The 138,371-nt window shown below is 42.2% G+C and overlaps 13 protein-coding genes across 21 annotated transcripts in view; 6 read left to right on the forward strand and 7 right to left on the reverse strand.

The window, feature by feature from the left end:
* Positions 1–474: 474 nt before the first annotated feature.
* rragcb (Ras-related GTP binding Cb) lies at positions 475–5,084 on the reverse strand. The gene is made up of 7 exons (XM_041053937.1): positions 4,537–5,084; positions 4,209–4,412; positions 3,902–4,101; positions 2,731–2,845; positions 2,476–2,618; positions 2,233–2,381; positions 475–1,685 (listed from the first exon to the last, which is right to left on the reverse strand). Exons 1-7 carry the CDS (start codon positions 4,714–4,716, stop codon positions 1,528–1,530), a joined length of 1,149 nt encoding a protein of 382 aa, XP_040909871.1. The 5' UTR covers positions 4,717–5,084; the 3' UTR covers positions 475–1,527.
* A 422-nt stretch (positions 5,085–5,506) lies between these two features.
* On the forward strand, positions 5,507–10,182 carry ppt1 (palmitoyl-protein thioesterase 1 (ceroid-lipofuscinosis, neuronal 1, infantile)). Of its 2 annotated transcripts, none has more exons than XM_041052910.1 (10): positions 5,507–5,582; positions 6,624–6,746; positions 7,459–7,568; positions 8,015–8,142; positions 8,315–8,385; positions 8,687–8,789; positions 8,923–9,013; positions 9,131–9,229; positions 9,385–9,456; positions 9,607–10,182. In XM_041052910.1, exons 2-10 carry the CDS (start codon positions 6,629–6,631, stop codon positions 9,727–9,729), a joined length of 915 nt encoding a protein of 304 aa, XP_040908844.1. In that variant the 5' UTR covers positions 5,507–5,582; positions 6,624–6,628; the 3' UTR covers positions 9,730–10,182. The 2 variants fall into 2 exon arrangements, with proteins under 2 accessions (XP_040908844.1, XP_040908845.1); XM_041052911.1 differs by lacking the exon at positions 5,507–5,582 and adding an exon at positions 6,329–6,461.
* Positions 10,183–10,714: 532 nt separating this feature from the next.
* Positions 10,715–22,557, reverse strand: cap1 (CAP, adenylate cyclase-associated protein 1 (yeast)). The gene is made up of 13 exons (XM_041052909.1): positions 22,432–22,557; positions 17,707–17,811; positions 16,983–17,083; positions 16,644–16,721; positions 15,954–16,097; positions 15,046–15,131; positions 14,259–14,364; positions 13,411–13,600; positions 13,076–13,257; positions 12,739–12,862; positions 12,265–12,347; positions 11,765–11,908; positions 10,715–11,547 (listed from the first exon to the last, which is right to left on the reverse strand). Exons 2-13 carry the CDS (start codon positions 17,807–17,809, stop codon positions 11,464–11,466), a joined length of 1,425 nt encoding a protein of 474 aa, XP_040908843.1. The 5' UTR covers positions 17,810–17,811; positions 22,432–22,557; the 3' UTR covers positions 10,715–11,463.
* A 1,150-nt stretch (positions 22,558–23,707) lies between these two features.
* On the reverse strand, positions 23,708–43,513 carry kiaa0319l (KIAA0319-like ortholog). 4 transcript variants are annotated; one of them, XM_041052720.1, is made up of 25 exons: positions 42,974–43,513; positions 40,890–41,475; positions 38,980–39,160; positions 38,696–38,809; positions 36,499–36,767; positions 36,095–36,181; positions 35,693–35,936; positions 34,298–34,396; positions 33,512–33,609; positions 33,249–33,336; positions 32,606–32,698; positions 32,376–32,508; positions 31,927–32,032; positions 31,650–31,772; positions 31,426–31,549; positions 30,219–30,351; positions 29,876–30,024; positions 29,472–29,623; positions 29,122–29,260; positions 28,393–28,552; positions 27,978–28,120; positions 27,680–27,802; positions 27,366–27,456; positions 27,022–27,113; positions 23,708–26,697 (listed from the first exon to the last, which is right to left on the reverse strand). In XM_041052720.1, the coding sequence occupies exons 4-25, from the start codon at positions 38,787–38,789 to the stop codon at positions 26,501–26,503; spliced, it is 2,937 nt and encodes a 978-aa protein (XP_040908654.1). In that variant the 5' UTR covers positions 38,790–38,809; positions 38,980–39,160; positions 40,890–41,475; positions 42,974–43,513; the 3' UTR covers positions 23,708–26,500. The 4 variants fall into 4 exon arrangements, with proteins under 4 accessions (XP_040908654.1, XP_040908651.1, XP_040908652.1 ...); XM_041052717.1 differs by having other exon boundaries at positions 34,298–34,399; positions 42,974–43,512; XM_041052718.1 differs by having other exon boundaries at positions 34,298–34,399; positions 40,890–41,529; positions 42,974–43,512.
* Positions 43,514–43,641: 128 nt separating this feature from the next.
* On the forward strand, positions 43,642–48,012 carry ncdn (neurochondrin). The gene is made up of 8 exons (XM_041052721.1): positions 43,642–43,699; positions 43,916–44,139; positions 44,512–45,571; positions 45,660–45,829; positions 46,035–46,273; positions 46,396–46,611; positions 46,725–46,867; positions 47,097–48,012. Exons 2-8 carry the CDS (start codon positions 43,930–43,932, stop codon positions 47,510–47,512), a joined length of 2,454 nt encoding a protein of 817 aa, XP_040908655.1. The 5' UTR covers positions 43,642–43,699; positions 43,916–43,929; the 3' UTR covers positions 47,513–48,012.
* An 832-nt stretch (positions 48,013–48,844) lies between these two features.
* On the forward strand, positions 48,845–60,869 carry tfap2e (transcription factor AP-2 epsilon). Of its 2 annotated transcripts, none has more exons than XM_041053562.1 (7): positions 48,845–48,995; positions 51,310–51,753; positions 53,986–54,040; positions 56,877–57,108; positions 58,946–59,064; positions 59,590–59,728; positions 60,608–60,869. In XM_041053562.1, exons 1-7 carry the CDS (start codon positions 48,957–48,959, stop codon positions 60,867–60,869), a joined length of 1,290 nt encoding a protein of 429 aa, XP_040909496.1. In that variant the 5' UTR covers positions 48,845–48,956. The 2 variants fall into 2 exon arrangements, with proteins under 2 accessions (XP_040909496.1, XP_040909495.1); XM_041053561.1 differs by lacking the exon at positions 48,845–48,995 and adding an exon at positions 49,803–49,839.
* Positions 60,870–65,810: 4,941 nt separating this feature from the next.
* Positions 65,811–76,155, reverse strand: psmb2 (proteasome 20S subunit beta 2). The gene is made up of 6 exons (XM_041053545.1): positions 75,936–76,155; positions 75,293–75,415; positions 74,901–74,971; positions 67,092–67,254; positions 66,680–66,729; positions 65,811–66,031 (listed from the first exon to the last, which is right to left on the reverse strand). The coding sequence occupies exons 1-6, from the start codon at positions 76,024–76,026 to the stop codon at positions 65,930–65,932; spliced, it is 600 nt and encodes a 199-aa protein (XP_040909479.1). The 5' UTR covers positions 76,027–76,155; the 3' UTR covers positions 65,811–65,929.
* A 31-nt stretch (positions 76,156–76,186) lies between these two features.
* On the forward strand, positions 76,187–78,159 carry cdca5 (cell division cycle associated 5). The gene has a single exon (XM_041053544.1). The coding sequence runs from the start codon at positions 76,290–76,292 to the stop codon at positions 77,079–77,081; it is 792 nt and encodes a 263-aa protein (XP_040909478.1). The 5' UTR covers positions 76,187–76,289; the 3' UTR covers positions 77,082–78,159.
* A 12,499-nt stretch (positions 78,160–90,658) lies between these two features.
* On the reverse strand, positions 90,659–94,077 carry LOC121191462 (UPF0500 protein C1orf216 homolog). The gene is made up of 2 exons (XM_041052607.1): positions 93,965–94,077; positions 90,659–92,326 (listed from the first exon to the last, which is right to left on the reverse strand). The coding sequence occupies exons 1-2, from the start codon at positions 93,967–93,969 to the stop codon at positions 91,213–91,215; spliced, it is 1,119 nt and encodes a 372-aa protein (XP_040908541.1). The 5' UTR covers positions 93,970–94,077; the 3' UTR covers positions 90,659–91,212.
* Positions 94,078–98,182: 4,105 nt separating this feature from the next.
* On the reverse strand, positions 98,183–109,777 carry LOC121191408 (claspin). Its single transcript, XM_041052534.1, has 24 exons — positions 109,561–109,777; positions 108,568–108,685; positions 107,587–108,002; positions 107,241–107,387; positions 107,026–107,088; positions 106,854–106,926; positions 106,548–106,650; positions 105,729–106,333; positions 105,454–105,642; positions 105,128–105,291; positions 104,840–105,018; positions 104,533–104,585; positions 104,165–104,358; positions 103,511–104,048; positions 103,239–103,272; positions 102,895–102,979; positions 102,659–102,804; positions 102,372–102,533; positions 101,942–102,063; positions 101,666–101,796; positions 101,314–101,434; positions 100,289–100,368; positions 99,502–99,663; positions 98,183–98,784 (listed from the first exon to the last, which is right to left on the reverse strand). Exons 1-24 carry the CDS (start codon positions 109,585–109,587, stop codon positions 98,659–98,661), a joined length of 4,038 nt encoding a protein of 1,345 aa, XP_040908468.1. The 5' UTR covers positions 109,588–109,777; the 3' UTR covers positions 98,183–98,658.
* Positions 109,778–110,709: 932 nt separating this feature from the next.
* On the forward strand, positions 110,710–133,156 carry ago4 (argonaute RISC component 4). 4 transcript variants are annotated; one of them, XM_041052722.1, is made up of 19 exons: positions 110,710–110,887; positions 117,534–117,705; positions 117,826–117,946; positions 119,126–119,307; positions 119,964–120,100; positions 120,907–121,041; positions 121,924–122,011; positions 122,188–122,335; positions 122,502–122,621; positions 122,856–123,017; positions 125,120–125,268; positions 125,913–126,097; positions 126,306–126,465; positions 126,883–127,054; positions 127,146–127,289; positions 127,455–127,589; positions 127,713–127,814; positions 128,391–128,590; positions 128,944–133,156. In XM_041052722.1, the coding sequence occupies exons 1-19, from the start codon at positions 110,869–110,871 to the stop codon at positions 129,050–129,052; spliced, it is 2,640 nt and encodes an 879-aa protein (XP_040908656.1). In that variant the 5' UTR covers positions 110,710–110,868; the 3' UTR covers positions 129,053–133,156. The 4 variants fall into 4 exon arrangements, with proteins under 4 accessions (XP_040908656.1, XP_040908657.1, XP_040908658.1 ...); XM_041052723.1 differs by having other exon boundaries at positions 125,135–125,268; XM_041052724.1 differs by having other exon boundaries at positions 122,856–122,984.
* Positions 133,157–135,803: 2,647 nt separating this feature from the next.
* LOC121191878 (claudin-4) lies at positions 135,804–136,493 on the forward strand. The gene has a single exon (XM_041053317.1). It carries the CDS (start codon positions 135,804–135,806, stop codon positions 136,491–136,493), a length of 690 nt encoding a protein of 229 aa, XP_040909251.1.
* A 146-nt stretch (positions 136,494–136,639) lies between these two features.
* c19h1orf109 (c19h1orf109 homolog (H. sapiens)) overlaps positions 136,640–138,371 on the reverse strand; it is a 2,488-nt gene continuing 756 nt past the window's right edge. Inside the window, exons 2-4 of the mRNA XM_041053412.1 lie at positions 138,150–138,329; positions 137,946–138,064; positions 136,640–137,447 (exon numbers count right to left, since the gene is read on the reverse strand). Coding sequence (XP_040909346.1) covers positions 137,407–137,447; positions 137,946–138,064; positions 138,150–138,329 — 340 coding nt within the window. The 3' untranslated portion in view covers positions 136,640–137,406. The remainder of the gene's footprint in view (positions 137,448–137,945; positions 138,065–138,149; positions 138,330–138,371) is intronic.

A 138,371-nucleotide genomic window follows, 5' to 3' on the forward strand; every position in this document is an offset into this window, starting at 1 on the left:
AAATCTGCTGCCATCTGCTGTTCAAACCCATTATTTACATTGGTTCAACTGTGGGTGGACTCATATAGATGTTAGATTCAAACGAACTGAAACTACTACTACTACTACTACTAATAATAATAATGAATTGTTATAATCACAATCTATAAAATAGGACATAAAAATAGGATTCTATAGAAGCCGACTCCTGCCACTTGGAAAAAGGTTTTTATTTTTACCCTTGTAATTATGACATTTAATTCATAATCAACACAATTACAGCTCAGTATCTCATAATTATCACAATGTTTCTTAAAAGTATGAGTTACTTAAAATAATGAGCGTTTCTCATATATTATTTTTTAGATAAGTCACAATCATAAGGGGAAAAAAAACACATTATAAAGAAAACAAATGTTTGGTTGTTCATTTTTTTCCTTAACTGGCAGGAGTGGGGTTTCATATCAAAGATACAGTTAAGCTTGACTCACACTGTAAAGAAAAATATGAAACATATTTTATTAAAGAATTACATACAATAATAAAAATAAAATCTTCAAGGTCCCGCACAGCGCTCACACCAAAAAAAAGCAAAAGAGTCTCTGTGTAGTAAATTTGGCCAAAATGTTCATTAAGCTACAAAACAGTCAGCTGTCAGCAGGCGTGGCAGCCTGTCCGAGTGAAAGACATCATTAGTTATTTCCAGAATCCATTAAGACCATCATGTCGTCGCCCCCTCTGTTAATCAACCGTGGCTCTAATGGTGTAACTGGCACAGTTCTGGTCTGAGGAGATCCTGAGCAGAGCACCAGTCGCTGGTTGCATGAGTCATTATCAACAGAAAACACAGTGAAGAACAAACACTGTGCTCGACGGGATTTGTTTTTCATACGGGGGATTAAAGCCACTTAAAAAACTCAATAATTCAAGGTAAAATGAGAGGGAACATGAAAGAAGTTTGTAGAATGTGAAAGGTAGTTCGTGGAAATACAGGTCGAAAGGTCTCCGGTTGAGTCAATGGAGCTTTTACACTGAGCTCAGTTTGACGGCAACCACATAAACCGTACGACAAATATCTTCCACGAGTATTTTTATGTTGCAGAGTACACAGGATTAACTGGCTCAGAAGGTAAACATAACTGATGTTGCAATGCCATTAAATATGCAGAAAGTAGGAACCAAACTTTGGTTTGTGTTTTTTTTTTTTTTTTGTCACCTGTAATAACGGACAGATACATTTCTGAAAAATCTTATCTTCTCAAAGCAGATGAAAAGAAGCAGGTAGATAAGATTTAGCCTATCGTCTTGTTTCAGCTCTCTGAAGCTGTGACTCAGTGATTCGCTGGAGGTTCAGGGCTACATCATCATCTGCCTGAGTTCAGTTCATGAGCTGCTTCTCTAACTGATTCACATGCAGCTGAACACAGAGAGGCAACATCTGCAGGTTTAGGAGGAATGAGTGCTTTCATATTATTACTCACAGAGTGCGGCCTCGCTGCACTTCAGGTAAACCAGAATTAAACTTGTCACTCGTCTCCTCTTCGCCCCTTAAACAGCATTCCCGTTCAGTGCAGCGTATTTTAAACCACTCAGGTTGTTGCTGGACGAGCTTGCTGGTCTCCAGGCGGCGCCGTGTGTTGAAGTACTGACTTCAAACACTTCGTGGATGGCTTTTCGGAAACAGTGAAAATTGTACTCTATCAAACCTGCAAAGAGAACACATAAGTCCAAATTAAAGCATTTAATTTCAGAGGCCACAGAGGTTTTTAAATGTAAAATAGATGGTGGGTAAATAGTTTGACATTTTTGGAAATACACTTTCATCATTTCTTATTCACATTCTTGCAGACACACAGACAAGAAGACTGATACCACTCTCATGTCTGTACAGCAAATACACATCCAGCAGCAAACACTGAAAACAGCTCACGAACACAATTCACCAACCAGCACCTCTAAAGCTTAATGAACACATTATATCTCATTTGTCACAATATATACAAAAACCAAAGCATAAAAATGGCACATTTTAGTTTTGTGTGAAGTGATACGATGGATTATTTCATAACTTCCTGAGCTCTCCACTGGTTGCACCGTCATGGTAACAACCAGACTTGAGGAAGTTGTTTTTACACTTTTGCTCTTGTACAGATGTTCACATCTAACACTTAGAAACATTTCTGACATGCTGTATAATCAAAACAGTGTCTAATGATACCAGCTTCACTGTTTATGAAATCTAAAACTACCCACCTTTCCTCTCAAAGCTCTCCTCTCTGAGGATGCAGACGAGAGCGAGGAACTTTGTGACCTCTTTCAAATAAAGCACTGTAGTGTTGTTGAGCTTGATGATAGCCAAAGACTCCTTGTCATAGGCACAGCCACTGCCATCCTCCATTAGTCTGCCAAGAGGAAGAAGGCAGAGAAGCAGCTTGAAACTCTGAATCAAACAGGATATGATCTTTGCCAGCACTTGTAAAGCATAATGCTTCTCACCCGTAAATGCAGGAGACATCAATGACAACATCTATCATATCACAGCAGAGTTCGTAGGACTGCATGTCCACAGGAGAGCTGTCTGTGGCGATGTAAATCTTGCTAACAACATCAAACAGGAAGGCCTTCTCAATCCCAGAATGCTGCAAATCATGAAGGATGTTAATAAGAGAAGGTGCAAATAAGACACTTAGATTTTTTTTTTTAACTGTGGTAAAACAAAGATAAAGATAAAACAAGAAAAAAAAAATATACAGATATGAAAATGTTCAAAAGGTTCTCCAGCGTTGGTAACTGTGGAATGAGCTTCTGGACGACTTTACTGAAGGCCTCGAATATGGAGTGGTCGTAGATGCTGGTCAGGTAGAAACTGAGGAGGGAAAGAAGGAGAGGAGAGTTAAGACCCGTGAGCAAAACTGGACTGGTCGCCAATCAATCAATCGCAGGGCCGACACGCACAGACAGACAGACACACTCACCTAGTGGCAATGTGAAGTAGCCAGTTAACCTAATGTGCATGTTTTTGGGATTGTGGGAGGAAGCCGGAGCAGCCGGAGAAACCTCACGCAGGCACTGGGAGAACATGCAAACTCCGCGCAGAGACGCTCAGACCGGGGTTCGAACCCGGAGCCCTCGCGTTGCTAGCATCGCCACAGTACTTTAGCTTAGTGCGGTAAAGTTTGCAGACAACGTACGCCCTGTCGACGCGTTTAAAACTCCTGCCATGAAAACCAAAATGCATCCACACGCTCGCCTTTAGCTCGGATGGAGCTGGGTGGATTGGTTGGTTGCCGGTTAATGTTTTTTCTTCGTCCATTCCACGCGCCCCTCGTCTCGCTAGCATAGTAAGCTCGCTCGCTGGTTCTGTTACAGGGCGTTTTCTTACGACTGTTACTCAACAGCTCCGCCTTGCGGTTAAATCCTATATGACAGCCACTAACTGGAGAGTCACTGCAGTGTATTACAAAAAAAAATCGATCTTTGGAAATTTAATAATGGATTCATAATCGTCCATAATATAATCGCGATTAATCAATAATCGATTTTTTTCACCACCCCTATCACTTACTGCTATTTATATTTCACATAACATTCAATTTGAAGTCATAGACGACAAACACAAGAATTTAATCTGGGCACAAAGGCTGGATTCACAATCTCTTCGTTGTGAAATGGAATAGTTTCCTCTACTGCTTCCCTACGGGGATTTATTCTTTTTAGCAGACTGAACGACACTGAGGAAAAAATGGATACTGCAGTTTCTTAGCACAGTTGTTAGCAACATCTTTCATCCTGATGCACAACAATTATAAAAAAAAGTAACATGGTTTATAGGAGTGGTCTGCAGCTAAAGCCTAATCTCAAAACCTGCAGTAACTTGAAGAATCTGAAGCATCTGCCCTGTGCAGACAAGTCAGACACTCACCTCAGGTGAACCTTCTCCAGGCTGGCATCTGCCAGATCATCGTTGGCCCTCTGATGAACGTCTCTTTGTGTTTCTATTTTGTGGTCGTCTGACAACCCGTCCACTTTATGGATGAACACCTCAAAGTTGATGTCTGGGTTCACTTTGTAGGCTCTAGATACAGTGAGATGCAACCGCCCAAGAGCCTCCATGTAGTCATCCTTATAACCGGGGAGAGACACATTCAGCACAGGAAAAAGATGACATGCTAATTAATCTCACACGGGAAGCATTTAAAAGCTAAACCGTAAGGTTCAGTTCATCCTACCTGAGCGTCAATGACAAAGATTAAAGCGCCGGTTCCCTTGAAGATCATCTCACTGTCAAATGTGGGGTCGAAAAAGTCCACCTGTCCAGGAAAGTCCCAGATCTGGAAGTTGACGAAGGAGCTGCTGGAGATGTCGTCCTTGTAGATCTTGTTGGTGCTCTCAAGGAACAAAGTCTCATTGGGTGACATTTTGTGGAACACAACCTGGGAAAAGGTGCACATTACAATATTGTTTCGTATATAATAATGTATTTAATATCCTGTTTTATGTTGTGTTTAATGGTAGCTAGATGTTAAAAAAAAAAACCTTAACATAATAAAACAATACCTTCTGGATGGATGACTTTCCACTCCGTCTCAGCCCCATCAGCAGTATCCTCGGTTTATCAGCTGGTGTGGAGCTCTCCTCCATGTCTGCCTCCTCCACCCCATAACCAAAACTTTTGGGAAACGACCCGACGACACCGTAACTCCCCGTTAACGCGGGCTCCTCACACTCAATAGACATCCTGTACTTTATCGCCCTATGTTTGTTGTGCTCACCTTAAAGCCGGCCGGTGTTTTAAACTTTTAGTTAACCGCCGAAATAATCCGAACAAGATTGTTGTTGTCGGGGATTTTCGAAACGAGCTAGCATGGCAAGCTAATGAGCTAGCAACCGGAGAGCGATATTTCTGTGTTAAAATACCAGGTCAAACCGCAACGTATCCGCCCGGGGTTTGAAAAACGAGATACCAAGAAGTTAAATAACCATAAATATCGGCACAGGTTGGATAAATTCAAGAACAAGAGAGGAGAGAGAAACACTAAATTCACTACACAGTGCAGTCACAAGTTAGACATTTCCGTCTACTTCAGTGTTGCCAGGTTTGCCTGACAACAAGTCGTCGACTTTATGTGTTATGGATAATGTTCCAATAAACTTTAAAATTTTCACTGATGTGAACACATCAACTTTAATGTTGCATTCAGTAAAATACACTATGGGCTACAACCCAACCCAGCTATCAGCAATTCCTAATTGCAGATGTATTGTTTATATACTGACAACTAACAGTGAATTCCTCGGATATTGAAGAGAATTTTAAAACCCGGTAAAGCGCTGAAGCGTTTTTTTAACATAATATTTAAGCGGGGTTGTGGACGTTTATTTGCAATGGAAATCGGAGGTAATGATATCCTCGGAAAATGTAAGGCAGACTGAATCTAAAAATATTTGAGCAATGCATGCTGCGCCAACACTGCCCAACCTGGCAACACAGGCTGTCGTTGGACTTTAACCCCACCCCCTGAATCTGATTGGCTGTTTGGTCCAAACATCGTCATGTGACAACAAGTAACCCGACAAACCGAGGCAGGAAGAATACATAACCGGTGAGTTACGCATTTGTAGATTAATAATGTTTTTAACGTTAATTAAGCTTGTTACAACAAAACTACGTGTTTTATTTAAATGTTGGCTTGATTCAAGGCTATTTAAAACCTTAAATCTGTTACTGCATTTTACGAATATGGATTTATTCATAGATTTTTTGGTGTGAAACCTGAGCTTTTCGCTTGTTCGAGCTAACTGATATGGGATTCTTTGACCCATTAAAATATGTTGTTTAAGTATAACTTCTGGGTTCTTTCACTGTTTTAACACTGTTGGTTCCTGGTATATCTGAGACAATTACAAAGAACTGAGAGCACTGTAGATATCAGGAAATGCATACACCTTAGTTTCTGTTCTGCACTGATGTATCTGACCACTGTAACGCAAGCATACCCACTTTTTGACCTTTTAATTGGTGCAGATACTTCTATGTACAAACTACATTTTGAGCTCCATGTGATATCACTGATTCAGTCCTCCCTTTTCCAAATAAAATAGCAAAAATCAGACCTCTGGTCAGAGGTGGCAAATCTCTTAGTACATTTCCTCAAATACTTTACTTAACTATAATTTTTATGTTATATATATAATTTTGTCAATGGCTATTTTTCTGCATGGCCTCTGCTTGTAGAAAGGTCACCTGCAGTGAGCAAAGTACATTATACATTACACTAGTTTTAAATGGTTCCCTGTCACTTTTAGGTCCCTCTGCATTTAAAAGAGCTGTTGTGTCCTCTGATCTCTGGGAGGAGTCCACATCATCAGACCTGGGACTTCTGTTTTTTTTTCCTTAAAACTACCTGTGATTGATCTTTTGCTGTTGTCGCTCTTTGACACTGGAACAGCCTCCTGCAAATTCTCATAGCAGCCAAATCAGAGTACATCTTTTAAATGCTACTTAAAACCTTATTTTCCAACTTCTGCTTTGTGGATAGTTTTTGTCTGTTCTGTCTCGCCTGTCTGTTCTTATTTCTTTGTAATGTCAGTTTGGAAAAAGGCTAAAGAATATATGCTTGTTTGCTCTTTGTTTCATGTTTCAGGGTCCATGATGACAGCAGCCCTCCTGTGTTTCCTCCTGGCTGGTCCAGTGTTGCTCGTTGCTGGCAGCCCAGTTCATGACTCCAACAATGGGACCATACCACTGGTGCTGTGGCATGGGATGGGTGAGTGACTGTGCTGCCCATTTTTATACTGGAACACTATATACGTCTCCTTTGTCTTAAAATGACAAGGTAATAAAGAGACAGGAAACTGAAAGAAAACAACATTTTGGGTTGTATCAGATCAGAAAGGAAAAATTATCCTGCAGAATAGCTATTCCCACATTACGCACCCACCCATGTTATTGCCTGCTTTTTAAGTGAAAGTGGAAGCAAAATGCAGCAGTTCTTTTAAAGATTGAAACTAAAAATAGAATCGGGGAAATGCCAACCTAACACGACCTTTAATGTGATGCAGGTGAAATCTGGTGTGTAGCCTCAGACTTGAGGAACTTGGCTCATATCAGTTGCTAGTTCAAGGTTCACTGGTAAATTGGCTGGGGAAATCTAGTTATGGGAAGTGAAAGAAACAAAAAAAACTTTCTCTTCTCCCTAAACAATGCTGGCTTAGGTGCCTTTGAGGTAACTCGCTCGGCGTAATATAAACTACACCGAAGCTCCTCGTCTTTTAACAGCAGTGAACAGTGCTATGCCCTGAGTCAGTTAATGGGCTTTGGGCAACAACTTAATCCCTGTTGTTGCCACTTAGTCAAATTGGCACCAGTAAAAATTTATTTACATTTGATGCTTTAAAGTGAGTCAGGTTTAGCTTAATTGTTTTAAATGACAATAAAGTCATTGTATATGTATACATAAATATGTATGTGTTTACCAGGTGACAGCTGTTGTAACCCTCTCAGCATGGGAGCGATAAAGAAAATGATCGAGGAGGACATCCCTGGCATTTACGTGCTCTCACTGATGATTGGGAAAAACGTCATTGAGGTGCTCTTACACTTAAAAAAATAAATTTAATTTCTGCAAACGCATAAATTTATTCAGTTCCTTGAACAGAACAGTCAACTCCCATTTTCCTCTTGCACAAACACACAATGCGTGTAAAAATATGACATGTTTAACCAAGAATGTCGTATGTGAACCAAGCAGTCATCGAACGGCTTTGATTGATTCATCCACATGACATGGAAGGATTCCTGTTCTGTGACATTTGCAGTGCTGGTGACACAAGTTACATCAGAAAAATGGCTCCTTTACAACTTCACTATGTAATTTTTCTGTGTTAATATTCATAGCAAACCAGTTTGACTCTATTGCTTTTTGCTTTGATCCGTCGCGACACCGTGACTTTATCTCGCCTGGCGGACGGTGCTCGTTTTCTTCTTTTAATGTGTCCGTCATGCTGTGAACTTTTCATGTTTCTCCTCCTGCAGGACACAGAAAATGGGTTTTTCATGGATGTGAATGAGCAGGTGTCCATGGTGTGCACTCAGCTGGCTCAGGACCCCAAGTTGAAGGGAGGATACAATGCTATGGGCTTCTCCCAGGGGGCGCAGTTTCTGTATGTGACTCCTGTTCTGGACTCTGAATGGTTTTGTTATGTGAATGTGAGAGCTGAGCTTCTCTAGCCTCTCTCCCAGCCTCTGTTTGAGCACGTTTCCAGTTCAAGGTGTTTGTCTCCTGACGAGAATGAGGAAGCTCGCTCTGATTTCTCCCGGTTCCTCTCTTCACAGGAGAGCTGTGGCTCAGCGCTGTCCCTCTCCACCAATGAAAAACCTGATCTCCATCGGTGGTCAGCACCAAGGTAACATCAATATGAAAAACCACAACACCAGGTCAGCTCACTTCCCTGAGCAAAGAGCAGGGAAATAAACATTGATACTGTCAAATCATATTCAACAAAACAATCTCACCTCAAGGTCTGTGTGTGTTTAAAGAACTTCTCTATCTTTACACTGTGACTATTTATCTCCAGACAACGCCTTTATTTATAGCTCCTCCATCTTTTTTTTTTAAACACTGAAAGACAGTGTGAATATGAGTCATCATCATCATAAACGCTTTCCTGACGAGAGACACCTCTCGACGTCTTTGTCGTTCCTCAGGAGTGTACGGGCTGCCCAGGTGTCCTGGAGAGAGTTCTCATATCTGTGACATGATCCGTAAAGCTCTGAACAGTGGAGCTTACTCTGACCTGGTTCAGAAACAGTGAGTTGTATGTCTGCACGTGCTGTGTTAAGCGGCCGTGGTATTGTGTGGTTGTCATCATCACTGTACCGACTGTTTGTTCCTGTTCAGCTGACGTGCAGCGCTGATTGGTTGTTGTGTCTGTGGTTATCAGCCTGGTGCAGGCGCAGTACTGGCACGACCCCTTAAATGACGACCTGTACAAGAAGCACAGCCTGTTCTTGGCCGACATCAATCAGGAACGGGTCAGTATGCGGATGCCAGATCAGACACTATTCTGTGTTCAGATGACAGATTATTTTTCTTTTCTATCATCTGAATCCAGTTGACATTAATCAGCTCTTTCTCTTTCTGTTTTCAAGGGTGTAAATGAGACTTATAAGAAGAACCTTCAGCGGCTGGACAAGTTCGTCATGGTCAAGTTCCTGCAGGACACCGTGGTGGATCCTGTTGATACTGAGGTAACATGTCAAACTCTCTCACTTGCAGCCTCCTCAGATTACCATAATAGGTATCAGTACCATAGTGAGTACATGTACAGAATACTGTGTCTGTTTCTCACTGAATGTAATATCATAAAGCAGCATCACAAAAAGACTAATGATTTTTGTCGTAGTGGTTCGGCTTCCTGAAAACTGGCCAGGCCAAAGAGACAGAGACTCTACAGGAGAGCGTTATCTACAAAGAGGTAACAGTCTTCATTGTCTCTGCCAATTTTCTCATCTCAGCAAATTATTAATAATAATTTCCTGCATCAGAGATTGACTTTTATTTTGAAAGTGAGGTCTGTGATACTGTAGAACCTTTATGACTAAAGTCTGTGTGTGTCTGCGTTCAGGATCGTCTGGGCCTGGCAGCGATGGACAAGGCTAAAAAGCTGGTTTTCCTGGCAACTGAGGGAGACCACCTCCAGTTCACCAGAGAATGGTTCGACAAAAACCTGCTGCCTTATTTACACTAAAAAAATAAAAATTAAAAAAAAAAAAATCAACAAAAGTTTTAATGCTGATGGAATCCAGTTAGTCAATCTGGAGTAGAATGTGGTTTCAGGCTGCAGTAACTGAAATGGCATTTTCGTTTTTTTTTTTTTTTTTTCAACAGCAATAAAATGCAGGCTAAGGCTAAACTGAAGCTTAACAACAGAAGCACATAATTCATTCCTTTTGCACTGATCACTTGCAGCATGTTGATGTGGTTTTCTGATGCCATAAATTTTAGCAGCTAATTTGTGTTGGTGTACTACTAGTTAGCAACACTAGACTCTCGAATTTCACTGTGAGCTCGTCCGAAAAGGTCAAATTGTGCGTTTTTTGTTAAAGAAAGTCTTGTTTTAACAGCCTAATGTACATAATCTAACTGAAATTATGCATTTGTCCGCATTACATGTTAAATCCAATAAAGAGAGACCAACGTACAGTTCATTTTATTGCAACATTTTTAATGATGTCTCCAGTACTAATGAGCAGACTTTTGATTTTGGACCCAAAAAAATAAAGAGGTAAAAGAAAGACAATATTAAAAAAAAAAAAAAAAAAAAAAATCAGCTAAGAGCTTCACAGCTACAAGAGCTGAAGATAACCGAAGAGTGCAGACGTGGCTAGGAGCAAGTGGAGAGATGTTGATGGCTGATATTTAAGACTATTCAATAATCATTCATATCTATACGGATGATCACGGCAGATATTTCCAATCTAGAGACTGAGGTGAAGGTGAGGCATTCATTTTTCTTTCTCCTCCACTTCGTATCAACATCTCTTTGCTTTTCACAGCAAACTTCTTCTTACATGCCCCTGTACATGGAATGTTTTTAATTCTCGGGAATGTCCTATGCGTGAGTTTAGGGCTAAGCACGTGGAATTGTAACTTTTCCTGCTATTTTAATTGCACCGTCATCATCTAGATGAGGAGTCACATGATGTGCAGTAGACAGTGGTTTTATACACAACTTGTTTTTACTCCTATTTCTGTGCTCTGAGTGTGCTGACAAAGCTTTTTTTTTTTTTAATATATATATATCATTATCCACTATGAATGTTAATAATTTTACAGTTAACATCAGTGGAGGTGATATGGATGCCTTCATCCTCTGTAAAAAGGCCTTTGTTTGACAAGTGCTTCACCAGTGAATTGCATATAATGAAACAGAAACCTATCAGGCCACAACTTAAACACCAGCCCCTCCTGACCAGGAAGAGGAGAAAAGAAAAGAAAACCTGAAGCATCCTGATTGGCTGCAGTGCTTTTGTTGCAGAGGAATCAATATCCTTGTTCCCATGTTGACTATTCTACATGTTAAATTTAGTTTAGAATTATCTGGATAGATATAAAAATATCATACAGAGCATCCCAGCTATTGGCAAAACTCATGAATATTTTTTGAAAAGTGCTCACTGGCTCACAGGGAAACCTAATTTCGAATGACAAGCTGCTCCCTGCTGATTGGCTGGAGGATTTGCTCCAGGTAAAGCGAGCAGTCCTCTCATTGGCTTATGGAAGGGACAGCTTAAGCTGTGATTGGCTGATAAGGAAGAGGGGCGGGAGATATAACACATGAGGTCCGAATCTCAGTCAGTCAACAGTGTAAGAGCTGGTGGGGTGGTCGATCAGTCAGGTAGGTGTTTGCAAATTTAAAAAAAAAAAAAAAAGGGTGCGGATGGTGTTGAGGAGAGGCGGCCATTTTATATGCTGACCTCGTCTATCCGGCGATCTCTGTTGCTGTGGTAACGAGTTTCTGGCCGTCCCAGATGGTCTTGAACTGCTCGGGAACAGGAAGCTCCGTCTAAGACGGTGAAGAAGACAGAGACGGGTCATGTTCATCATGTAATCAGAAATGTCACAGGCTGTTGTCATGACTTTAACATACAAGTTACTTAAGAGCTTATTCAGACATATAACCAACATTTTTACAAACCGATCGCCAACGTAGCTACAAAGACTATCAACAGAGCACAACGCGAATCCTGCGATCACTTTTTCCCTCCTGAGAGGACACTCACAAATTCTCCGTCTTTGTTGGGTACCAGGATGTTCATCTCTGAGCTCTTGGCGCTGATTATCTCGCATTTCAGGGAGTCTTTGCTCAGGTAAACATGGCAACCATCCGTCTTGTTGATGGAGATGGTGGGGACCTTACCCATGACCTGGGAATATAAAAAAATTAAAAATAAAGGCAACAAACCTCCCCGTTAATACATCCGCTGGCTGCTGAATGACAACAAAAAGTTGGATTTTTATTATGTTTTATCTGCTGGAAAACACATTTCTCTGCATTCTGAACTGATTAACAGCTCCAAGATTTCCATGAGCTCTGTCAACAGTGGAGCTGCTCTGTGGCCAAAAACTGAGCAGCTTGCAGTTGTCGGTGTGTTACTACTATGAATATAAAGCAGGGCGCTCATGAAAAATACATTAAGGACAGAAGAAATCACTGGGTGATATCATGAAATGCAACAAAGCGAGCGGACAGGATCCAGGTAACACTGCCTCTTGCACACACCTGGACCTTGACATCCTTGCAGTTGATGACCTCTACGATGCCGACAACGTCATCGAACACCAGGCCCATTTTCTTACAATTGTCTAACAGAGAGAAACAAACACATTAAGACGACAGAGGCATGTACAGTTTGTCATGTAACTGGCACCCTGTTTTTATAAACTATAAATACAATAAATACAAACCCCCGACCACACAGAGCAGCTACAAAAATGTGATGATTCTCAGGCAAGTTCTGCTCGTGTCTGTGTGCTCAGATGTCACTAAGTTATAACGACAAGAGGAAGGATGAAGTTTGATGCAACAATCAGGCCTTAAGTGTTTTAAACTACTCTAATTGCCTTCATGAGCGATTATAGAGCGAAGATAGTGCTATGGGCCTGACAACACAATAACTAACTTCCTGTTGTTTTGAAAACACTAACATGCATCTCTTCCTTTCACCTCACTCAGTATCTTTGGTGTTGTTCTTACCTATAGTGATGGAGTTGATTTTGCCTTTGACCTGCAGGGTGCTCTTGTTACATTTGAAAGCATAAACCACTTGCTTCAGCTCAGTTTCGCTGATCACCAGGTCCTGCACTCCCTCGTGGTTCTCCTACAGGGGGTGTGGGGGGGGGGGGGGGCGTGTAAACATGAAATTAAAGAATTCAAGCAAGTCTACACTTTTGATATGGCCCCGTCCTCGTCTGCTCCTCATCTTTCCTTTCACAGGGATAACTTACATCCAACTTAGGATAAACTCACTTCTAGCTTAAGAATTGGATTGGCTGTGACTTCTCATTGAACTCTGTAGAGTCCAACCACTTACCACTTTCCACTTCTTCCCCTCCAACTCCAACACTGGGGGCAGAGTACGGGTCGGGGTGGCGGACGCAGCCGGTCGGGGGCTGGCGGATGAGAAGGGTTTGGGTCCAGTACGCACTGGTGCGGCCTGACCCCTCAGGCCAGGGTTCTTGTGGGTCTTCTGGTCATCACTCACATGCTTCAGGCCTGGAGAGGTCAAGGAAAGAGGGAATCACATTGTAAGTCTAAAGGGACAAAAACAAACCAACAGGAAGTGGTCTTTCTTTTCTGGATTATCAGTAAATTAGCATAATAGACACAGTCCCCTTGCAGTTTAACGATAACATTTCAGCCACCCACCCTTTGTGATGTCGGATCCCTTGTTGATGGAGGCGAACAAAGCGTTACGATTATCAGCACCAGAGCTGACGTCGCCACCAGAGGGTCCGCTCAGGTCCATGGGGGGAGGAGGAGGTCCTGGGGGAGGTGGGGGAGGACATCCACCAGCCAGAGCACTGGGAGGAGCTGCAGCGGCTGAAGCGATGGGACCCTGAAGGTGGACAGAGTGAGACATGTTGTCACTGAAACATCTAATGTCACAGTCCATGACAAAGAAAAGCATGAAACACTCACATTGGAGAAGCTGGAACCAACAAATGTTTGCAGTTTTAAAAACAAGCAAAGAAAAACTTTCATCAAAATAGCTGCAGATTAATTTTCAGTCGATCAACTAATCAGTTGATTGACTAATTATTACAACTCTTGTTTTAGACTATTTACATTTGGTTTGAACATTTGATAGCATGTTACAGCACTTTTTTTGTTTGGAAATATCAGGGAACAAAAATAAAGCTGGCTTTCATTTAGCTTGAAGTCACTTTCCATGTATATTCACAGTCTGAACTTGTCAGTGTGGAACTAATTTCCTGTTATGCACAGGAATTGCTCTCTTTTTTTTCCAGAATTGATTCCATTTCAGATAATTTCCTAATGTTTTATCCCTATTTGTAAACTTGGATATTGTAGATTCTTGTCTTAAATGGCTTGTTCCTGACCAGACTTTACATGTGATTAATCATGTGATCACTTTAGAGCTGCTCTTAGATGTTATTCTTCCTTCACTATAAGCTGGAGTAGGCTGCTTTATAAATGTATCTTATTCTTGACTGAAGTTTGCTCTTTAGAAGATTTCTAAGAGTAATTCTCACGGTCTTGCTCCAGGTCAGCCCGGTGGTGTGGTGCTGTTTGATGTAGTTTTGCAGCTCGGTCCAGATGGAGATGTAGGCCTTCACCCAGTCCACGTGTGTCTTGTCCCTGTTGGGGAAGGAAGCAGTTGTTGTCTCCTGATCAAAATGTGTGTTTCTCTAAAAATATTCTCTGTTAGAATATCTAACATTTTCTTAACCAAATTAACTACTAAGCCACAATTTCATACTGAATGAACGTACTGATTTGATCCCGTGCCTTGTATTTGGATACAGGATTACAGTTTTGCATTGAACTCTGCTGAGAGCTCACTGACAAGATTTGAATACAAGTTGGGTTTTTGTGCATCTGCTCAGCATAAACGGGCTGATTTGAGTCTGAGTAACCTTCTACCTTCTAACTTGACTGTAACACCAGTCTGCTCATAAACAGAGAAGCTTTGATTTAAGCTCCAAATACGGGAAGTCTACCACTAGCGTGCGTCAGCGTGTTGTGTGGCAGTGCTGACTCAGTAAAACTGTGGGATACTTCAGCTTAAAAAGAGCCTCGAGGAAACAAAGGATGGAAGACAGATGGGTCCTGCAAATTGCTTGGCTGCATTTGAAAGTTCCTGTGACCCTTTTATTTATCAAGATGTTTCAAAACTTAAAAAACCAAAATGACGCAGCTTCAAAAAATAGGAACAAATTGCAAAAGGAGCCCCTCTGGACACTTATTGCGTTATGTCTCAGATTAGCGTGTGGACAGTTTTACTGCTGGGGACAACGAGGAAACGGAAGATTCACTTACTTCTCCTTGTATTCCTTCAGCACGCGGTTGGTGTAGAACATGGCGGCATCCTGCATCTCTTTAACGTAGGGGCATGGTTTAGGAGCCTGGGACACAGAAATCACAAGGTTTTAAACATGAATGCATTCCTGTCTAAACTGAGGTTAAAGGAACAGTTCCACATTTTGGGAAATACAATAATTGATGCCACTTTCATATCTGCACAGTAAATATGTATCTACACGCAGCGGCTAGTTAGCTTAGTTTCGGATAGATACTGGAATTAAGGGGTAACAGTTAGCTTGAAACAGTCCAAAAGTTTGGACAGAGCCCAGCAAAGCCATTTGCCTTTGTTTCCAAATGCTGAGCTCAGCTTATTACATCCTTGGCTGTAGCTTCATATGGAGTGCTATCAATCTCCTCATCTAACCCATGGAAACAAGGGAAATAAGTGTATGTCTCGAAATGTCAATGTTTTCCATTAACTATGTGCTACAGCAGCAAATGACTGGTGAGAGTGATAAATTCAGTTCACAAGTTTGGGATGAGATCTTTGAGATTCAGGAGTGGGCGCACAAAGAATGAGTCCATTATGTGTGTTTGAAAAACTGATGTATTATTCATAAGAGTCAAAACAACAACAAACAAAGGGTTAATCATCTAAACAGTAACAGCGACAGTGCAGCTCTGTTGTTGGCGTCCATGTGTCAGCCAAGAAACTGTCGCTCACCAGACACTGATGACAGAATCAAAGAGGGGCTTGTTTCCTGCCATTATACTCTCATCTATCCACCCACACACACACACACACACACATACAAACAAAGCACAAACACACACACACACACACACACTCACTGTAACATACAAACTACATTACTAAAAAGTTTCCTTTCCTGCCCATTAACCGCCGCCATCCCCAGCCTCACCATGGCGACCCATCCGAGGGCCGGCACGCTCTCGCTGACGGCAGAGAGGTGGTTGAAGTGCGGCGAGGTGCGGTTCTGCTCGCGGAACGCCTGCACCTGCTGGATCGCTTTGGACACCGGCTGCAGGAGAGTCGTCAAAACTGCCTGAATGGGGAAAGAGACGACACATGTTTTCACGTATCAAAGACGTTTCATACATTGAGTTTTAGATTTTTTTAGATTCAGAAAATGACAAACCATTATTTACCATTAAAAGCATCTTGTGTAATGAAATATTTAAGAGAGAAGAGTAAAAAGAAACGTCTAATATTTGGCAAATGACTCGGCATAACTAAAATGTTTTCAGAAACTTTAAATGATGACTTCGTATTGTGTTGATATCAGTGGGTAAAATCTAACAATCAAAACCTACAGTGTTTGTATCGACAGCAGGACTCGTGTTAACGCTCGTATCAACTATAAGTGCAGCTTTAATGGTCAACACATACAGGGCGTCAGCAGATTTTCAAATGTGATAAATGACATGAAGTGACAGCCGGTGGTGAAGAGAGAGAAGGCTGCAGGGATGTGAGACAGGAAGCAAACTTAATGAATAATGCAGCTTGTTGAATGCAATTAATAACTGTGATTTTTTGTTTTATTTGAAGCTGAGACATTAACTGACTGAGCAAATACATGTGTTCAACTCACATCAGAGGGCTTCTGGGAGGATGAGGCCTTTATGAGGAGTTGTCTCTGACTAGCGAATGCGCTCTTCATCATTTCTGCCTAGAAGGACAAAAGAGTTAAAAACAAAAGGTGGAAAACAAAACATCATCTCAGTCTTTCTGAATGCTTTTAACTGTTCTTTTAAATTACATACTAATCTTTTTTTCTGAAAGCATTTTCCATCCTTTTAAACTTTCCTCAAGCAAGTTCGAGAAATTTTTGAAATTTTTACACAGTAACCTTAAAAAAACAAAAGCTCTAAAAATAAATAAATAAATAAATAAATAAAAAAGCTGCTGCAAAACTGTGACTGAGACTTACATGCTTCAGGACATCGCCCCCTATCTTCTGGCTGAGGGAGATGTACTGGGCCAAAGGACCGTTGACGACCTCGTCAAAGGCCTCGACGTACGCTGATACAGCTGTCAAGGTTAAAAAAAAAAAAACAAGGATACAAATGCATTTAAACATTTTTAAAATAAAACCCAATACACAGGAAAATAAGATAAGTGACTCAGGCACGAGCCACTTCACATTCACAGCAGACGATCGCTAAGCAAATGAAAACATTTAATTTTTTAAAATCCTGGCATGTCAACACAGCAGGTGGATGGTTTAACAAGCATCACTGCATCCTCACATGTTTTACAGTCAACAGCAATGAAAGCTGTCATCAAAAGCAAATTATTTATGTGCAGCCTTGGCAGTGATCACGTTTAACTGCTAGAAGAGGAAGGACAGTCTAAGATTTTCTTTCCAAAAAAAACAAAAAACAAAAAACAGCAAATGGAAAGGTTTACTGACAGATAGGAAGTCGGGAGCTTTATGTGTCGGGGAACTTGTTCTCTGTTTGTTTGTTTGAGGAGAAGCGGATCTTAACACATGTGACTGCACTGATGTGAGGATTACATGAAACATGTTTATCTGGTTTCTAGACCGTACTTTAAGTGGACGAGGACGTGTCACTCTGAGACACTATCACCAGACATCTTATTCGTGCACTGTATAGGGTCATTGTTCCATAGTAGTGATACTTGATGATTACCTCCCCCAGAAGAACCTTCAGCGCTGCCTCCAGGGCCCGACATGGACTCCAGACGGCCCACCGCCACCTCCAGCCGCTGCACCAGACTCGCCAACTCTGCCATACCTGTCAGATGGAGAAGAGGATTAATGCAGGTGAAAACAGGAAGAGCAGACAGCAAGCCAGTCAAAACCTACAGCCAATCAAGCACCTGTACCTCGTTGACCTCTGATTTCCAAAAGCTCTTAACTGATGCAACAGACTACAAACAATTAACAGATGTAACTGATGTCTGAGCCATCGACTATTTTATTCAGCACATTTTACACAAGGTTAACTTCAATTGTTCTGAAAACTTAAATACAGAATACGTCAGTTATTTCACACTACAGCTCAGTTGCTGAACAGTCTCAACAAACTATAAGAAAATATGCCAATATTTTAAGATTCTGTGATAGGATCCACAGCCAGACACAAAAAGCTTTTTTCTTTTTTCCCCCCAGTTTTTAATACTTGTACTGGTGTTTGTGTCTTTGTCAGGTGTTTTTAATTATCAAGCCACAGTGGTACTTTCTGTTCTAGCCTTCTAATTGGGGGACTGAATTACTCCTGGGACACGACATGAAGGCAATCGCTGCAATTAAAAATTTGCGACTTGGCTAAGATAACAACAGCAGTGCTCTGAATCCTGGGCACATTTGCAGGCTTGAATTAATATGTGTAACTGCCAGCAATCAGATGTAAACATCTGTCTTTGCCACAGTAAGGCCCACGTTCAGGGTTTGTATGTTGAAGTTGATTCAGATAATTATTCTCACTCCTCGAAGCCCATCAAAATAGTTGCCAATTAATTTTCATCCTTAGCCAGCCCTGTGAGGAAAGTCACTGAATTTCACCTTTAGAGTGCCTGAGTAACAGGAAAAAAAGGAAGAAGAATGGGATTGTTGGTAAGCAGGCCAGAACTTGCTGAGTAAAGGTATGTGGATCGTTACCAACAGCTGCTGACTCTGTGAGGAGTGCAGACCTGCCCTGTTATCCCAGATATGCTGTGTTTCACAACAAGGCAATTTCTAAACCAAACTCAAGAAGAAGCTGCACAGCAACAACACTAAAGATGGGGGGGGGGGGCACACCTGGTTAAGTAAGTACCATGTATCAGGGCTGAGCCCCTCTCTCTGTCTGCCTTTCCTGTCTCTCTCCACTGTGACTAATAAAGTAGAAATGCCAAAAAAGTCCTTAAAAAAAACCATGGTAATGGAGCCAGTATGCAAACTGACACTCCTAACCTGCCCATTAAAGTACATGATTAACTAACTTCAGTTCAAGTCTAGCATAATCTTACACCTGAAGCACTCGTGGATACACACACACACACCTAATGAGAAAGGCTAACATTATATAAGACGGCCGTAACCTGACACTCCCTTCATCCGAGTGGCTGAGAGTGTCTCCAGTCTCAGGTGCTTACACCTGGATGACGATGAATGGAGCCACACGGACCACTCTCCCTAATGAGTCCACCAGATAAACCTGCTGCCGCCGTCTCACTTTCACTACAGAGGCACTGAACTGACTGAGAGCGCTTAACTAATTTTTGGCTGTGATAGTTGAAGCTACAGGCTAATCAGTACGCACTTTCCCGGAGATAAAAACGCTAGGTTACAAACTAATTTGGATACTATGGTGAAGAGCTGGGTATCAAACAGCAACACGTTTTATATGAATGTGTCAACAACAGAGTCGACTGACTGACAACAAATTAATTGGCAAATATTTTGACAACGGATGGTTTATCATTTTCCTTTTTCAAGCAAAAATACCAAGGATTTCCCAGTTCCAGCCTCTCAACTGTGAAGGATTTGATGCTTTCCTCTGTTTTTTTTTTTTTTTTATTCTGGACTATGGGTCGGATAAAAAAAAAACAAAAACATATGACTGGCAGGTGACGTTTTGTGCCAGTGCTAAATCTTTAAATGAGTTGCTAAAATTGTATCACGCTATCATATGACTCAGACTTACCCTGAGGTCCATGTTAATGATATTGTTGTAGGCAGTATAATAGTGCTTTAAAGCAGGGTGAGGTAGGTTATGTATTATATCAGCCCTGAAGCTGTTAAATGAAATCATATCAATAGGCTTGAGTATCAGCAGCACTAAATGACTAAAACTCTAAAATGTTTTCTGAAGCTACCCCAAGGGCTGATGACTTGTCACCTTACAAAAGACAAAACGTCCAACTTCTCTGACGGACGTAAGAAGTACTATTCTTACAGCACATATAGCAGCTCCATTTCAAAACGCCTCCACTTCCCTTTTTTCAACCCCACTCATTCAGATAGAGCTGTAAATTCATTTCTCCATTTCAAAGCTTGCAGATAAATTAGCACAGCAGGACACACACACACACACACACCCTGGCTGCCCTTGACCTATATGCCCACATGTTCACGGCAACTGCAACATTTACACTACACCTGCAGATACCAGAGTTCATCTGTTCCACTTCCTGGTCTCAGCTAAGAAATGACTCACCAGCACTGCAGGAAGGGAGTGGCCCATAAAGGTGCAAGTGGGAGCAATAGACACCAAAAAACTCACAGTATTGTTTTTTTCTGGTTCAGATCCCTAAGTGAGACACACCTGAGTGTCCTGGATGCCCTATGCTATATCAGTTTAAATGCTTGAACATGCTAGATGCTAGAACAGATACTTTTCGTTAAAGTCCTCTAAAGTAAAGAGGCCACATATGTTCAAGCCAAGTGCTGACCACCGGGGAAACTCCACTGTCAAGGAAGAAGAAACAACTTTCCAGAGACGTGAGGGCATTTATAGCCATGACTCAAGACAGGAAATTGTGCCTGCCATAATATTTTCCTTAGATTTACGCACTATAAAAGGCAAGATGGGTAAAAGTTGGGCTTAACCACAGCTTCAGAGGTGCAGGAAGTCCACTGCAGCCTTTTTAAACTGGAACTTAGGAGACTGGGTTATACGTGCATAAGCTTGGACCCTTATGGTTAAAAAGGACAAGGCTGGTGATAATGCATGTGAGATCCAAATCCACACCTGAAAATCGTGCCTAGCAAATGGACTATTTCCTTCTGTGTAACACTGGTGAAAAACTGCAGCATTCAGATGTTTCAGGAAATTACTGAGCCTCTTTTTAATGATGAAATTACATATTATTGACTTGTTTTCTGACACAAACAGAACACAGCCTGGTTTTCTTTGGCTATTTGACTGGTGCTAAGACAAAAACAGCAAACAGACTACATTAACTTGGGTCTTGGGGTATAACTGTTGGCTGCAGTCTTAGACATCTGTAATGGAATAATACTACCTCTCCCTAAGTTTTCTCTGTGTTAATTACTCGACAGATGAATTTGAGATTAATCAAATTCTTGCAGACAGAAATTGAACAGAGTGAGTCTTGGGCCTCTGGGTAGCTGCCCATCTTGCCCGGTTGGTAACCCAGCCTTTGCCTTTGGTCTATTGAAAGATGTATTTTAAATGAATTACATCTTCTCCCTTTACTCTATAGCTCTTGCTGCTCTCCAACATGTGAAACACCGCTGAATGCACTCACAGACCTACTTTTGTGGACATATGGCATAAATATTCTGCATAAAGCATCATCAGCATGCAGGGGCAGTGAAGAAGGTTAGGCCTGTGTGAGGGTTTGTGCCTCTCTGCCTTGGGGGGGTTGGGGGTGCAGACGTTCAGACATAAAAGAGGGAGAGTCCAGCTCGGCTCAGTGAACGTGTAGCCGTTTCTATCTATTTGCACTGAATAAAACAAAACACATCCTTTCTTCTTTGTCGCAGAGGCAGAAGTAGGCCAAAGCAATGGCGGTGAGCTTTAACCTTGCTCACAGTCCTACTTCGGTGGGCTCAAGGCTCCGAACAAATCAAGTTCAAGCCGCTGATGTTAATGCGATCACTGGGGTTTCAATCAGACGGCCAGGGATGATAGATAGCACGGCTACAGCTAGCTAGCAGAGCCGGTGGTTGGTGTCGTGGGGAACTCTGTATCCCCGGCAAATTTAGTCTCCCCTAGCCCAAAAACTGTTTACCACTAGTCCGGCATCGAAGAGATATGAGCAGATGATACCTTTTAAGGCCGGGTTTCTGAAAACCAAAGTGGGTTTGCCCGAACAGCATAACAGCGGTTTAATCGATGAGGAGACAAATCTGCGGGGTGTACAAGATATGTCATAACACCATCGGCGACAGAAAGGGAGCTAGCTAACAGTCCCGACCAACGGTTTCCGACTGAGATAGCAGTAGTTGTACGTGTTGTTAGCCTAATATGTGTCTGTTATCCTTCCCCTCCCTGTTGTTGAGTGTCTACTGTCTGTTTCGGCATTTCCTGGATTTTTTTTTCCTCTCACACACCCCTCCCTATGTTAGCTAATGTTGCACTAATGTGCAGAAAACAAGAAGTTGTCAAATTTCAGCGAGTCAGCGTCTCGTCTCTTATAAAGAAGAAGAAGTCGGGAATCAAATCAAGGTTTAAAACATTTTAAATAGGCCCGTGTCGCTCAGCGGCCAAGCTTAGATTTTGCATGCTAACAGCGACGGCTAACCGGGGCGTGCTAGCATCACACCGATTTCAATAAATGATTTCTGCTAAGAGGAAGCGGCGACGCATTGTTGCCGCTTTAGCTTTTTTTTTTTTTTTTTACGCTAAAGCAAAACCGTTTAACTGGCTACAAGCCGCACAGCGTAGAAGCTCCATGCCGCTTACCTGCTAAACTGGTCAAGCAGTGATTTGGTCCTTTATGTCGCCGTGTATCCGAGGTTGGGGGGGGAGCAGGGTGCAGGTTTGCAGAGCAAGACTGAGCTTCGTCTTTTTTCTTCCTGTGTGTCGGCGAGTTTACCCAGCCGTCACCGCGCTGTGTTTCCGCCCTTGTTCGCGCAACTAATTCCTTTCCCATATAAGGAGTGTGAGAGGCAGAGGGCAATAAAAAAAAAAAACACGAAAAAGAAAAGAAAAAAGAGAAAGAGGTGAAACAACTTCTTTCCTTCCTCTCATAGCATATCTGACGGCGATGCAGATGAGAGTTGTCACCATTGCATTTATATCTCCTGAAAATAACACACAGGGCTCAGTGCCTCCAAAATGACTAATACATCCGTTTGCAGACATGTTCAGTTTGCATAAATGGTCTCACTGTTGCATGTTTCTCTTGTGGACATGTTTGCTGATCTGCCCTGGCCCCTGATGTGAGCCTGAGTTTTTTGGTTTTTTTGGGGGGTGGCATGTTGCCCAGGGAATTGGCTCCAATATAGCACAGTATCAACTATGTTTTATTGCAGGGAGGCCCCTTAATGAGATGTAGTTTTAAGACCTCAGTTGTTTTGTTTCGTTCTCACATAGGACATGTTCCTAAATAAAGCTGTGTTCAATCAAATTACCTCTGGCTAACCATTGCACAGTGAATCTACTGTATGTTTAGTTTGCTGTGAGTATGTGATGGGAACTTGGAGGTGACAGGGCACAAACACATACAGGCATATGAGGGGGTGTGCTTTGGAGGTGTGTATGTGTGGGGTGGTAAACAAACATTTCTAAAGAGGCAAGCTTCTATCATAAGTGGTTATGGACTCCATCATCTGGCAAATTGTGTTAATGGAGCAGCAAAGGACAACTATGGAGGTTAATGGGCTTATAAATGTCAAAGAGAAAACAAACTATGGGAGAGACACGTGGTTGAGATGATGGCTGGTATATATCAGGGATTAGTGCAGCAATGCTGGAAACAATTGGTATGTCAGAGGAAGAGTTTGAGGGGGAAAGCTGCATTTAGCATGAAATAGCAAACTGTTGCACAGTAACAATGCATCATCCATCTGTGGAAAGAAACTAAGTACATTTACTGTAAGTGCTGTACTTTACCACATTTATCTGACAGCCATTCATTAAATATGACAACAAGTGGAGCTTGTGTGAGAAACTTTGATCAAAGTAAAAGTCTCTGATCGGAAAACAGTAAGAAACAAGTGCACGTCTCTCAGAAAGCTCAAGAACAAACTGAAACAAACTTTATTTTAATTTACAGATTATCCAGTTGCATCAGGTCTGGTCACACAGAAAGAAAGAAAGAAGGAAGGAAGGAGTAAAGTTTCACTAAAACCATACTTAAAACATTTTAAATTAAACTCCCTTCATTTAACAGTTGCTACTCCTTTCTCTGTCTGCCTTCACAGTGGACTCCATCAGAGTCAAGGTCAATTCACTTACTTCTATAAATCCCAAATGTTGCACATGAAACAGAAGAAATGCAGAATTTTGTGTCTTTAAATAGACAAAAGACCTTGAAATGTGTTTTTTTTTCTTTCTTTTTTTTAAAACGGAGTTTTGGGAAAAAGGTGTACACCTAAACAAGAAATGAGAGTGAATCAACATCAAATCTTGACAACTGTGTCCAAAGTCAATTCCTATGATGTGCAAAAAAAAAAAAAAAAAAAAAAAAAAAAAAAATAGATATATATATGAGAGGAATTTGACATTATTTCAAAGTGTTCACAAGATAATTTTACAGAGTTGGCACTTGGGTGCACTAGATTTTAGTTTGCCTCACACAAGTTGGCAAAAATGGTCAGATAAGATTAAAAACAACAAACAAAAAAAACAACATCTCCACCCTAGCCTGGTGTGCCCTGGGTGCTCTGAGACCAAACTAGTGCAGCAGATCTGACATCAGCATGAGATGACTTAACAATGAGAAACAGACATTTTTGCAATATGTTTTTAAATGATTGCTTATTTCACACAGAGTACAAGCTGAACCGAGTCGACAGCGTACCCTTTTAACATTCAACAACCAAAGAAAAAGTGCCTCCAAATGTGGACTAACAGATCAGTTTCACATTCTGCATGCAAAGCGATCACACACTGAGATGTTTACAGGGAAGAGTCGACAGGTTAAAGTTTTTCCTTCTCTTCCGTGTTCTTACAGCGCTCCTACTGTGTCCTGTCATGGGCATATCTATGGCAATCTCCTCTCCAAAGAGGCAAACATCCCTCGGATTAACCTTCTGATCTTATCTTATCAGTGGGACGAAATAATTTGATTTCAGGATTTAGCACAGTTTGAGATCATTCTGGAAACACAGCAATGCTAATCATAAATGGAAGTTTGGTGATTAATGTTTTTTGTCTTTTCTTTGTGTAGTTTGGTGATTCCCCAAGTTAGACTAACTGAATATTATCCAAAAGGGAAGATAAATGTGCTCATCCTATTTGGAGCCAGATTATAATTGGTTGCTGAAATTGCACAGAAACTGCTGAAGTCCCCACTTTGCCATACATTAAGCTCCCACCACCCTGTTCACTCAAGCCTACAGGTATGGAACAATTACTGAGGTGTCTCTGGACAAGAGCTTTTGCTAAAATACATCCCTTTCTTTTGATCTTTAAAAGTCAAAGAACTTGAGTCTTTTCTTTCACTGAATGCAGCAACGTCCTGTGTTTATGGCTGACCCTCCACCTTCAACTGTCACAGACTGCCCTTTTTCGACCACTGAGACAAACTGAGACTGAAGCTGACAGACATGAAATCAAAGTGCATTGACGCCTAAACACAGCGGAAAAACAAAAAAACTAAAAACACAAAAAAACGAAGTGGTGTTCATGGTTCAAGCAGTCGTCACATTAATGTATACTGAGATGATGGAGGAAGCAGTGTCCTGACCATCCCGTTTGTTGTCACTTCATCTTTCTCCTCATTATCTTCCCCGCTGAGGCCAAACTCATTAGTGTTCCAGTAAGTATTCCAGTGTTTTCCAGCAATTTAATCCACAGAGAAGCTTTCAGAATAAAAGCATGGTGCTTTTTCTTTTCTTAAAAAAAAGATTTTCTGCCTCTGACCGCCATAACTAACAACATAGTGACTCTTCCGCAGGTTAATAACAGACATAAAAACATACAAACAGCTCTGAACAAACATCTTTTGGCACAGCAGCCAGAAAAATCCACACATACACCCAACAAACAAACAAACGTGCAGGCGGTTGTTCCAGTATCTTATTGTACCAGAACTGCAATCTGGCTCTTCATGCACGTTTATTAATTTTTTTATGTTTCTGAGAAATGTCCATTGCTGTTGGCAGCTGTTTTGGTTGAGTTTTTTTTTTTTTTTTTTTCTGATGCGTCACGAAGAAAAAAATTCTTCAGAGCAGAGATAACCATTGGTTTTAACATGGCAGTGTTTGGTAGCATCAGGTTGACCTGGAACAGTGAGTATGACGTGTTTGTGTGCATACATGCGTGTCTACGAGAGGCAAGGTGTGAGCGTGTCAAGTGGCTGGTTTTTGTGTCATTAAAGCAGAGTTTTTTCTTTTTTTTTCCTTTTTTTTTTAATCCAGAAAGTCAAGTGTCACTCAGGCTAGTCTTCTCTCCCACGGTCTCTAACTAATGTGTGCCATCAGTAGAGGGGTAACAGTACATTCTTTTTGTCTCTGTGTTAAATAATAGGGGTCTATGTTACAGTTTTATACTATTCAAAACACAGTGCTCGCCCCTAATTCTCAGTGAAATTATAGTTTTTTTCCCTCCATATTGGCTCAGTGTGGGATCAGGGAAATTCCAGTATAGTGGCGTTTTTTTCTGACAGTGGGACAACATGTTTCCAGCATGTTCTTCCTCTCTCCCTCTTATTAAATCCAGGTATCACACAGTCTGTCTTCATGGATGAGAGGTGTGAGGTTTTTGTGTTGAAGAAGAACAAAAGAGAAAAAGTGAGGAACAGAGGGGTGTGACAGCTGGAGGAGGGGTGTGTGAGGGCAGCAGCCAGCTCCCCCCTCCTCTCTTGCTATAGCAGCTCTTCTCTTTGCTTCTTGCCCCTGGCCGGCCCCTGGCCGTTCCTCAGGGAGCCGTTCTGGGGCCGCAGGAGGTGCCCGCGCTCCTGCTCCGTCCACGGGACCCCGCCCTGCCCATCATCACTGTCCAGGTCAGAGTCTGAGCGCATGAGGGCGGAAGAGGTGGGAGCAGGTACCGGCTTCATACGGGCTGGCAGGCAGGTGATGCAGCGGGGATACAGGCAGGAGAAGAGAAAGAAACAGTATGACGAGTTAAAGCTGGACTGAGCAGATTATTTTATTTAATCTGTTATTCAAACAGGTAGTGTCATCAAGACCAAAATCTTTTTTGACTTAAAATGCACAGAAATTCTCAACAAATGTAAAATTTTGAGGCTGTAACTAATGAATATGTTCATTATTTCATTGTGTAAACTGATTATTGATTATTGGAGCTGGAAACATGCAACAGTACTTTGTACGTTTAAATATGGTGAACTATAACTGGTGGTGTGTGTGTCTGCCTGTGTCTCACCAGCTCTTGGCGGTTGAAGCTCCAGACTGTCTTGCTCGTCAGCTTCTAGTATCTTATATCGGCTTTTGTTTCTGCGCACTTTGCTCTTTCGCCTTCCAGGAAAAAAACCCCAAAACATTTAGCTCATCATCAGCTGATGTAGTGGTAGTTAAGAAGGTAGAGGGCAAGCTTAAAATTCATTCATTATTTTTTTAACTTTTACAGAGAACAGCTTCATAGTCCCAACTACTCATCAACCCACCCACTAACCCAATCCACCCCGGACTTCAGAGAGAGAGAGAAAAAAAAACACATCAAACTAAATCAACAACAGTAAGCAGATGTACTTGAAGACTTGAACTCACCTGTTACAGCAACACACCGTCCCCCAGACAACTGTTGCTATGGCAACCACAATCATGAAGGATGCTATAGTCACATAGAGTACACTCCACTCTGAAAACAAAAATATTTGTTTGATACAAACACATTAAACTGCATCTGAAATAATGTTAAGCAACAAAATCCTTTTTATGGCCCAAATAGCTGAGCAGACCAAAAAGACCATATGAGCTGTTTCTTAGAGGCTGAACTGAATTTGCAGATGGAACAATAACATGACAATACATTTGATTCATAAGTTAACTAAACTATTTTATTAAGATTCCGCTCATCTCACCACAGTTGCTCTCTGCGTCTCCAAGCTGAGCTCTGATGAAGTTCTCCATCCAGAAAGGGTGGCAGACACATCGCCGTGTGAACGAGTCACACTCGCCGTGGCTGGAGCAGTTCAGCTGACAGACTGAGGAAAGAAGGAGAGTGGCAGGGTATTATGAGACTAGAGCTTTAATATCGCAGAATGGTGAAGTGTCTTTAATTAATGTCCAACATTTAACCAACATTCTCTTTCCATGAGTTTTGTTGTTTTGTTGTTTTGTTGTGTATGTCTCTTACAACTGTATTTGTCAGGTACTTACTGACTGTATCCACTCGCCGGGCCTTGTAGATGAGAAAGTCATTCTTCTGCTTGCGCAGTTTGTTGCGTAGGCCAAGTGCAACACTGTGGCCAGACAGAGGAGGGCGCCCCGGACCACCTGACACCAGGAAGACCAAACGCGTGCTGAGGAGGAAGAGGAAAATGGTTTCTTACAGTGTATAGTTGTGTCCACCAATCAAACCAAATCAAGAAAATAAAATCCCATTTAATCATTTTTCTTGGTTAATTTATGTGTCTTATTATCAGGTTTACATTTCAAAACATTGAAACTATGAGAAAACATTTGAAGATGGAAGAGATCTTTTATTGCAAAATGAAGGGATTTCAGACCAAAAATAAAATAAATCAAAATCAATATATCAAAAAAAAAAAAAAAAAGGTGCACAACAACTAACCTGTGCTCATTAAACGCACTGATCTCTCGCACAATGATGTCACTGTCGAGCACGCCCAGTAAAACCCCAACCTGGCGCAGCAGCATGTCACGCTGACGATGGGAGACCTGGGACACAGAGACCTCCAACACCAGCTCCACCAGGTCACGTTCCCAAAGATCTGACAGGGAGAGAGAGAGAAAGAATGAGATTAAAGCACAGACAAGACACAGAGAAGGGGAGGGAAAGGGTGGAGAGGAGAAGAGTGAGGACAGAAAAAGTAACAAGGAAAAGGAGAAACTGACAAGAGGAAAACAGGCCGACTGCAGGATCCATCTGACACTCTGAAATCTGGGAAAGAAGCCAAAAGACCAAGTGACGGATTAGTTTCTAGCTGAGTGTGTGTCTGTGCACCGTATGTTGCGCACTGACCTGCTCAACCTTCTGCTGTTAGTTGTTGAGTCTCTTGCTGTGCTGACAGCATTTGTACATACAGACTTGTTCAAAAGGAAAAAATATACTCTGCAATGCTCTTATACTACTAGTTATCAACGTAGAAGGTATTTTGTGATAAAATACTGAAATTTAACTTCAGGTATGCACACTTTACCTAAACTGTCTTTCAAATAATCTCAAGAAGTGTGATGTGATGTAACTTGAGCTCAGCACAAGCAACAGTTGTTTTATAACAGTGTGAAAGTCTCAGTGTGTCCATATCCTTTTAGGTTTGTGTATTTCTGTTCACTTTACCTGGTTTGACCTCCACTGTGCCCCTGTCAGTGCTGGTCTGTCCTTTACTGTCAGTTACAGTCAGGCTGAAGCTGTATTTCCCCTCCACCAGGTTTCCCAGAAACAGCACTGCCTGGTGGTCAGAGTTGTTCAGTACATCCTGTTGAAAAACGATTAAAAACAATTAATATTAATTTCCTAACACTGTGAATTTCCAAATTGCTTACAAAGTACATCTCAAGTACTGTTTTTTGACAGTAAGATTAAACAATTTTATAGTTTTAGGATGGGTTTCCTCTTCAGAAAGCAAACAAGTGTTTCTACTATACATTCAAAACCTTAATCAAAATAGCTATGGATGTGACGCTCACCCCTGCGGCCGGGCTGCTGTCGTCCCTGGTCCACAGGTAGCTGACTCCACCTTTGTCATCGGTTGAGTGAGATCCATCCAGAGTGGCGGTCCTGACAGGCAGAGAGATGGGTGGACTTGACACAACATGAGCCACTGGCGGCTGGTCTAGTTCTGGTGGAAAAAAAAAAAACAATGAAAAGACAATAAATACAAAAGTGTGAGGTTCACTGAGATAAGAATGAAACACACATTTAAAATGCTTCAAACCTGTACTTAAAATGCTTCCCTCATTTACTAACCCATGTTTTACAACAACATCCATAATCCTCACCTGTCTGACTCCAACCCCAGCCTGCTATTTTGCTCAAGAGCGAAGGATTACAACACACACATACACACACACAGACACACACATCTCCTAACCTTCTCTGACGATGACCGCGACAGTGTCGGTACTCTGCAGCTTCCTCTCATCAGTTACTGTCAGGGTGAACTCGTACCTGCCGACCTCGAGACCTGTCACCGTGGCAACAGCACTGTCTGCATTCTCAATCTTCACATCAGCAGGACCACTGATGGACAAAGAGAAGCGGAGCGAGAGAGCGTCAAAGACAATTAACCGTAGGAGTGCAATACTTTAGAATTAACTTTACTCTAGTGGAATACAACTGACCATGTAGTAGCTACACCATCCAATCGAAGTCTGACCCTTAATGAAAAAACTATCTGCTTGATTGCTGTGTGCATAAGTCAGTGACTGACTGACCTGGTTTGTTTCCAGTGGTAGGTGGCAATCTTCTGGTCATCGCTGCTCTTACTGCCATCCAGCGTGGTTCGGTCGACTGGCAAGGTCAGCTCTTTCTCTGGTCCTGCGTCTGCTACTGGTGGTTTATTGTTTTCTGAAGAGTAAAGAGATAATAGGATAAGAAAGATAAGCACGCATCAACCTTCGCCCATAAGCTTTTGTCCTCAAAAACAAACAAAAAAAAAAAACAACATGAATCGTTTCTTCCACAACAAAACTAGCAAAGTTTACAACTTTTATCCAAATCAGATCAGTGCCTGACAAATCTTGACAGATGGACCAGTATTACAATCAGAGGTGAGAAAGAACAGTGATAAGAAAGAGTGAGAGTGAGAAGGAAAGAATTTCCTAATAAATAATGTAATCCTTAAAAAAAATAAATAACAAATGGGAAGCTAGAAAAAAACCCCCACTATGATACAAAAAGGACAACTGCCTTCAGATCAGCACTTCTATGATAGTTTTTATTGTATAGTAACAGCAGTCATGCTCTGAAACACCAGGAATTACACCCTCTGACCAACAGCACTAACATTTCTTTCAGATATTATTACCCACATGGTTGGCACGGTCTGACCTCGCAGGTGGATGTGTGTTAACAACACAGGTCCTGTTCAAACACCTGCAAGATTGTTTTGCCACTGTCTATAGTCTGCACTGGGTGCTTATCAGGCTGTGTGTACACGTACACCTCCCATTCACTGAGTCAAAATGCTATTTCTAACAAAGGACTGGCAAATAGAGATTCCTATCAGCAGATTAAGTACTGACATCAGCCTCACACATTACTAAAGGTCAAGAATAAATACAGCTACATTAAATACTGTCGCACAGGTTGCTCTTCACACTTCATGTGTACATTTGTACAGAGCCTGTGGGAGTGAGAAAGGGCACACGAAATGTAACACATATCAGATACAGGGGAAGTGGACTTGAAATGTCAAGATGAGCTTAATTCAAGTGTCTCTTTAAGTGGCACACAAGTGCACACAGCTGAGTAAACAGACTTAAAAAAAAAAACACGGGTTAATGAGTGAGTGCTGTAAGGAAGTAAGAAGCTAAACCGCTTGTAAACAAAATATTCCTCCCAACTTTTCACTGAACATGTCATTTGAAAGTGCTGGGGTGACATAAACAGGAACCTTTTATTTGTTGTCCAGCTGTTTACCTGGCTGAACAATGACAGTGACCTGGGCGGTGTCCTGCTGTCCAGCTGAATCTGTCACAGTCAGCTGGAAGGTGTAGTCTCCCTCCTGCATTGCCGACAGCTGCAGGATCGGTGTCCGTACGCCCTGAAAACACACAGAAACAGATGCCATCCTAAATCGTGATGCTCTTATCCAAGAAAAAAATGAGCTGAAACGTGAATTCAATTAAGTGCACAGCCCTCACCTGCATTTCCACCACTTTGTCTTTGCTCTCAGGGCTGAGGGACCACTCGTAAGACAGGGAATCGTGGTCGTCTGTGCTTTGGTTGCCATACAGAGTAATGGAGTTGCGTGGCAATTGGATGACCTGGATGAAAGTAAGAGGAAAGACCGACTATTGTTATCAGGGTTACAACAGACATTTTTGAGGTTTAAGTACCCTACTTAACACACACACAATTGAAAAACTGTTGCCTCGTGCATTAAAGAACAAAGCTGTGATGATGAAAACGGGTTCAGACCTGGTTAGGGCCAGCATTGGCCACAGGCCGGTAATCCTTGGCTTTGTTGACAGAGAGGGTGGCCTGCGTCGAATTTGTGGCTCCATCTGAGTCTGTCACTGTCAAACTGGGAAAGAAGGACATTCAATAGGTTTAATGCCCAAACTTTATGGCAAGTAGAGAAATAAACAATTTCACCTCTAACTTTAAGTCTCTAAAATCAAATCAAGTTTGACTTGTAATAAGTTAGTAACTTTAATCCAGACATGCCTCTGCTTTTATTATTACATGTGTCACAAACGTATATATTGAAATGAGGTCCAGGAGTCCAGATGCTGATAAAAGGGAGTGTTTGTAACATATTTACTGGCAATTTAACTTGCCTGTCTAAATATATCTGAAATCTTGGGACCTCTCAACATTAAAACAATGGCATCCATCTGTGTGAGATAAGTGAGGGCCACCTGTACCTGAATGTGTAGTTCCCAGGCACCAGGCTGGTGAGGGTGAGGACGGGGGTGTCAGCAGAGACCTTCTCCTCCCTCAGAGGACCTTTGACCTCTTCCCAGTACCATGCCACCACCTTGTCATCATCAGTGCTCTCTGGAAAGAGAAGAAAGGAGGGATAAATGAAGGATAAAGGATTTTAGGCTCTGATTAAGAGCTATGTTTGTGTGTGCGTGTCACGTGGGAGACTCACGGCTGCCATCTATCACCGTAGAGCTGGTTGGCAAGGAGATCTCCTGGAACTTTGGGGAAACTATGGCAACTGGAGGCTTGTTTACCCGCGGCTCTGTCAGGTGGAAAGCAAGAAATGAACTCGCTTACTGAGCTGTACATCAGCTGTTTGTGAGTGATGCAGTGTCAACAAGTCAGCGGCTGCCTTTGCAAAAGTCACAATTACAACTGTGTGTGGGAGGAAAGCAGCCTAAGCTCCCAGCAATAGGATCTCAGTTTATTTACTTAACATGAGGCATTAACTGAGCGCTGATTCCTGATAAATTTGTATCACTGACACTGTCAGGAAAGACAATACCACTAAGTATTATTCATAGCCTCCTGATGGTGGACAAAGTAACAGAAACATTTCTGAGTACAATACTCATTCTGTAAACCACCTAATGTTTGTTTTTTAAATTGTGCAAGGACATGTTGACTCAGAGGAGGCAGCAGTTTGTTGTGCTGTCGTACACATATCCCGTCAAGTGTTTTTCAGTTAGTGTGATGGTCTGTTTGTGTCTCTTTGCAAATTTTAAATAGTGTTATTGATGAAACAGAATCAGCCTTGAAAACTAATCAACTTTATTCGACTTACATGCATTGTGCTGAATGCTAAATCTCACCTGGTTTGACTGTGACATTGATGTAGCCTTCTCCGTGAGCCCCCTCCCCGTCCACTGTCACTTCAAACTCATACAGGCCCACAGTCAGCTGAGATGGAGAGGAGAGATCGAACAAATCAAGCCAGAATTAAGAGGAAGTGTCCTTTTTGAGACAATCTGTCTCCTTTACACATTACTGAAACCGTCTGTTTATGTATTGAATAGAACACCAGCTGCATGTTTTATTTTTAGCAGAATATGAATATGAAAGTTGTGATCTGTACCTTACTGAGTTTCAGTGTCTTGCTGTGCTTTCCTTCCATCTCCCCACTGTAATCTTTGGGATGTGTTATCAAACGCCAGTCAAATGCATAGTTTGTCCCTGTAGAGAAGAAACAACATGTAATCAATCAGCACAGCACAACAAAACTGCTCATGCATTTAATTAAAATCTATCAGATAAGGATCATTTCCAGTTGAAAAACTTTGCTGTCAGGACTGTCAGCGAGGGATCAAGGGATTAACAAAATTATGACTTGCATCCCTCTTCGTAACCGTATAATCTTTTTCCAGAGTGGATTTGAAATTCTCTGGCTGGTGTTCAGTATGACGCACAGTACGCTGATGGTGACTCAGCAATACAACTGTCAAACAGGTTGAATTTCCTCACCCATTTCTGAACAACAAAAATATGATAGCACGCTGAATGGTAGTCAGTGTGCTCATCTAAGCTACATAAAAGTCAAATTATTTTCTTGATATTTTCAAACTGGGAACGGTTTGATAAGTCAGTATCATCTATTCACTAGAAATACGTTAGAAAATCAAACTCTACATAATAATAATAACAATAAAAATAATAATTTTGTATTATTATTATTTCATAGTCCTGGAGGTGTCAGCAATTGAAAAAATTATCCTATTTAGTAAACAATGTTTAAAAAGTTAGAACAATAACCTGTCATATGCATCTTCAGGTTGATCACTTGTCTGGCACCATTAATAAACATATACACAGACACAGAAAATGATAAACTGCAATAGTTTATTTCCTAATTCAGTGGCTTTACCTGGCGGGGCTGGGGGGACCACGAAGGCATTGAGTTCAACCTCGTTGAGGGGCAATGTAACCTCCACACTCTCCCCTGCTGACACCACCAGCTCCCTCACTGCTGTGGAAGACGACACAGGATCAGAGATGATGCCAAAATAACAGTATGGTGACCACAAGGTTGGCATGGCAACCAAAAGACTGGAACTGGTCAGAGTGTGGAGCATTCAACAAGAGGTGAATAAATAATATTACTTGGTGTCAATTACACATCCAGTTATTTTATATTACCTAATGATAATTTTAAAAAGAACAAACAAAGTTGTAGTGTGGCAGTTCCTCTCAGCTGTAGGTCAGGTCACCAGCAACGGTTTCAGCTGTGGTTGTGGCAGGCAGGTGTTTTCAGCCTGCACAGCACCAAGCAGCAGGCAGACAAAATCAGGAACCAGCTGGTGATATTTAAAGGTGTAGTCCAATAATTTAGTAATTTCCTATTGCATTTCCGTAAAGTTAGGGGAATTACAAGAAAGAGATTTAAAAAAAAACAAAAAACAATAAGGTGTATTGCACCACATATCAAAGAATGAAAACCGATGCAGCTCCAGAACTGCAGGAGATATTAAAGAATGGTTTTCGCAGGCTGAGTAGTAATTCACACCAGTAGTAAACTCATCATCATGTGTAAAGCTGTTTTCCCTTTAAATCAAACTGTAAATTGTGTCAAACAGCGACCGTAATGTGAGATATTCTCTTTAAGAATCGCAGGTTCTTGCTTTGTTTCCAGTCTCCTCCTAAACTGCATCTTACCTTTGCACACCTTCTGCTTTCACTGAAACCAGCACAGCTTGTTACTGTTTGCTCAAGTAAATCCATTGTTAAGTTAAAAAAGAATGACACGCATTGCTTTGTCTCATGTCATTTTTCAGTTAATGTCAGATAAATGGGCATACTGTCGGTCAGGGAGGAGAAACTGATCATACGAGTCATTCCTGTTTGTAGAAGCCTGGAAGCCTCAGCACATTCCTATTGATTAGACCCACTTGGCTTCACACTCACAGCACACGTTGCTTTCATCTGGGAAAAATAACATCTGTGCAGTCTGCCATAAAATCTGTGGGCAAAGTACATCTTTGTTTTGTCAAACATCTGCCGCAGGAAAAACACTGAAGGAACAGTGACGGATATTTTACAAATTTTGAGTGTGTGTGACAGAAACATGGAAACTTAAAAGGGCAAAAATGTATTTTAACCAACTCTGGCACTGAGAGGACCTGAAAGTCATTTGAAATCTTCCTCCAAGGCTGCATAACCACAGTGATGTTACATTATAGATTAGATCATAATTAATAAATGAAGACAAGACAGATTACTGAATGCGCCGGAAATAGGCTTTCTCTGATACTTGCTTCCTTACCAGCCTGTGTTGGAGTTGTGATGATAGCAGCTTCAGTCACTGTGGGTGAGCTGACATCGCTGCTATTGGAAGACGCAGGAGTATCAACAGTGTCATCCACCGTTGAGTTTTGTTGTGACGGAGCTGGAGCGCTGTCTGAGCTCCCATTGGTTACCTGGCTAAGGTTCTTTTGGGTTGTCTGATGAAGTGTGATGGTCCTGGGTACAGTTGGAGTTGGATGAGCTATTTCCAGTTTGGGACTTTCCTGCAGAGACAATTCAAAATTTTAGGTTTTGAACTCACAATAACATGGAACAAATTTGGAGAGGAATTTAGGAAACAGGTGAAGAACAGCGTTTGCTACAGCCAAACAATAAAACACCAATAAAACATTTGAACTCAACCAATTTCCTGTGACTTTACCGTGCTGGTAAGGTATCCTGTGTGTGGTCTGTGGCTTCCTTTGTGCTGTGCATGACGAGCCTTTCTACGTCTTGCTGTTATGGGACCCTTAAAATAAAGTTACAGACCACAAATAATTTCAGCAAAAACTTCTATAAATAAGATACCAAATCCACTTGTCAAGGTAAGTAGCAACCCTTTGCTTTAACTGGAAAAAATGAAAAATTATGTCTCTTAATCAACAGAGGAAGTCAGCTGTTGGAACTAGACTAATCAATGACAGTGCCATCTGAAAGGCAAGTTGGTTTCTCAGGAAAAAAATCAATAAATCACAAATAAATGGTCATTTGAATAATTCTGAATGCAGTTTCCTTAGCTTGGACAGCTGTTCCTGTTACATCTTGGTCAGCCAGCAGCAGCCATACCTTGGAGAGCAGCTGAAGGAGGCCGAGGGACTCCTGGTGAGGCTGGGGCAGGAAAGAGATGGGGCAGCCACTCTTCTGGGTGCAGCTGAGAAGCACACAGCGCCCGCCGAGGCTCCACACGGCGCTGCAGCTCGGCTTTAAGCAGCAGGACTCCCAACATGTTGCCCCTCCTGTCCCGTCTGCCAGAGGGTGCCAACCCAAGCTGATGGCGCTGCTCCAGTGGATCCCCAACACCCCACCAGTCACCCGGCAGAGATCTGCTGACACACCTGGACCAGGACAGAACAGAGCAAGGAAGTAAAAATAATGATGCACTATACTGATATTCATATCTACAAATCAAACTTTTTTTTTTAACAAGTCACTGTGAGAGATCAAATCCTTTGCAACAAAGATCATAGTTACAAGAAGAGGAGGAAAGTTGGTCAGGAAATAGGGGTGAAAGGGGAGGTTATGCAGTGGTTTCCCCTAAGAGAAATTCTAAGAGGAAGAGTTCAGAGTAGAATGTAGTTTGATAAAAGGGATCTGTCAAAGGCAACATCATGGACATGACACTGGACAGCGCTCTCCAAGCCTTGTCCAGATTTCCCTTGCTTATATCAATCAGGGCATTGTTAGGTATTCTTGGCATTGTCGCAAGCAAAGAAGCAAAGTGAAACCCACGGTGAATTCCAGCCCCAACCAGTGAGACTTTTCACAGATTAGGCTTTGACTCAACATTTCTCTGAAAAGCCGACATCCAGCCGCAGCTTCAGCAGTCAGCCAACTCAGCAACAGAGAGAGGAAGTAAGGCTTTTCCCTGACAAAACAAGACACTGATTAAAACCCAAAGCACAGTAAGCAGTACGCACAAAACTCCACCCTCTGAGCCTGACCATATCAGACTCCTATCAGGAGTGCAGTGAGCTGAGACGTTTAGTTGCCGTACGCGTGTATGCTCTTGAAGCGGTGAAGTAAATCCATTCTTTGTGTCATATAGGAACTGCCTACGCAACCAGATACAATACAACACAAAAAATACCACAGATTGCCACTGATTGCCACTCTTTGGCAATCGGAAATACAACAGGAACGCAGTTAGTGCATCTGTTCACAGTGCAGTCAAACAAAACAGCCTGCAACTCTTCATCTAACAGCTCACTGTGGATGATTCTCCCTGTTCCACTACTTCCTGCAATATTTAAAACTGGGCCACTCTCAAAAATGCCTAACATGTCCACGCCTTGATTTGTAGATGCATTTTTCATGAGTGATTGGTGTCGGCTCTAACCTCAGAGACAAATACAGTGTGTTTCCTTTGACTGCTTCACAATAAAAGCCATCCCGTTATAAACAGTAACACAGGATCGTGTGCACACATTGTTTTCTGTGAATCAGTCATGTGTAAGAAGCCAATCTGAATCCAGCACAGGAATGGTAGACTCCACCGCTAACAATTATAACTACTATATAGAGAGGTAATTACAGAATGTAAATGAATTGAATGGATAATAAGAAAGCACGAGGAACAACAATGTTTCTGGATATTTTCACATAAGAGGAAGAGGCATCAACACAAGCAAAAACAAAGATGAAAAACTAACAAAAACATTTAGACCATCTCATTAGACCATCTCACACAGAGATATACCAGTAATTGTTGCTACCATGGCAACACCAGAGCCAAGGGTGACTTTATGGGACGTCAGTGTAACTGAAGTCTGGAAAAACACAGGTCTTACCACTTACAAAAAGGCACAAAAGATCTATAGTTTGTTTGAGAAAGGGGTGTCATCCCGCCCCTTGTCCACTGTTCTTCTGTCTCCCACCCTTCAACACACACACACATGCACAGTGTCTACCCACAGAGCCCCTATTGTCCTGTTTCACATTGTAACCCACTGTGTGGAGTGGCATCTGAAAGAAGGCACCGCTACACACACAGACACACACACACACAGCAGGGGTGCCAACAGTCCTCCATCGGCCTGCCTCAGATTATACATACAGTAAAAACCAACTAACATCCTAAAACCATCCAAGTATCATAATAAGATTTGAAGACGGATCAAGACCCACCCTGAGCAATCAAAGGTGTGTGAATCTACTATGCAGATGAGTGCTGGTAGTTGACACAGATGTGAGTTACCTTATCGGTTCTCTGTCAACAAATGCGTATTTGCCAGTTGAGTTCGGGGTGACGCGTGGCTTATTTTACCTGTGGTAGGAGCCAAGAGCCAGAGGTAGGTCAGCGGTAGGAGGACGAGGTGAGGTAAGCTCCAGGTGAGCAGCTTGTGGTGTGCATAGGACATTTTCCTCAAAGACCAAAGACCTAAAAGGAGAACAATTCGATTTTAATGGTTTGATTTCATTAAAGTAAGCATAAGATTTGGTTCTCAGACTCCTTCCAGCAACCGTTTAAATGTGATCTAACTTATACCTGACTGAAAATAACAACTGTCAATCCAGCTCAATCAAACTAAATCTACAAGCCATGTTTACCTTTCGTCTGGCCAGGCGGTGGAAGAAAGAGATGCAGGAAGCGAGAGGGAGCGAGGGCTTAGGTTGGCAGCGAGGTGCTGTGAGGTGATGGGTGAAGACGGGTCAACACCAGCACTCTGAGGAACAGATCCAACATGGCCACCTGTGGGACCTTTACAGGCTCAGCTTCTCAAACACTATGCTAGAGAGGGGAGGGCAGAGAGAGGAATTATTTAATCGTTGATCAAAAAATATTATTCATATCAGGCTGGACAAACATGTGGACATATAGGCCTGGGAAATATTTGAAAATTACTGTATAAATGTTAGTGGAAATGTATTTTTATGTTATCAATCAGGCACAATTCTGCTGCATAAATTAACACTTCCATACAATGTAATTGTAATTGAACAAATTAGTTGTTGATGTTTTTGTTTTACACATGAAGAACTTTGTTGGATTTAATGCATAAAAGTGGGACAAATTTATCAGAAAAATATGAATTATTCAGGTTTTCCCTCCTTATCTGCCTTGATTACTGACAGTCAACAGTGCTTCAGCTCTACAGAGAAGCACTCTGAAGAAATTCAACAACCTATAACACATCAACTTGATGACAAACATTCATGCAAATAAGACTCAATTGCTTTAACTGGAGGTACTCTGCTGAGAGAGCAAAGCAGAGGAGTGTACTTAAACTGCATAGTTGCTGTAACTGTATGTAACGTGGATCTGAGCATTATATTCTGTGGTCTGCTGAACACAAATACTCCTTTTCAAAGTAAAACAGAGAGGGAAATGTTTCCTGTTGGAGGACAAGTCTGTTTCATTATGCAGCAATTCTGTGAATATCCTGTTGACAGTAACTCTCAGGGAGGTGCAACATGACTCACCAGCACCTTCCTTTTAACTATCAGCCAAAGCAAAAGAGAAGGGAAAAAGGAAAATAAAAAAAAGACAATTAAATGTACATACTTCTACAACAGGTTCTAATCCCTCAGTCTTATCTATAGACATGTCTTGCCTGTTCCCTCACTGTCTTATGTGTCTAGTCTGGGAGCTTTACAACCTATTACCCAGCCTGTATGTTCATAACGCGGGTGAAAATGAATAGTGGTTAATATTTTTGAATGACACATTTTGTAGAACTGCTATATGCAAATCTCTCTCTCTCCTGTGCAATAATACCAGCAATCACTCAACATACAGTAGTTTTATCTAACAAATGTGGCCCTTACAGTCCTCTGTATTATACCATTGTTTTTGGTAAGTCACTCTGAGTAATGACAGGTCAGACAAGGGTCAGCCCCATGTGGGATACAGAAGGAGTATGACTGCATCACAGTTCACGCAGCTACTTTATCCAATTTGGTAGCACAGTGGAAATTTTAATATTTTTAAAATTATATTCAAGACACAGACACAGGGCATCAAGACCCCAGAGTTAACTTCCTTATACTTAATGTTCTTTGTTGCAGGAAGAGTGATGAGGAAGTCTCTCATTTGAGGCATGCACAGAGGCACTCTGAGCAAAAGAGCTTTTTTGCACTTTTTTCCCCTCAACTTTTCCTGTGAGTCCTTATAGCAGAAAGGGATAAAAAAAAAGAGGGGGAGTGAAGAGTGCAGGTCCTGGGACACTGTGTTCAAGGCATAATCAGGCCTTTTCCCCACAACCTCTCACAAGGAGACTATTACATGGGGCAATATGGTAATAAATCAAGCCGCTTTCACTATTTCACAAGCATCTGCTGAGCAGACACTCCGTGGAAGTTAGCTAGATGCAGTATATTCATATGATTGGAATGTCACTCTAGTTCCCTTTGTTAGCATGTAATCAAATGAGTCATTACATTATTAAATTCTGGATATAAATACTGCATTAACTGAAATGAAGTCCTTTGCTTACACAACATAACCAGCCGACACAAACCTGTATGGTCTGTTTCCGTATGTGAATCTGCATTCCTGCATGTGGATGCCTGAACCTAAGCAGCTCAGCCCAGACAGTCCAAAATCCACAGTCATTTGTCCTCCCGCATGTGTTTTTTTCTCTCCCTGGTAATCCACCAAAATGAAATTAAAAGAAATACATCAAGGTAAAAATAATCCAGACAAAAAATGTAAGGGACTCAGTCACGTTTTTCTCCAGCAGTCGCAGCGGTGTGGATTTCCTTCTTTACTGAGCAGTAAAAGCCCAGAGGCTGGTAGTGACTCTGAGTGTGTGCAGCAACAGTAACGCTCAGGTGCACTCGGTCACCTGGGCTGATGACAGCTCAGCCATTACAGACTTTTCAATGGCTACTTTCCCTTGAGAAGCTTCTGCAGAACAATGATCTCCGTGACCAAAACCCCCCTTATACCTAGGGAGGACAATTCTCTCTCTCTTTGGCCGTTTCTTCCTCCTCCTCTTCCTCTCCCTCAGCTGCAGCAGTCAATAGCTGTATTAGCTTCTAGGCAGACAGATTTGTGGAGCTTTCTCTGTAATGACACCAAGTCCCACGCACAGTTTCTTCTGGCTGCAGCAGGGAAGGAAAATGAAGTTGTTTTTAATTTCTCTCTCAGACAAAGTCCTTTAAAAAAAAAAGAAACAAAATAATAAGAAATAATAAACCTCACATTCTGCTGTGACAACTACAGAAACTAGATCCTTACAGCAACAACTGTTCTAATCCTAGAACAATATTTAAATGGATTCAATAGTACCAAAAGTATCACAGCAATACCATAAACCCCTGTGTGCAGTTATATCACGGGAGATTAAAAATATATAAGAATGCACAATGAAACCCTTATACAGTAAGCTAACCTCATAACTGAATATAACGTCTGATCATGTATAAACACACACCATTCTAACTAATCAGTCTAACTTCTTATTGATTTTTCACCGGATGATTCATACTAGCCTGCCTTGTGCTTAGGTTGTTTTTGCCCAATAAATTTATTCATTTTCAACACCTTGTCTGATTCATTCTATTTATCTTGTCTTGCAGAAATAGTATAAACAGTGTGCACTGCTGGCAACAGGCATTCATGTTTTTATGCCTTTTTTGATATTATGTTTAACAAGGTTCAACAGCTCATCTTTTGTTTTTACTGCTACTGGATGCCACTTTTTTCTAAATGATGGTTTCCATTCTGTTTACTAATGGATGGATCTGTTTTGATGTCTACTGAAATTTCCCACGCGGGACAACAAATTGATTAGAGGATCAATAGATAATATAAAAGTAATTCATTAAGACCGAACACTTGCTTGTTAAAAAATGAAATGGCCACTATTTTCAAATCAAAGTTTCCCGATCTGTCTAAATAAGGAGCATCACTTGAGGCTCTGGTGGTCAGTGTTAGGATCTGTATCTATTTCCAGTTTATCAAATAAATAAATAATTAATTGTTAATGAAAAGAAGATAATTGTTAGTTAAGTCCAACTCTCTAAGGAAGATTGATTCTTATAGAGAAGGGATTAACTGATTGGTCAAAGTGCAAATAAGTGGTTGACTGCATGAATTAGAGTCTGTCAGTCAAATGAACTCCATGAGTACACGCACTGGGATAATATCTCTAAGACATTTCATCCAAAATGGTGGGTTCGTGCATTATGTATCTTACCAGCCTGAAAACATCAGCCAGGGTTTACTCAAGACAGGATGTCTCTAACTAGCTGTAAGATAATTTAACACAGGCCGATTGCTACACCCTGCGTAGTCCACTGCACTATCACAAAATTACAAAAGAGTCACGGCTGAATCTATAATATGGGACTTTTAATCTAGTAGCTTGTTTTTTTTAACAAAGCACACCGACGTCCCGGTGCTGAGAAATGAATGCGGAGGTGGAACACTGTAAGGTAATTCACCTGTATAATCCGGGATCACCGCCGTTTAAGGCACCTTGAGGCTAACAGCTGCTGGCATCTCTCTTTCACTACACACCGTGCAGGATTCAACCAGAGCGTTTTTATGGCAACTGTCACGACACCATTAAAGACAGAAAAGTACCAAAGGACTTACAGTAACAGAAAATGCCACTGGCGTTCACTTCGGTCGGTCGCTGTGAAGTGTTGCGTCGTCGCTGTTGTTGTCCCCAGCACAGTAAATTGGGTCAGTATTCCTCTCGCTTGCACAGCTGATGTGCAGTGTGACCGCCGTCAAGCGATTCCGAGTGATATATGACGCTTCCGGTGGCTGGGTTTTCAAAATAAATCATTTACTGAAACAACCGTTGGGACGTTTTTGGGCCGACAGAAGCTCATTAGCAGACATTTTCGACGCATTTGGGAAGTAATAATAATTGAGTAAAGCAGGCTACAAGTTATATTGCACAGAAGACTATTGTAATTCTAGTTTTGCCTGAGATGCGTATCAAATGAAAATGAACGTTGTTAATCCGAGTACTTCCGCCGTGCGCCACCTGCCGACCAGCTACCAATGTCGAACAGGCTCAGCTCAGCAGAAACAGTTAATCCGCTTTAGTCGTTTTCATTGTATATTTTAGTTCTAGAAACCAAAATAAAGAATAAAAATGTCTTTCTTGGCCTCAAAAATAATGTGGCGTCGCTTCTCTGACGTTGCAACACTGGCCAAAATGGCGTCTCCGCCTCCCAACTATCCCCGTTGTGATTGGTTCTCTGATATTGTCGGGCTGTTTTCATTGGTTTCTTGTAGCTTTATTTTGACAGTGTACTTCCGCAGGAGTGCTCACGAGCTGCTGTCCCGCGCGGTGGGGTTGTCTATAAAGTAAGTTATTTTATGAACGTTAACAAATTCAAATTTTAGATCTTAAATGGTCGCAGACAGTTGCGCTAAAAGACTCAGCAAACCAACTGAAAATCGTTACATTTATGCTCCTCTTTTTTTTTTGCCGCCAGCCTTGTGGAGCTAATGGCATGATTTTAAAATCAACCTTTTAAAGTTTGCTTAACGTTACTTTTTATTTCTCTCTTGGGTTCTCAGTCGCCAAGGTCACAATGGCTGACAGCGCCGACGTTACACCTGTCGTGAGCAGCCAGCCTCCTGGAAAAGAGGAGCAGGGAGGAGGAGAAGGCGGAGGAGGCTCAGACAGGGATGCAGGAGGTGGAGGTGGTTTGACGGATGCCCAGAGAGAGGTGTTGGAGAGGTGTCTTCATTCACTCAGGCATGCTAAAAATGACAGCCACACACTGGCTGCTCTTCTGTTGGTAAGTGTCAGTCATATCCTTGTAGTTACAATGAAGTAACTGACCGTGTGTATACATGATTGTGTTGTTGATTGTGCAGTTGAGCATGAAACCACGTTGGTTTATAGCTGTATAGTCCTGCAGTTGCCGCTCTGCTGTATATAACTTCTCCATCTGTAATCACTAATAATTTAAGACAAAGCAACGGTACAGTTTATCCTCTGCATTACCCATGTGTGACTTTTTTATCTACCCTGGATTTGAGACAGCTGTCTCAGGGATTTCTGTTTTAATAGGAAGAGTAACACCTCTTTCCAGAAACAATGTCCCTGTTACTGTGAATAAATCACACACCTTGCCGTGAATAACTGTCTATTTTATGTTACATCTTAGATCACTCGGTTGTGCCCAGCAAGTCAACTAGACAAACCCACCTTGAGACGCATCTTCGAGGCCGTGGGACTCAACCTTCCAGCTCGGCTTTTGGTGACAGCAGTCAGAGGGAGTGAGAGCTCTGGCTTACCCCCACATGAACTCCTTTCACTGGGCACAGCTCTGCTGGCTGCCCTGAGCACAGACCCAGACATGGCCTCCCATCCCCAGCTCCTCACCACCATACCGCTCCTGCTGGGCATTTTAGCAAACGGTCCCGTGTCAAACCAACAAAAACAGGCTGCCCAGAACCAAGCTGGAGAGATGGGGCAGAGTCCAGATAGTAAAGTACAATCAGCAGAGAGTACGAGCCCAGAAAGTAATCCTACCAATGTGGCAGGAGAGAGCAAGACCAGCGAGCGAAAGGGTGATGATGGCAGTACATCAAATGGAGTATCAGCATCTGAAGAAACTTCACCATCTGCCGGTCTTGATGAGGCCATGGCTGCTGACTGCTACCAGGTTCTGACAGCTGTGTGTGCGTTACCCAGGGGTCCTGACCAGCTGCTGAGCAGGGGTGCTGTTCCTGCTCTGTGCCAAGCCGTGGAGCAAAACCAGACTTTTAGCCATGAGAGGGGGCTTGCCTTGCTTGGTTGCCTCCTCTCAGGTAAAACCAAGGACAGAGCCTGGAGTAAACACCATGCAGAACTCCTCTCTCTACTGGTCAGGCTCTCCAAAGACTTTAGCCAGTCCACTGACCAGGCCAGGCTGGACATGTGTTCCCAGTTGGTGCAGTTTCTCCCCCCAGTAGGAGTGACAGTGGAAAGGGAAGAGCTGAAGGGAGTCGTGAGCCGTTTGTGGGGGGTATTGAGACCCATGATGCAGTCTAAGCTAACACCGAGGCAGATCAGGCCGATCCTGGTCCTCAGTGCATGTCTGCTGGATTTGTATGGCTGGGAACTGGTAGGACCCCCAAAGTTCTGCTGCTTACTGGTGAACCGGGCCTGCGTGGAGGTCAGAATGGGCCTGGAGGAGCCGCCTGGTAACGAGCTGAGCCCAGAGCTGCAGCACACACTCACAGGTAGTAATTACTGTTACAGCATCTGTTTTATTGCGCTGTCGCATGATTAACCTCCTGCGTCATTTAAACCTCCTCTTCTCATTGTCAGGCTGTTACCGAGTCATGGAGGCTGCCATAGAGCAGGCCTGCAGTCCGGCATTGTCGCAGACCGCTGCACCCACTCAGGGCTCCATCTCCTCACTCAGCCTGCAGCAGAGCAGGCAGGTCCTCGGGGTGCTGGAGGAGGCCTTCTCCGCTGTAATGTACCACCTGCAACAGGTGAGAGGATGACGTGAGCTACTGTTGGTGGTTTTTATACCCGACTAGTTTCTTGTTGCTGCTTCTGGAAATGTCATCACTCACTGTGCACCTAAAATGAAAATTTGTCCAGTAATAATACGGGTTCTTTGTACTGTAAAAGCACAAACCTCCTCAGAGTGTAGTCACTAAAACACTCTCCCCCTTCCTCTTCCTGTTCTCACAGGTTGATTCGAGTCGATATGGCGACCCTTTCATTTTCGCCACGTTCCGTTCCCTGTGCTCATGGCTGGCCGAGGAGACTTCCTGTCTGAAGGAGGAAGTGACTGGACTGCTGCCTTTCCTGATTGGCTACTCCCAGAGCCACCTGCAGAGTGAGAGCCCAGAGCAGGGCCTCTCTGACTGGATGGCTGATGTGTCCATCTCTGAGGAGAAAGGGGCCTGGACGGGCAAAGAACCTCTGAGGTAAAGATAATAAAACATGTCAGAAGGAAGGAATGGGTAATGTTAGATGTACAACAACACATCCAAGGAGTTTTTACTGCTCTTGCGGACTGGCATTCAAGGAAACACCTTCCTTTCTCCAGGTATCTCCTCCCAGCTCTGTGCCACCTGTCAGCAGAGGAAGGTCCCAGGAAGGTGCTGCTCACACTCGACACCCCGGCCCTGCTGGTGGACTTTCTCTCCCGGAGCTGGGCATCCCTCAAGGGGAAAAGTGGGACGGCGTCAGGCAGAGATCCCAGCATGGAGACGGCCTGCTCAGCCCTCCTCAACTTCACCGTCACAGAACCGGAGAGAGTCAGGTACGTAGCTGGTGTGCAAGCAGAATACTCACCTGAAGCCTGCAGGTTATTTGGAGAGAATTAAGTCATACTGGTATTTCTAACAGTTTTTTGTTTCTTCGTTTGCTTTCTAGGAAGGACCCATGTTTCAGAACCCTGGAGGCTCTTCTGAGTGAAGCTCTTCCAGTTTTGGTGCATAAACCCCACCTCCTGGTCCTTGCAGCAAATTACTGCACTTTGGGGCTAATGATTGGCAGACTCAGATCAGCCCCTGCAGGTGAGGGTGGTTTTGGTTGTTCACACGCATGGCACCATTTTATTTGTCGCAACATTAACCTTTGTCAGTTGTTAACCACAAGCAAATGCTCTCTGTACTCTCGTTATCATGTGACCGTATATAAATTCTGCTCAAACTTGTTTTTGTGACACTCTTTTTATGACATTTTTAAATTAACACAAAATGTCTGTTATTGGTGGCTCATATTCAGAAACATTTATTTCTCCAGGATCTGTGGAAGCAGGCCAGAGACGCTTCTTCTCCTCAGCTCTCCGATTCCTCCGCGGTGCCCTGGACTCTGGCCCCGGTTCGGTTAAGGTGAGCGTCAGCTGGGAGGACAGCTGGGACGAGGCTGCAGAGCTCTGGAGGTTGGGCTTACAGGCTCTGGGAGGCTGCGTCCGCGCTCAGCCCTGGATCGCCACCTTGGTCAGAGAGGAAGGTTGGCTCAAACACACGCTCAGCATGCTGGATCAGTGTAGCTCGCTGCCTGACCAGCACACACAGGAGGCACTAGAGGAAGCTCTGTGCGCCATGGCGGAGCAGTGCACGGTTTGTAAGCAGGAGATTGGAGACACGATGATGAGAAATGATAAAGGAGCTCTGAGCGGTATGAGGAGCTTGAAGAAATCAGTGGGAGTGAAGTGAAACCAAACTGCTGCTGATGGACAATGTGCTCTTTGATGGAGTATTTTTAACTTGTGGAGTTGAAAATGAAGTCACTCTGTGAAAATAAAAAAGCACAGCTATTAATGAAGCCAAACTGGTGTGTTTATTAGCCGTACCAATCTGACATGGATAACGTTTTCTTGTAAAGACATGAAAAGCCAGAGATTCCCAAACCCACATAGAAAACAGGGCAAATGGTGTGTTTCTGTGTATCCTATTTTTTCAGTGTAATTGTACCCTGATAATTTAGAATAAAATGCCTTCTGGTTTTCGCTTTTTGAATCAGTGAATAAATCTGAAAAGTGGGCAGCTGTTCATTTGCAACCAGGCGGATTCCAGTTGGAACAGAAAGACGCATGAGCTGTTTTCTTTCATGTGAATGCTGAAATATAAATGCATTTAATAAAGGAATATTTTGTTAGATAACATTAAGCTTTGTCGCCAGTGTTACTTTAATGTTTTTTTTTCTTTCAGCTGTAGTTGTACATACATTTTTACCACAGAAGAGTTGACCATTTCACCCTACAGACCACTGTATTGTTCATTTTCCCAGTGGTTCACCAGTGGAATGAATATTATAAAAGTGTTAAAATAATCTGCAGTTACATCAGTATCCAGCTGGACAATTGTTCCTTCACTGTCGATGATCCAAGAGAAACTTTTCCTCTTTTCTCAAGTGCCACAAGATGGCGCAATCAGACTTAATGTGTGCTGAAGTTCTTGATCACCAACACTCTTCCTTTCCTCAGGCCACTTTTCTGGGTTTGGACTTTTATCGTTTTCATTGTTAGCTCGTAGATAACGCGGTTGGTCATTTTATTAAGTTAAAATTGATTATTAAAACATGAAAACGTGCAAAATGTCAACAAAGGACGGCGTGAGTTTATTCATACTTTTCTCTTTTTTACCAGTGACTTCTTATTACAGTTATCCTTTAGCTGTAACTTCTACAACCAATACATTTTTACTCAGAAATTTCTCAGGTTGGAATTTATCCACTTAACTAAAAACCAGGACATGACGCAGTAGATTTACATGGATCAGTAAAAGTAATGTGTAGATTCAAAGGAAGAATATCTGTGATCCTTTGTCTTGTGATTATCACCGGCCAGCCATGTTTTTCTTATTCAGCACTTCATCCCTGATCCTATGTTCCAGCTACCAACCGTGAAAAAGTTTTTAGCTACCCCCTCCTCGACTCTTGTCACCTCCCGCCCTCTTTTTTTTTTTTTTTTTTATCCCCCCCCCTCCCTCCCTAACACCCGTCTCTTTTCTCTCTGACTCATCCATACAAACTCCTGCATCGTCTCTCAAACTAACTCACTCCTCTCTGTACCTTCAGCCTCCATCCACCTCTTCACATTAACCCCTCAGCTGCAGCTTGACACCCAGACTGAGCGCCACCACCACCACCACTAACACCATGCTCTGGAAATCCCGAACCAAGACCGACATTTTGCAGGTAAAAGAAACACCACTGAGTTTTCCGTTTTGAGTGGTTCATTTTTTTTTTCAGCAGGTGTAGGTCTGTTATCTGGAAGTCCATCATCATGGGGGGTCGTTTTAAGAGAGCTTGAATCCAGAAAATAATTCAATTGTCTATAATACAAGCTGTGAGTGATTCAGTGTGGATTTCAGCAGGTGACATATTTGCAGAAAATTACATTCTTTGGAATTTAAAACTGAGAAACTCCCAAGATTTTGGGGATAAAGGGAGGTGGATGTTCGTGCGTAAAAACGACTTTAGTCTTAACTTAGACGTCAGAAATCTGAGAAAATGATCTTCACGTTCAAGATGAGATTTTTGTTACATTAACAAAAAGTAGACATATAAAAATAAGACATAAAAATACTAACATTTTAGTGTCACTCGCTGCGTAAACGGCACTTTAGAACAAAATATATGTACATAAAAGTACATTAAGCTTAACAACCGGTAATTGAATGAATATATCTCTTTAAGAGAAGTGGACCCTGTCGACCCCTCCCCTCATTCTGCCGGGTGCGCGCAAAACCTATAAGTAGTGCGCTCATGGAGAGGCTGGAGGACTCCGTGTGTGTTGTGCGCGCGTGTGTGTGTCTGGCAGCAGCTTTTCATCTGTGCGTAAAGAGCTCCGTCGAACAGCGAGAAAAGGAAAAGTAAATAACACCTTCGAGTTTAATGGACCGTTAAAACAGCCTGGATTACGTCTCGGAGAGCATTTGGTGACATCTTTCAGCCGCTGGAAGCCTGCGCATCCTGTTGAATTTTAAATTTGGGGCTATCCAGAGTGGTCCAGATGTTAATCCACACCTATTCGGCCATGGTGAGTTTGATAGAGACTGGTGTTTTTAGATTTTTTGGGGGGGTTGAGGGCCGCTGATGTCTGTTCATCACTAAAGGAACTCAGTTTTGGTAAGGAGTTTATTTTCTTTACGGATTGCCAGTAGACTAAACATGAAAAAACATGTGTTTAATTTACCATCATAACTAAAAAAAAAACAGCTTTAAGTAAATAAAGGAGTAGGAAAAAGACTTTATGCTGAATATGTTACATTTTTAGACCCAAGGCACCGACTGTCAGCTTGGAGAGAATAATGGTCTTAGGTGATTTTTTTTTTTTGTTTGTTTGTTTGTTTTTTAAATTGGCTTAGAATAAATACATTTCTGGTTAGTCTGGCCTGTTCTTTGCTCTCCAGTAGAATCGTGTCAGCTGTTCGTACTGTGCTCCTAATGAGCCTGTCTGACAAGGAGTTTACAGTAGCGGTGCCGCGCATCTGTCCGCGGAGATGGTCTTTGTCTGCGCAGTGTCACACCAAGTGAGACCGACTGACAGTAAAGTGTCCAGGCACTGCAAAGACTGACATGCGACAGAGGATGGTCCTCTTTCTAATGGAGTGTCACTGTGTTTTACAGATTTTAATATAACCCTCAACTCCGTTGGAATAAAGTGAGAAACTCAATCCTGCACAGTGTAGTTGTTGTAGGGCAGATATGTGTGTGCTTTTAACCCGGCCTCGGCCCTCTTTGGCTGGCAGATAATGGACATTGTTCCACCACAACAGCATTGATTTGGGTGACCCAGCTTTTTAAAAAAATCCAATTTCACCAGGATGTGTGAGAGCAGAAATGTAGGCTAGTGGACTACATGTTTTTTTTACGCATAATGTGGTTCGAGGTCATAGCTTTCACATGAGGGGTCAAACTTGTAAAGTCAGAATAAAACCACATTGAGTTTCCTGCGCCTTGTCAGCCTGAATGAACCTTTTTTTTAAATTTTCATTTTCAGTTGTGGGAATCAGTGCGTGTATTTGTTGACGCGATGGCAGATTATTTACAGATGCCCCCCCCTCATCCTCCCGGAGCGACGTGTTATTGTTGTGCATTACCTGTCCTTTGTGCAGCTTCTTGGTGGCCGTGACCTTTCTGACACTGTTCAGCAGCGATGCCAACGGCGTCTTCTGCCAGTGCGCATCACTTCAAGCGCTGCTGCTTTTTCCAGCTATCTAATGAAATGGAGATACATTTATTTATGTGTTACTGCTGTTTTGTTTTAAATTAAAACTGTTTTTTATTTTTTTTAAAGAGGTTGCGCTCCTGTGACTTTGTCTGTGGACTGTTTCTGATCTTGAACAGTGCTTTATGCTTAAAAACGGTACATTTTCCGGAGCTCTTAATTTTGGAATCTATCTGGCATTGATAAAATAGCCAGATCTGTTTTTGCACCGTTGGGGGAAACAGTTTGATAACTGAAATGGAGCTCCTGATGTAAAACAAACTTTCTAATTTTCCACAGGACCGCGCAGACGGACTAAGCGGCTCTTCGCCGAGTGGGCGCCTCTCCCAGTTGTCCTCCCTAAACCAGGCCGCCTACTCCTCGGCTCCCCCGCTCTGCCACACTCCGGCCTCTGACTTCCAGCCTCCCTACTTCCCTCCCCCCTATCCCCAGTCCTCCCTGCCATACTCCCAGAGCCAGGACTCAGCGTATTCCCACCTGTCAGACCCATACCCCTCCATCAACTCTATCCACCAGCATCAGCAAGCGGCATGGCACTCGCAGAGGTCGCGCTCCGAGGATGGGGGGCTCCTGTCACAGTCTCACCGGGCTCTGAGCCTCGACCCCCGGCGGGAGTATCCAGCTGTTCCACGGCTGCTCCACGGTCTCGGCGAAGGGGCTGCAGCACTCGGGGACGGTCCTCTTGGGATGCACCTGGGACATCACGGCCTGGAGGATCTTCAGGTGACTTGACTTTTTGTTTTTTCCTTCCCGTAACTGATTAGATGATGTTAGGTGCGCTCTGGGAAGACCGTGCGTAAAGGCCACTCGGCACATGATGATAAGGGCCCACAAACTCTTCACGAAAAACGAAACAAACAAACAAAACATCTGTAATTCTTCAATTCTTTTCTATTTAATTCCTTTATAATAATCCATTATTTGCTGAAAAGCGTTAAAAAAGACCTCATGTTTAAAACATACATGGATGATGGCAACAAGGCCTCAAGGCAATTTATCTTTCATTTCCTTCTTTCCTTCAAATGACACCACAGTTCATGAAGAAACAGTTCACATTAATCAAATGTGATTAATACTACTAATACTACTACTATATATTATTTATCATTTTAATGATAAATAATATCATTTTCCACCTGTTATTTATATTTTTTGTTTTTGGAAAAGAAAAAAAACAAAACACCTGCAGGCCTTTTAGCCTATTTTACAAAAATCTCCCCATATATTCACATGACCACTTTTGCTGTCTGACATCTAAACAAGAAGAACAGATTCGCGTTGTTTGTTTCAGACTGAAAAAAAAATGTAGTTAATTATAATGAGAAAATATCAGGCCTGAAATATTAGTTTCCACATTTATTTTAAAAAACGTTTAAAATGAGCTGTTAACAAACCAGATGTTCTTTTTTATACCATATTGGTGACTGAAAAACGTATAAAGCTGTTAGTCCGTTCATATTTTGAATGATAAATGCCAAGTGCCACGTTGTCAAGTGTAAATTTTGAGTCTGTTGAACAAGTTTTTTGCTTTTTTTTTTTAACATGGCATGTCGGTTTTGAAGTTTTTTTGGCCAATAGTGCGTTTTGAGTTTATCCAAAATTTAGAGCTTAATGACTCGAAATCTTATCGTAAATATAACGTAGCCTTCCTGACGTTTTGTGAGTTATAGCCTATAAAAAATGACACTTTTTCAAAATATAGTTTATAGTTTTGTTTATAAGTTTTGTTTTCCAAATAAATAGCAGTGATTATTTGGCCCATCCAGCACTGTCCGATGTCTCGCACAGAGACAAAGTGATCCTGCTCATTCTTCAGCCTTTTGCCTTCTGCAGGGCTTTTTTTTTTCTTTTTCTTTTTTTGGAGAGAAGAATAGTTTCTATGGTTTATTGAGCAGTCAGCTTCCCTGCAGCAGGTGCAGCTGCAGACGCTGTTTGTTGCCTCCTCGCAGAAAAACACACCGAGACCAATTGATCTGTACGGTCATTAATAGAGAAGAAACGTTGGAGAGCAGCGCCAGGCAAAGAGTCAACCCGGGCATGTTACTGTTAAACGCTCCCACTTGACAAGGACCTTTATTTGATTAATGGATTATATCCTTCGCGTTTCAACCCTCTTATAAATTCACCACAAAGGAGACATCCGAGAATCGCCCTGCAAGACAATTTTATTCCCAGCGAATGAAAAGATCAAATAAATTGCAGTGGCTTTAATGTGGTCTTTGATTCAGTGAGCTGCAGAGGCTGTTTTTTTATTATTATTATTATTTAATATTTAATTTTTTTTACAGATACATTTTTCTAAATTGGGCTCTACTGAAAGAAAATATCATTGTGTTTTTTTATGTTCACGTTGGAAAGTATTGAATGCATTGAATGTATAAAAAGCTTTTTAGTTATTTTAAACAGTGTAAATTATAATACATAATTCTATAATTTAATTGTTTTGATTTTTTTTATTAGATCTAGATTAAAAAGGCCAGTTTTCTGATACAGAAATGATTTATGAACAAACTTTTTGCCACATGTAGGCCCTAAATGAAAATATACATTTATGTGATTTTAAGAATTTTACATGTTTTTAAGAGTTTTACAGAAGCGTCAGTTCAGCTTCAGCTTTACCGAGTTAACATATTTTTTTTTGTCAGTCTGCGTGGAAATAAGAATAAACTGTTGAAGATGTGAAATAACCTGTCAGAACTTTCCATCGTTTATCACCTGCTTTTCATTTTGCACAACACTGAGTAACAGATTTTATTATTTACTTGGATATGGATTATGTTCATATTTGCTGTGAGGGAAAACTAAATGTTGGACCTTCCATCTTGCTTTGGCCTGAGAGAGACAAGCTGTGTGTGTGCGTGTGTGTATATGTGTGTGTGCGCATGCATGTGTGTATGTGTGTTGGCTGTGAGGCCACTTGATAAATGATAGTGACTGTCTGTCTGTCTGACACAGGGAATGGAGGAAGGATCAGCCTTGGGCATCCTCGACCACTCTGTCATTAAAAAAGGTAAGAGGTGGGAGAGCTCTGTGTGTGTGTGTGTGTGAGAGAGAGAGAGAGAGAGAGAGAGAGAGAGAGAGAGAGAGAGAGAGAGAGAGAGAGAGAGATGATTGAGTGTGTATGTGTGCATTTGTGTCTAAGTGTGCACCTATATAATTGTGCTATACATGCTGAAGGGGGTTTTGTGTTTCGGGGCACTCCAACACCAGCCTCTCTCACTGTTACACACACTCATGCACAAACACACACACACACACACACACACACACACTATAAATAATTCTGTTTTGCTATTTCATTTGAAGTCAAGAAGTCCTCTAATACTCAGCTGCAGACTTCACCCCAAAGGCACACATTCTTAATGAACTGTTCATGGTCATATGAGAGAGAGAGAGAGAGAGAGAGAGTGTGTGTGTGTGTGTGTGTGTGTGTGTGTGTGTGTGTGTGTGTGTGTGTGTGTGTGTGTGTGTGTGAAGGAGAGAGGGATTAGAGAGGAGAGGAGCGAGAAGTGGGGCAGAGAAGAAAAGGGAGGGGAACATGATAAAAGAGGAGTTGTGGGGAAATTTGCAGAGTATGATCACTCTAATATCACCGACTCTGAGTGGCAGAAGACACAGGGGCACGATTAGAAAATTCAAGTTGGATTTGTAGCTGGTGCAGTGTGATACTGTGAAAATCTCACTGAGCCAAAAAACCCCAGTAGACGGCCTGTTTGGGTATGTAGTGGTGCATAAACAAAAGTGAAGATTAGCTTCGAAACAAGGTAAAGATGACACCTGCTGTGTTGTAAAATGACTGACAGCATGAAATTAAATGCACATTTGCTTATAAAATAACACTTAAACATGGTCGATGCTGTGTATTTTTTAAAATTCCCTTTAAACGAAGAACCTCAATGAATAATTACTATCACGTTTTCCTCAAAACTTGTTATTTTATGTAAAGAAAACTGAAAAATTGTGAATTCTTTCTTTCCTTTTTCTGACTGATTAAATGTTGTAACTGAAACGCCACATGAACAACATCCATTCACATTTTGAACATACTTCGGCCTCCGAATTCAAAACATTACAGTCATCCAAACACTTCACTGGCTTAAACCCCTCCATGCCATAAAGTTTTCACAAAAATAGGGATGTAATTCTCCAGATCAGGTCCCACAGGAGGAGTTTTTGTGCATCTGCAGCTTGATTCAAACTGCTTGAATCTTGCTGCTGCAAACCAGCAGCCATTTGATGAAGTGACAGGGATTCCACTTGTTTGCCGAACGCTTAGAATTGATCAATTACCACAGCGAGACTCTCCCCGGCAAGCACTTACAGAACGATAGCAGAGCAAACCTAAAACCCTCGTGAATAAGAAAATACAATAGGGAGAAGAGAACGAGACAAGATATAGAAAAGGAAAGGGGGGGAAGATGAAGAGTGGGAGGCACAAGAAAGAGTGAGGGATGATAAGAGAAAAAGAGAAAGAGAGGGAGGGGCAGACAGCTGACAAAGGAGAGAGAGAGAGAGAGAGAGCTTTAGAGGAAACTCTGCCTCTCTGTGGCCTGGCCCGGCTGGATGATCGGCTGGTTGTGAATGAGGGGATTTGAAGAGATTTTTTCAGTTTGGGGAATCTGTGCTGCTCAGCAGGGTGTCGCAAAGCGGCCACCCGCCGCCCAGAGAGTGTGAGGGGAGAGCCGGCGTCCCAGAGTACAGCTGAACAGATAATATTTCCTTTTAAATAGGGAAAATTGCAGAGCCATCAAGACTGGGATAAAAAGCACAAAAAGAGAGACAGAAACTGAGAAAGGAGACTTTTTTTCAGATTTAGGCACATGTTGCTGATAAAACATACTATACAAAATTATGGATTGCTATAATTGCGAGCAAGTTTTGTTGCATGTTGTTCCCCATCTTTATCATCTATCATTTTTTGTCATCGTTCTAATGTTCTATTTTTTATTTGTGTCGCTGAGGAAATGTGGTTCTCAAGTGTAGAAATAAACAAAGGGGTTGATTCCTCTCAATGCTCTGATTTTAGAGGATTTCTGCCCATACAAATGTAGATTTAATGGATTTATGATATTAGATTAAGACTCCAAAGCTAATTTCATCAACACAAATTTACACTTTACAGGATGATCTAACTGATCAAAAAGGAAAAGACAAACACAGAGACACTGGTCTCTGTGCCAGTTTAAATCAAGAAAAGATTGTGCTTAAAATGTGCTGCAAGTTCAGAAAAACAAATCTGGTTTGTGCTTCAGTAAAATGCCATACTCCTCCTCCCATAACTCCTCCTCCTCCAAAACAAGGCAGGCAGAAAAGCTCATCAGAGTCTTAAAAGTTTAGCACAGTGCAGAAAGGTGAGAACAAATTGAGCTCGTCGAGGTGTGAAATAAAGCTATTTGAGAATGCGCAGCTGAAATGTAACCACCTGCAGTTTAAACAACAGAATCAACAAGCAGCACTCCAGAATTAGAGCTGTTGACACAGGGGAGAATATTACACTGAATAGATTAATCAGGAGGGGGAGGAGGAGGAGGAGCACGCTGTCACACAGTCATTCACACAACACTATTGTCATTACACAAGACATATGTTTAGGACTCATGATCTTTATTCATCGTTTACCTCCTTTTTTTCTCTCTGGATCCTGTTTTTGTCGCTGTTAAACTTTTCATTGCTTTGATTTTCACGTTTTTGTCTTTTGTCACTTCAAAAAACAAATAATGCAAATAGCCTAAAAGTGTCTCATGTATGTATGCAAATAAACTAAAACTTTCTTTTTCTATTTTCGTCCTCCTTTTTCCTTCCTCTCCTCTCCCTCCTCCCTTTTTTTCTTAATCATCTATCCACAGTTCCTATCCCGTCCAAGCTGAATGGTTCATCCCTGTCAGCCTTGTCCATCGGTAAGGAGGGTCTCGGCATGGGATCCGTGTCCAACCCGGCCGAGGTTTTCTGTTCGGTCCCGGGTCGCCTCTCGCTGCTCAGCTCCACCTCCAAATACAAGGTGACGGTCGGGGAGGTGCAGCGACGCCTCTCCCCACCTGAGTGCCTCAACGCGTCTCTGCTGGGTGGAGTCCTCCGCAGGTGAGTCCTCCGCTATTAGACTGATTCTCAGCCTAATGTGACTTTTTTTCTTATGAAGAACTGGAGACTCTTACTTATCGAGGTCTCTAAAAACTAGCAGCTCGAACTGTCACAGGAACCTCTGACAAAGAGTCTTGAGCAGACATTGTTTGGCCCCAAAGGATCACAAGGCTGAAAGTTTGAGAAACAGTGCCTTAAATAACTTGAATGCAGCCTGACAGCGACTCATTCTGTCATTTAGCAGCGTACAATATCTCTCTTTCATTCATTGGAAAAAAAGGCTGAATATACGTTTTGGAAATTCAAGATAAAATTGTTCCAATTTAACATTTAATGTATTGATATTTAATACTGTAGAGACACATGAGAGTTTGAATTAACTAGATTCGCAAGCAAGTAAAATAGCTAAACTTGGAACTAAGTATAGTTAGGTCCATGGCACACTGACCTGGAACATTCTTAAACTTTTGCATTACAGTAAAAAAGTATATAAAATTTTCTTATTGCTTTACTGCACATAGTTACTGCTTTGAGGCACAAAACTTTTTTTTTTCTTGATATCATGTTGGATGGACAAGAACCAGCATTTATGGGAAATGCAGTCGTGACTTTGACAGAATAGCACTGCAGGGGAGTGCAGTGCTGCCAAAACATGTTGACCATAATTTGTTTTGGTCAATGTAACAGTAGTGATACGACATTGATGAACTTATGTCTAAAAATAAAAAAAATTTGCACATTAAACATGGGATGCAGATCACTTCCTGATAGGCTCTTGGTGTAAATGTCCTTTGCTATTAACCATGTCCTCCACACCCCATGACCTTTTTGTCCTTTTTTCCGTGAGGCATTTCAGAATAAGAGCACTTTAACTTAACTATAGGGCCGGGGCTGAGGACTCAATACAATGTGTCATGGGACTAAATCACAAGAGAAGCGATGCGGTTTAATGAACCACAGCCTCAGGGCAAGAGAACAACTTTATGATTTGGGTGTCAGGCTGAAGTACTTTAAGAGGACGTAATTAAAAGATCTAAAGAGTAAATGTTACAAACAAAGTCCCTCCTCGATTACAGTACATCACTGCCTGTCATTCTGAAGTACTTGCACTTAACTTGAGCATCTCTATTTAGTGCTACTTTACACTTTTTAGAACATTGTTCTCCACTGCAGATATTTAACAGCTATGGTTGTTTACTGGATACTTAGAAAATTGAGATTGTGATCAGTTATCACTTACATTACATAAATACATTCATATAAAACTACTTTTAGTTTTGATATTTCAAGTACATTTAGCTGATAATATTCCTGTACTTTGACTTAAAAAAGATTTTGAAAGCATAACTCCTCCTGTCGTCTTTTCTCACAGTTTTACTTTAGTAAAAGGTCTGAATATTTCTTCTGCCACTGCTGCCTGTCATATAAACGTCAAGGAATGTTTCTGTTCCAATAAATGTTGATAGTTTCTTAAATTTAAATGGATAGGAATAAATAAAGGGATGAGACCGGGCAGAGGAAAGGAAAACAAAAACTCAGAGGATAAAAGGCAAATAAAAAAACAGAAAAATACGAGACACTATCAGTTCTGACAGGGAACATAGGGAGATTTCAGCTTCACATTCACACACACACACACACACACACACACACACACAAATTCATACACACACTCTTCGCCATAGACTTAATACAGAGATACAGGCACACACAAACACACCACAACAAAACTCATAAAGGCAAACAGACACAGGGTAGGACACACACACACACACACACACACACACAAGAACCATCTCCTAAAAACTGCTCTCTCTGTCTCCCTGTCCCCCCTCAGGGCGAAGTCAAAGAATGGTGGCCGCTGTCTGAGAGAGCGTCTGGAGAAGATTGGCCTCAACCTGCCCGCCGGGCGACGCAAGGCAGCCAACGTCACTCTCCTAACATCTCTAGTGGAGGGTAGGGAAATACACACACACACACACACACATGCACATACAGTGACCTGCATATATCCTGACAGATAGAGACACGTATTCACATAGAAATATCCTCGCATGAGCAGACATGAATAAACAGTCGTGGCACGGATGGCTGCGCGCGTGAGTGCGCACACACAAGCGGAGGGCGTCGCTTGAAAAGCTGGAGCTGCGGCTGCCTCACAAAGCCAAAGAGCACTGAACTGTTTGAGTGGTGAAAGTGAGAAAAATGGCTGTAGAGTTTGTCTCTTGACCTGACCTGACCTGAGTGGCTACGCCAGTCAATTGGGTATCATTTAAAAGCATTTACATGGATAATTATTTGATTTTAAAGTTAAACTGGAGCACTGACCTTTGACTCTTAAAGAAAACACACACACACAGAAGCATAAGCTGCTTTTTTGCCTAACTAACGCAGAAGAGTGTTGCTTTTTTACTGTGCTAGTTTTTCTGCTCTAGACACACTTTCACTCTCTCCCTCCTCCTGCTCCTCCTCCTCCTCCAGGTGAGGCCGTCCATCTGGCGCGGGACTTCGGTTATGTGTGTGAGACAGAGTTTCCAGCCAGAGCCACAGCTGAGTATCTGTGCAGGCAGAGCGAACCCGAGCAGCTCCCAACACGGCGCAGCATGCTACTCGCCACCAAGTGAGTGTTTCATCCCAGCCTCTCCACATTTTAGTCCACAGCCATAACAATTCTTTTTTTTGTTTGTTGCGGTTTAATCTGCAGATTATTTTTCCCAAATAATCCATTAATTGTTTTATGCATAAATCATTAGAAATTTGTGAAAACTCATAACTTCAAATTACATTTCTTTTGTCCAACCAACAGCCCAAAACCCAAAGAAATTCAATCTATTGGAAAGTAAGACACAAAAATGCAGCATTTTTCACATTTGAGAGTTTGGGTGCTTTAAATCTTTGGCTTTTATGCTCGAAACACAACTGTTTCAACTTCATTTTATTTGTTTTTTGGGAGCTTTTCTTTCTAAAGGTAATTAGTGCTTGATACCACGGTGTACCAGCTCAGTGCTTAATACAGGTCAAATTAGTCTGAAGTGAAATTATTTATGATCACCTGCCACGCCGCTCGCTAAATCACTTGGGGAGAAATACATTTGAATGCTTCAGTTCTTTGATAGTTCCCGATTCTCATGAAAAAAGAGAAAAGAAAGGTGCCAGTTTTTGCTGCTTGATACAGAAGCCAAAAACCTACATTGTGGCCACAAACACAAACGTTTTGAATTTCACATGGTAAACATCTCTTTTGGTTTCTCTTCTTTTATAGTTGCACTTTCGATGTAAATTCTTAGATATTCAAAATCACTGAATGGAAATAGTATGTATGAGTATGTTATACTCATATTTACATACTTTGCTTGTAACAGTTGATTTTTCCAGAACTCCTTTTTCTGAAGACTGGCTTGAATAATTTCAGACACTAAACCTAATTTGTCACTGCTGAAATATAATATCTCTATTACCAAAAATCAACAAACTGACGCCTCATCTCGTTTCTTCTCAGGGAGATCTGTAAGGAGTTTGTGGACCTCATGTCCCAGGACCGTTCTCCACTGGGCGGCAGTCGACCCACCCCCTGCCTGGAGCCCGGCGTCCAGGGAAGCCTCACCCATTTCAGCCTGCTCACCCACGGCTTCGGAGCCCCTGCCATCTGCGCTGCCCTCTCCGCCTTCCAGAGCTACCTGATGGAGGCGATCAAAATGCTGGACAAAGGAGAGGGCGGAGGGAAGAGCCACCATGACAAGGAGATGAAGCACCGCAAATAGAGGGAGAACAGACAGATGTGTGGTCAGATGGATGGATAGATGGATGAGAGGCAGAAAGGAAGATAAAAGAGGGGAAAAGACTGACTCGTGCCCCTCTGCGTCTTTACCTTCGCCCTCAGGATAAAAAACTGAGACTTTTACCTCCCAGAAACCCTTGCGGTCCCTCTCATCTAGGAGGCGGGGTTTATGATGATATCTGTACTGTAATATGTGTCTACAACCACCTCACTCAAAATGACGCATGGACCTCTCTTCTCAGTAGCTGGTTTGTGTCATGATGGCGTCTACAAAACATCTCTTCAGGATGAGTTCCCACATATGGCAGTTTGGTTTTAACGATTTTTACCCTCTTTTTATTTACTTACGTCACCTTAAATACGTCACCTTTATCTGTGTTTTAAGAGCCCCTGCCTTCATCAGTCTCTCTCTCTCTCTCACACACACACACACACACACACACACACACACACGAACGCACATTTTTTTGGACTGAACTCATCTGGGAAGTGTCGTAAGCCATATCCAAGACAACAACCTGCTCTTTGCTCCTCTGGAACTTTGGGAGACTTTTAACTCCACCTGATTGGACAAGCACAGCTTCCATATGTAGTTCTTCTTAGTGGGTGGTCATGGGAAATTGAGTTCTCTGGGTTCTCTAGCAGCGGGGTAAAGAGGAGTCAAAGGCAGCTAAAGGAGATTTGTTTTTTTTCTTTTATTTTGAAGTACTGCGTGTTGGTAACTTAAAAAAAAAATAACACAAATCATTTTGTACTTTCTGTGTCTGTTTATTATTAATGTTATTACTGTTGTTATTATTATTATTATTATTATTATTGTATTACGGCATAAATGTAATATATTATTAAAGAATTAAGAAGTGATCAGTTGAGTTTCATGAGTGTGTTTTTATGTTTTCATCTGAAACGTCAGAACAATAAAAAGTAATGGCACCTTCAGGCGCCTTCAACTGCAGCTGCCCACTTACTTTTGAATTCAAAGGTGATAATGGACATTTATTTTCTTTTACGGTGCTTTTATTGTAATGCTTCCACTCCTCTGTCTCTCAGTCACAATAATGATATTTTTTATTGATTCCTGCAGGCAGAGTCTATTCTCACTTCAACATAAGGTCATGGCCAGGGCTGCAACTAACACTTAATTTCATTATTGATTAAACTGTCAATTGTTCTTTTTCTTTTCGATCGATTAGTTGCTTTGTCCATAAAATGTCAGAAAGTGGTGAAAAATGTCCCAGAACCCAAAGTGATGCCTCCGGATCATTTGTTTTTTGAGCCCATCAACCAAAAATCAAAAGATTTTCAATTAGCAATAACAATAAACAAACAAGAAAATCAGATTTAAAAAACAGTAAATATTTGCAGCATGGCTCTAGGGATGCCAAAGCTGTCAGTCCACTTTGATCTGTAATGGTCATGAAATTGTGTGCAGACATTCATGATCCCCAGAGGATGAAACCTATACTGACTTTTCTTGTTGCTTCAACAGCAGGTCAGAGTTTGAACATATCCAGTGAAATTTCTCAGCATCTTCCAGAGGGACTGGGACAAAATTTCGAACAAGCATTCATGATTTCCAGAGATGATGTACCCTAATAACCTCAGTGGCTTTCCCTACAGAACCACCATGAGGTGGACGTTTGAGTTGCATTATGGGAAGTGTAGGATCCAGAGTTTTTAGAGCTTTACCCGTTCTAGGGATCTGCCTCTTTGTCTCACATTGTTTTGAGACAAAAGCCCATCACAATTTTCCAGGGCTCAAAGTGACATCTGCAAATTGCCAATTATTTGTTCCAACAATCGTCCTGAATTGAAATATATTTGATTTACAATGAAATGAAACTGAGAATAGCAGCAAATCCACATGAACTTGCAAATGTTTGGTATTTTTGCTTGATAAATGACTTAATTAAATGATATAGTCAAACTGCTGTTGATTAATTTTCGGCCAACTGACTAATCAATCAATCAATCAACTCATGGTTTAAACAATCATAAGCACAGTTTCAGCTCTGGAGCTTAAAGGGATCCATCCTTGCTCAAGAACCGTCACCAACTCAAGAGCCTGAACACTGGCTTTCCTTTCACACACACACACCGTGCTTAGGACAAATCTGCTGTGTGCGTCCCAAGGGGCCTCTCAAAACAATCAGGGCCCCTCTCTGCATGCAGCTCTCCAGCAGAGGCCCAGGGAGACGGCAGCTTCAGAGCTGCAGCCCCAAAACACTGTACCTGGGAGAACGGTGGCAGGGGTGCGACCCCCAGCGCCCAACGAGCCACACACACCTCGGTTTCCCCCCTCAGCCCATCTGCTCCGCGTTTCTCCCACCGACCACCTCTCACCTCTCCGGCTCAGTCCCTCACTTTATTTAACCGGGATGAGATAGTCAATGCAATTACGGATTTCCAGGGACGGCACACATACACGTGTCGCTTGCTCATACACTCTCAAACATCACTCATTTCTACTTGCCGTATCTCCCTTTCTCTCCTCCCATCTCATTACCCTCCTGTGTCAATTCCCCTGCATCCCTTCATCTCCCACTCTGTAACCTAACCCCCCCCCCCCACCCCCACCACCCGTCCTCCTCCTCCTCCTCCTCTTCACCCCACCCTCTCCCCTATTCTCTCCCTCTATCTGACACTCAGCGGGGCTGCTCTCCATCTCTCTCTGTGCCTCCAGGCAAACATATGCTCCTCTTCCCGTCAGATTCCGGTGTGTTTGAGAGAGGAGGGATTGTTTAATGTTTATTAATCACCTGTCTGTGGTGGAGAGAGGAGACGATGATAGAGCCACACACACACACACGCGCGCGCGCACACACACACACACACACACACACACACACACACACACACACACACACACACACACACACACACACACACACACACACACACACACACACACACACACACACACACACACACACACACACACACACACACACAGAGTCTTGTACACATACACTCGAGCTGTCTCTCTCACACACACCTATTCAGCTGTGATTTTACCAACTTGGCCTGGTTTTCCCATTTACAGCTGTATAGATGTGTGCTCATTTACTGTAACACTGCCTGTACACAGATATGAAGAAAAACTAGAGACCTTTTAATTATTACAGGAGTAACTTAGTTAGTGTATCAACAAAGTTATGTTCATTACTGAATTTACAAAACTAATTTCAGAATCAAAGCCATTGAAAATTGAATTATCTTGATACAATTACATCTTGAGGGAGCCCATAGTGTAGTATAGAAAAAACTATACTATTTATTTAAGTACTGTTTGGTTTTACATTTAAATGGGACAGTCTGGGCAATGGTGGGGAAAATGTGTATGAACATGTTTAGTTACATTAGGTTTTTTTTTTCTCCAGAAAATCAAAATCAAAAATCAAATCAAATCAAAATAAAAAAAAATATTATACACCAGAAACTCACTTTGGATGACCACATTTATGAACAGAAGACGATTTGATCAGTAGGCCTGAGCATTACTGATCTAAGTATTACAGCCCTGTATGATCAAATAGTTAATAAGTTTGGAACTTGGGTTATGTAATAAAGGTGGTCACGTATTAAATTCACCATACTTAGGTCATATATAATGAGAAATGAACAACTCCAGCTTTTTTTATTCCATGCATTCTTCTTCCTTGTTAGAACCTGGAACCTACAGTGGTGGTTACCCACAATGCCACTTGACTCAACTCACCCTGCTACACAGATTCAGCGTGTGTTATGGTAGCAGCCACTAATGTAAGCCTCCAGCTGTTAGACTCAGAGGTTTGGGAAACTCGCTTCTTTCTAACTCCACACCCCCAGATTTTTTTTTTTTTTTTTAACTTCTTAAACTCGTCATCTTCAACAGACGCTGACTCAGGTGACATCACTTAAGGCAAGTCATCAGATCCGATGCTGCTCCCTTTGTAATTATCTGCATCTTCAACTCACTGGCCTTCTCAAAATTCAGTGGCCTTTTCCGTTACAGATGTGAACATCTGCTGACACTGAGTCACAAAATGACTTTGCTTTGGTTGATTACAACTTTCCAGGTTTTGCATTAGGGTGAATAAGGGTTGCATCTCAAATAGATTCTAATTCAGACTGTGTTGTGTTTTGGTTGGTGGTGAATTAAACAGGGGATGCAAAAAGAAAGAAAAAAATAAGTTGCTGTTGAAATATATATATATATATATATATATATATATATATTTTTTTTTTTTTTTTTTTTTTCCTGAAGCTAATCTGGATGTTTTTCACAACCCTGATCATGTACAGAATGTGAGTCACAATCAAAACACCTGTAAACTGTAGACTGATTCATTAGCCCTGCAGTTGATGCCAACTCTGCGGGTTATGATTATTCCTTTACTGACAGAGTGTTTGAATTTTTGAGGCGACACTTGGTGAAGTTGTTTTTATTGAATGCATGGACACATTTCTCTCTGTAACTTCAAGCTCAATGTCAAATGATTTTAGCTTAAGAGTGAGAATTACCTCGTTTTGAACATATAGTAACTATCATATATTCACCAACATACTAAATCAAACTAAATCCAATTGTGAACTGTAAATCACAGTGAGTCATATTACTTGAAAACTCCTGTGGCATTAAACTAACCATATTTATTTCAGTCTACAGTAAACCAAATCCTACTAATACTTCTATGCAGTCTGGTCATTCAGGGACAGGGGACAAACACTCTGTGAGAAAGCTACTTTCCCTTTTTTTCCACACCATATGTGCACGCATGTTTTAGTCCACGTGTACAAGCATGAGCAAGTGTACATTACCCACATGCACACTCACCGAGAACAAGTGCAAAAGTACACAGCCAGAAGGCTGTTCTCTTTCTATGTGCAGATGAGCAGACTAGAGAGCACCGAGAAAGCACCACAGGGACAAAGAGCTTGTATCTCAACTGTGTGTCACTTTTTATTGGAACAGAAAGAGCAAGGAGGTCAACAGTACAAAAAAAAAAAAAAAAAAGAAGAAGAAGTGAAGGGAGTCAGGCTTGATAGTTAAGCAGTGAGCGGTCACTTGGCGCCGAGGGTGAGCTTCTCCAGGTCATGGATGCCCTCCTTGTCAATCAAACGCACACTGAAGGATGGGAGGTTCAGGATGAAGCGCTTGTTCAGCTACAGAACGGAGAAAAACACAGGAGGAAATTTTAAGATAAAAGATATAATTAATTATAATAATAAATATAAAGATAAATCATATTATCCTACTCTTAATAAATAAGGAGATGAGCTGTAGAATATAGTAAAACAGAAACAAAAAATTAAAAGTGTCCATTATTAGTCCGACTGACGAAGCAGATTCACTTCTGTTTTATCCCATGCATAAAGATCTGTCACATTTTCTAATGCTCAGAGTCTGTAAATCACACCAATCTCCTACTGTTTATAAGTTGTGAACTTCATAACAGCATCTGTAATGACTGATCAAGGCACTGAGTGTGCCTGTGAGCTTGCTGGTTTCACAGTGGGCAGTTTCCCTTTTAAAAAAAAAACACTGAATCAATAAAATTAAACAATGCTGATTTCTTTCCATGGAGCCTTCATGAAAGCAGGTTTTTGCTCAGTAATATTCTGCTGTCAATCAGTCTGATGAGGATAGCTTTTACAAACTGAGCCCAAATCTGTTGCCACTGAGTTCACTGAAAAACGCTGGTGAGCAAATTTAGTACTTGAAAGGTCGAGCAACGCAATAAACAGTTAAGGAAGATTCTTCTTCTTATTATAATTCAAACAAAAAGGAAGAATAAATCTAATCGAACTGACTTCTTCAATGCACTTCTTCAGCAGATCCACTGCCTCATCGCGGGTTATATCTGAAAAAAAGACAGAAGACAGAAGACAATGCTGAAATGGGAATAACGGAAACATGAATTGGAGACGTAAACTCGGCTCAAACAAAGCTGAAAACCATCTTTTATTAACAAGACAAGGGATATAGTATGCACCACAGACCACCATGGAATTAACATATTTTACAACGTATTTTACAGCACCTCTTCCAAAACCATGAGTCTGTATCGTGACCAAAGTGTGATTCAAGTCCATAATCTCTGCAGGGCACATTTTACAGACTTACATTATAATTCTTATTTTTCTCTTGGCTTCCCAGTCTGTCTCACAGGAACAACACACGGCAAAAAAAATACACATGCACGGGGCATTTCTCTGCACCGACCTGGTCTGTAGTAGCGGTCCAGAATGGACAGAGTGAGAAAGGCTCCGTAGCCATGGGCAGCGAAGGGGGCCTTGGCCAGGGAAGACAGGTAGTCCATGTAGAAGAGACCCGGGCCGTCTGTGTCATCATAGCCCGCCAGCAACAGGTTCACATGATATGGAGTCTGAACACAGAGGAGGGAAGGTGGGGGGAGAAAGAGAGCAGAGGGCAGAGTGGAGGGATAATTTTCAGATCTGTAACAAGGCTTCTTACAAGGTGTCAACCTGGGATGCAAATATAGTAATTGAATTCAGTGTTAGTTTGTTTACATTGCAGATAAAATGCGGATGAAAACATTTTTCAGCCACTGGACGATATTTGGTTCTGAGCCACCAAGCCATAAATGCTGCGGTGAAACCAAAGTGAACCCCACCAAAACCAGAATGCACGACCTGAAAGCTGTTTTAACACAGCTGAAAAACTGTGAAATTACGAACCTGTTACTAAAACTGAACTTCCTGGATTTTACATGCCCTCACCAACGCAGCCCTCCTGTGCCATTTTCGGTCTGAGTGGCCCACTGGAGTCCAAGCTGAGATTTTTTTTTTTTTTTCCCCAGACCAAAGCTCCCTCCAGAGCCACCAAGGACATTATGCAACTGTTTTCAGGGGCTGAGTGATATTCTTTGTGACAAGTAAAATGAACTTTGTGTAAAAAAAATAAAAATAAATAAAAAATGGTGAGCGCTCCTTTACCTGCAGCAGAATCCTGAAGAAATCTAGCAGGATCACATGAAGCATGACAAACCGGCTGGACTTGTAAACATGAGGTGGCAGAATTTCTGCATTTAGTTATTTCTCTTTCCTCCAATTACAGGTGCTAACTTTGCCATCAGCATATAGACCGCAACAACGGTGTCACTGACTGTACCTTATCTCACGTAATCGTTCCTCCACACAGTCGGTCTCATCCACCCGTTCACCAGAGCACGACCTCTCACCAGCTGAAAAGTACAACTTTCGCTTTCTCAACTTCTTCCAAATAAACCGCTCTTAATTATCGACTTTGATTTTTCGATTTAGCAGAGAGATGGAGCGACGCATGCAGCGGCAGGATTAACACAGCATAAAGAGCAGTGAGGGGGAGAAAGGTATACACACACATACACACACACACACACACACACATACATACACAGGGAGGGGAGGTTGGAGAGCGATGGAGGGAGAGGAAAGGTGAAAGGGCGTCACAGGACAGAGGAGGTGTGTGTGTGTGTGTTTGTGTGCGATGGGGAGAATCAGGGTGTCACTGGCAGTGTGACATCTGCTGGGAGTCAGCACCCCTGTTGCTCCCTCCATCGCGCCCTCCCTCCTGCTTCGTCCCTTCTTTCACTCCCCCCCCCCCCCCCCGCCTCCCTCCCTCCCCTCTCTGCCGCCTTCACCCTGTGCCCTGGAGTAGCGCCAGGGCTCATTAAAAACTTCTAAAGTCGTTTCTCTTGCCCCTATCTCCCCCCCCCCTCTCTTTTTAAATTACATCTTTTATGCTTCCAGCCTCTTCTCCCTTCTCTTCCTCCAAAACACTAATTTTCTCTCTTCGTTTTTTACGAGCCACTGTTCCTCATTTAAAAAAAAAAAAAAAATCCCTTTAAAGCTAGACAATTTTTGGGATTTCAAAGCAACTTATGGCCTGAATTCTTTGCGGTGGTATATGCAGTGTGGTGTTTTTGATTAAAATGCAACAAGAAAAATATAATATGGTGTTCTCAGTTGTGCAGGGAGGCAAATGTGATTCACATGACACCAGGCGAGTTGTGATCTACACACCTGCCCTCTCATTTCAATTTATCTCTAAGCCGACCTGCTTATTTCTGTGACTTGTGCGTTAGGGCCATGTTTGCCACAAGGGCAATGATGATCGTTACGCTCCCTGTGGAGTAGGCTTTAGTGTGTGTGTGCGTGTGTGTGTGTTAACGATGGTTTTGAACGTGCACACAAACGTGAGAAAGAGAAACAGTGTGTTTGTGAGTGTGCACAAGGGGTGTGAATCTCAGGATGAAAATCTTAGTGTGTGTGTGTGTGTTTGTGTGTGTGTTTATGTGTGTGTGTGGTTGAACTCCTCCGTGAGCCTACAAACGCCCCAGTGGCGTCACCCCCACCCACCACACACCTGCCTCACTGGTTACAATGTAACAATAATATGGACTTGGCATCAAAATAACCTTCCCTTCCCATGTCACCTCGGAGAAAAACCAGGCACCTTGTTAACCCAGCCACCTGAACTCACACCCGGGTTCACATGCAAACACTGCACATCATATGTTTTGTCCCCCTGCCGCGAGTCGTGCTCTCAGCCAAACAAGACGACCATTGTGCCGACGAACAAAAGCTTCACCTGTGTGTCACTGAGACCGCTCTAATTATCTGTACAGTAAATATAAAGGGGGAGATGGTTAGCTTAGCTTAGCATAAAGAATGTATAGAAGGGGAAACTGCTTGTCTAGCTCTGTCCAAGGGTTAGAAATAGCAGCAACCCCCAGGTAAAACCACAACATGTAGCCGTTACGATTTGATTTTTTAATGGTTTTCATTATCAATTATTCCCCAGATTTATTTCTCGCTAAACTGTTTAAACACTTGGCCTATTACACATCAGAAAGAGGATTAAAACGACCAATGTTTTTTTCCTAAAGCCCAAGTCACATTATTAAAAGTCTATGTTTTGTCTGACCGACACATCCAAAGCGCAAAGGTACTCCATTTACTACTTTACTACTTTAATTTAAGACAAGAAAAAAACCCCAGCAAACTTTTTTTTCACATTTAAGAGGCTGGAACCATCAAATTTGGTACTGTCTGAAAACAATTATTAACTTGCCAATTCATTTTCAATCAGTCAACTAACTGATTAATCATTGTAGCTCTTGCGTTGATCAGCGAGGGTTTTGTTACCTTCGGACTGAGCCAGGCTAACCGTTTCCAGCTGTTTCCAATCTTTAAGCTAAGATTAGCTTACCAACTTCTTGAAGTAGCTTCATATTTACAGTACAGACATGAGAGTGGTATCGATCCTCCGATCCGACTCTCGACAAGAACGTGAATAAGCGTAGTTCCTGAAATGTTGAACTATTCCTTTAAGATCGAATTCAGAGCAAAAAACAGCTTTAGCAGTGACACAAATTAAGGTCATGCCGCTAATAAACCACCACAAACTCATCCCCTAACTCTCCTCTTCCACGTTCCAGCACTCCCTCCCTTCTTTCCTTCCTCCCCTCTCTTCCCCCTCCTCCCTCCCCCTATTTTTGCACCCTGCCCCGGGGCATGTTCTCTTTATTGGCATTTCTCCTCAATCTGCTGTATTAATTGTTCATCTGTGCAGGAGCAGGGGAGCTGCGTGCAATATGGCGCCAGTAATTATTTGTGCCCATTGTGTGCTAAAAAATATTTTACAAACCCATATGGGGCCAGCTGTGGATCACCACAGCACCGAGGCTAACTGTTGCTGCGGCCTTATAGAGAACTCTGAAAAACAAACAGCTCAAACTTTACAGACTGTCAAAATGTTACTTCCTCAGCTCACTGCAGCAAACATCCACACATATACAAAAACTGATGACTGTAAGGCTTTTAAGCTTCTACATGAACCTCTAAAAAAAAGGAAAAAAAAAAAAAAGAAATGTGATATTTATAAAATCTCTGCCTCCCCTGAGTTTTGTGGTTTCATTTTAACCTCATGTCTCTGCCTCCTACACCTACCAATCCGGCTAAACCTTTTAGACTACCCCCTATCTAGTGCACCTGTCAATTCAATATCTATCAATTTAATCTGTATTTATCTTCAGTACGCAAACATATTACAGTACATGAAATGGGAAAATAAGGCACACAGAGGCAGAACAGAGCCTGAATTTCTATGCCCCTAAAACTTTGCAGTTGTTTTGTTCTGCGGTGAATTTCATGTGTATCATTACTGATATGCATGCAGCAGAGCCGAGGCCTCAGGTGATTATGCTTACCGCTAGTTTTTTTTTTTTCTTTGTCTGCTCTGCTCTCTAAAGCTTGAGTGAATGCAGTACTCCAGAGGTTAGCGGAGTTGTTTTTCTGGACGGCAGGCGGGTAAGCACATAGACGCATGTGAACAGGGTTTCGCTTACTCTGCGCTGCTGACTTTAGCTAACTGCACCTCCCGGAGGTCTGCAGCCACTGGGGCAATTTCATCTGTAATTTATCCTGCAGGAATAAGGCCATCAGAATTAACAATATACCACTGATTAATTTATCAGTCAGTAGGTTTTAACCTAGGGGTCTGGACATGCTGGCGGGATCACGTGATGGTTTTTTGGGGGGTTCAGGAGATGATATCAGGATGGTAGAAAAAGGGAAAAAAAAGAGAGAGAGAGAGAGATTTGATATACAAAAGCAGATCATTATCTTGCCTTTCTGTCTGGGTTAAACTTTAATCTGCAATGATTTAATCAGATTAATTAAAATAAATTCCAACATATGCAGCCAGTTCCCCAGATACGAACTGAGCGAGGTCTTGGTCTACAGGCGTTTTTCAAAAAAATCTATATTCAATTTTTCTTGTAGTCAACAAATGGGCTTAATCCATGTCTGAGAAACCAGCCTGTAAAGCCAAAGATCATCTACGCTGCACACGGTGAAAACTGACAACATTTTGTTTTTTAAAAGTTTTGGACCGCAACAGGCAAACTGCACAACTGTTACTCTTTTGTTTGTTTTGTTTGTTTACTGTAGTATATGTTATTACCAAAGGGTTAAGCTTCTGTAGATTTGGAATCATTCTTACACGGTCGGACCAAACGATAAATCTATTAATCGAGGATGTAGATTAATCGCTGTTGAAAATCATCAAACATTAATCGCAGCCCCAAAGTGGTGTGTAATTGTACTAAATGGACTACGAAAGAGAATAATTATTGACACAAATAAGACACTGATAACTGATAACCCTCCCGCATATTTGAAACTCAAACATCATCTCTAGATGATATCGAATGGTTTAAGACTTTAGCAGACGATCCCATTCCCTGTTTCACATTAAAATGGACAAGACACATTATATATTCTACATACTCAACATGTTCTGGGGGGGAAAAAAACACCATAAAAAAACCTGTTTATACAACATAATTTGCAAATGTCCATGTACTCTGGAGGTTGATGAATGTGAAAAGAGCATAGCTGGAGGAAGGTGTGGGATGCAGAGGAGAAACTGCTATTTCTTCAGTTTCTGAGCACTCCTGAGAACGCGGCATTAGTAAATCCTGCACTCATAAAACCAAATTCATAACCGTGAGGCACAAAAATAACGATACAGTTGCAACTTATGACAAGACATGAATATAAATGTTATCCTCCACAACATGTACAACCTTGACAGAATAACGGGATTCTAATCCTATAGGTCCCTCTGTGTGCATGTATATCGTATCTGTGTGTGTGTGTCGACTCCTACTCATTGTCACACTCCAGTCTGTGTGGTGTTGTCTACTGGGCCTGGTTGTTCTCCCTTGGGACCCCCACTCCTCCTCCTCCTGCTCTATCCCTATCCCCCGTTCGATGTGTCCCACATTCCCTTCTCTGCCACACTAATTGTTTTTTGTAATTATTTTCACCCTTCTGCTATTGTGACAGGCAACGGCTGCACTGCTCTTAACAAATTAGTGCAAAAGATACAGTGCAGACTTACGGGAAGCAGAGACGTCTTAGGCAGAGTGGGTTAAATCTAAAAAACGAATGCAACTGTGCACACAAGCACGACCATAAACTATGTTAGGACAGGAAACAATTATTTCTATTAGTGATTAATCTGCTCATTGTCTTCTTGATTCATCAGTCATTTTTGTCTAAAATGCCAGGAAATAATAAAAATGTCTGTACAAGTTTTCTGAAGTCCACAGCAAAGTCATCAAATAGTTCAAAGCAAATAGTCCAAAATAAAAACTATATATATATATATATTGAATTTACTATCAAACAAGAATAAGAAAAGCTGCAAATCATCATAAATTCTCATTTGGGGTTGGCAGGAGCGGGAAGTCTACATGACACGCGTTAGTAACACTGAGCACCGAAAAGTGTCAAGTATCAAAAGTGAAAAATGAGATTCCTGAAAAATATGTTCAGAATAATAAAAAACACCTCTGGTAAACACGCAGCTTCTTAACTTATCTGCCTGTAAACCCAAGCTTACATAAGTAATAAGGTACAATTTTTCCTTTGGTTAAGTTTTGGTACTGAACCACTGAAGGCCAAAACCCTGGTATTTTGATAATATACCCAGAGGAACTGTGCAGTCAGTTGTACAGTGCAGGGGGACAGTGCTGCAGGCTCAGGTGTTGCCATGAAATCTCAAAGGGAAAAACCTTCGTCACAATTCACAACAAGCTGATAAATGTACCTGCGTCTGTCAAAATGCATCTGCTGGTTCAGCTTACATGTCTCAAGCTGATAGCAACACAAACACAGAAATAATTGCAGGTGAGACTTGATTCCCACCTGAACTTGAAAGTGAAGACTCCTCCTTTACAACTATCACGACCGAGTCACACCATCAAGACAAGCAAGGCCTCTATTGTGTTCAAGTGTTTTCATTTTCTCGTTTTTTTTTTTTTTTTTTAGCCAAAAACGAATATCAAGCAGAAATGTAAACATGTTGTTGATAAGGATGAGCAAAACCACTACATATGGTTACTGTACCTGCAATTTGAATTGAGTTTTACTTTAACATATGGGAATTAGTCTGTGATTCTATCATTTCTTCCCTACAGCAAAACGAGATTAAAAATGCTAGAGGAATGTAATTAAGTTAAAAAAGAAATTAGAATATTTATAGGTATATTCACTTATCACTCCACAATGAATATGTATAATTCAGAGGGTGACCGCTGGTACAAGGGATTAATTAGCTACTGTTTTGTTAACTGAGAAAATACACAAAGATACTGGTACTGAAAGTCCCCACAGTGGGTTAGAAAAGTTTGAGCACACACAAGTGTGTTGAACTGCAGAGATTCTTGTTAAACAGGTATGTGCATATCAACTGACTGTACACCAAACAACTTATTTTCTTTATCAAAAAGTCACTGCTATAATTTGACTGGATGCATGCTGTGAGGACCCAGAGTGGAGCACAGTTTATAAAGCTGACCTGCAAAAAGACATCATCTCTTTATGTTATTGTATAGACCTGTGCCCTTCAACTCAAACAATTATTTTGGTTACGATTATAGTCACAGATAGGCCCAATATTCATAGGACATTAGAGAAAACTTCTCCGAAATACATGTAAAAGTTACTATCACTGTTTTATGTGAAGTGATGGTTGACAGTAAAAGACCACAGCATGTCAACAAATGAAAGGTAAAATAAATACGAAAAGCAAAACTCCCTACATTTTGTTATTTGTTCTTTTATGCCCTGGCTTTACAAGCCGCTTATGTTTTTAAAGCAACAGTTTATTTGATACTCAGACAGACCATTTCAGTGGAGTGTAGTATCCTCACAAACTGAAGCAGTTTAAATTCTACAGTAATGTCTGAACATGAACAACTAACCCCTAGCTAGGTAGAAGAGTCCAGTGGGTTTTTAGTCAGGGAGGATATGATTTTTTCACCATGTGTAGTGTTCACTGGGCCCATAAAGCTGCTTAGAATCTCAGTTAAGTTTAGGATTTAACTACATTGACAGCTTCATGTGGCTTTAAAAAATGTGTTAATAGTCATAAAAATAACTATTCAAGTTTAGGCTGTTTCCCCCTTAATAAAAATGATGACGCATATGTACTGTATTTTCATATTAGGGTAGTTACCCTGCTCCGAAGGTAGTCTGCAAGATTCTTTCGTGTGAAGTTTGCTGCTGCTGCTGGACTGAGTTCATAACCTAAGAAACAGGAAAGAAAAAAAAAGGTTATCAGACATAATGGTTTTGGGTTTGTTCGTGTGTGTGTGCATTTTTTTTCACAATAAGACCTTACTGTTAAAATAAAATAAAAAAACTTTTGATGATGTACAAATTTGACATTGACTTCTTTTTCTGCCAAAAGTGGTTTATTAGCAGAGCAGGTGGCTATTTTATACCAACAGAGTTCTTCAATAAAACATGCTCACATTTCTCAAAGTGATATATGAAAACAAGTATGGTTTGAGTAATGGTACCAAAAAATTGTGCCACACAATTATCAATCACCTCTGAGGGCCTTACCATTCCTCATTTTATAGAGCTGAACGTTCTTCTGGATGTACTCTGCAAACTGTACTGTGTCTCCTGCTTCCCCAACACACAGCAGCAAAATCTTCTCACTGAGCTTGAACATCTTATCATAGTCTGAAAAACACAGAGCAGGCCACAGGGTTTATCTGTTTGTCTTTATTAATTATTAAAATGGACATTTGCTGACGACCACACCGAAAAACGGTAATCCTGCAATAACTTTCACTTTCACTGTTACAAGCCTGGTTGAACATGATTTTTACCAAAAAAAAAACCACGATGTGCTTAACTCAAAGTGCCAGTGGCTTTACGTGCGCTGTAATAAATTATATACAGATAATATGTCTAAACTTTAAAAAAACAGAATGATAGAGATTTATTAGCTGCTTCACTTAGCTCTGGTTAGCTTCGTTAGCTCAAGTCACATTCAGAATATGTGGCTAAGTTACAATGTGTACAACTTACACAACAGTATACTGTAAAAAAAATAAATAAAATAAAGCTTCGTGAGTTATTATTCAGTAGGAAAGAAGAATATGTATTTGTAACAAGACTTAATAAAAGCAGGTGTGTGTGCTAACTTAGCTACATCGACGGACTGAATGGCAAATGCTAAGCTAACGCGTTGTCATACCGTGTTTCATCTGAATGATGCTGCTGGCTGCAACATTGTCGGCAGCGACGAGGACAAAATCCGGCCCCTGAATCCCGATCAAATATTCCATCCTGTGTATTGGTTATGAGCTAAAATAATTACAAATACTTATAACAGAAGACGTCTCTTTACCGCGGATGTACAGATTACACAGCAAAAGTTTGAGACAGGTGGCGCAGGCTGACAACGTCACCGGAAAACAAGCCTTCGTCCTTTCTGCGCGACTTGGGCGGGCGATTTGAGTGGAGTGAGCCAGACGAGACCGAGATACCACCGTTTCTGTTTCAGAATAAACACAACGAAAATCGGTCGTTTTCCCGATTCACGGTCGGTATGAACGAAGGGACACCCAGAGGCACAATGTCGGACTCTAATAAGCTCAATGGCTCGCTGCGGAGACGGTCACCGCGGTTAAGTTCTCCTCTTCAGGCTGACGTAAAAACAGACAAGAAAATGGCGCCGGCGCCTGTCGCCGTGAAACGCTCCATAACTGTGAGGAAAATAGCTCCCAGAAAAACAGCGGCACCGTCGGAGCATAACAAGGAGAACACACCGAGACGGTCTGAGTCGGAGGGAAGCCAGCAGAAAAAGCAGAAGGTCTCCACGCCAGGTCCTGCCCCGGCCCGTGGCGGCTCCTCCTCGGGTAAGAAGAAGGAGAAGGCCTCTATGCCCTCTCCGATCCTCCCCTCCTCGCCACCGCCCTCCCGTCCGCAACAGCCGGCGGTAGATCCAGAGGACGCGGTGTGGTCGCAGAAAGTGCGCCGGTCCTACAGCAGGCTCAGCGACAAGTCATTCAACAGCAGCCCCGACTCCCGTGAGACTTTATTTGGCTTTGAGAAACTGCAGACACCCGAGGTGGTCCGGAGAGTCCAGCAGTCCAAGGCAGGTCTGGAGGCCGCTGAGTCCTTGTCTTGTCTGAACTCATTCACGTCTTTGCTCGAGGCGGATGACTGTGGTTCAGCTTTCCCCGAGCCGGATCCAAATATCCCCGGAGTTGCTGTGGTGAAGGAGAAGAGGAGGAGGAAGAAGGTCCAGCAGATAGACACCACAGAGCTGGACGCACTGGCTGCAGAGATGAACGCAGTGTTTGAGGAGGCAGAGGGGTTTGAGCTGGTCGTGGAGTAAAAATACTCAGACTGAAAGACTTGAACAGACTGAATCTTTTATGGGATGTTGTTTTTGTCACTGACATGCTGACGAAAAAGACTCTGGATGTGCTTCATATTAAAAACAAAAAGCTTTTGTAGATTTCCAGTTCTTTATATTGTAAATTTAAATTCCTTGAAGTTTTCTATGTTTGGTTGTTAAATGCTCTTAATGTGGTTGTTTAGGCCTTTATGTGCATAGATTTTTTGATTTCAGAATGAAACCAGTAGTTGGACAAGTAAAGCAAAAGCATGTTCACTCTTTGTATTATAATTCAAACTTTTATACAGATTATCTTTTAAATTGAAACAATTGATCGATTAGTCGACTGATAGAAGAACAATCAGTTATTTGTGTGATTGATTAATTGTTTCATTTGTTTTTCAAGCAAAAAAAGTGAAAAAAAAGTCAAATATTCTGTAATTCCATCACAATACCATCACACATCGGCTCTGCAAAGTCATGATGGTCATTTTTTTTGACATTTCATAATGTCAAAAATTAAAAAAACAATTGGCAGAGTAACTGATAATGAAACTAATCAGTAGCTTCAGCCCTGATTACCTTTATGATAAGACTGCATATTGTAAAAACTGTTTTTAAAATGGGCTTTGACTGTGTTTGTCTTCTTTAGTCACAAACTGGTTCATTGTGTAGAAGATACATATACAGAGGGAAAACGTGACAGTTTGATATGGACGTGGAAGCTGTAGGTGGTTTGTAAACAAAACAATTTACAGAACTGATATGAATCAAATGCTTTAAATTGGCAGTTTGTTTCTACGCTTACAGACTAAACTGGCATTTTGCTTCTCTTCATTGTTTGTTATATTTTATCTTCAGCAGTTCAGAGGTATCTGACCAGATTACTTTCCTTTAATCCGTTTATATTCACATTTGACTGACTCAGAGGTTCAGAATACGACTGTAAGACAGCACCTTTCAATGTTGTTCTTGGACTGTTATCTCACATCTGTCCTTTCTTAAACATAAACAAAAACCTGTTTTTATTTTTGCTTGACTGTACATGTAAATAAATACTCAGCAAGTTAAACTACCAAAATTGCCAGTAGACTTCAAGGTTCTTTCGGTCACAAAAACACATTTTGAGGCTTTGCCACTGTTTTCAGTGATAAATTTAGTAGGGCCAATTTTAATGAAACAACAAAACACACTTAAAGCGTTTACGGTTTCGCTCCACCTTCATTAAAAGGAGTTATCTCTATCTCAAGTTACGTCTAAGGTTACACAGTGACACCAGTGTAGAAACAGTGCTGTTAAAAACCTGCTAATATAATCAGCCAAAAGTATAGTAAGCATTGCAATGTGTTTGACAGGCTGATATTTTTTGGGGACGATGGCTCTCATATCTCACCATGTTAATTTTGAATGGGTTCTAATCAGGTACTTGCCGAGCATGTTGACTAACAACACATTCCTATACACAGCAGTGACTGTGAAGAGGCAGACTGAATGAGTGGGTGGGTGATCTGTCTGGATTTAATGAGAAGGGTGGACAGGTAAAACATTTCCCTCCAGAGTCTCTTAAAGGTCTAAGTGGATGTGCTGCATAATTTACACTAACAAGGAGGGATGCTACCAACCACCACACCTGCTTCTAACTGGTGCTTCTCTCTTAGCAAACTGTGGTAGTCAGTATGGATTCTTCACTTGTTTGGCTTCAGATAATAAATTTAAATACACCTGCAGCTGATACACAGACATCTTAGGCAAAACTTGGATAATTGACTGGAAAAACATCAAATACAGGTGCTTCTATACGGGTTACAAAGAGTCACTGAATGGTTTAATGAGTATGAAAATGCTGTCCACCACCATCGTCCATCAAAGCACCAAATGAGCTTATATCTTACAGAGGACTGGGGATCATCCCTCCTGTAGAGTTCACAGACTCAGAGAATCTGTGATGAGGAACACTGAAACTGAGGCCCCGCACTTTACTTAGACACTGTTTTGCTTTGGATTTATATGCATCAGTCTGTATAACAATGTTTGTTCATAAATTATGTGATGATCATATAAGTATTGTCAAGGGATACCAGCAGCCAGGGCTCCTGTGATGAAATAGTGCCACTTTGCTCCAGGTTTTCTTCATGTTAACTGCTTGACAGAAAAAATTACAGCAATCAGATTGGTATTGATTAATTGATTTGATCGGAAGCACAACTTTAGAACACATCAGCACAACAGAAACTAAAACAATAAAAGTCTTAAAAGACTAGATTTTGACATAAGAGGGCCACAAGCAGGAGAATAGAGGTCCTGTCATACTGAAGAGATTATGTAGACCCAAATGATGTGTAGGAAGCCTGGGACTTTTGGGACCCCTGGGTATCTGGGGCTCCTTGGCAGTTGCCTGCTTTACCCAGCTGGTAATCCAACCTAGTTCTGTTGATCAAGACAAAACTGCCACAGCTTTCCCTGCAATATATTATTAGGTGCAATCACAATAAATAAACCCTGAATATCTCTATTTAAATATAAAGAAGCGATCCACACTGTTGCCGAGGATGCTGACCTATATCTTCACCTGTTATACCAGCCTCAAAAAAAAAAAAAAACCACCCATGAATAAGCTATGAAGTTAGATGTTTACCTCTGCTTAGAGCGCGAAGGCATGCTGATAGTATTTGTGAGTGTGTGTGTGTGTGTGTGAGAACCAGACACGTAGAGGAATAATGAGTGTGTGTTTGAGTGTGTAGTAGTGAGTGAGTAAATCCACAATTTGCTCACGCATTTTAGGGTGTGCAAAGCGTGCTCTGTTTTCTTCCTCAGGTGCCATTTCATGTTCATACTCTTCATTTGGCACTTCAGCTCCCTAGGAGAGGAGACATTTTTTCTTTCTTTCTTTCTTTCTTTTTTTTTTTTGCAGAGCACAACACATGGTGGCTTGTCTTTTGTATATTTTTAACAAGGTATTCATGTCTACTTTACACTTCCACTGAAAGTTTCAAACAGGGTGAAGTAGGAGAGTGTTTTTTTTTTTTTTTTTTTTGTTGAGCTGTCACTGCCAGAAACAGTTATTGATTTACAATGCTGCTGCTTCCGCTGCTTCTGCTTGCTTTTGCTTTGGAGTCTGTTCATTTTTTGGGAGGTTGGATATTTTACACTCATATTCATGTTTTTTTTTTTCACCCCCCCCCCCCCCCTCTCTCCCTCATCCCCCCTCCCATCCCAACACCACATTTCACTCACGGCAGTTGTCGCTGGTTCAGCTTGACTGCTTCGTTAGGGCTCATCATTTGCATTCAGATTAATTATCTAATTACCGACAAATGTCCGGCGGCCACCCCACACTCCGGCTCGTCAGCTCTCAGCCTGTAATTATTTTAATCATTTACTTTCATCTGGAGCGTTCCTGCCATACTCCTGTGTTTAGAGGCCATTCTTAATTACCCTGCCAAGACACTCTTTTCATGAGAGGGAGGGAGGGAGGGAGGGAGGGAGGGAGGAGAGGGGTTGGTTTGAGGGAGAAGAGAGCAATTGGGTGAGGGAACGTGGGCGTGTGTGTGTCTGTGTGTGTGTGTGAAAGAGAAAAAGACCAATGGGGACATGATCCAGAGGCTTTGACAGCACAGAGGAAGCTCCCTGCACTGCTGGGTGCTCTTTCCTCTCTCTCTCTCTTCTTTTTTCTCTTTTTTTTCCCATCCACCCCCACCCCCGCCCCCCACCCTCCCACCTCCCCCCCAACCAACTTCCTCATCTCTCCTCTCACCACCTCCCTCCCTCCTCCTCCTCCTCCACGCCCCGCTTCCACCGTTATACTTCCTCCCTTTTTCCCTTTATCGCGAGCACACACAGGAATCGCCCGTGGGCTTCAGTGCTCTGACTGCTAATACACTGACACACACACACACACACACACAACACACAGAAACAGGCAGGCAAGAGAGTCATGCGCCCTGTTTGTGGCACTCATCACGATGCACACATCTTTCCACTATCTGCCTGGAAAATCTATACTCCTCTCAGCTTGTCTGTCTGTTCCCGTCTCTTCGTCTGTCTCCCACCATCCCTCCATCCATCAGACCTGCATGGCTGCACTCTGCACGGCCTGTCTATCTGCTGCCTGTCTTTCTCTTTCCATCACTGTTCCCCGTCCTTTTTATCCCAGTATTTGGACAGCCTCGCATCAGGCCACACTGCTCCCTGTCCTCGATGAGGGACAACGGGTCATCTCTTTCTCCCCCCGTGTGACCGCTTCATAATGATGCTCTCACTCAACCCTAAAGCCACTCACCCCTCTCCCCCGACTGCTCTTGTTAAGAAAAACAAGAGTAAGGGAGAATGAGAGAGAGAGGGAGATACAAGCTCTGTAATTGGGCTCTTGAATATTTAAGTCACTGGGGATGAAAGTTTAATGAAAAGATGATTATCTACCAGTTTATCACACCACTGTTTCATATTTCATTTTCTTATTCTCGTTCTGAGCTTCATTGTCCGTTTTGGCAGCTGTGGATCCAGAGTTTATGATCCAGTGCTTGTTGGAAAACGCTGAGCAAAAAGAGGAAAAGATAAAGGAGGCACTTTACAGAGATTTACAAAGGAAAACGGGCAATGTTTAGGACAAAACGTGTCTTTAATGTCTCACTTTTTGTGTTGTATAGGTTAAGGAAACACTGAGAGGAGATGAATAAAAGGATGTCTTGTCATATACATTGTCCCATCAACAGGGTTTGAGGCAGGATTTTAGAAATACTGTCACACGTGGCCTCAGTGCATTAGAGAATTATTACCAGAAAACAAAAAGAAGATCTCACATTTTTACATTCACAAAATCCACAACAGACTCTTACAGGTCATTTCCTTTATCCAAACTGTGACCATAAGGGTGGTGGAGGTATTTACACATTGCTGTGCTACAGCCCATTAATCAAGATCAATTTAAATATTGGTGTCCCAGTAGTATCAGCCAATAGTCTTTTTCCCACAACCCTGAATCAGTCCATTCTTGCGCACATACTGGGAAACAAGTCACAGATGATGGTGAAAACACAACCTCCTCGGCAGAGGTAATAACTGACAGCTCAACAGCAGTGCAATTGTGGAAACAGTCGAAATGTTATGTAACACAAGTAAAACATAATAAAGCCAGTTAACAGCAGGAACGCAGAAAATGACGGCGGCGTGGGGATGCGACAAAAACTCATATGAACTAATTTTAGGTTTTAACATTTGCCCTCCACTGCCAGTTCATTTTAATCCAAATAAATCTAAAACTAAAAATCGTAGACTACGAGAATAAAATAATTTTAGACTGTTGGAATTACAATATATATATACATCAAGTGATCAAAAGCACTATACTTATACTTTCTTTAGCATAAAAATACTTGAATCAACTCTGAAATGTTTACCACCATGTTTACAAATTTTTATAAATAAAGCAAAATATATTTTAAAAAGTGCAGAGGATATAACCTCAGTGTTGTCACTGACTGCTGTCATGAGCACATATACCCAACAGTGGTTAAGTTTGTCGCTCTTGTTATATAATAAATCTGATCTTTTGTTGCCTTTATGCAGACAAGGAGATTTAACTTGAATGTGTCTATTTAGTGATTAATGAAGAGATGAATTGACTGGCAGCTACCTTGGCTTAAAGCATCAGATGGTGACTTAACTCACTCATTTCAGCCCGTTGTGTTGATTGCGTGTCACCCCCACAAACACCCCGCAGACAGTTCAATAAAAAGCACAAGGACACTCTTTCCTTTATTTAATCGTGCCGGATAAACAGACGGCTGTTTGTTATTCATTCTCATTATTCATAATGGTGGGGACATTAATCCCTTTTTGCTAGAAGATGGTGTGAAAGAGCACTGAGCGCTATGTCGCTCTGACATGTAGCACTTTTGCCAAACCCCAGTGGAATAACAGGGACTGCAGAGTTTTGAGGGGGATTATGTTGAGAACCCACACATAGCCTTAGGCCACAGTTTGGAAGGGGACACAGTTGGGATGGCAGAGATTAGAGACCAAGGTATGGTGCAAAGAGGCCATTTCCAGGCAAAGATACAGCGCACGTGGGGGACGACTCTCGTGTTTGATAAATTCATTCTGGTAGTGAGACGCAGACTTAATTGTGAATGCATGAAAACAAAGATAAGAGGTGATTCTTCCATAAAAGGCCACATGATAAGAGGTAAGTCTGTGAATTTAGATGGTGTACAATTCTTTGTGTTGTTTGATTAATTTTTGGCAAAGGTGCAGAGATAAATTCATGAGCTGCATTATTAAACGGCCTCAGCTCCATCTATGCGCCACCATATGTTGATGTCTGCACTTCAAAAATCTGAAGTAGAATAACTTGTATGAAAGAAGCCTCTGGGGACTGAAGTGAGACGGAGTTAAAGGCTGCGTTAACCCTGTCTTATGAGTTGCTTGACATTCACTTAGTCCCGTAAAACTCCCTCAAAAAAATGTGGGATTGTATCATTCTTGCCGCTTATCGGTTTAATCCACAATTTCACGGCGCAGAGGCGGGGATGACCTGCGCCGCTTGTCGCTTTTGTGGACAGGGTGTCACCGTTTAGCCCTATCTCTGCTGCGTGGAAGTGGGAGGGAAACCTGGGAGACCAGCTCCATCTCTGGGTCTGGGTGGGAGGGAGAGGAGAAAAGAAAAAGAGCAAGTTAAATGGAAGTGACAATCTGCAAACATTCCTGCCGGCAGCTGCGCAGCATTCTCCACAGTTCACCCACCCTCTGCACGGTGAACGGGGCCCCCCGCGACCCCCTGTGCCTGGCACACGCACCTGCCGCTCCCAGCCGCGCTTTCACCGACAGCCAGATAATCTATGGGCGGATCCCAGCCGGGGCTCCCCTCAATGTGCTCTTGAGAAAACCCCTTATGCGTGAAAAAGCCCCCTTTCTCTGTCTTTTGTCCAACACAGTTTTATGGGACACCATTGGGCATTATGAGGTTTGGGGGATTTTTCACGGGACTCTATAGAAGGGTATAATCCTTTCAGGCATGGGACGAATAAAAAAGTTTTAACCTGCTGTTTTCATATTTATTAGCTGGTTATAGCAGACGAGGCAGCTGAACCGTCAACACACAGCCCTCCCTCCTCCTCAAACACACACAGACACACACACACACTGGGCACACACACAAGTATCAACTCCTGGAATCAGAGATTGACAAGCATCTTTTGAGAGGGGCCCTAATAATGGGCCTGACTGCTTTAACTGAATTAGTCAAGAGAGTCAAGTGGGTGAGTGACACTAAGGTCATGAAGGACTTAACTGTTGGGTGCTTTGCTGTTTCAGCCAACAGGTTGTTACAAGACATTATTAGATGTTTGGGTTGAGAAAGTTTTAACGTTTGAAGGAGGATTTGACCTGCTTTTGTCTCCTCTGTCAATTAAAGTTTTGATAAACTTCAGTTTTTCTAAGTGGTTTTCAATTTAGGCTTCAAGTCAGGTCAAATTAAGACAATTTAGAGAACAGTAACTGACAAGGACAATTTGATTTTCTTATGTTTTTCTTTCATGTTTTTCTTGAACCTGTAAATCATTCAAATTCAATAACTGGGCTCTGCTGGAATGAGCAAAACAATGCAAATCATAATTAATAGGTGAATATGATGAGAAATTTAATTAATTTCCATTCAGTTTGATTCATTTGGGAGCTTTCTCTTTGACTTATACTTATTACATTTTCTGGTTATTTATTTGACATTAAAGAGGATGGCTTCTTGAGATGAAATCATTTTTTCTGGAGAGTTTAGCCAAAATTCCAGCTCGACTATTGTATTAATACAAACCAACACATTACCACCATTTACAAAAAGAAACAGGAATAAAGAATAGAGGGAAATGGAAGGCAAGGCAGCAAAAAAAACCTTATTTCTATACATTGAAACAACTCTCCTTGTCCATTTTAGGCCATAAAATTCCCATGACTTACCGTTTAAACTGATTTAATATAACTCGTGTCAGTGTGAGCTTATTGTAGTTCCGAAAAACAAAAAGAAAGAAAGAGAACAAAACTGTAAGCAAATCCTCAAAACTCCAAACATAAAAACAACTGTACTTGCCCATTTCAACCCACTGAAATGCCCATGATTAATATTTAAAGTAATTCAAGGTAATTAGATTCTATGTCGGGTTTTTTTTTGTTTTTTTTTTCTGTAGTAAGTATTGAGCTCCTTGTGCTTAAGGCATTGCACTGCCGCCTTTATAAAAAATGCCCAAATCTTGATTATTTTAACTTGAAATTATATTTTTAATCTTTTGAGGCAATGATTTGTCAGAAAACAGAAGCAAACGTTGGCTAAGAAAAGCAAGTAGAACTCCTCTGACACTCTTATCTATCTATCTATCTATCTATCTATCTATCTATCTATCTATCTATCTATCTATCTATCTATCTGTCTGTGTCCATGTGTTGTCTTGTTTCTCCTCTGACGACAGGTCTTTCTATCCAGTTCATCATACACAGGCCTCGGGCCGCAGCCTCCCCTCCACCCACACTCACCCCTCCTCACCCCTCCCTCTCCCTTTATCCCTCCCTCCCCTGCCTCCCCACTCCGCAGCCTCCCTCCATCCCCATCCCCACCACCACCACCACCACCACCACCCCCTTTCTGTCAAAGCTGATTGTTTCCACGCCAGCAGAGTGCTGCAGGCGAACACACTGTCACACTACATCAGGCAGAGGGAAGAAGGGGAGAGAGAGTGTATGATAGGGTATATATGTATTTCTCTGTTCAAAAAGCTCCACACAACAGCTAAAGCCACGACTGCAGCAGGGATTCCCGAACTTTTTCATGTCAAGGGCATCTGAATGTAAAACCACAGACGGCAGATTTTGTCCTGAGGAATCTTAATCTGAAAGGAGTTACAGTGTTGGGAGAGAATGATATAACTGTCTGAAACTACTGTAGACAGGGAGGTAAATCTGACAGCAGGAAGAATTCAAGCTTTACAGAGCCGTGAATGTACAACATAGCGAGGACTTGCTTATAACAACACAGAGATGAGATGCATCCAGGCAAAGCGCTTTATCTTTTGTGTGTTTTTCAATCAGTGTTTACTGAAAACAAAGCAAGAACTGCTAAACATCTTACTCGGAGAAGCATTTTTTAAAACTTTTGGACAGTTAGCACTGAGGAACATTTAGCCCCTTTACAAGCCGCACATGAGAATTTACAGTGTTAAAATCGACCCATTTTGAGTCAATAAAGCACAGTCGCAATATTTTATCCAGTGCAAATGGATTGTGTTGACCCAGTGATGGTGTTATTTTTGTACTACTGTTAGATTAGTTGCAAAATAACTAGTTGTATTTATATAGATAGACACAATAAATTCAGGTTTCCACCTTAAACAAATTAATTGTTAGTTGCATAAAAGAGCAGATTGTTATACACATTATTAATACTAACAACAGTAAATCAATAACTGATAGTAACATGTAAGTATAAAACCTGGTTCAGTTTTTAATCCAATAGTTTTTAGTTCATTTTTCTTTTATTTTTGGTGTTTTTTTTTTATTTTACCCAAACTAAATTATGGTTATTTTTACCCAGTGTTGGACACTTTAGCATAAAACTGACACAAATTTATTGTTGGTTAACTTTTTCCAATCCCCACAGGGACCATGCTCCCAAAACAAGGGACTGTCTGGACACTGTGTTAGTGTTGCTTATTTTTATTTTTATTTTTTAATATTACTGTTGGGTTATTTATTCAGACTAAAATAATGAACCACTGTTAGACACAACAACCTCTGGTTCAACCGTAAAAGTGTTACAAATTTATTGTTAGCCATACAAAACAATGTAAATGACTTTCAATACGGAAAAGGAGCCACGTATTATTAACAGTACAAACGAATACTGACAAGGTTAAAAAGAGCTGGAGTGGGTTATAACTGTTCACAGCTGGACCTTTAGTTTGGATAAATAATCCAACAGTCACACAAAAAATAACACCAAACCATCCAGACCAGCTGTTATCTTTGGTGATTTTCTACCCATTGGTCCTGGGTAAGGTTAACTGTGGCCATGATATATTGACCCACACTGGGTCCATTTTTACCCAGCAGTTTTCATGTGTGTTGCCAAACATTGCTCAGACACACAAAACTTAAACTCTTAAACTTCTTTCTTTTTTGTCGCTTTTTTTGGTCTTTTTTATTTACGGACGGAAAAAATGTCTTTTACACAGATCAAAAATTCCTGTGTAAATAAACATGAAATTGAAATGAAAACTGTATATAAACTATTACATGTGATAATTGTAAAACAGCCATCCTGCTAAATTAGCTAAGGGGCAAGAAGCCGGAAAGGCTGAACACAAAGCACCACTGACCACGTCTGCTGTTTGCAAGCAGTGCAACCTAAAAGTGACTTTTCCCCTCATTTTATCTAAATAATTTTTAGAGGACTGAGGAGGCAAAATTGTTCTGCAACTTGCAGAAAAATAAAACAAATGATCAAACAAAGATTAGGGAGAAGCCTGAAAATACAGTTTTGTTTAATAGAAATATGTCTGTTTTTTGTTTGTTTGTTTTTTACTTCTCTGTCCTCTTAGCCCTGGTCCTGAGCCCCATGTTGCACCGCATTTCATTATTCAACACGTAGTGAAAAACAGTGTACTCCTCCCAGTGGGAACCCTTTCATGGATCCCAGGTGGTCCCCCCCCCCCGTTAAGTGCACCACTGTTGCACACACACTGCTGGATGATCCACCCCGTGTACACACGGCTGCCCCCTGGCGTCGAAGCTCGGAAACGAGAGTAGGTGACGGTCTGATCTGAGCGGGTCTGTGATGGAGTGTCTCCCCCTAGTGGACACTGTTAACTGAGGCGTCCTCCAGGCCTGAGACGCGTGTATGTGGGTCCACGGAGTGTGGAAAAAAGAATTTCTCTTTTAATGTTTTTAGGAACAAACTTGTGGAAGGATTTGTTTTGTTCTTGACAGCACGTGAGGCGTGAGCTTCTGTTTGTGTACCTTTGTGTTGAAAGTGTACACTGAAAACATAAAGTGAAAAGCAAAGTATCAATGAATGAATGGTTTCCAGGTTTTGGTTCTTGTTATTGTTGGAGGCCAAGAATGGAAAGAACATTAATGTTTGTTTTATTGTGATTTTATCCTAGATAATGTACTACTGCACAGTATTATTGTGTGTTTTTATTTATCAAACAGCCTAAACACAGTAATTTAATTGCATGATAGATTTGGATACCGGCTCATATGAATAAAAAGATCTGTAATGGCAAACATATCATCATCAGCCACAGACTACAAGCATTTGCAGAGGTCATGTAAATTTTTTCAGTGAAACAAATTTCTGTTTTGGGTATATGTAAAAAAAAAAAAAAAAAAACAAGCATTAGAAATAGATAAAAATAAAAGACTGTCATGATTTCTTTAGTGATACTTCAGATTAGAATCCTTGAACACGAGGTATAAGTAGAAAGCATTGCAAAAGGGAAAAGGCACTAAAATCCTTTTTCAGACATTGAAAAGTAGGAATTTTCTGCTCTGACTTCTGTTTGTAGGCGAAGAAGGTGAAGTGTATCCCAAAACAGAAAAATGCAGATCCTCCTCCTGGTGCTCCATGTCGCCATGGGGGTGCCACAAGGCCCAGCTGTGCGCACCTCGCTGCTCTCCAGGAAGTTTTGCATCGAAAACCCCCCCCCCACTCATCTAACACCATACCTGACATTTCCACGTCTGGTTTCCTTCCCTTTTTATTACAGACTGAATTAGTAGGCTTGCAGAGAAAGACTGAGGCGCACCCGTGTGTGCGCAGTGCGCTTTGTCAGTGCGCCCGCAGCAGAAGCCCCGACGGTCACACTAACACCGAGTAAACGTGCTCATGGAGAGGAATCCTACGCAGCTTACAGCCTGCTTTTTATGTCATAAGGTTACAAATATCATTCAGTCGTGTATCGGAAATTTTGGCTCCATTTCTAAAAAGTACAAGTTGTATTTCGTGGCTTTACTGTCGATCAATAAATCATTTGTTTTTATTGTTGTTTATCCTCCTCATTAGGCCTTAGGAGACAATCTCATGACACCGTTTGACCTCTGACCTTCTGGGAGAGCATTATTAGCAGCACTGGCAATTTGTTGTAAGCTAAAAAACAAACTTTGTTAAGTTATAAACATTTATAATTACAGATAACACACTAACTTTTACTGAAAGTTGTTTGTTTGATGACATTATTAATTACTCATTGACATTTATGATTACAGGTCTTATTGGACTTTTTTTTTAAATTAAAGACAAGCAGAGGGAGAATTTTCACGAACTAAAAGTCGATGTATTTAATGGCTCACAACTGTTGTTTTTTATTCTCAGCTACTGGAGGAAAAAGGACATTTTAACAGTGAAACACTGCACCTAAAACACTGCCTTCGTTGTAAAAAAAATACTGACACTTCTTCCTGAGGCAAAGCTGATCAGGTACCACTTTTCCTGTGCGAATTTATTTAAGCGTTATCGCAGCTTTTGGACTCATTTATCTCCGTGTTTCATGAGCTGTATTTGGATGCATTTACAACCTCCCCTAACTACCCTGAAATCACGTCTCGGTGGTTTAGAAAATCACAATCAAAGGCATGTTTGTTCCTCCTCGGTGTCCTTTTTTAGGGGTTGTTGCTTGCACGTCGCTTACAAGTCACTATTCCGGTGTAAACATGTTATCCGCTCAGCTTTGATGCCGTGCAAACATCCACCTTCAGCCAGCGAACAAGGGATCAATATGTAAATGGACTCAGACTGTCACTGCGATGCCTGCGTCCAAGAGAGGCGATAAGCTTTAAAAAAAAAATAAATAAACGGGACTTAGTTAGGAGGCATAGCCGGGGATTATCCCAAACTTGCCCCGGGGTTTGGCTCTTCTGCGCGCAACCGGACCGGCGTCTGTTCGCCGCGGCCGGATAGGACCTGCAGGGCCCCGGGGCGCAGACTGGCAGGCTCCCCGGGGGCCTCCTGCGCGCCGAGGGCCCCCACAACTCAGCTCAGGATCGGAGATTATAGGGTGGCAATGCGGCTGGTATCTCTCTGAACACACACACACACACACACACACACACATATGTACAAATGGAGAGAGGTGAGATGATGTCGGGGTGCCCGCGGCAGCAGCAGTGCCCATAAAGATTGACGCTTGAGCCTCACACGGCTATCACACTCCCTGCAGAACACACACTCCCCAGCCCCTTGTGATGAGCCGATATAAACCAACTTTGTTCGGCTGACAAAGAAGCAATTGTGAGCTGAAAGGTCATCTGCCCGAGGCCTCCAGTACAGCAAGTACAGCTGTGGGAGATAAAAACTGCCTTCTTTAGTCATATCTGCACTGAGGGAGCTTTGATAAACCTGCTCCTCGAAATCAACATGATGATCTGCAATGAAATGAAGGCTCTGGGCTCTTTAAGTGGAATTACCAGCCAACTCCCTTCAATCGCCTCAGATAAACATGTAAGTACTGCCCATAAAATAAACAAAAATTTTAATTAGTTCAAGTCTTATCAACGTATAAACCAAATAAACAAAAACACACAATGTTGAGGTATCAGGTCATTTTATTTATTCTTTTCATTTATTATAATTATTTACAGCATCTCAGGATATAAATCATCTCTAACACTGTTAAATCAATGATATTCTCCAATACTTTTTTGGTGCAGCAGGTGTTTTCTACTCACAGGTCAAGACAAACAACAACAGCATACACGCGCAGAACACTTTTGATATGAACATCATATTAATCTCACAGTAAAGTTCAGTTTCTTCATTGCTGTGGTCAGAAAACTGAACGTCCTAAGTCATACATTTTGGTTTGGTGAAGGGACAGGGGTTCAGGTCCACCTGAATGAAGCTGAAATGAATACATTTATTGATGCTCTGGGTGGGACGCCAGCAAAGAAAATCAACAAAAACAAAAGTTTTTGTATCATTACAATCAGCAACACGAGTGTGAGGCATGAAAACATCACACAGGATGATGGGGGGGGGATTGTCTTTTTTTTTCAGGGGAAATGTCTTCAGGATAGAAGCAAACAGAGCAAAAATGCTGCTTTTTAATCACTTCCTGTCAGTTCCTCGCCCCTCTCTCTGTCTCTTGGTTTATGACTGGCCCACAGCAGCGGTGGGAGCAGTGTTGGCCACAGTGGCGGCGGCGGCGGCACCCATGCGTAGCAGTTCCTTCCTGTGCGTGAGGATGACGTCAAAACTGGACTGCAGGCGGTTCTGCTGCTCCTGGATGCGACCCTGCAGCGTGCGGACCCAGCGGATCAGCGCCAAGCGGCGATACATGGTCAGCTGCACCTGGTGCTTCTCCATCTCTTGGGCCTTGAAGCGTTCGCGGTCCCGCAGCGTCCAGACGGCGTCCATCAGCTCTGGCAGCTCACCGTCTGAGTCTGAAGACTGGTCATTGTCATCTTGTTCTTCTGCTCCTTCCTCCAGAAGATTTCCCAGGTTGCTTCCTGTCAGCGACTTGCGGACTAAGCTCTGGTGTCTTGCAGCTGGGTTTCTGTTGCTGTTTCTGGTGTAGTTACTCTCCTGTTGGTTCGATTTTGGTTCCCCGACTCCGATGCGGTCCCAGCCCCCCATCAGCATCCCTTCTCCTCCACTCTCCATGTTGAGGGAGGACATGCTGCCGCCGGACCTGTAGCTGAACTCGGACTCAGAGTCGCTGTCTCCCCACTCGTCATCGTCATCGTCCAGCCCCAGCTCTTCCTCATCTTCGTCTCTTCCTCTGAATCCCAAGCTGACTTTCCTCCTCTGCATCTGCCCTCTCTCCCTCTCCTTCTCCTCATTCTGTCTCATCATCAGCCTTCCCTCCTCTTCCTCCATCCTCCCTTCCTCCGCTCCATCAGGGGGAACTCGCCCATACCCGTCATCCCCGCTCTCGATTTCGGGCAGGGGCTCCAGGGGGCTCCAGCAGGGCAGGCGGGATCGCGGTGACATGAGCCCTGAGTTGTGGTGATACCCAGAAGATGGCGAGGAGTTCGGAGGGTCGCGACCCAGAGGCCCCAAGTTACGTGGCCGCACCTGGTTTCGGTTCTCGTCTCCTCCTCCGTTGCTTGTGAAGCCCTCGTTATCTTTGCCGAGCAGGAAGTTGAAGTTGCCATCCTTGTCACACTTTCTGTTCCGAAGTGAGGCGCCTCCCTGCCCGCCATAGGCCGAGTTCAGAGGTTGGTCCTGATGATGAAGCATCTCTGACCTCGACTGAGCCTCACTGCAACGACAAGGAGGAAGGAGTTTTACTACAGTGAATACCAATAGCAGGGATTTTTCATTTGTTCATATCGAAAACTGTCAAGTACAGAACACTGGCACTGAATGTTCAATCGGACTCATCATTTTACGCCTTCTTAGATCTTGTATGAGTTCAATATAATGTTTGATAAGTTTGAGAAAAAAGGATTTTGTAGAGAAATGTAAGGTTTCAGCATCAACACTGAGCATCAGGTATCGTATTGGCACACAAAGAAACTCGAGGAAGAGGACAACCTCTTACTGTCGAATGTACAGAGTAGACCGGAAATCGTCCTAGAAACACTCCTGTGTTGGTGCCTTGAAGTTTTGTGTGGAAGACTCTGATATCCAAAACACAACACCACCCTTTTAATGCAAAAAAAACCCCTACCAGATTTACACTTTGCTTTTCACAAAATGTGTTTTCCTGTTATTCTTCTCAGCAGTTTGTTAGTTCAGTGCTGCTCCAGAGTAAATTCTCCAGCCTTGAACAATGGCACTTCCCAGAAGCTCAAGAGTTTTCAAAACAAGCCAAGCTTTCAGCTGCATTATCAGGATATGATACATTGACCTTGACAGCCAAATAGAGCAGGCTAATTGTTTACTGTGACCGACATCTCAAGCAATTTTCCAACCTCAAGTTGATTTTGTGCAGCTGCAGATTTGGTGGATTAAAAAGAACAGAATATAAGAACAGCTGGACGTTAATGGATGAGCCGAAGCAACAATAAAACTGAGGAAAAGAGGAAAACGAAATCCAGTTCAGCACCCCACCCCAGACACACACACACACACACACTCACACACACACACACACTACTCCCGGGTCGAACCCAACTCCTTGTTTATGTCTATAACTACAGGCTGGTCTGCGCACTCCACTTCTATTAGCATCAAATATTTACATGTCTCCTCAGAATGGAAATTTCTCTAATCCTGACTTCAGGCTCCTGTCAGTCAACCAGCCCCCCTGCCCCCCCCACCCCCACCGCGTCCCCTGTGCACGCGCGTTCACGTGGTGCTGAAGGACAGCGACGGTGGCTCTGTCGGGAGCGCGCATGCAGCAGGAACGGACTGATGCTTGACGATCACGAGGAGAAAAAAAAAAACTGTTTATCCACATAAAATGAACAGACTTGTCACTGCTGAGATCATTTTTTAAAAATGTAGTATTATCAATATTGTCTTAAGACAAAGCGCAGTGTGCTTACAGGGACGGATGTCTGCTAACATTTCTGTATTTTACCCATGCACAAATAACAACACAGTGCCATTAACGCGATGGAAAAAAGAGAAAAACAATACCAAAATAGTCCCGCTGTTGGGTGGATGCTTCCTATCTGTACACAAAGATGCCGCTTTTTGCACGGACGACGACAGAAAACGTAGAAAAGGCGACCAATGGCGCTCGGTGGCTGCATGTTTACGGTTTAATTCTGAACATAACGTTAAAAAAAAAAGCTCAAAACACGACCGCTGCACATCCTAATTCATACACAGCCAGCGACTGAGGTTAAAACGCAACACAATAATTTTCTCTAAACGTGATAAAATTAGAGAAAGATGGAGGAAAAAAAAGGAGGAATATTTAATTTCCGTCGCGTTATGTAACGCTCACCCCATATCAGTGCTGTCTCCTCTCTATCCCTTCTCGGTGAAAACAACCTCAGACCCTGCCTTTCATCTCCTATTTGCTGGTCGCATAAGTCAAATGACTGACACAGACTCGTGTGGATCGATTTGCATGAGGATCTGGTCGTTTCTTACCTTTTATTATTTTTTTTTTTGCTGGTTTGCTGTTCGGTGGAGAAGCTGGACTCTGCGCCCACCCGATTTTTTTCCCCTCCTCCGACCCTCCTATGTGATGTTTATCTTCCTCTTCCTCTCTCCTCCTCCTCCTCCTCCCATCCTCTCACCACCACTGTAGTTCTGGGGGAAAAAAATGACCGGCTGACTAATAACACTTCCTAAACTGGGCTGGGACTGGAAGAAGAGGGAAACCGTGGAGAATGAACGGGAACAATGTGAGGACATAGATGACTGCCATGTTGTTCTGATGTATTAGTTATTTTTACACCAGTGTAGATTACAATGTAGACTGTAGACCAACAAGCCCTGGCTTTACTGGCCCATATCACGGCCACAGCAGCCACATGATGGCACGGTGTTAACCTGATTTCAGGGTTACAGTGAAGTCCTGGGCTGTTCAAGCTCATTCAGCCCTGTGGCAAACATTTCCTAAACAGTTTTATAATGTTCTGATGTGGACTCACATCGTTTCTGTGCAACAATATGACTTTGAAGTGGACAAAAGCAGGATACAAAAGGAGAATAGGTGACATAAGACGATTATTTCTTCAGAATTTAGAGGACTATATGTCAGTGTCAGTTTGACAGTGCTGGAAGTCTTTGGGAGGCAAAATTCACTTTTTTTTTTTTTTTTAAACTTAGTGTCTGGACAAGAAAGATGTTCGTGTGTTTGTTTAAAGATGTTTCCAACAAGAACTGAGGCCATTCTGAGAGCAAAGTGAGGAAGTACCCAGTTCATGATCATGTTGAACACACACGTTTTACACCAAGATCTAAGGTGAGGATGGAGAAAATGTGATTTGAGTTCACTTACTGTGCCATTGCTGTTCCTGTTTCTCTCCTCACCTGCTTCTTATTGGATGCAACGAGCAAAGTCATCCACTGGCAGTGGTCGAAAAGCATCCTGGGGAATGGAGGAAAGCATTAAGTGAACCTGGAGCAGAACAGTAAATTCCGACGCCTCATGTTAGGCACTGAACACATCACCATGTAGTTGATGATATATTGTGTGAGCCAAACAGAGTGCCTGAGGATGGATTATTTTTTTTATTAAATCACACCACAAAATCACAAATTGTCTGCAGTTACACGTGTGTTTAAGGCATCCAAAATGCTACCCACAATGCAACACTGACAGGCAATGTCATATCTCCAGACTTTGCAAAGAAAAGACTGAAGGATTTGTTGCTGTGCGATGTTTCTCCAAACTGGTGACTGACTGCTTTTGTGATTTTTGTCAATCTCAGATCTAAGGGCACGGCAGCTGAATGTGTGTGTGTGTGTGTGTGTGTGTGTTACGAGTGTGTGTGCCACAAATGTGTTTTCTGGAGATGTGTATGTGTGTGTGTGTGTGTGAGAGAGAGAGATATTGGGAGGCTACATCAGACAGACTTAACAAGTGTTCACTGTCTCTCTCTTCCCTGCTCTCATCCCCCTGACATGTCGTTGCTGGCGGCAGAAAAAAACCTCAGCCCCCCCACCACACACACACACACACACTTCTCTATCCTCCCCTTCTTCTCTCCTTCAACAACATCCCCATTCAAGTGCATCAGCTCCAGGCATCCTTCCTTCCCTCCCTCCCTCCCTCCTCCTCCTCCCCCTCGTTCACTAGTAGCCTAAGCACATAAAAAATACATCAAACACAGCCGTCCGCCCAAGGCCTCGTCACACGCAAAATCATCTCTCCCTCCATCTCTCCCTAAAAATGAAAATGAAAAACCCAAGTTACAAAAGACAACTACAGAGGACACTGATAGAAAGAGAGATAGAGTGAACTCTGTGGACTGAGGGTCATCTGTGAGGCCTCCTGAGGGAAGAGAGAGTATTGTAATGTTAACACCAACCTCCCTCTCTCCCTTTGACACACACACACACACGCACACACAAAAAAAGAGTTAAAAAAAAAAAAAAAAAAAAGGAGCATGACTTACCTTGTGCATAATAAGACCTTGTTTGAAATGTACACAGCCTCCAGCGCCATGACCCACTTCCCTCAGTTCAGCTCCACATCTGCTCCAACACCAGTCTCGGCTGTGACAGTGGCCGAGGGCGGCCAGCAGCACCCATGGGCTACTCTGTCAGATCCTTGGTGCCGAGATGCACAGAGACTGTAAAGAGAAGCCTGCTGGACCTCGAGCTCACAGCCAGCGCTCTTAAAAATCAGCTAAATCGGCCAAGACGTGCTAAATTGAACCACTAATCCAGCGCGGGGGTCGCTTTGCACACTAATTATACACTTTTATTTTAGGCATAGATGTCAGTAGACACACACATACAGTGCATACGTCATAACACAAGCGAACACACCCTTGGGTGCTGCAGCTCATGTTTCTCTTCAATTATTCCACCCTCTGCCCTCTCTCCTCCTCATAATCTGAATAAAGCCAGATCCGTGTCCTCTAGATATTTAGAAGCCGGGCCTCAATGCCAAAACATGTAACCTTCCTCCTCTTTCAAGTGTGGAGTGAATTGGAGGTTCAGGGGGTGGTGGTGGGGGGGGGGTGGCTTTACTGTGTTGACCTCGTAATTCCCTCTTGGAGGTTAAACAAAGTTGTGAAATTCAGTTTGGTGAAGTGGTTATAGTGCTGATGCAGACAAAGACTAAAAAACTGAATTACTCTCCAACTCGCGAAGATATTATTCCTATTAAATTCTAATTAGAATTGATCTCTTGGCCCTGCAAACAGAGCCCGAGGATTCGAAGTCAGGTCTTTATCTCGATTAATTGCGTTGTAATGGCTCAAAAGTAATGATAGATGCAGCTCAGCAACAAAATCTATCAAATCATTGCTTTGTGCAAGGCCCTTACATGCTTTTTCAGACGTTCCACTCTCTGACCAACAAACACAACATTACCTCTGCGACAAAGGTAAAAATGTAATCACTGCTTTGACAGCACCAGGATTAAGCCTGTCTGCCTGCAGGTACAACAGCTCCCTATAAGCAGGGCCCACCATGGGGTTCATCCCAGACCCTCTTGGCGTTGGCCCCTAATGATGTGTAATGGGGCCTCCTGCGTCCGTTCCTAACCCCAGGACCTCCTCCTAATCACCGTGGCTACTAATGAGATGGAGAGACATGAAAGGGCTCGTTAGAAGACCCTCCCTTTAATGCCAGCCTATTATTAGCCACTTACCAAATCATTAGTCGCTAAACTGCAATTATACTTCAAACCTGGAAGAAAAAAGTGAAATAAAGAGTCAAAGGAGTCCCCAAGTGTGGAGATCTTCAGAAAAGGGACTGGTGGAGAAGTGTAGCTTCTCCAGGGAATCCAACAAGAATTGTCCTTACATATAGTTGGTTTTGTTTATATTGTAGTCAATGAAAACCCATGTTATTCTAATAAAGGAGACAATAAAAAATAGCGATTTCCCCCTCTACTTAGGGCAATATCCTTAAAGTCTATTTATAAGGTTATGTAAGTTTTAAGCCTCTTATAATAGATATTTTATTAAATATGACACGTTGAAAACCATATGATGCATCTACAACACCATGTCATTTCCAATTAAAGTCTCAGTATGACGAGAAGAGTGAGATTTTTCTCTCAAACGGGGACGATGGTGCTGTGCATTCAGCTCTCCACTCATGTGTCTCCATATATCAGGCTGTACAGATGACCTACTTTGTTGTGCTCAATGTAAAACTGGCTGGGGAAACACTGGACACTTGTTGTACTGTACAAATAGTTTTTGTTTGAAATTACCGTGAAGCTAAATGAGTTAGTGTATTGAACATAAAATAGTTAACAACAAAAAAATCCTTAGCTCTTCAGGTTAATCTTTTTTTCTCTATATATAACTCGTGTTGTCATTAAGACAAAATCATATATTGACTGCACAGCCAAAATTTAAGCAATATGCAATTTCACAACAGAAATCTAAGTCACATAGATTGATAGATAACACACTGAATACATTTCATATCTGTTCTATACCTGCTTACTGTACTGGAAACCTCCAGCCTGAGCAGGGAAGACAGAAGCAAACAGAGCAATGTCTTAAAATACACTTTTATTTACACTGTAAAACAAATACACTTAAATCCTCATAAAAAAAAATCTCTAACCATTAAAAACCAAATCAATCCTATGTACATAATAAAACATTTTAAATGGACAAACATAAAGCTGTCCAAATTAAATCGAGTAAGATTTCGCAGAGGAGTGCTGCTGACGGCGTAACGGATTCAAAACTGAGGTAAGTGTGTGTAAGACAAACTTCACCAAGTAAAACATCAAAAGATGCTTCACTGGCGTTCTCTAGTTTGCCATTTTAAGGCAATGTAAACACGTAATCACACACACATGACCATTTGTATTTATGTGCTTTAAGACAGACGGATGCAAAGACGTCTAACCAGATACCGTGGCCTGTGGTCAGACACAATTTTGTCACCTCCATCATTTTTCAAGTCTCTGAGGAAACACTGGATGTGGCTCATAGGTTCTGGCCCTTACCAGTCGGCTGATGATTATCGTTCACTTAGTGTTTGGCGTCCTCACTGGTCCAGGAAGCTGAAGATGCTCCTCTGGGGGCCTTTAGTCTGTCCAGCAGGTTTGTTCTCCCTGCAGACCCTCTTTGCTGCTGGGTTCACAGCCTCGGCCTGACCCCTCTTCTTCATCATCTGACGATCAAACACATGCAAAGTTTTTTGTCTTTTCACTTCTTCTAGGGCTCAAATACAAAACACAGACATTATTATTGTGGTAAAAGAATTAAAGTTTTTTTTTCACTAGAGAAATATAAGTAAAATGTAGTTTTAGCTGTTTTTACTTGCAACTCTTTCAATGATGTTTGAAAAAAAAAAAAAAAAGGTCAAAAAACACTTTTTTTCCACCATCTCCACATAATAGGATCTAAGTGGAACTGTGGGCTTTGGCTCCACCTAGTGTCACATTTAGAAAATATCAGAAACAATAAATTCACCCGTCACTTTCACATGACTGTCACACTGAAGAGCCTCTCCACGATCTTTGGAAAGTATTTTGTTTTTGTTCTAATTTTAGAACAGTGAGATCTTGTAGAAGAGACATAACGAGACAGAGTCAGGAAAAGCAATTTACTCTTTTCATCAGGACAAAAGTGCAGTAATTAAATTAAACACAGGCTTATTTTTGAGTAAGAACTAAATTTGAGGAATTAAAATTTAAGTATTATTTTTAGCCAACAGATTGGTGAGTTATTATAAACGCACCGTGAAAACAGCCTTTATCTGCAAACTGAAGCACCATTTAAACGCTCTGCTGGACCACACGAGGTCATTTATCCATGTGAGAGTATCCATTTTCCTGTGTCTCAGCTCCTACACTGTCATTTGTTTAGTGACATTTCTCTCACTCACCTGTTTCTGAGGAGCGTTTGAGGTCGTGTTGTCCTTCTCAGGTGAGAGCGTTTGAAACAGGAATCCACGGCTGTTCCTGGGCGCCAGAGGATTCCCCTCTGAGATCGAAGCCAGTTTCTGGAGGACGGAGTGAGGTTGACTCAGTAGCGAACCTCTCCTCACCTGGAAGAAATCAATAAAACACAAATCTTACATTTGACCTTGCACAGATCAAAGCGATTCAGTAATGAACTTTGCTTTTTAAATATTTAAGACCAATCAGCAACATTCGCTCACGCCTCTCATTCTGCAGCGTTTTGGAGCCGTTTCAGTGAGGTTTTCATTTCAGAAAACCAAGCACAGGGCAGAAAATCAATTTTTTTAGTCCACAGGCACAGCGTCCTGTCCTTCAAAGACTCAGCAGCAAACAAACCTCTCAGTTACAGAATCAGGCTCATCACACCGTTACTCCCTTAGCAGGAATTTCAAATGATAAATCACAGAGGTGGTTACAGTGGTTCTGGTGACCCCAGCTGAAGACCATGAGATAAAAGCCAGAAAAACAGATTATGAATTAATGCTATTTTTATAAAGTCAGATGCTACCCGTTTTAGAAACAACAACAACAAAAAAGTGTTACAAAAGAGCTACCTTCCCACCTTAAATACTGTCTGCAACTGGACTCAGAAATTCTTTACAGGTAGCTGCACAGATAAAAATGATAAAACCTAAAATGGTTGAATTAAAAGTCAGAAAAGAAAGTAAAGTCAAATTTCACCTTTAAAATCTTAAATCAACAGTGACATACCTGTAAGGGCTGTGAGGGCCTCTGGAAGGGATTCAGAGCCGATGGGGTCTTCTTTTCTGTTTGCGGTGCCACAGGGAGCTCTGGTTTAAAATTGTGAAAATTAGTGAACCAGTCTTGCAATATTATGAATTAAAAATTTTCTTAAATGATTTCGCCATTTACCTACTGATATGTGTATAGAAGGTCCATTTATATATGTGTATCCATAAATAAAATTACCTGATCTTTATTTATCATATACAGTCCCTTGCAATTTTGTTGTGGTGCTGTATAATTATTATTAATCGTAAATTCTTTTCAAGGCACAATATCAAAAACCCATGAATATCACATGTCACCACCCAGTTTTATTCATATTTCTGTTTCTGGGAACACAGCAATGCCACAACACTCCAGAAATAAACACTTTGAAGATACTAGCCATCCAGCACTGACAGCAGTGGCAGCAGTTTCCCATCTGTGTCCAGTTTAAGTTTGGTTTGCTGGGACACAAGTTTTCTGGGAAAAGTAATTTGTTTATTTCTTTTATTAATTTATTTTCTTTTCCGGGAACACAAGAATGCCACAACTGTCCAGAACAAAAAAAAAACACTCTGAAGTAACTTGCCAATTAGCACTGACAGTTTTGGCAGCAGTTTCCCATCTGTGAGTGTGTGTGTGGGTGGTTTAGTTTACACATGCCAGCGTTTTTGTGTGTGTGCGCGCAGCTCTGCTTTATCTCCACAGCGCTGTAAAACAGGTGTAGTCCTTGACGTACAGTGTTACACAGACCTAAAACCATATTTCTCAGGAACACCTCTAAGATCAGAACATTCCTCTCTGCTAAAAATCTGTTAACTGTTAATAAAATATAACATTTGTCTTAGTAAAATCATAGGAATTTCCTATCTTAACCACTACTCTGATTGTGTTTTAAAGTTCTGTTTCCTATATAAAGCTATCACTGTAGACATCCTGCACAAAAACCCGTGTGGGTATTTCCAAGGCCATGGGATCCTTCTTGTGAGGTCTCGTATCAAACCGACCTTTTCTCTGCAGAGTCTTGGCAGTCAGTTTCTTGGCCAGCTTCATAAAGTGACTGTCTTCCTCTCCGATCCTCTCATCGTCTGCATCCAAATCTTCCCCTTTCTTGGTTTTCTCTTCAGACTGAGAGAAGAGACGGGGAGGAAGGAATGAAGACAAAGTAACAACAACCCTCTTGAACTCATGCGGCTTGTTTGTAGTATGTTTATTGTTCAAAGGGCTAAAAGTCTTTGAATTTTTCAATCACTAAAGTCAATGCTGCAAATGTATTTTATTTAACTAATGGTTTGTCATATATCTGTGTGCAGGACTCTTAATACTTGAAAACACAAATTTCCGAACAGTGAAACCTACTTGTTCTCTGAGCCACTGTTCTCTCTCCAGTCTTTCTTTCCTCCTCTGGACCTCACTCTGGTCGATGTCTTCATCTTCCTCCCCCTCGTCCTCCCCCTCTGCTCCCATCCTGTCCATGTTGAAACCATCGTCTGGAGAAAAGATTCAAAGGGAAACTCTAAATGACACTGAAATGATAACTGAGACACATTTTAGTTAATTTGTAGAACTGAACTGAACTGAAAATGTGAGGGACTCAAAGTTCAAACATCCACTTCCCGCATCCTGTAAACTCACCAATGTTTTTCCAGCGGAAGCGCCGAGCTCGTCCCGGGCCATCAGAGTGCAGGTCGCCATCAGCCAGGTAGCGCTCCTGGTAGAGCCTCAGACGTCGCTTGTCATCATCCAGTATGTGCTTCCTTTAAGAACAACGGGTACATTTTAAGACTTTCATCTCTCAGTTACAAAACAACAAACGGATATAAGAAATCCTGCCCCTGCATTACTACTACAGGTTTTCCTTGAAGGCTTCCTCTTTGTTTTAGAGCAAGCGCAGAGGAAATCTGGAACAAGCTTGTGCACAATGGCTCCCTCTGTACTTTGCATCAATGCATTTTAGCCAATAGATGTAAGACTGTTTCCGCTGTGAGCGACTTGATTACCACAGTTTACTGAATTATACAGAAACTGGATGAGAAACATGGTGGTAAAAGCAGCTGTTACTCACATGTGGATCTTGTTGACCTGTTCGTGCAGCTCTTCATCAGAGGGAAGGTCTTCAAGAAGCTCCTCTTCCTCGTATTCGCTCCCTCTGTCACCATCCTCATCGTCGCTCCCCAAGTCACTGCCCGACAGCTCAGCCTCTGAGTCCACGTAGTCAGCCAAATGCCTGTGAACAAGACACAAGAGGCAATTAAAACCTGTGCTGCAGCGTGGATTAGTTTCACAAGCCAATTCAAGCCAGTTACATGGAAGGTGTAAACCACATTAAGTCTGACTTGATTTTTAACTTACATTTTCTTCTTTTTCTTGACGCGGTGGGCACCAAACACACCCTGCATCTCTTCCTCTTCTACATCACTGTACCCTTCCTCACCAGCATCTGCCTCCTCCTCTCCATCCTCATCCTCATCTTCTCCACCATCCTCGTCATTCTCCTCCTGTTAAGCCACAAAGGACATGAAACTTTGGCTCCAAATCATCACAAGGACATTACATTAAAACCTTTGCTTTCAATTTTTTTTTTTTACCTTTTCACTGTCTACATCTGACAGAAGCCGGAACTCGCAGTCCTCTTCCTCCTGCTGCTCCTCCTCCTCCTCTATCTTCTTTTTACTTTATAGAGAAACAAGAGAATCTATGAGAATCTTGCTTTGGATATAAATATTCCAGTTAATATTCCTTTAATCCTTTATCAAAAGGGACTGAAGTAATGAGTAAAAAGATGAAGATGGACACAAGGAGAGCAATTTTGTAAACAATCATAAAAAGTAAAAACACACTTTTACAAATAGATAGGTGTTACATGTCCATAAAAGAATGAACCATAAGCTCCTAATGGATTTTAGATTATAAAAAGGTTTTTGCACCATACCTGTCTTGTGCTGGTGAAGCTGTGTGAGCAGAACCTAAAAATGGCAGCAAACGAGACAAATTATAAAGATTGTTTGACTGGAATGAAAACAAATTAAAACTGATGCTCATTTTAAAACCACAGTAAGTTGTAAAGGACATAAAACAAATCCCAACATTTTGAGATATTTCCAGTTTTAACAACGAGTCTGAAAAATGGATTTAGAACAGTGGAGGACACTTTGACGTTGGGCTCCTTTAAATTAAATACAGTACATGTTAAAACTCCTTTACCTGGACTAGGGAATTTTCCTGAGCACAGCCCCAGCAGCTGATCCATGGTGCTGTCAGATTCTTCATCATGTCCTCCCTCTTTACTCTTGTCTGTTTCCGTCTGCTCCTCTCCTGCCTGTGTTGGTGGAAATGCTCCAGAGCACAACCCAAGCAGCTCATCCTCCTGTGTTGATCCGAGGCCTCCGCCCCTACTGGAGCCACTCTCTGCCGCCCCAAACACACCTGAGCACAGCCCTAACAGCTCCCCCATGTTGGCATCCATTGCATTTTCATCCAAGCTGTCCAGGATCAGCTGTCTCTTGTGGGAGCGAGGAGCACCGGGGCGAGGCCCCACGTTAAGGAAGCCGTCTGCATCAAGTAACTGTGAGTGGGTGTCGTCCTCCAGGGAAAATCGACCTTGGGAGTCACCTCCCAGGACAGGACCAGAAGCTGCTCCACCCAGGGGCCCCGAATCAGCACCTGGGGATGGAGGTGCGTAGAGGTCTTGGGAGTCCTCAACAGGGAGGCAGAGAGAAGGCTCAGAGAGTTTGCCTGAACTCTGATGGGGGAAAAAAATTATGAACAATTAAGCAGGTTAACGGCAGGTTTATCAGGTTCCAACACCTGACAATAACATTCTGATGCTCTATTAAACTGAAAAACCTTTTATCTTACCTTAGAGCAAGAGCTGAGTAAGCTGGGTCTGAAGAGGCAGGGAGAAGGGGAGCGGAAAATGGAGGAGTTGGAGACACCTCTTCCTGTGGAGCGCTGATGATTGACAGGCTGGTAAGAAGTAATCATGGATCCTGCAAGCTCAAAGCTGCTGTTGTGGCTGTTGTCCTTGGCCAGGGACAGAGAGTCATCCTCCTCTGGAGACAAGAGTAGTGAGAGAGTGAAGGAAAAAAAAATGTGAACGAGGAGAAGTAGTGAATAAAACTACTGTTATCAGTATGTTTAGAGCATTTTCCCTCATTAATAGTCAATGATAACAATATATTAGTCTGTTCTGAGTACTGAGTTCTGAGGTCCCTTGCTCTACTCACCCATCTTACTACTGCTGTCCTGCCCAGAAGGACCAGACCTCCTTACGCCATCACTAAAATAAAAAATGCACAGCTTTACCACCTATAATATATATACAGTAAAGATGCAGTGAAGACAATAAATATATATATAAAAAAAATAACTTTTATAGGAATTAGAACAACCAGGTAATAATTAAGTGAGAGTGAGCCACACTCATCGTTTATCAGTGAATCTAAGGCAGTTTTACCATTACGTTTTCTTTAGGGTACATGCTCTGGATTCACTTACAAAAAGTCAGACACACACAACCAGCAACTTATTTACCCAGTGCGAAAGCAGGAGTTGCCAGGGAATAGCATGAGTGTGCCATCTGTGTTAACAAGGTCAGGAATCGGCGAGGGTCCAGTCAGTGCCACAGGAGAAGGGCTCCTGATGCTCTGAGTTACACTGCCCTCCTCCTCTTCCTCCCCTCCATCATCACCTCCCAGTAAGTCGTCTACACCCTGCGAGAGAGAAGATCAGGCTTGATGCAAGTACAAAGAGACAAAAGCACGAATGTGTGTAAGGTATTTTGATTGTTTAAGAGCAGCAAGAAGCAAAACAACTTCTTACCTCTTCTTCCTCTGACTCATCTGTCAGCTCTTCCTCCTCCTCTTCTTCCTCTCCACAGTCTTCATTGTCAAGGCGATTCAGCTCAGCCTTACGCGCTCGCTCCTCCTTTCTCCGTTGGGCCATGGCAAGCTGGAGACGCTGCTTCAGAGTCAGCAGCTTCTCTCCTACATAAAAGCCCAGAAGACGTTCGTCATGTCAGGAGTCAATACATCTCAATTTTCCAGGCAAAACTTGGCAAAAGGGGATCAACAGTCTGGTCTAAATACACCTCTAAAAATTGCTTTGATATGCATACTTTAACGTGCATGTCATACATGTATCCTTACCGGGTATTTTGGGCACTGGCTCATCTGCTCCCTCCTTAACAGTGACAGTGACTGACTCAGTGTGCAACTCTTCTTGGCCAGACGGGGTGCTGTCTTTGCGTATGATGCTGAGCTGCATCGTGCGCTCTCCCTGGGGCCTTGCAGGGGCCTGGACATGACGAAGGTAGCGCGCCCTTAGGGCCACAACACCTGATTGCAGAAGAGAGGGAACACCAAGGTTTACTCATACACTCATATTCTGCATCTCTTTAAATCCTAAAAGAATAGTGACTCACCAGGGTTGAGCTGTGGAGGCTCGAGCTCAACAAAGGCTCCATTATCAGGACACAATTTAGCAACAGGTGGGGGGTCCAGTCCAAGCTCCTTCAGTCTGGCCAATTTGTCCTTCTTGGGCTTGCTGGGTTGCTGAATTGAAGGCTCTGCTGCAGCTGAATCGGTGCTCCCACACTGAGCAGCTACAAGCTCCACCAAATCCCCTGATGCAGGCTCTTTTTGCGGAGCTTCAGTGTCAGACTTTACTACAGTCTGGCTTTGTTCTACAGGGGCATCAGAGGTTTCTTCGCCCAACTCAGAAGCAGCTTTCATTATTCCATCTGTTGAGCCTGACTCCTGCAGAGTCTCAGAGAGGTAAAGGACCGGGCCAGATTCCTGGCAGGGATCTGGGCTCGCAGTTGCTTCTCTGGCCTGGCTGGGGCTCTCCTGTTGCGGGGACGAGGTGGCAGCAGGATAAGGTATGGGCTGGATCTGAGTACAGGAGAGATCCAGAGAAGGAGAAGAGTCCTGCTTTGCGGATGGCTGTTCGGGCTCGCAGGATGGGTTCACAGGAGGTGGAGGAGGAGCTGATGGTGTCTCCAACATCATAGCTGCATACTTTGTAGATCTGAAGAGGATAAGATTATAATTAACTTGTGATTTTATTTTGGTAGCCTTGTGACTTTTGATTAAATTTTAATTGCATATTTATGTCAGAATAAAACTTTAATTTGCCCAGCCACTATCTGATTTGCCTGGTAAAATTGTGGCAACAGATTTTTGGCTAGTGTGGCTGGTTGCTGCCCTGGCATATGTGTGTTATTGGTTGTGTCTGGCTTTACTTGAGCAATGCCATGGCGGGGCCTTCTGGCCTGGCTTTCTTCTTATAGAACTGGTCAATGGTCTTGGGCTCAGGCATGTGGTACGGCAGGCCAAGTGTGGACTCTGCAAAGACAGAAGAATGTGTCAAAGATGCAGTCTCTGTAGCATGGGAGACATGAGACATCTCTTCTAAAGGTGATCCAAAAATAAAAAATCTTGAGGATTAACCAAACCAAAGGAAACAGACCAAAGAGGGATAGAAGCACAGTTAACACATTGCCTCAACGAATAAAACAAGACAGTAGAAGTATTTATTGTAAACTGACCTCTGACCAGCCGCTGAGATTCACTGTGGAGCTGTTTCATTGCCTCCTTGCTGGCACGTGCAGCTTTCCTCTCCTGTGAACATCACACATGTTGAAAAGGAAAACGCTTTTTGGTATTTGGTATCAATTTTAAAGCATTTACAATAAAGCCAAGTATTTTGGGACTGCATACCACACGTTGGGGTTTCTCTGGTGCCTCTTCATCATCTTCTTCGTCTTCATTCAGGAGAGGATCCTACAGCAATATTTAAAACGGATCACACATTGACCTGTCTAGACAATATCTGCAAAACACCAGGCCTAACATTGTCTTACTCTTCTCAACACAGCATTTCACCAAAACTTCATTAACTTTTATTAGTCCCAGTGCAAACATCTTTTGAGTACCTTATGTTTTTTCATCTTGTGTTTGACAGCAGCTCGGATGGCATCCAGGGACTCTTCATCCTCCTCCTCATCCAGACCAGTGTCAAACAGGTCTGTGTCGCCCAGTGGACACCCACTGTCATTCAGAGCCCGAGGGAGAGGTGTGTCCTGAAGAAACAGGTAAGCCATCTTTAATCACACAATAAAATGCATGTGTCAAGTCACTCGATTCTGCTTAAATACAATGACCCAAAGTTGGTGTACATGGCATCTGGTAGACCAAGCTTGATGTATCAGATGCCATGTACAAAAGCTCAGTGACAGAAGAAAAAAGTACCATTGAGATAAAGGACGGAGATGCACTTACGTCACTTGCTTCAGAGAATCTCTCTTTCTTCTTCAGTTTTTTCACTGCTTTGCTATGTTTCTCCTTTTTCTCCCGATGCCTCTGGCTCTTCTCTCTCTTCTTCCGTTCCTTTGATTTCACTTCCCTCTTCGCCTCATCATGTTGCTCCTCCATTTCTTCACATTTCCCTTTTTCAGGGTCACTGTCTTCACTGTCAATGGGTGCACGGCTTATTCTCCTGCTCTTCTGTGCGTCTTTCTCTCTCCTCTCATCTGCCTCTCCTGTCTCCATCTCCTCTCCGCTGGATGCGGATAATGCCAACGCTTCCGCCATGTGGACACTGTTGTCTGCAGCTGCCTCCTCCTCACTGTCACTGTCTCTAATGGCATTACGACGGGGCTTTCTGTGAGCTGTGATGTCTACATCATCATCTGAATCTGGAAGCAAAATAACATTTTAACAACAGTCAAATAGTCCAATGGTCACACTAAACAAGTTAAGACTTTTTTTTTTAAACAGCATAACACATATTGTGTGTAATAAGTATCCTCAATATCCCTGAATATGCACACATGCAGTGACACTACAACCTGTGAATTGTAGTTGTATGTTATTTTTGCTTGCTCCAGTATTACCCAATGTTTGATATAACCTCAAATTCTCTTAGCTAAGTAGCTAAGCTAATACCTAAGTATTGTCCTGCAAGCAAAGGCATTATCATCTTTAATCTGTAACTACATGCAGTCAGGTTCTGCAGGGTTTTATTGTTTTTTATTTTAGAATTCATTTTTCCACAACTTTAAAGAAAAAACAGAGAACTGAAACAGCTTATTTTAAGCTTCTTGATTAAGTGTCCACTAAATACCTGAACTGTATAATGTAAATGTAACAAGTTTACTCTAATTTTACAGACATTAACATGAATGGAGCCCTCATTTACGCGGCCATAGTGGCTCTGCCCTGTCTCAGGTTGAATCATCTTCTATTGTTGTGTTACTTCACCTGGAAGCTGCTCTCTATTGTTGGTGGTCTCTGTAACCATCTCCTCTGCTGGAGAGCCCACCCCGCTGTCTGAATCACTCTCTGCTGCTGTTTGGGCCACTGCTGGAAGCCCCTCAGCCTGGGTAAAATCAAGCAAAAACATTATTTTACCACCATGCAGTGTATTTTCTGTAATATGGATACATTGCAGTGTACTCTGATGTCAATAAATAATAAAAAAACAAAAACAAAAAACACAAACAAACATGAGTTACATGTAAATGTAAATCATGTTCACATAAATCATGTCTAAAATCTTCCACAGGCACCCATTAGTTCTCATGCTTACTTATTGTGCAGTGTGTACTGAAACCCACATGTATTATTTCTTGATTTCATGGTAAAAGCAGTAGACTGCAACCGTTCAGAGTTTTTCTAGAATAATAGGCTGTATTTGTCAAAATAAAAGAACACAGCGAGGAAAGGGCCATTTCTGTGCAAAGTTAACGTTAGGAATGGTCGTCGATTGTGTGACTTTAGGATCCTAGGTGGCTGTTAAATTACACCAGTGGCGCCTTGCCATAAACCAAACAATACGCACACAAGTTAGCTAGCGACATGGCTTCCTTTCAACGGTTGTAGTTTGTTAAACTGCAACCGTTTAAAAACAAGCCAAGCGGGCACAAGTGACTGATACACGTGAATAGTTCCCTAGACGCCAGTCTACTTAGATGTTGGATTTTAACAGTGGTCAACAAAGTAAAAATACCTTATTAACATGCATTTAACCGATGTGACCAGGCTAAGTCCATCCCAGCTAGCTAAACCTAACCTAACCTAGCAGGCTAGCTAGCTGGCTAGTGCTAACAATATCGGCAATTAGCAGCATTTCTTTGATTGGGAACACCTTTGATCTTGCCATAACTTACAACCAACGAGAACATATTTGTCAGTCTGATAATTCCATCTTATATAGACGTTCAAACTAGTTGATCTCTGAAATCATTTCCTCACCTGTTGTTGAGAAAGGACCAGGCTCATCTTTGTCCGTCGGCTAGTTTACGCTCTTTTATAAAAAGAATCCAGCGGAGACAACGCTTCGACGAATCTTGGCAGCCAAAACAGACGTCGATAACTAAATGTCTGAGTGGCAAAGGCTATGTTAGACCTCTAAAGCACATTTAGAAAGCGTTTTAGCCGGGCTGTTCCTCTTCCTCCCGCCTGTTCCATACACACCGAACAGAAATTTTGATCTTTCGCGCGCCGTGACAGCTGGCCCGCAGTTTTTCGTCACCGAGGTGTCAATCGCTCCATTCTCGCTTTACCATTGGTCCGTTCGGGAGATTTGTACCCGCCCCGTGTGACGATGTATCTTGGTAAGAACATATTTTACACACCGGGAACGCTTGAGCGGGCGGGGCTGAGGGTTCCCTGACTGAAAGTAAGGGTGATTTGTGGCTGTGAAAGAAAGAGAAAGAAAGAAAGAAAGAAAGAAAGACATTGCCTAAATTTATTTTGTGGATAGAAAGACCTGCATGGTAAGACCTGTATATTGTATGTGTTGTACATTTACAATTTTTGCTCTACAGCAGATTAGCACTTCTGTAAGGACTTTTTTTTTTTACAGTGTGTTGACTCTTTACTGTAGGGACAGAGAATAATGCAATATTACTGTTTACTGAATTTAATATATTACAGTTACTAGTTATTTTTCAAATGTAATTATTGTTATAGATTAAACTACCTAAAGTCGTTCAAAATATCTCCAGGCATGCATGCAGTGACTTCATTTGCCCACTGTGAGTGAGGAGCGGACCTTAGTTTATACAGTGAAACACTGTACTTTTTTTTGGCTAACCCAAACACTTGAAGACCACTGTTTTTCTCCATTTTTTTCTCTAATCATACACTTCACCTATTGTTTGTTAGATAACCTGTGTATATCTACATCCCCACCTTATAATCTTTTCTCATCTTATACTATAATTTACACTGAAGATTAGTTTTACTTCATCTGCATTCCGTTACTGTCCCACTACTAACTCGGATCATTAAAATTTGATCTGCCAGTGCGGTAAAGAAAAATTACGCATGCGCACATCAGGTTGAACGGCTTCTAACTGGCGCATGCGCTGTTACAAATCGTTAGAAGCAGGAGCAGCAGTAGCTCAGGTCAGTCGGTCCAGTCAGCAGTCATCCACGCATCTATCTATATTCCCTTTTCTTAAATTAGCCACTTTAAGCTTCGCGATACCGCCCCCAATTTCAGCGTCGGTACGGAGCCGCCAGGCCGGGACAGAGACGGAGAGAGAGGCCTCGGCCATGGAAGCGCTCGGACCCGGTAAGAGATTTAAGAAAATAAGAGAAGGAGGGAGCAGCAGCGGAGAGAGCGAGCCGTGTGCGGGGCGCGTGTGCGCAAATGCGTCGCTTCACTGGGGGCCGCGGCTGCAGCGAGGCCTCGACGCGCTGACGGGAAAACAAACCGAGGCCCAGCCCGTGTGTCTGTGTACATATGTATGTGTGACCCTATTTACATCGAGCGGAAGCCACATTTCTTATCTGTACTGAGAGACTTGGTGTTTTTATCGGTCTTCCAGTCGTGTCTGCACGGTTTTATTTATCTGAAGCGCGCACAGCTCGTCGTGTCGGGGCTGGCATTGTGTGAGTGGGGATTTAACTAGGACCTTCCTTCCTCCTTCCTTCCGCGTCGTGGTGTGTTTACGTTGATGTTTGTTCACGGTGTGTTTCTTCCTGGCTATATAGTTACGACCTGAATTCGACAAAAAGAGACCATGTAGTGCCGTCGAAATTTGACAAAATACCCCATTTTCGTCTAAAACATGTAAATTTGCGACATCGCCGTCAGGAACGGTGCGTCTCTTCGGGCTGCCAGCGGCCAAGATGACAGCGATGGGTGGAAAAAACAAGATGAATGCCAATAAAACACATGTTGCAGGCGTTAAACGAGCAGACGTGGGTATTTTGTGACTCGTAATTTACTGGTGTTGTGCGAGGCTGTCATTGGTTTACGCGCTTCTCCTTGGGCAGCAGCCATGCGCCCGTGAGAGCACAGCAGGGATGGATGGCGCTTTTATCGATCAGATCTGCAGGCCAGCTCCATATTATTCACCTCCTATATGATAACAAAGGCACTTCTTTTGCAGCGGTGCGGTGATCTAACGATAAAGCTTGCAGAGGGAAGGGAGCCACGCACCAAGCGATACAGCATGCAGCATGCAAAATATGTTTACCTTTCCCCCTCCTTAGTTTGTTGTTTTCTGTGTGAAGCGCGCCTTTTGGTAAACGAGGAATTGAATGCAACTTGCAGAGTAACACACAATTTTTGCGATTGTTGATTATTGTTGACTCGCTGTACGTGCACACAGAGCACATTGCCCACTCTGGAGAGAAGGTGGTGGCATTAGGAAAACCAAGATGTATCGCTGAAGGAGTAAATGTGTTTTGCAGCAGCGTTCAGATACATGTCTCAGGGATGCAGGAAGCCGTGTGAGGGGCGAGTTTTGGAAACAGTATTGTACAACACATCCACAGGTGTGAGAGTCCTGGTAGCTTCTTTGTCACACACAATCAGTGCAAGCCCTCGAGTTTTAATTCAGCAGCTGCTACATCGCGAAACAGCTCAACGTGTACTTTCCATTTTAACCTCACTGCTATTTTACCAGTGAGCTGCATTTTGTTATGGTAGCATTTAATGTTTACCTTCCAATGTAAAGTGTGGATGCAGATTTTCCACCACACCCATGATCAACACACACTGATAATGATGAATGGGGACTCAACAGTATGATTTTTGTGGCCAGTGGAGGAGACTATGCAGTTGCATAACAGGTTTGTAATATAGACCATTGGATTGATCAGAAAACTGTGCTTGATAAACAAAGGTTTGTATCTGTAATATTAGTTTTGTACATTAAGGAATTTAAGTTTGCAGTTACAAATCTAAACGCACAGGCTTGCAGAAGTTCACAACTCTGATTTTTAAAGCAAACCTTTTTGAAATAATATTTCATAATATTCCATATAATTTTTAAAAATCCTCTTTTGCATGGAGAGGTATACACTTTGAAAAACAAGATAACAATAAGATGACTAACTTTCACCTCTAAAATTAGCCAAGTTATACTAGAATGATGCTGCATTGCACCACAGCTGGATGTCCTGTCATGTTATGGCTCAACAATAGAGCCTCCTCCGGTTTGTAGGGGTTTGTAGTTGTAGGGGATTTCTTCAGAAACTTGCACTTTTTGGCTTTTGCTTTGGTGCGACTGGAATCGTTTAGGTAGGGCCCCCCAAAAGTTGTGCGTAATGATGTGATGTAGGTCTGGGGTGGTGTCTTCACAAAGCAGCTGTTTTAATCTTTTTCTTTTTTTTTTTTTGGCTCCAAATTTGTGAGATCCAGCTGTTAAATGGCTGTAAACTGAAGCAAAATAAAGGTTGGCATGAATGCATACATTGTCACAGGAAATGTATGAATGGAGGCAAACCGACAACAGTTTTCTTTAGTTGGTGTGAACTGCTGCAAAGATAAGTCTACTGAATACGAAACATTTTTCAGCTTGAGTGAGAAATTCATGATTGTCCCAAAATGTATGACTCCACTTCACGAATATAAAGAGATGGGGGCAAAAAAAAAAGCCAAAGCCTGGAGTAAAATAAATGAAACTGTGGTTCCTAGAAAAATGTGGCAATATTTGATGTTAAATTGAGTATAAGCTGCCACATATAGACAGTTTTACATTGACTGGTGGATGTTTCCGTTTAGTGAATGGTCACTAAGCCTTTTCTCAGTATATCCACCTCTTCCACAGTCCAGTGTATACTACCTTAACCCAGGTGATTTGCAGGTGTAGGCGTCAGTACGCTCCCTGCTCTGTGCTGTTAGTCTGAGTCATCACCGGGCCAAGCCATCATCCTCATGCTTAGCTTAAGCCCAGCTGTCTCTCGGCTTGATCGCACTGTGGTTACCAGGGACACGCATAGCATTAGGAGGCTCTACAGTGCATGAGTGGCAAACCTTGCTCAGCAAATGTGAGCGCGCTGCACATAATCTAATGATTTTTAAACATTAGATCAGTGAAGAGAAAAATCGGCGTAGTAAGACGGGCAGGCGATTATCTTTGTGTTGCTCCTTGAACATGTTAGTGGTCAAGTTGGATCCAAAGCTGAAAGATGGATATGGATTGTATATGGAGCAGAACTACTTGTTTCCCTCCGCTGAATCTGTCATTTTCTGCACCAGGAAAAGCTAATTTCACTTCCTCTGTGACTCAAAGTAGATTGCAGCTCTGTCTCACTTCGAGCAGAAGCGTAGAATTATGGAGGAAGCTTGCTTGACGGGCTGTTTAAATTGAGCCCTAAATGCCACCTTTGACCAATCTGTCTTTTCTGTGATATCTGGCTCTGTTTTAAAATGTTTTATTGAGAAGTCACTCTGTAAGAAAGAAAATGTTTCGCAGACCAGATCAGATTGTCAACCTGGTGATCTTCAATAATGCATGAAAAGGCTGCTAAAGGGGTGTATAACCCACACAGCTGGCATCGCAAAATGTACATTTTTTTCTAGAGTAATTAAATAAGTAGGTATCAGAATGTGTTTGTGACATTCATACACACAAAAAAAAAGATGGGCATGTTTAGGCGAGAGGTCCCTTAAAGAGGGTTTCTTGTTGTGGGACATAATGTTCTTTTGCATTTTTTATAGCTTTAATGTGTAATTAAGCTGTACTCTCTGATGTTGGATAACGTCAACATTCATGGGATGTTTATTTAGAATTTTTTTCCTATTAGAAGCTCTTGGTTAATTTGTGCCTGCTTGCCTGTGCCCATCTTTTCCCCCTGACAGGTCCTGTCCAGGTTTGGGCTCTAAAATATCCTCATTTGCATGAATGTAGGCCAGTTTTTTCCCCCTCCTGTCTTTATAGTGGCAGTATAAAATACTGAAGTGACCCAATATTTATCCAAGTTTTTTGCTCTAGGTCCTAACTTGCATACAACATACCAATGCATATTGTTTTTTTCTTCTTGGTTTTGTTTTGATGTAATGTAGTTAGAGCTGAGAAGATTATTCGATCAGTCAGTGAATGGAAAAATAATCTAGTATTAATTGTTTTGATTATCAATGAATAATTTCACTCATTTTTCAGGCAAGAATAGTGAAAATATTCTAAAAAGTCTCTAGTTCTACCTTCTCACATCTGAGGGTTTGCTCCGTCTCTTTTGAAAACTGAATATTTAGGGGTTTTGGCTTGTTGGTTGAACAAAACAAGACATTTGAAGGTGGGCTCTGGGAAGTTGGCATTGGCTTTTCTCTCACTAATTATTTTTTATTATAACTAAACGATTAATTGTAAAAAAATAATAATAATCAGCAGATTAATCCGTAATCAAAATAATTGTTAGTCGCACTTTTTATCATCTTCATGACGATTAAAACTTGCTGCCATTTAGTTTGAGCTCTTAAACCACCTGAAAAACAACAAACCTGAACAATTAAGAAAATAATAAAGATTAATAAACATTAATCATTAATGAAAACCTGAGAGGTGGGTGTGATGGTGTTGACAGTGGTAAATAGGTGGGTGCTTGAGGAGGGATGGGTTCAGGCGATTCACGCTGAGATACTCACACGTTTCTAAGCGTGGTAGTGTGGCAGCTGAGGAGGCTAAATATAGGTACAGCTCTGTTTTTGGTGAAAGTGGAAGAGGAGGACCTCGAACTCCTGGAGCTTCACACATGTACAGTAAAAGCTTTTCTGTAGTACCTGTACATGCATCCAATGAGAAGAAAAAATAGAAAGGCATGAACAATTCCATGTGATTCGGTACACAAGCTGAATCATAAGGCCTCAAAGGCCTTAGAATATGTTGGTCTTAAATTTAATTTACCAAAAATATTTTCTCTTGTCTGTTGTAGGCAGTAATGTGAGCCACAAAATGGTTTTTGAAACCCATTGTGTGCTGTCAGGCGACATTACACACCTATGAACTTAAAGTCGGATTGTTGTGACATTGGATTGAATTAGTGCTGTGACAGTGAATTAATAGATTTGTTGATTTTTATTATCCTTTGGAGTTATTAGACTGAAGTTAGTATACTGCTGGCAAATACTGAAAAGTTCGATGTAATAATTAATTGTTCTAGGCTTTAAGGTCCCTACTGGTATGATGGTGAAATGGGTATTAATTTGCATTCTGTATGAAATTATAAAGGTCTGAAAAAAAGCGTAACTTTAGCATGTTAATTTTTCCATACACACCACAAAGCACCAAAATGAACGTTCCTCAGTTACCATTCGACTGCTGTACACTTGCAATGTTGTAGCATACAATGCAGAGCTATGCACATGATGTTGAGCTTGCCAGTTTGCAGCATGGCATAGAGGACTTGCTATGCCTTTTGTTGCTATCAGTAACAAGGCCAGTAGGACAAAGTCGAGTGAATCATCAGAGGATTTTGGTCCAAGTCGTGACAAATGACAGCAGACATGTAACAAATAGCTTCTTGTTTGAGACTGTCATAAACACAATGATTTAAAAAAGCTGAGTGACGTCAAAATCAAGCTAATGGTTTGTTTGTATGATGATGGAGGAGGAGGAGGAGGAGGAGGAGTGGGTAATAGGGAGCAGGGGAGGAGATTTGGGGCCCAGGCTACACGAGGGCATGTTGGGAAGCGTGTTTTCAGGAAGCGATGGGGAGGGTCTCGATTGTCTGTGTTCTCGCGCCTCACTTGCTAACTGGAGCGTGTGGGTGCATGGAGTTCAGGAGGACCCCTGGAGTCTCTTAGCTGTCAGTTGACAAAAGCATTAAGCGGCCTCCTCCAACTTCCTCCAGTACCACCAGCAAAATATGATTTTAACTTTGTTTATATATAATATAGATAAAATATTTTTGTCCTGAGTTTACTCTCACTCTGTTGCTCGCTGTTCTTTTTATGTCCCAACGAACTCAGAGCACAGAAGTACTGTATGTGTTTCCTCTTTGCGCGTTATGCAGACACATTTTACAGATTTTGCATCACAGCATCTCCTTCCTTCCTTGTTTATGTACGACAGCGAGTAATGCTGCTGTGTGAGATGAGTCATTTTCAGGTTTGCTGTAACTCGACGCAGCCTGAGGTCTTAAGCACATATGTGCTGTTTCAGACCGGTGATTTAAGACATTGTGCGCCTCCACTGCCTGCAGCTTTTTATTCTGCAGTGTAGGTCTAACACCTGTGTTGGGCACTTTTGTTCATATACTGTATGCAATGTGTGTGTGTGTGGGGTGGGATGTGTGTGTGGCATGTACTGTGTGTAACGGTAATCCCAGACTCTTTGCGTGGCACCCCCTCCATATGGCCCTGCTGCTGTCTGTCTGAGAGGAGCTCGGCCTTTGTCTCGGCGTGAGGGGTGGGCGCCCTGCGTGTTTGGGTGGAGCTGGGGGCGGGCTGAAGGATAATTGGAGGTCATTGTTTCTCCAGCCCCTTGTTTGACCCATGTAGGTCAGGGGCCAGAGTTACCGATCAATCAAAGCGTATATGTGCGCCTCTGGGCTGTGAGGCCATTTCAGTGCATTCAAGCAGGTGTCACTGATGAGATGGTTTGCAACAAGCTTGGCGTTACGCCGCGCTCATTCATCTTTCAAATTTGACATTTAATGGAGAGAGAAATGCACACGCTCTCACCGTCGCTTCCCTGGTTCCAATACAAAAAATAAATGCCAAACATGGCTCATTTGAAACTTTTTACAAAACTCTGATAACCTTTGTAGCTCGCACTGAGAGGTGGAAAAGGGCTAATGTTGGATGTATTCACTATTTAAAATAAAAGAAACTTATATATAAACAATATATTTATTGAAATGTCAATTAAAGCCATTTGAACCGTGAGCTAATCATACATTTTCATTCAGGGGATCATTAAGTATGTACTTGTTGTGAAATGACTTACTGACTAAAATATAACTACTTTTCTCTTTGTTGTCTCCAGGCCCGCCTGCCCCTACCTCTCTGTTTCAGCCTCCGCGGCGTCCCGGCCTCGGCACGGTGGGGAAACCCATCCGGCTCCTTGCCAACCACTTCCAGGTGCAGATTCCCAAGATTGATGTCTATCACTATGATATCGACATCAAGCCTGAGAAACGGCCTCGAAGGGTCAACAGGTAAAACCACAGACAGTTTCTAGCAGAAATTTTCTTTTCACTGGAGATTTTATCTTAGATGTTTAAGTTACTGGTGAGTGTGAGTGTGTGTTTCACCATCCTGTTCCCTCTGCCTTCTAGGGAGGTGGTGGACACCATGGTGCGGCACTTCAAGATGCAGATCTTTGGAGACCGACAGCCTGGCTATGATGGGAAGAGGAACATGTACACAGCACATCCACTGCCAATAGGGAGAGACAGGGTTGGTATCTCAAAGACTTGGCCCTCGTGTCTTGAGCACGGACACAAATTCATGTTTGTGTAAATGTTTTTGTCCTGTGGGAAAAATCAGTCAGCTCTAAGGATTCTAAGGGAGAAATAGTTTGCTTTCAAGGGTCTAAACCAAATAGATTTGTTCATATTTTAGAGGGTGGCAGGCATGTAAAATGGTTTAGTGGATTAGGTTGAGCAGGCAGACTAGATGTATGTAGATTTGTGAGTGGAGGGTCGCCAGCTTGAATTCCAGATTAGCCTGGAAAATCGGGGCCAAGAATGTGAGACTACTAATACTTTTAAAAGAAGATACAGCCCCAAACATTCTCGGGCTCTGTATTTCATTAATCTGTCTGCTTCATTGCTCCGTGGGAAGTAGTGTTGATGATGTGTTGGAATTTTCTTGTAACCACCTCCCTGAGTCTGCCTTGTACTGACAACACTCTGAAAGATGCTCGAATATCAAGAAGGTTTTTTTCATGTAGTTATGAGTTTGGTCGAAGAGTTTTAATATCACTGTATTCAAAGGAAATCATTTCTCTGCTATTGAAACTAGTAATTTTGAATTCTTGATCTTTCACCACAAACATTTTCATATTGTTCTGGCAGCTGCCTTATGAGCAATGGATACTTTACTTACATTAGAAAAATTACTTCACAAATGTTAAATATTTCTCAGCAGGTAAAATATAAATGTAAGATAAGCCTTGGCCTTGATTCTGCTCTTACACAAAAACTGTTAGAATATTACCATTTAGGTAATTGAAAGTCTCATTAAATTTCAGGGGAGCTGTTCCTGAAGGTGATATTATGTTTATGTTCAGCCTGGGGAACGTGAAAAAACCAGTTTCCTCATTTACAAAAATCATGCTTAGCAAAAGTGATAAATGTAATCTAATTCTTTTTTCCTAGATTGTTTATACCTGTTGACTCTATATGGTTGTATTAATGAAATGGTTTTTTTTCATTGTCATTGTAAAGACATTGATTCACCAAGGATTCTTTGGTGTTGCTCTCTTCTTTCTTTGCCCATGGGTATTTATCACTTATCGCTTTCTGTCACCTGTTCTTCAATCAATTTCTTTTCACTCGTCTTTTGTTCGCCTCGCTCCCTTTGTCCTTTCCCCCCTCCCTCTCTGGCCTCACCTCCCTTTCTCTCCATCCTCAGGTGGATCTGGAGGTGACCCTGCCTGGCGAGGGGAAGGATCAGACGTTCAAGGTGTCTTTGCAGTGGGTGTCCGTGGTCAGTCTTCAGATGCTGCTGGAAGCCCTGTCAGGCCACCTTAACGAGGTCCCCGAAGACTCTGTTCAGGCTCTGGATGTCATCACACGGCACCTGCCTTCCATGAGGTACCGCTTTTCATCCATCTGTGCCTTTTAACAAACACATCAGCCACATTTTCAGGTGTTGACAGTTATTGCTTTTCACCTTTAATTTGTCTGTATTACTTAATTTCCTGCTGTCGCCCGTTTCCCTGATCAGATCAAATCTCTCTGATATAGATTTGCCTGTCCATAGTTCATTACAGTACCATGGATGCATTTTCAGAGAGTTGACTCACTTAGATCAGCTTTTAAAACACTAATACAGCAACTGAACAACAGGACACTCCTTTTTATGCAGTTTTGCAAACATTTGTCGCTCCTTGTGTGTCCAGGTACACTAAAGTAATCCAGTTAATTCATTCAAAATGTTCAAACCACACTGTATTGCGTAAACGTGTGAGCCTATCTTGGTCTTAAGTCCTGGAAAATAAATATTCTCATATAAGCTTTGCAGCTTTGCAGTCATCAAGGTTGTTTGAGTCTATGTTGATTGATTTTGATCAGTTATGAAGCAGTGGTCCTCCAGGGATATAAAATGGCATCAGTTTTATAGAAATGAAATGAAACTTGTGTTTTTGAGTGATGCTCTCCCAGTTCAGAAGTTGTGGTCACTTCATCAAAGCACCCAGTTCACTCATGTGAGCGTGTCAGTGATCGAGCGTCTGCATTTGTGCGCACAGGTACACTCCAGTGGGGCGCTCGTTTTTCTCCCCTCCGGAGGGCTATTACCATCCTCTTGGTGGAGGCAGGGAGGTGTGGTTTGGTTTCCATCAGTCTGTCCGTCCTGCCATGTGGAACATGATGCTCAACATCGATGGTAAGACCTGAATGGAAATGATCTGCTTCTGTGCTGTGGGTGATTTAACTTTGCTCTGAAATAATGTAGTAGTGATTTGTGATCATTGATGTGCGACTGTTACTACTGTGTACTGTATGTCGTCGTTAATTGATATGATTCTTTTCATGTCTAATGTTGTAGCCTCAGCCACCCGCTTAATACTCTGCTCAGCAAGTTTTAATGTATTTTCTATGATTGTTTGGGGGAAAAAAAACACAAAATTTTGTTCCTTTTACGCCCAAACTGTAACAATAGACTTTACTACTTTCCACCTAATGCATCCATCATGGAGATCGGGTGGGAGAATTCAAGTAATGGTTACGTGCATAAGAGAAAAAGACAACGAAGGTCGAAGGGGTAGTTGAGATGTTTGCTCAACACCAAGACCAAATCACACCATCTGTGACAGGGACTCATATAAAATACTCTGTGAACACAAGTAATGTGAATGTAATGTTAACCTGACTTTGATGGTTTGCTTAGTAGATATTATGTGTGGGTGTATCCACAAGGTTATGAGGAGAGAAAGTCATTCTTATGGAATGATGTTAAGCAGTCTGCAGCTGTTGCTGTGGAAGACATGAGGACATTTATTATGGCTATGAGAAGGTGCTTTAAGTCTCTTGAAAGCCTCCTTTATGTCACTGCTGAATCCCCACTCTCCAATTCTGAAGCCTAGGCCAGACTCTGCCTGTGATATATACACCATCTTGGACTTATTTGATTGCAGTTATTAATTTGTGAGACCGGTTTATAAATATTGTCGTTTCTCTTGCACCCCGCAGTGTCAGCCACTGCTTTCTACCGTGCTCAGCCTGTGATAGAGTTCATGTGCGAGGTGCTTGACATACAGAACATCAATGAACAGACCAAACCACTGACCGACTCGCAGCGCGTCAAATTCACCAAGGAAATAAGAGGTGAGCTCTCATTACCCACACACACACTCGCAGAATAGGCATTCATTATGTGACTTGTAATGCTTTGAATTTGCCAAAGTAGAGGAGGCTTAGCATAAACAGGCATACACAATTTATACGCACAGCTTTTATGACTCAGTGTGTATCCAGTTCACCACAGAGATTACATGTAGGTGTGAGCCTGCAAGGTACATGCATGTTTGTTTTTTATGCAGTGTGTAAGAAGTTAAGAAACTACACCCACTCCTGACACGTAATCATGCTGTATACACACCGTTTAATCTACACCAATGCTGAACACTTGTTCTTAACCTTGGGGGAACAAAGGATTATGTTTCTGCCTTTGAACAGAAGCTAGCGAGTCACAGATCAGAAAACATGCCCATGATATTGATAACTTACAGAAGTTTTGATGCAAAACTTGCAGCTATTTCAAGGAGCTCTGGTTTCCGTTTGTCTCCATCTCAGTTATTGTTACTACACAAAGAGTCACTAGATAATATTGCAGGAACTCCTAGTATTTTTAGTTTTTTTTTTTTAGTTTTGATGTAATTCTGAACCAGTCTGTGGAATTTCAACTGCGTATTTTCTGCAGCAGACACTTGTAAACTTTTTCCATTCTCCTTGTGGTTTGTTTAACCGACTTATGACAAATGTCTGAAAGGAGACTGCAGAGAGCAGTAAAAGCCCTCTACACAATTGGCTCCCCCCTCAGCATTTATCTGTATCGTGGCCTGAAAATGCCTGTAGATGAACAGATGAGTACAGTTCCAACCAACTAAATTCAAAGCATTAAAAATATTTGAAATTGCAGTTGGTGGAAGAAGGGTCCTGCTTCATTTCAACATTTAGTAAACGCACTTTCTTGTGTTTTCTGAACAGGCTTGAAAGTTGAGGTCACGCACTGTGGTCAGATGAAGAGGAAGTATCGTGTGTGCAATGTCACTCGCCGACCCGCCAGCCACCAGACGTAAGTGCCGTTCACCATCGTATCACAGCAAAGGCAATGCTGTATGTGCCAAAAGAATCATAACATAATAAGATGTCATTAATATGACATCAGTGCAACTTTGGTCGTGTTTCCCTTTTGTTCTGCATACTCGCGAACTTCAATGGCCTTCACCCACATATTCCATTTATTCACAGGTTCCCCTTACAGCTTGAGAACGGCCAAGCCATGGAGTGCACAGTAGCACAGTATTTCAAGCAGAAGTACAATCTGCAGCTGAAGTATCCACATTTACCCTGCCTGCAAGTAGGGCAGGAACAGAAGCACACCTATCTTCCCCTGGAGGTGAGAAAGAGACTGTTTTGATGCTTGAATTTATTTTAGGGTCAGGCAAAAATGCCTTTCATCTCCAACAGCGACTTTATCCCTTTTTAATTTCCAGCTGTTGTTCCTCTAATCTTATTGGATTTTGCTTGATTGGTGAAAAGTTTGTTTTCCTCCTTCTCTGTAGGTCTGTAATATTGTAGCAGGCCAGCGCTGTATCAAGAAACTGACAGACAACCAGACATCCACCATGATTAAAGCTACAGCTCGCTCAGCCCCTGACAGACAGGAAGAGATCAGCAGACTGGTGAGTGCTGTTTCCTTCTCAGGGCAGGAGTAAGAAAAGCAAATAGAGAAGCTAACGTTTGGTGAAAGTTTCTGTAAGCACTTGTAAGTTTTAGTCGCTTCTTTGAACTCAGTCTTGCCTAAATGCTAAATAAGAGAGAAAGCTTGAATAAAATATTCCTTTAGCAGTTCATGGAAACTTGTTAAGTCTTTCTCTTCCTCAATCCCATGTTTCTCCTCCTCCACCCTTTCCCAGGTCAAAAGCAACAGCATGGTCGGGGGCCCGGACCCTTACCTGAAAGAATTTGGTATTGTGGTGCACAATGACATGACGGAGGTGACGGGGCGTGTTCTCCCTGCGCCCATGCTGCAGTATGGGGGCCGGGTGAGTACAGACACAGGGAGGGACTGTGGCAGGGTGAGTACTGGGCAGGGGCTACACTCTTGGGGGAGGGGGGCACAAGCCTGATTGGGAACACACAGGGTGGGGGGCATCACCGAATGAATGCGAGGCATGGGGGAAGATCCAGGTTTGCACAGATTACTTATCAGAAGGATGAGACATGTTTGAGCTCATTGTTTTTGGTAATTTGAAAAATACATTTTTATCAGAAACTAATGGATTTTTTTTTTGAGCCACAGCAAATTTTATGTGGATGAATATTCATAATGTTTAAAAAAAAGCAGCAGCTCTCTGAAGCAAGTTTAACTAGAAGTTGTAATCGATGCAGGTAATTCAGGTGGTGACCAAATGCCAAAAGTTAAAATATGCAGACGTGGAACTTGCCCCGTGTTATAATCCTGTGGTGCATCTCAGCAGTCTGTTCACTGTGTGCATATACTTTCAATACTCTTCACCGACACAGCTTTTAAACATGTAAATAATAATACAGTGCACATAGACAAGAGCTTGGCTTTTCACTCGTCGCTTTCAGTAGTGTCTGTCTAGGTGGAGGTAATGAGTGGAGGAGCCAGTCACTGCAGACTGCTGAGACTCACCCGCTGAATCTCAAACCAGCTGTTCTGAAAGATCCTGACCGGATGGTGCATGCAGGAGAGAAATGTAAACACTTCTGAGCAGACCTGTGTGGACCTGGAAGGCAATCATTTGCATCCAGCTTGTCAACAGATAACTTAGAATTTTATCACGGAGCGAAATTGGCATTTTTATCCATTTTTGGCAAAACACAGAACTCTGACTCTAACTTCACTACCTGGTTGTAAGGTGTGAGAGGCTGAATTGGGATTCAAGGATTGTGTGTGAGGGGGGAAAAATGGATGTGCTGCACGCGACGGGAGGACGATAAGACTCATAGCCACCCAGCATCAAAGTAAAAGCTGTCTGAAATATTCACTGAAGTCTGTTAATTTGACTTTGACTTAATCTCCCATCTGAAAGTGAAAAGGTTAATATACATACCACAGGAGCTGGAATGTAACTCTCCATTCAGAGACGGCGTTTAGTGATTCTGCTGAGACGAGATGAAACTCTAATGATCCCTGTGGGGAAATTGTCTGTCGTTGGCTGCCGCTCTGAACTCAAATTGTTCCTCGAAATTAAAGCAGATTGTTGCCTGAAAAATAAATAAATAAATAACACACTGGTGCGCCGGTGTTGAGCTAAAATCTCTGCTATTAGCTTCCTGAACTATATGTTGGTTAATTTACCTAAGATCGTATCACAACATTCTCTTTCTGAAAGGCTTGGCCACTTGCCTGCTGGGATATCGAGTCTAATCGGCTTCCAGTGAAATGCTCTTAAATGTAGACTGAAAGCTTTTCCCATCTCTGTGATCACTTGGTATGAATGAAATACAACCACACTTTTCATTTTGTTCAATGGTATGCTGATGTTGATAGCACATACAGTTGCATCAAAGTATTCACAAAAACAAAGAACACTCCCTGGTGAGACTGTATGCACAACACGTGAGATGGGAAAGGCGACAGTCGATATCTTGTGTGACCTACACTGTGATGACATTTTTTAAATTGCTGACAACAACCTGCACTTATTTATTAGGTGGTTTTAAATCCTGAAACTATGATCATGTTAAAGATTTTTTTAAGACAATCTTGTAATGAGATGGAGAGGCTTTTAACTTTTCTTGGCATGCCACACTCAAATAGTTCACTGTGGTCTCTTGTTTCGGAGAATGAAAGCTCTTAATGGCCTTTGGCAAATCTTGTTAACTTAATTGAAAGCCACTGCCCTTTGAATTTGTATTCACAACCAAACTCGAAGTAGGAGCACTCACCTAATGATGACTTTCTGAGTAGATACAGTACAGTACTTTTGTTCGCTGTTCATGTCAGGGCTCCTGATATGGGAAGCGATATTTATGTGCAATAAGACACTGAGCCTTACTTTATTTGTGCTAATCTAACAATGCACATAGGGCCGGGTGGGGTTTTAATGTATAATGTTTGTCTGCATATGGAAGGAAAATCAAAGTGGGGGTTGGGCTGTTGTACCTTCTGTATTGGCTCATCCAACCGGGGGGTTGACTAAGAGAGTAGGGACTCTCTCCGCAGAATAAAACCGTGGCCACGCCCAACCAGGGCGTGTGGGACATGAGAGGGAAGCAGTTCTACGCTGGCATCGAGATCAAGGTCTGGGCTGTGGCCTGCTTCGCCCCACAGAAACAGTGTCGGGAGGACCTGCTCAAGTGAGTCATGGACTTTTGTCATGCCGCGTTGTCTCAGAAATTTATGTGACGAGGACAAGGGAAGGTGTCAACATAAGGCAAATGCAGATGAGGCCTAGACGGTGTTTCTGTTGAGGTAACGTAACACAGACACTGGGCTGTGTGATGGTAGTTTGTCAGTCAGTCCACCACATGGTCCAGAGTGAAATCTCTCACCAACTAATGGATACATGGCATGACATTTTGATACAGACATTCATCGTTCCCAGGCAAGGTGCCTTAATGACTTTGGTGATCTCCTGACTTTTCCTCTTTTGCCACCAGCAGGTTGACATTTGTGGTTCAGTGTGAAATGTCTTGACAGACGTTCGTTATCGCAGAATACCTTTAAAATGAATGACGTTCCCATCAGACTATACCTTTCTTTAAGTTTAGTCTTACTTTGCATGTTAGCCAATGATAACATACTAAAATGTGGAATTTTGATGATAAGCAATGCATGAGAAAAGAAAAAAAGTTTTAACTTCTGATTTAATTACTGGCCAATTATTACATTTACTTAGTAAACTTACTTAGTAAATCTACATATCCCTGCTGTCTTGAATTTTTAGATGGTCTCTGCTTATGCTGCTGATTTCTGATGAGCTGTTAATGCTTTTCCATAGGAGCTTCACTGACCAGCTGCGAAAGATCTCAAAGGATGCTGGGATGCCCATTCAAGGCCAGCCCTGTTTCTGTAAATACGCCCAAGGAGCTGACAGTGTGGAGCCCATGTTCAAACACCTCAAAATGTCTTATGTAGGCCTGCAGCTGATTGTGGTCATTCTGCCGGGCAAAACACCCGTCTATGGTAAGACGCTGAAATTCATAATTTAGCATTTCAGTGAATGAGAAAAAAGCAAAAGATTTTTAGAGATGGGGGAAAGGAAGAGGGTCTCATACGTATGAATTCAGATTTGCAAAGCTTCATTTTTTTTTTTATTCTAAGGTTAATCAATCAATTTTTGAACTAAATGTCTTGCGGTATTGATTTTGGTCATCTGCGTCTTCATCTGCAGCTGAGGTAAAGCGGGTGGGAGACACACTCCTCGGCATGGCCACCCAGTGTGTCCAGGTGAAGAACGTAGTGAAGACGTCCCCTCAGACCCTCTCCAACCTCTGCCTCAAGATCAACGCCAAGCTGGGAGGCATCAACAACGTCCTGGTGCCTCATCAGAGGTCAGCATGGATCTTGTAATTTCTTGGTTGCAGCCTTGATGGGAGTCTGGAATGCTTCTTAGCTTTGGATGTTGGTGATTGGTTAGATGCTTTCTGAATACAGACAGCCCACGGTAATCATGTGGTGAAGCTCAATCTGAGCTGAAGTAATAATCTGCATAATTTTCATAAATTTTGCCGTTCCTGGCATTTTTTTAAATTTTACATCTGGTGCTTTTATTCTGGGAATCTTGAGGAATAAATATGATGTCGGCTTTTCACTTTGTGCAATCATATTTGGATCTTTTTTTCCTCACATACTTTTCTTCATAGTAGTGCTGGTCTTGGTTTAGACATTGAATAGGAAATATGATGTACACGCCTGTGATGCAGAGTCTGTTTTCTTTCTTTTTCTCTTTTTTCCTGTCCTTGGTTCAGGCCCTCTGTGTTCCAGCAGCCGGTCATCTTCTTAGGGGCTGATGTGACACATCCTCCAGCAGGTGATGGGAAGAAGCCGTCCATCGCGGCGGTGGTGGGCAGCATGGACGGCCACCCCAGCAGATACTGTGCAACAGTGCGAGTCCAGACATCCAGACAAGACATGTCCCAGGTAACTGCTGTTTTCTGTGGTTTTGTGAACTGCCCCCTCCCCTTTACTTTCCTCCATTCTGAGCCTAAACCAGATGTTGTTGTCTCTCCAGGAGCAGCTATTCAGCCAGGAGGTAATCCAAGACTTGACCAACATGGTGCGGGAGCTGCTCATCCAGTTCTACAAGTCCACACGCTTCAAGCCCACACGCATCATCTATTATCGTGGCGGCGTGTCTGAGGGACAGATGAAACAGGTGAGAGATTGGCAGTATGCAGCAGTGTTTTTCCAGTCATCTTTATAATTGTCTTCAGCTTATTCTTATCATGTTTTTGGCAAGTCCCACGTGTAATGTGCAATATATTGACACGTGTTGCAGAGGATACGTTTAAAGCGTATGCATGCTTTTGTGTATTTTCAGGTGGCGTGGCCGGAGCTGATAGCCATCCGCAAAGCATGTATCAGTCTGGAGGAGGATTATCGGCCAGGCATTACCTACATCGTGGTCCAGAAACGTCACCACACTCGTCTCTTCTGCTCTGACAAAGCTGAGAGGGTCAGCGGCAGCTCACTGTGCCACGATGTGACATTATGATTTTCTGTTGTACAACACTGCTTTGTATTAACTGTCATCTCACTGATTGCCCCCCCCCCCCCCCCCCCCCCCCCCGCCCTGCAGGTGGGGAAGAGCGGTAATGTCCCAGCTGGCACCACAGTGGACAGTACCATCACACACCCGTCCGAGTTTGACTTCTACCTGTGCAGCCATGCTGGGATTCAGGTGAGAGACAAAAGCTCACACACTGAGCGTTACAGACGATGATCTCTCATAAACTGTTCGCTAAATGAGATGTCTCATCGTGGTAAGAATGCAAGTGCAACTTTGAACTGTGTCCAGCTCTGTCCAGTTCTCAAAGTCTTTTGCAGATTTGAAACGAAACAGGGATTTGGCACATTTACACGCAATAACATACAAATTATGGTTGAAACCCATTATTTCAGTGGAAATTGTCCTCTCGGGTACAGCAATTTTGCTCTGCGGTTACCGCAGTAATGATGCTTAATGACAATAAACGGCATGATTGGAATGCTTCTTTGACCCATCAGATAGTTTGGCTGTTATCTACAGTGATGCACCACCAACAAACTATCTGTCCCCTTTGAAAGACAGCTGCAAAAAAATGACTGCGAACAGGCACTTGCATTGGCTTATGTTTCAGCACATGTCTCCTGCCCTTACTTTGCTCGAGAGAGGTCCTCAGCTCACTCACCGACTGATTTGAACGATTTATTGCATACTGTATCTGAGAAGAACTGCAGTAGGGGTTTACTACTTTAACTCATTGTGCGTCCTCAGGGAACCAGTCGTCCCTCCCACTACCACGTCCTGTGGGATGACAACTGTTTCACGGCCGATGAACTGCAGCTCCTCACCTACCAGCTGTGCCACACCTACGTCCGCTGCACTCGTTCCGTCTCCATCCCGGCACCGGCCTACTACGCCAGGCTGGTGGCTTTCCGAGCCCGCTACCACCTGGTGGACAAAGACCATGACAGGTAAGGAATATCCTGGAGATTCCAGTTCAGGGGAGCTCGTGTCTGGTTGAGCCTGAAATGTTATAAAACTGGATTAATAATACATCTTTGCAGTGTGTGACACCATTTGAAACGCCCACAGTGATTGTCCTGAGGGGATAATATCCCTGAAACACCATAACTGTTTAGACCACTGAGACAATTTAGATGACAGTTAGAGGAATGATGCATGGACTTGTATGAAACAGGCATTTACTGACCAGGACACAGCTTCTGATTCTCATTTTAACCTCTTTGCTGTTCATTTCTTGCATTTTTGTGACGTATCATTCCTGATGGAGTAAAAGAAAACCCTGCCTTTCTCTGTATTGCAGTGCTGAAGGCAGCCACGTGTCAGGCCAGAGTAACGGCCGGGACCCCCAGGCTCTGGCCAAGGCAGTTCAGATCCACTATGATACCCAGCACACCATGTACTTCGCCTGAGCTAGCGAGCACGTCAGCCAGTCCACCCGCGGATTCCCTGTTTGTTTTTTTTGTTTTTTTCTTCTGTCTTTTTTATCTCTTCTTTGCCAGTCTCTCTCTTCTCCTATCTCTCTCTCTCCTTGTAGTCTGTCTCTTACTCTTCACATACTCACTTTACATTTTCTGAATCTGCACCAAAGCGGCTCTTGGACAGGAGAACCTGCTGTGTCTCAATGTCCAGCAGTTTCCTTTTCATGGAACAGTCTCCAACCAGCGTTCCCAATTGAGCCGCCTTTCTAACCAGCAATTCAGCACTGCGAACCCTTGAGGGCTCCCAGTGCACCAAAAAAAAAAAAAAAAAAGAAAAAACAAAAACAAACCATACCCACACATACTACAAGTTGAGCCATTATTTTTAGTTTGTTTTTGTTTTTTCTATTTGAATGTCTGTACTCTTGTGTTCGTAAGATACACTGAGCAAGGGAGTGGACTGGCACAACCTGTGTCAGCACAGCTCTTTAGCTCTCCCAGCTAAGCAGGACTCTTATCTACTTTTACCTCAAAGCCCCTTTGGGCAAAATCTGTCACAAGGTCTTGGGTTTATTGGGTGGTGGGAAGGGAACTCTACATGAAAAGAGATGGAGGGGAGTTGACCTTTTGAGAATGATATATATATTTTTTCCTTTTTATGAGCGTGTGTTTTAACTTTTTCTCCTTTACGGTCTTTTACAAGCGAGGTGACCTGGGTGTCCATGCCCATCATTACTTTCCTCCCATCTTAGCAAAGAATACGCAAGTCTGTATGCGACTGAGTGTTGTGTGTGTGTGTGTGTGTGTGTGTTTATGTGAGCGTGTGCGCATCTCTGTATATACATGTACTGCTGTATGAGAGTGTGTTCATGTGTGCATGTGTTTCATGGCAGGCCACTGAATTGTAAAGGGAAATCAAGGAGATAACTGCTGTAAATGCCTCAGATTTGTTGTTTTTATATTCACACATACAGTACAAATAAGCATATATTTACATCTATAGAGCAACTTTGAGACATATGACTTAAACAGGCCTCATAGAGGCTGGTGTGGGTATTTGTAGCAGTCCTGGTTCACTTATGAATTGAAATGCTTTGAGTTACGTTTTGAACATCTGTGCTTTAGGGCAAGATGGGTGGGATTTGTGCCTTTGTGTGCCTCAAAACATCGTTTAATCCCAGAAGAAATAAGTAACTTAACTCATTTAAAGTAATAAGTGAAACCAGGTCTGATGTGTAGCAGTAGTTACTGTGGTCTGGCCTGTGACTGGCTCAGCATTGGGACCTGTTGAATGGCTGAAGGCATTAGACACAGAGAGTGGTCTTATCAGCCTTGCTCTCTGTGTGAAAAGCGGGATCTTATTTTTCCTTGGACCTGATTATCTGAAAGATTATATGATGACACTGCTGGACGTTGCTTTTCTGTCTTTTTGTTTTTTTGTTTTTTGTTTTTTGTTTTTTGGTTAAGTAGTTTCAAGGGCCGGAAACCAACATAGTTTTTTGAGGTCTCCTTTGCTAATACTGGCCAACTCATTGCACTGACCCGGGACGCTAGGCAAGCAACAGAGGGCACTCTCAATCTCTCTTACCTTTATGCATTTATACATATGAATCAACAAAGCAGATTTGTAAAAGTTTAATATAAGATGTTTTGTGGTTATCTTAAAAAAAACTGTTGTTTAGAATTAGTAGTTTACCATTGATGTTGTTGTTGTTATCGTTGTTGTCAATGTTGTTACTATTGTGATGAAATTTTAAGGATGGCAGCAAAGCTAGTTATATAGTTACTAGTGCGACTTCAGGAATAGACTTCGGTTGTTGAGCTGCAGGTTACGGAGTAGAGCTTTGGGTTGGACATTTTTTTGTAGCATTCTGGCTAATGGTGAGAAGAAGTTGGCCCCAAGGTGGATGAATTCTTGCTTCCCCTGTAGGTTCTGATGTGAGTAAAGGTTAGCGGCAGGTTGGAGGTATTGTGTAGCACTCCGCCCGGTTAAACAGATCTGCCGAAATCAGTTGGTTTTGATCAGATAGATGGAGACAATCAGGGATTGTAATCAGACTGAACCTAGATTAAGGAATTTGTTAAAAAGCAGTTTGTGATAGGCAATGAGTTGAATTTTTAGACTTTTTAAAAATGGTTTCTATTACTCTGTGTGTATTTGAAGTATACCCATCTTAAAGTCTCTACTATTTAATGGTGTTTGTTTCCTATTTTTATGCATTTTTAACACTGGATTAAATGAATTGACAATAAGCATAAGCACTGCCCTTGGACCCCCTGTACAAACACTCAGCAAACTGTTGCCATAGGCCAAAAAAAAAAACACAGTGACCTGAAGTGGTGACATTTGCGCAAGTGGTGCCCCCTGGTGTTGCGATTGGAGATAAAGATGTAGGACAGAAGGTTTGGAGAAACAGTCGACGTGCACGCCTCATCAGGGGGGGACAGCTCATTGAAAACCCTTTTGTAATAAACCACCCGTAAAGCAGCAGGTTTACTATGAATGAGTTTGAGCACCTGCCTGTTGAAGGCGTGGGCGTTGGCGTCAGAGAAGAAGCAGTGAATGAGGAGGGCTAGTTTGGGGGGGGGGGGGGGGGGGATTGGGAGGGTGTTGTCCAGGCATTGCATGCAATAAGTTGTACTCTTTGCTTAAAGGGGGCAGATCAGTTTTTAAAACATGCACTAGTTTTACCAGTCAAGTCAGCGATTGTGATTGAACATTCATCTGGCATCTCTAATGGGGAATGATTTGATGTTTTAAATCACAATATTTGATCATTAAACTCCAGTCAGATAAATGATCACTTCCTATTTGTACCATGACATTGGAAAGCAATATTAACCCAGTTCTAGTTTTCAAATGTGGAGAAACAAAGCTATAATTCTACTCATTGTGGTTGTTGGTCTACTCTCACTATTGTGTCTCTGTACTTTTATTTTTTTTTAATTTTTTGTTTATTTTATTTGCTTCTATCAATCAGTGGGAATGTGCATTTGGTGGAATAGTTATGTAGGCTTTAGACAATTTTCTTTAAAGTAACAAAATTTAGACTTTGCTTGCCTGCATGCCAGAGTATTGTCCTTTTTAAAAAGAAAAAAAAGAAAAAATCTTTTTGGAATCATATTTATTATGAGAAAGAAAAAAAATATAAGTGCTTTTTTTTTTTTTCTTCTTTTTTTGGGTTAAATGTTTATCAACTTAGTGGGACTGTTTTAGGCTAGCAATATTTGTCCAGTCTCTCTAAGATGTATTTTAAAGATTCCTACACAAATGTCAGTAATTTGGGAGGTACAAGCTGTTTTCTGAGGCAAGGGGGGCCGGCTCTTTGCGTCGTGTTCAAATTCAAACGAGGTACTTTCTTCAAACGTGGACCCGTTAAAGACCGAAACCCCTCTCCTCTGTACCAGGTTACTGTAGCGAGCATCCATTTTGTCTCCTCGTTCCTGGTTTGTACCTGTGGCCACGCCTTTTGGTTGGTGGGTGGGTCGGTGGGTTGGGGCTCTCCTGTCTCCATGGCAACTCTGCTGACCCCTCACAAATGCACTTCCTCTTTGTGAAGGGGTCCCCATGGCATCGACGGAGCAGGATTACCTCTTTTTAACCTTTTTAAAAAAAGATCCATAATTCTTTCTGTGCCCCAATAGAAAGAGAGCATGAATTATTTTTTAAATTCCTCTCACTTTGATATATTGTTATATCTTAACGGATTTGTAATTTGACATTGTGTATTGTGTATTTTAATTTTATTTTATTTTCCCTTTTGGTTCCTTTTTGGGGTTTGTTATAGCTCTGCTCTGTTTTTTTTTTTTTTTTTCTGCTAGTGGTCTCTGAAGCTGTGTGTGATTGTCTAATAGCAATAGAACCGTAGAATTGGAACAGTCCAATTCCATGAATGGAACGTTCCAATCCTGTGAATGAACGGAACCCTGTCTGACCAGTTATGAGAGGGTGGGGTATGTTCTAGCTCCACCCCCCACAGCAGAGGGCCATTCACTCACTGTTATTGCTATTATGTGACATGGTCAAAAAATTTTTTAGCCTGCAGGGAATTCTTGTGTTAATGTGCAAAGTAATAAATTGGTATTTTATGCCTATAAACATAGCTTGTGTGTTCTCGTCATTGATGACAGATGTCATTCTGCACTATTGAATATGGGTTCTTACTGAATGTCTTTCATGGAGCTGGTTGACCAATTAACACAAAAGCCTCTGTGTGTGTTTTGTCACTAGATGGCATTCTTTACCAAGGTAAATAGGATCACATTATTACTGAGAACAGTAAAACATTAATGATGTAACCATTTCCTCACCGTCACAGTCATCTAAGAACAGCTGAACGAGGCATGAAGGGATCAAAGCACCCTAATGGTGCTTTCTTTTCACTTTATTTTCGGTTTTCCTGTTTTCTTAACATATAAAAACAATTACAAGTGGTCATGCACTCCCCTGTGTGTTGATATTATGACATAAAATTGATATAATGAAACACTAAATATTTGTCTTTATTACAATGAATATAAGGCAGTGAGGCATTAATATTATCTGTGGTGTAATTTCACTAGAATCCTGTATTGGACTTGTGCCTCACATACATGTGTCTATCCTCTCACACAGGATAGCCATCATTGGTATGTGTCACCTTCCTCTGCCTCCCTTTGTGTATCATCCCCTCTCCTCTCCCGTTTCCTGTGTCCCGGCTGGTTGTCATGACCACCGTTACCAAGGAGAGAGGAGGCTACAGAAGAAAGGAAACCTGAACCACAGATCTTGATGCCATGATATTTAATTCATCGGCACAATGGAACACCAAGGTTCAGTGTAATGCATATGGAGTGAGAGCGGTCTTGGGTAGAGGGGACATTTCTGAATATGAAGACAAAGAGCTGCTGTCACATCCTTCTGTTACAGAAAGACTATTTTTTTCCACCTCTAGCCGTTTACTTGACAATAGCAATAATGAAATTACTTTGTTATAGAGCTGTCGTTTAATGTTTCAACCACAATTCTGTGACAGTTGAAATTAAGTAATTAAGATTAAACACAAAAAGCAATGTTGGGTAAAGTCTCAGAATTCTTGGTTTTGTAATTTCCTCAGCGTCCAGATGAAACTGTGTGTGATGTGAACACAGTGGTGAGTGACTTTTTACCTATAACCTGTGTATATCTCCTGTGGCTTTTCAGCATTTCAGCCTCATTGTTAGAGGAACTATGACCCCACTTTGTGAAGCTGTGTCTCGCTTTCACGGCCGTGTCAGACAAAAAGGGCAAATGAAAGCTAATTTTTGTGAAAGCTGCTTTAAAATACACGTCAGTTTGTGAAGTATGGAGCAATTCAAAGTGTGTGATCCCCATTGTAGAGGCCCCCCCATGTTGTCTTTGTGTTAGCTGATCCACCTACAGACACTGCTCCATCCCCATCCATCCACCCCTCACTCCTTTTGTTGTCTCACTCTCTTTTGCCCTCTCTCTCCCTCCCTCCCTCCTGCATCACTGGGTTTTTTTTTTTCCTGGGGTTCAGTGTTGCTTTCGCAGGTTTGACTGTCAGCAGCGGTCCTGAAGATGGGAGGGAGTGACCTGATGCTCTGTTTACCCAGAAGTCTCACTATGCAGCCCTGATTTGTTATTTATACTCTTGTTGGAACCGGATTGACCCATTTGGGCTGCGTGGATACCAAAGGAAGCGGTTTGAGGGAGGGTGAAGCCGAGCAGCAGCTGAAGTCTGAAGTGGCCTTGTCGAGGCTTGGACACCATCGTGTTTATTGTTAACAAGGAGGCACTTCAGCTGGCAAGGGCAGCAGCGTCTGATGATGAATTCTGCGAGCTGTTTCTGTGCTTTTTTTGATAACACCTATCAAAAAGCAGCTCAAATAAGTGACTGGAAGAAGCTCTTTTGACTGACTCTTATACAGCTGATTGTTCATCTCCGGCGGATATTTGTTTAATTTATTCTGTGAGGACAAATCATTGGATTTCTGTCCACTGAGAGGTAAAAAGCTACACCGCTAAAAGCTAGTCTGTGTTATAGGGCATCACTATTTTCAACCTTGCTGTGACAGGATACACTCATGGCAGTATCATGGCCTTGAATCCAAGTATCAGGTTGTATCAGTCTGATCCATCTAGGTAAGGCTACACCAAACCAGGAGAGTGACACTGAATTACACCGCAGCTCGACAATCGGCCTCCAGGGTTTGAACCACAGTCAAAGGCAAAGACCCACTTCCACACACAAACAATAGCCTGGCTGAGATCCATTTCATCCACAAGGCCTGGACAGTGAAGCCTGATTGATCCTGCTTCTGCGGGCTGCCACAGGTGGCTGCACAGCTATCAGCTACTCAATAATACATTGACTCAAACTGGGGAGTGAAAAGGAGGGGAAAGTGTGCGAGCCTCTGATCCTTTGAAAAGGTGGATGACTGTCGAGAGAAAGCAGGCCATTACATCCGGATAACCCAGCGAACTGAGGACACGCGGAAGTGAAAACGGTGAGCAGATGTTGAAGAGAAAAAGAAAAAGAGAAGAAAATGGCTACTGACAAAGTGACACTGGGGCGAGGACCGTAAGAAGCTTGGCCAGACAACAGAAAGACAAGTAAACCAAAGCAAGCAGAGGACTCTGAAGACCAAAAGAAGGATTAGAACAAAAATAGGATCTTGCCAAAGAACCAACAGTATTGGTAAAAGAAATTGGTAATCACTCAGCAGTAAGAAGCAGAAAGTCTAAGGAAGTGTTGTCAGCATGGTGAACACTGGCATGCAGCTGATCAGCTTCACCTGCGCAGTGACCGGCTGGATCATGGCGATCGCCGTCACAGCCTTGCCTCAGTGGAAGGTCTCGGCCTTCATTGGCAGCAACATCCTGACCTCAGAGATCAAATGGGAAGGCATCTGGATGAACTGCATCTACCAGACCACTGGTCACATGCAGTGTAAAACATACGACTCTATGCTGGCCTTGCCTCCGGACATCCAGGCGGCCCGCGCCCTCATGTGTTTGGCCATCTTCATGGGTTGGCTCTCCTGCACCGTGTCCTGCTGCGGCATGAAGTGCACCACCTGCGCTGGGGACGACCGTCGGGCTAAGGCTGGCATCGCGCTCTCGGGCGGGATTCTCTTCATTCTCACAGGCCTGTGCGTTTTGATTCCTGTTTCCTGGACTGCTAACACCGTTGTCCAGGATTTCTACAACCCCAACGTGCCCTTGATGCACAAAAGAGAGCTGGGTCAGGCGATTTACCTGGGCTGGGCAGCTGCGGTTATTCTTATGATCAGTGGGGCTGTGTTGAGCAGCACGTGCCCCCTCATGGAGAGGGGTGGCAGATACCGCAGGGGTTACATAGGCCGGAGCTTTGCTAATTCACCTGCTTCAGCACCAGATCCCCCAAAACCTATCACATCCAATAGTCTACCACTGAAGGAGTATGTATAGGAAGAAGAAGAAGAACGAATACCAGCAGGTGGAGAGAAGTGGAAGTCAATGCTGTTAAAAACTGTGTAACTCTGGATCTTTCCTAAATTACTGTCCCAGGTTTTAGGTCTGTGAATTTTAAGCCACAAATTGAGATCTATATATTTATTATATATATATTCAAACTATATTTTGCTTAGTTTGTATATCTCTTTGTAACTTGTCTTCAGTACTTTAAAACATTCATATGTTTGAAATTTTGCTGCACTGTGACTTACAGTAGTGCCTGAAGAAAGCCCATTGCCTATATTGTCAGATCAACAGCATTCACAAAAAAGTATGAATGTTAAGGCGGCTTTTATGATGGCTTTTGTTGTGAAGACTGCAGTGATTTCTTAATCAGTTATCTCTTTGACAATGTCTTTACCTCTTGGTTTGACAGATAAAGCCTTAACTGAGTTTGCATACATCAAAATTGTGAAATAAAATAAGTTTGGTAAAGTGTGCTTAACTAACTACTGTATGTTGGACCTGTCTTCCTCCTTGTGTGTGCTGGTTTTTCCTGAAAAATGTATTTGCTTTCAGCCATTTTTTTTGCCATCACAGACAACAGAATGGTACAAATATTTTCACTTTATCAACATTCAAGTATGAAATGTGGTCATTATCCTTTTCACGTCATATTACTACCTGTGCATAGTAGTAGTCTGGTGGATCCCATCCAAGAGCAGATGTAGAAACATTTTACGTGAAAAAAAATAAAAATCCAGCCCTCACCTTAGCATCACAACATCCATCCAATTTACACATGCATGCTTAGTCAGCTACGTTAGTTTTAGTGGTGCTAGTTCAGTTTTTCTCAGACGGTTCTTCTCTTCCAGCCTCTTCATGAAAATACTGGTCTGAGTTCCATTTATGTTACTTTAAACTCTCTTCACTGGGACTCCACGAAGAAGGACACTTTGCAAAGTGTATCTGAAAGAAGACAGAGAAATAATGAGTTTATCTACAAGTCTTCAGCACCATTTATTTAACATGCAGCCACTCTACAAACTCTGACAGCTAATGACAATGAACTGAAGATTTGGCAAAACACTGGTCTGTGACCAGCCTGAACTAAAACATAGGTTATACAAAATGGCATTAGATCAATATTACAACATGGGTTTGTCGGGTCAGGGGAAAAGTTTTACAGCTTTTTAAAAAAAAATTATGCATACTTGCCCTGAAACCAGGTCCCTTTAGCAGTCATTGTACGTGATGTAAAGAGGATAAGGTCTGAAAAGTCTTATTGAAAGTCAACATTTCTAATATTTTTGCTTTTGTTCTGGACTTTTAAAAGGGGTTTAAAAGTCCAGAACAAATCTCCATGTCATTTCACAAAACTGTACGTGACTTCACATACTTTGGCCCACTATCTAAATCTACCACAACCAGAACATGCTGACAAATGCATGATCACCAGTACCTCACCTGTGATGCAGTCTTCTGCATTAGGAGACTCCAAGGCTTTCCATCTCTTGGGAGCAGATTCTAACAGGGAGAGATTGTCTGATCTCAGCATCTGAAGCAGAGTTTTCCTCCTCAGAAATCTGAACACATGAGTTGAGGAAAAAAAACACCCCCAAACATAAACAAACACACCCAAACCGATGCATACCCAAACATAAAAGATACTGTTGCCGATAGTGACGCTCGGCATCCTGTAGCCACTCGAGCATGTCAGCGATGGATGGGGTGGTTGCCGAGCGCTCGGTTACAGTGAGTACATCCAGACTGTCTGTATTCTGCTCGTACAACTGGAGGACTGCAGAGACCTGGTTACTGACGGCGTCTCGGACAGACTGGAGAGAAGACCTTGGAGAAGGATGTAGAGATAATTGATAAATAGTGCACGTG

The sequence above is a fragment of the Toxotes jaculatrix genome, chromosome 13, assembly GCF_017976425.1.
Source record: "Toxotes jaculatrix isolate fToxJac2 chromosome 13, fToxJac2.pri, whole genome shotgun sequence".
In the NCBI taxonomy this organism is placed as follows: Eukaryota; Metazoa; Chordata; class Actinopteri; family Toxotidae; genus Toxotes; species Toxotes jaculatrix.

Excerpts from the sequence above, each read along its gene's own strand:
- rragcb (XM_041053937.1), bottom strand. The coding sequence starts at position 4,716 with ATGTCTATTGAGTGTGAGGAGCCCGCGTTAACGGGGAGTTACGGTGTC. Across the intron at positions 4,102-4,208 it reads TCTTTGTCATTGACGCTCAG|GATGACTACATGGAGGCTCT; the intron begins GTAGGATGAACT and ends CCCGGTTATAAG. Across the intron at positions 2,382-2,475 it reads GATGTCTCCTGCATTTACGG|ACTAATGGAGGATGGCAGTG; the intron begins GTGAGAAGCATT and ends TCCTCTTGGCAG.
- ppt1 (XM_041052910.1), top strand. The coding sequence starts at position 6,629 with ATGATGACAGCAGCCCTCCTGTGTTTCCTCCTGGCTGGTCCAGTGTTG. Across the intron at positions 8,386-8,686 it reads CATCGGTGGTCAGCACCAAG|GAGTGTACGGGCTGCCCAGG; the intron begins GTAACATCAATA and ends GTCGTTCCTCAG. Across the intron at positions 9,230-9,384 it reads TGGATCCTGTTGATACTGAG|TGGTTCGGCTTCCTGAAAAC; the intron begins GTAACATGTCAA and ends TTTTTGTCGTAG.
- cap1 (XM_041052909.1), bottom strand. The coding sequence starts at position 17,809 with ATGGCAGAGTTGGCGAGTCTGGTGCAGCGGCTGGAGGTGGCGGTGGGC. Across the intron at positions 13,601-14,258 it reads GGCTGACCTGGAGCAAGACC|GGTCCCATCGCTTCAGCCGC; the intron begins GTGAGAATTACT and ends GTCCACCTTCAG. Across the intron at positions 12,348-12,738 it reads AATCAACTCCATCACTATAG|ACAATTGTAAGAAAATGGGC; the intron begins GTAAGAACAACA and ends TCTCTCTGTTAG.
- kiaa0319l (XM_041052719.1), bottom strand. The coding sequence starts at position 38,789 with ATGTCCTATGCACACCACAAGCTGCTCACCTGGAGCTTACCTCACCTC. Across the intron at positions 36,768-38,695 it reads GCTCTTGGCTCCTACCACAG|GTGTGTCAGCAGATCTCTGC; the intron begins GTAAAATAAGCC and ends GTCCTGGTCCAG. Across the intron at positions 34,400-35,692 it reads CACAACTCCAACACAGGCTG|CAGTGAGGGAGCTGGTGGTG; the intron begins GTAAGGAAGCAA and ends CGTCTTCCACAG.
- ncdn (XM_041052721.1), top strand. The coding sequence starts at position 43,930 with ATGGCTGACAGCGCCGACGTTACACCTGTCGTGAGCAGCCAGCCTCCT. Across the intron at positions 44,140-44,511 it reads CACTGGCTGCTCTTCTGTTG|ATCACTCGGTTGTGCCCAGC; the intron begins GTAAGTGTCAGT and ends GTTACATCTTAG. Across the intron at positions 46,612-46,724 it reads ACAGAACCGGAGAGAGTCAG|GAAGGACCCATGTTTCAGAA; the intron begins GTACGTAGCTGG and ends TTTGCTTTCTAG.
- tfap2e (XM_041053562.1), top strand. The coding sequence starts at position 48,957 with ATGCTCTGGAAATCCCGAACCAAGACCGACATTTTGCAG. Across the intron at positions 51,754-53,985 it reads ACGGCCTGGAGGATCTTCAG|GGAATGGAGGAAGGATCAGC; the intron begins GTGACTTGACTT and ends TGTCTGACACAG. Across the intron at positions 57,109-58,945 it reads CTGGGTGGAGTCCTCCGCAG|GGCGAAGTCAAAGAATGGTG; the intron begins GTGAGTCCTCCG and ends GTCCCCCCTCAG.
- psmb2 (XM_041053545.1), bottom strand. The coding sequence starts at position 76,026 with ATGGAATATTTGATCGGGATTCAGGGGCCGGATTTTGTCCTCGTCGCT. Across the intron at positions 75,416-75,935 it reads CATCATTCAGATGAAACACG|ACTATGATAAGATGTTCAAG; the intron begins GTATGACAACGC and ends TGTGTTTTTCAG. Across the intron at positions 66,032-66,679 it reads TGAAGAAGTGCATTGAAGAA|CTGAACAAGCGCTTCATCCT; the intron begins GTCAGTTCGATT and ends TCCGTTCTGTAG.
- cdca5 (XM_041053544.1), top strand. The coding sequence starts at position 76,290 with ATGAACGAAGGGACACCCAGAGGCACAATGTCGGACTCTAATAAGCTC.
- LOC121191408 (XM_041052534.1), bottom strand. The coding sequence starts at position 109,587 with ATGAGCCTGGTCCTTTCTCAACAACAG. Across the intron at positions 107,388-107,586 it reads GATTCTCTGAAGCAAGTGAC|GACACACCTCTCCCTCGGGC; the intron begins GTAAGTGCATCT and ends CTGTTTCTTCAG. Across the intron at positions 98,785-99,501 it reads CAAACGCTCCTCAGAAACAG|ATGATGAAGAAGAGGGGTCA; the intron begins GTGAGTGAGAGA and ends TTTGATCGTCAG.
- ago4 (XM_041052722.1), top strand. Across the intron at positions 122,622-122,855 it reads AGGAAGAGATCAGCAGACTG|GTCAAAAGCAACAGCATGGT; the intron begins GTGAGTGCTGTT and ends ACCCTTTCCCAG. Across the intron at positions 123,018-125,119 it reads CAGGGAGGGACTGTGGCAGG|GGACTCTCTCCGCAGAATAA; the intron begins GTGAGTACTGGG and ends CTAAGAGAGTAG.
- LOC121191878 (XM_041053317.1), top strand. The coding sequence starts at position 135,804 with ATGGTGAACACTGGCATGCAGCTGATCAGCTTCACCTGCGCAGTGACC.